The 141,566-nt window shown below is 42.8% G+C and overlaps 10 protein-coding genes and 1 long non-coding RNA gene across 16 annotated transcripts; 9 read left to right on the forward strand and 2 right to left on the reverse strand.

The window, feature by feature from the left end:
• The first annotated feature begins 12,173 nt into the window (after positions 1-12,173).
• LOC138597831 (FERM and PDZ domain-containing protein 4-like) lies at positions 12,174-17,381 on the forward strand. Its single transcript, XM_069669353.1, has 7 exons — positions 12,174-12,284; positions 12,831-12,899; positions 15,727-15,839; positions 15,956-16,110; positions 16,223-16,320; positions 16,626-16,671; positions 17,340-17,381. The coding sequence occupies exons 1-7, from the start codon at positions 12,174-12,176 to the stop codon at positions 17,345-17,347; spliced, it is 600 nt and encodes a 199-aa protein (XP_069525454.1). The 3' UTR covers positions 17,348-17,381.
• A 2,901-nt stretch (positions 17,382-20,282) lies between these two features.
• frmpd3 (FERM and PDZ domain containing 3) lies at positions 20,283-32,845 on the forward strand. Its single transcript, XM_069670378.1, has 10 exons — positions 20,283-20,390; positions 22,487-22,618; positions 22,945-23,064; positions 23,414-23,550; positions 24,103-24,229; positions 24,610-24,699; positions 24,938-25,117; positions 25,356-25,491; positions 26,192-27,082; positions 27,889-32,845. Exons 1-10 carry the CDS (start codon positions 20,286-20,288, stop codon positions 30,705-30,707), a joined length of 4,737 nt encoding a protein of 1,578 aa, XP_069526479.1. The 5' UTR covers positions 20,283-20,285; the 3' UTR covers positions 30,708-32,845.
• A 1,849-nt stretch (positions 32,846-34,694) lies between these two features.
• Positions 34,695-39,124, forward strand: prps1b (phosphoribosyl pyrophosphate synthetase 1B). 2 transcript variants are annotated; one of them, XM_069669586.1, is made up of 7 exons: positions 34,695-34,987; positions 35,428-35,617; positions 36,627-36,725; positions 37,005-37,129; positions 37,261-37,434; positions 37,628-37,787; positions 37,999-39,124. In XM_069669586.1, exons 1-7 carry the CDS (start codon positions 34,866-34,868, stop codon positions 38,089-38,091), a joined length of 963 nt encoding a protein of 320 aa, XP_069525687.1. In that variant the 5' UTR covers positions 34,695-34,865; the 3' UTR covers positions 38,092-39,124. The 2 variants fall into 2 exon arrangements, with proteins under 2 accessions (XP_069525687.1, XP_069525688.1); XM_069669587.1 differs by having other exon boundaries at positions 35,428-35,611.
• A 522-nt stretch (positions 39,125-39,646) lies between these two features.
• On the forward strand, positions 39,647-42,396 carry LOC138598613 (solute carrier family 25 member 53-like). Its single transcript, XM_069670429.1, has 2 exons — positions 39,647-39,781; positions 40,049-42,396. Exon 2 carries the CDS (start codon positions 40,057-40,059, stop codon positions 40,933-40,935), a length of 879 nt encoding a protein of 292 aa, XP_069526530.1. The 5' UTR covers positions 39,647-39,781; positions 40,049-40,056; the 3' UTR covers positions 40,936-42,396.
• A 338-nt stretch (positions 42,397-42,734) lies between these two features.
• LOC138598163 (uncharacterized) lies at positions 42,735-45,539 on the forward strand. The gene is made up of 3 exons (XR_011308638.1): positions 42,735-42,842; positions 43,758-43,875; positions 45,076-45,539. It is a non-coding gene; the product is annotated as an uncharacterized lncRNA (long non-coding RNA).
• Positions 45,540-48,488: 2,949 nt separating this feature from the next.
• Positions 48,489-60,802, forward strand: LOC138598741 (SLAIN motif-containing protein-like). Of its 3 annotated transcripts, none has more exons than XM_069670580.1 (9): positions 48,489-48,749; positions 49,236-49,903; positions 53,980-54,116; positions 55,613-55,753; positions 57,664-57,804; positions 58,002-58,331; positions 58,465-58,608; positions 60,149-60,437; positions 60,583-60,802. In XM_069670580.1, exons 2-9 carry the CDS (start codon positions 49,245-49,247, stop codon positions 60,635-60,637), a joined length of 1,896 nt encoding a protein of 631 aa, XP_069526681.1. In that variant the 5' UTR covers positions 48,489-48,749; positions 49,236-49,244; the 3' UTR covers positions 60,638-60,802. The 3 variants fall into 3 exon arrangements, with proteins under 3 accessions (XP_069526681.1, XP_069526683.1, XP_069526682.1); XM_069670581.1 differs by lacking the exon at positions 48,489-48,749 and adding an exon at positions 48,837-48,869; XM_069670582.1 differs by lacking the exon at positions 55,613-55,753.
• Positions 60,803-62,064: 1,262 nt separating this feature from the next.
• znf711 (zinc finger protein 711) lies at positions 62,065-68,560 on the forward strand. 3 transcript variants are annotated; one of them, XM_069670396.1, is made up of 8 exons: positions 62,065-62,193; positions 63,182-63,260; positions 63,380-63,478; positions 63,882-64,745; positions 64,836-64,982; positions 65,097-65,276; positions 65,477-65,632; positions 65,743-68,560. In XM_069670396.1, exons 3-8 carry the CDS (start codon positions 63,400-63,402, stop codon positions 66,921-66,923), a joined length of 2,607 nt encoding a protein of 868 aa, XP_069526497.1. In that variant the 5' UTR covers positions 62,065-62,193; positions 63,182-63,260; positions 63,380-63,399; the 3' UTR covers positions 66,924-68,560. The 3 variants fall into 3 exon arrangements, with proteins under 3 accessions (XP_069526497.1, XP_069526498.1, XP_069526499.1); XM_069670397.1 differs by having other exon boundaries at positions 65,477-65,611; XM_069670398.1 differs by lacking the exon at positions 63,380-63,478.
• A 4,054-nt stretch (positions 68,561-72,614) lies between these two features.
• On the forward strand, positions 72,615-76,013 carry kctd12b (potassium channel tetramerisation domain containing 12b). Its single transcript, XM_069670036.1, has one exon. It carries the CDS (start codon positions 73,349-73,351, stop codon positions 74,198-74,200), a length of 852 nt encoding a protein of 283 aa, XP_069526137.1. The 5' UTR covers positions 72,615-73,348; the 3' UTR covers positions 74,201-76,013.
• Positions 76,014-83,307: 7,294 nt separating this feature from the next.
• LOC138597832 (uncharacterized) lies at positions 83,308-87,229 on the forward strand. Its single transcript, XM_069669354.1, has 2 exons — positions 83,308-83,368; positions 86,359-87,229. Exons 1-2 carry the CDS (start codon positions 83,308-83,310, stop codon positions 86,937-86,939), a joined length of 642 nt encoding a protein of 213 aa, XP_069525455.1. The 3' UTR covers positions 86,940-87,229.
• A 38,920-nt stretch (positions 87,230-126,149) lies between these two features.
• rhogd (ras homolog gene family, member Gd) lies at positions 126,150-129,804 on the reverse strand. The gene is made up of 2 exons (XM_069669272.1): positions 129,773-129,804; positions 126,150-129,156 (listed from the first exon to the last, which is right to left on the reverse strand). Exon 2 carries the CDS (start codon positions 129,125-129,127, stop codon positions 128,552-128,554), a length of 576 nt encoding a protein of 191 aa, XP_069525373.1. The 5' UTR covers positions 129,128-129,156; positions 129,773-129,804; the 3' UTR covers positions 126,150-128,551.
• Positions 129,805-131,689: 1,885 nt separating this feature from the next.
• fhdc2 (FH2 domain containing 2) lies at positions 131,690-141,002 on the reverse strand. The gene is made up of 12 exons (XM_069669271.1): positions 140,861-141,002; positions 139,160-139,730; positions 138,996-139,057; positions 137,066-137,168; positions 136,706-136,791; positions 136,365-136,465; positions 136,059-136,129; positions 135,712-135,819; positions 135,301-135,371; positions 134,758-134,875; positions 134,449-134,613; positions 131,690-134,348 (listed from the first exon to the last, which is right to left on the reverse strand). The coding sequence occupies exons 2-12, from the start codon at positions 139,616-139,618 to the stop codon at positions 132,426-132,428; spliced, it is 3,267 nt and encodes a 1,088-aa protein (XP_069525372.1). The 5' UTR covers positions 139,619-139,730; positions 140,861-141,002; the 3' UTR covers positions 131,690-132,425.
• Positions 141,003-141,566: the final 564 nt, after the last annotated feature.

Consider the following 141,566-nt stretch of genomic DNA (forward strand, 5'->3'; position numbering starts at 1 on the left):
TCTTTTATGTGAAACGCACAGAGGCTTGGGGCCAGTGGTTCCGCCTCTGAGCCGGCATCGGATGTAGTAACAGAGGCGGAACAGCATCTGTGTAGACAGCGGAGCCGGCAGGGCGGATCTGTTTGTTTACACCTGGCACACGTTTTGCTTCCGCAACGCTGGAACCGGCGTTGCTCGGACCAATGTATAATGGAAAAGGCGGCCTGACAGCGCAGCCTCGTTTCTGCGCTGTGTGCTAGAGACGTGTCGGACAGGAAGCCTGCGATCCACCTGCAGAAGAAGTCAGGCACGTTCAGCTGGCAGAGCTTGACCTGAAGTAGAGACAATGATTTATGTGCTAATCTGGTATCAGAGCGGTGCATTGCATGCTGAATTAGAACAACTCTAGTGGAGATGTCGCTTCACACGTTGCTGTTTGCACCTCACTCAGCTTGAAGGCCTTTTAATATGGCAGGAATTCAGAAGCAGCTCAGAGAGGACAGGGTTAAAGGTTTTATGTAATGTACTTCAGGCATGCAAAACATGCTCGATTTTATGTCAGATTGGTCAAAGGAATGACCTATGAAAAAGTGGAATTCGGAATAATAAAGTTCAAAGTCTTAAGTTCACAGGATCGATAGTTTTATTGTGTCAGGTTAGAATGTCGTGTTCAGGAGCTGGAAAGACTCTGAATGCAGGGATATAGAAATAAGACAGCAGTGTTCTGTCTCTCATCAGACAGCACCGTCATGTTTGCTTTAATATTTATGACCCCTACAGGGTGCCGCAATCTCTGCACAGCATTAAAGTCTGCCCCCTGCCCTCTATAAAAGTGCTCTTTATTGCATTGGAGTGAGGGAAAGTCGTAACAAGCTATTACATGGATGAGCTGCATTTCTTAACCTCATCCCCCTTTTTATCAACCAAGATCCCGCTCAGTGACCCGTAGAGGCCGTCAGAGCCGAACATCTGTTAGCCTAACCTCCTCCACCCGACTCTCCTCGGTGACAAGCCGACTGTTAACCACCGTGCTTATCCATCACCCGCTCGCCGTCACTCCTCTCCATATCTGACGGTCCGTCTGTGAGCCTTAGAGAAGGCCGCGCTATTGATGTACACGATGCCGGCTCGAGGTCTTTACAGCAAATCTATGTTTTAACTGACTCGAGCTGAAGGAGAAAGCCAGACGAACTGTGTCACACTGAGACCGAACATGCAGAGCTGCGGAGGCCTGATGGTCAATGTTAATGGTGTTGCTCGGTAGACGTGCATTGTAAACTCGAAGCACAAAAAAAAAAGAAGCAATTCACTGGGCTCGATGCTGCAATAGATGTTTTCTTGTTTGTGCAGAGTCACACACACACACACACACACACACACGAAAACATGATGATCAACAACAGCTGGCTTACGGTGGCCTGTGGTGACCAAATTAGGCAGAAGGTATTTCATTACATAACGTCTCTGTGCGCCTGTGGTAGTCAACAGTTAGATTAGATTGCAGGGCCGCAACTAACGATTATTTTCACTATAATTCAGTGTGCTTACTACTCTTTGGAGCATTGATAAATCATTTGGAAAATTGAGTGAGAAGAGTGAGTGAAAATATCACAAATTCTCAGACCAAGTTTCTCCTTTTCAGAAGTTTAGTTTTGTCCTACAAACATCTGAATCCCAAAGAGCAAAAGTGTTTTTGGTGTTTTGCTTCCAAACTGATTAAAATCAATAAAGGATTGTTGCCAATTAATTTTCCGACATCCAACTAATCGACTATTTGCCTAATTGTTATGACAGTCTTATCAATACTTACCTGGACATAATCCAAACTAGAGATTGATCTGTAATCATCAAGCAAAAGGGAATCAGAATGCTGAATATCATCACCTCCCAAATACTAAATCAAAATACTAAATTATCGTACAAATTAGGGCTGCAATCAAAATAAATTAAAAGGTGGGAGAACGTCCTGGACTCAAAATGAGCTTCTTGATTAGTTTGAGTTTTTCTCTTTTTAAACAGGCCTTTATTGTTTTTATTGACTGCGACAAACAATTAATTTTCATAATGAGTTAACTGTTGATTATTTTCACGGAAAATCAGTTTGTTTTTTCCCATTTTGAATCGTAATTAAAGGTAAACACTCTCTCAGAGCTTAGGGGACATCTTCTAATTACTTATTTTGACCAAACAGCAGTCTAAGACTCAAAGACAAGGTGAAGAAGAGAAGCACATTTTCTCACCGCAGACGCTGGAATGGTTTGGCACACTGGCGTGAAAAAGAAGTCAAACAATTTAAAGACTATAAGAAGTAGCAATTAATTTACAGCAATTAATCAACTGATGGTTTCCGCCTTTAATGGACCACAACGAATGCCATTTCTGAATCAATAAAACAATAAGGCAATAAATGTACCCACGCTCCAAAATTAACTTTTTGGTCCAACTGCCAAACCCGAAATAATTAAGCAGCCAACATATTTTTTAAAGGCCATTAAACTGCATAATTTAACAATGTCGTTTAAAGTAATGAATAAATAGAAACCCATCAACTGACCTTTTTAAATTAACTTTTCTTATAAACATTAAAAAAACAGGGAAATGTTCTATTTAAACATTTGTAAACATAAACACTGCGCAACTTCAAATACCTAAGATACTAAACATGGCTTGATCTTATGGTTGTGTTCATATCCTCCATATACAGTATATTTCATCACTGTCAGATAATGAGATAATGACAATGAGTCACGACAACAGACGTGTAGCTTCTGTTGGTCGAGTACCTGCGGCAAATCCTGCAACTTGCTGTCATACTAAAGCCAATCTCTCCTCAACCCCTTATCCGTGAAGCGCCGTACTTTCTCCCTGATCTTTATTCTTCCTTGGGTTGTTCTACAACGGCTATATGCCTCTCTTCCCCGGTTGGCAGAAAAGGTTGTGCTGAATTACCGCTAGCCAAATACAGTAGAGGCGCTTTCCCACTGGTCAAAAAACCCGCTAACACTCGGCTGTTTCGCTTAGTGGGAAAGGTTACAATCGGCATTCAGACCCGGAACAAATGACTCTGCAGGAGACCAGGCTAATTATCGCCTCAGCTCTGATCAGCAATGATGGGAACACAAAACCTGAGTCGACACGCTAATCTCCTCCCCCTTTCATGCGCGATGCTATGCTCCCTCGGTAACTTCTGCGACTCCTTGTCATCTCAGCTACAAATCCCCCCCTTCTTCGTCCAAGCAGCGCTCGAACATTGTTCAAAATTTGAAAAACCTGCATCAACGCGCTAATTTCGGTGGGAAAGGGGTATAAGTTACACCACAGAAACAGCGCCCAGCGAGGGTCAATCAGAAAATTGGAACACAGTTAATGACGGTCATACGTTGAATGTCGCCGCCAGTGTGCAGAGTCGATGCAAATCTAAATCTTACAAATTCCTGTGTTGTAGTGATGCAGATGAAGAGTGGAGTAAATACTGCCAAAATTCAGCAACCGGCCAGTGGTGTCTGACCTTATTTAGCTATCAAGCGAGCCAGTAAGTGGCAGGTGTTAATTTTGGACCCTGAATGCAACCTTCAGCCTTTCCTTCCTACAGATAGAAGCATAGATATGGTAATGCATTATAACCTTTAGTCCAGGCCCAGTGACTCTCTTGGCTGGCACTGTGGCTACTCTTAAGCAGGGAGGTTGTGGGGTTACGCTGGTCTGCAGAGCGGGCATGCTAGGAGGTGGGGTATTAATTTCCATGTCGTGGTGAAGGTCATGTGGTGCCATGATCACATTAATAATGTAGGAGTGAGTCAGAGGAGCAGCTAAGCCCGAGACCAACGGGTCAGCCAAGTCCAGTCAACCAGAACGAAGGAAGACTTCAAACATGTGGCCGAGCAGATGTTGCTTTCCCATCATTATTTCACATCAGGAGGAGCCGGATGGAGATTTTCCCCCTCGTAGGATCCCCAGAGAGATAATAACAGGGTTCCCACTGTTGAGTTTAATCCAATGCATGGATGGGCTGATCATGTTTTTGGGCTCATTGTCAATCATAGCATTCAATCACGTACGAATGAATAAATCAGACGTTGGAGTAGAGAGAAAGATTAAAGCACTCGCTACAAGTACACAAGAATTAATCGCCAATGTGTGACATTGGTGGATAAATCTGTTTACACAGTTCAGATAACACCGAAGGACATAGCATGATACAGCCTGTCCACTACCATTCATCTTCATTTGTCTTGGTCGAGGTGCTAACGAAAACAGAGTGAGTCAGCGAGGAGAGAGACAGAGAGAGAGAGAGATGTAAAGGGAGTTCAGTCCCGGTCGGATGAAAGGATGTCTGTCTGTTACAGGACGAGTGTAGTGACAGAAATGAAATATTGTGTTCATGTATGTGTTGAGTCCACTATGTAGTACCACATGTTTCTACAGTAGCCCGGAATGGCCAAACCAAACACTGGCTTTTAAGAGTGCTTTTCATTTGGTTGCAGACTGCAAACCTACTGCTGGATGACACTCAATCCTTCACACTGGCCCTTACCAAAGCAATAGCTGAAATCCATATCCGGAGAGAGCTTTATTTTCATGTTTGTAAGCCTTTTCTACATACGCAACTGAGAGGAGAGCAAATCATACGCTGCATCCTCCTCAAGGTTGTGAACTCCATTGTGGAGACGTCCCATCCACTCCAAACCCCATTCCTTTTTTCAGACCCTCATTCACCTCGCTCCATGCCTATCTTCAAGATAATAACACCTTGTTGAGACACAGTAAACAAATAAACATACAAGAAAAGTATATATATCATTCTTTGCTGATAGAATTTTCTTTTCCATGAGTTTTGTCACAGTCAAAACTTTTCAGAGGAAGTCATCGTGTTTGGCTCTCAGAGGGTCTTGATTGGGGTTTCAGCCCAGATAGGCGTGTATAGTCTAGTGGGAGTTCTGATGAGCCCAATCAAGCAGATTGTGCTGATGCAACAGACTCTTGATTAATAATTGTAATGTTTTTTTAACATTATTCATTTTTTAAAATAATGTTGGAGAGATCCTGGAACTGCTGCTGCCACCGTTTGGTCTCTTCTTTTCTTACTTTATTTCTGAACGGGTTTGCGTTCACGACTGACCAGTCAGTCTACGTTCCAACCCTCACTGATGGTCACAAGCTTTGGGTAGTGACCGAAAGAATGAGATCGCAGATACAAGCGGCCGAAAGAAATAGAGAAACGAGCTCGGACATGCGGAGGAGGCTCAGAGTAGAGTCGTTACTCCTTTGCATTGAAAGGAGCCGGTTGAGATGGTTCAGGCATTGGATTAGGATGCCTCCAGGGCGCATTCCGTTAGAGGTTTTCCAGGCACGTCCAACTAGGAGGAGACCCCAGGGCAGACCCAGAGCTGGCTGGAGGGATTATATATCCCATCTGGCCTGGTTACGCCTCAGGATCTCCCAAGAGGAACTGGAAAACATGGCTGGGGAGAGGGAGGTCTGGGTCACCTTGCTTAGCCTGCTGCCACCGTGACCCGGCTCCGGATAAGCGGAGGATGGATGGATGGATGGAGTTTGTGTTCATATTACTAACACTTTAAGTTACAGACAGTTTCAACATTTATCCAAAATTGTATCAGTTATTTTGACTTTTTTACTTCCTATTTTTAATCCACTCTAAATCAAAGTACGAGGTGTTAAGATGTTTCAACTGACTAAGACCAGGAGGTGTGTTCAGGCTGAGAGCTTGTAGCTTGTATTATATTGGTCAAGACCACACCTACACCAATGTATGTTTTCATGTTCCTCCTACACATATGTATACACTGTATATACTTATTATTTACTGCACTGTAATTTATTTCTGTTCAGTTAAGCTTCACAATGTTTCTACATACAGTGCTTGGGGATTGGACATTATTGTTACTAAAGCACACAACTGTGCGACCTTACACGCATGAATACATATTGTAATAACGCATAGCAATGCGTACACACCAATGACTGATGGACAACATGTCTCCATCTACTCTCACGGGACAAAATTGATGCCAAAATACCCCAGAGGCAGGCGCTGCCATCTTGGACTGGTGATGTCATTTTGAGCCAGAGCTGCGCAGTAGCAGTCAGCGGTGGAGCCGCAGTAGCCACTTCTGCTAACCAAAACACACACTTAAATTACAGAAAAAGAAAAACAGCACGTCGGCATATAAAACAACAGAACAGCTTCTCTTGTTGGTCTGAAGCAGACGTTCACAGATATGTAAACTTAAATGACTGTAGTGATTGTTTTTGTTACGTCTCCTCTCACTGTTCCTCCTCTACTCTGCTAATCCAGAACAGATCGGCTGCAGGAGCCGTATTTGTCAACAGAGCTGTCAATCATCCTTTTCACAGCATCGAATAACTAATTAGAAATAAACGTGTCAGTAAAATGAACACTTTGACATAAATCAGCATGATAAGCACTAACTCCTCTAATGACAGAAACCATGTTTGAGAAACATTTATTAGGCGTGTATTTTGATTTTAAAGTTTGACTCATGTCCCATCTGTTCACATGGAGGAGGCGGGCTCTATGACCTATACTGCAGCCAGTCAGCAGGGGGTGCTCGAAATGTTTTGGCTTCACTTTTTAGGAGCTGTCATGCCGACCATCTTTTTACACACTCATTGGTACACACCTACACGGCTAAAAAAACACAGTTTTGTGTGACAAAACTACAACAGGTGCACATCTGACACAACAACCATCCTCCACTGAGTCGTGACTTCATTAACCAGCCTGCTGGCTGCACATTGGACCCAGCACATAAAAAAGATGCTAACTGCTTAACAAGACAAGACAGGTAAAGAGCTCACCTGTCTGTAAACATTCAGTGGACATTTTCCACACAAATTACAATCCAAAGAGCCAATGCTCTCCGTCCACGCTGCATCAATCACCACTCAAGCTGCTGCCTTCACACACAGCTACGATCCATTTTCAAATAGACAGCTTTGAGTGATAGAAGAGAAAGAGGTGGCCACTGACGGATAGATGGGCAGCTACTGAGAAAGAGCAAAAACAAAGAATCTATATAGGTGGGCAGCAAGTTCAGAAAGTGACAGTGAGAAAGCAGACAGCGCCGCTCACTTAATGGATGCCATCTGGCCCGACTGGCGAGGTCATCTGTGTAAAGAGAGGAAAGGATGCAGGCCAGCAGGTGAACACAGCCAGAGACAGAAAGAGGCATGCCTCCTGAATCTGCACAAATCCTTCTGTCTGTAACTTTATTTCATTTGCCAGAAATGACAGTTGTGTGAAGATTGCAAGCAGCCGGCATGTCAAGTGAGGCTTACAGAGATGGAGTTTTTATTGCTTACCTGGCAGCCGGGATAAAAGGGGCTGGCCGGTGGATCTTTCTGCAAGAGAGAGAAAATTGGGGAAAGAAGATTAGATTTCAGATAGAGTGAGAAGCATTTAAAAAAAGAGCCTATGCGTATGCATGGTCGTCACATAGATATATGATTGAGAGACTAAATTAAACTGCATAATGGTGAAGGTCAGAAGAGGAAGAGATGTTCAGATACTTCCAATTTTAGTTTAAGGACTGCCTAAGGTTTTAAATGATCCAGTCTTGTAGATAAAGACACAAGGAAGAGTCCAGAACTTACTTTTATATATCCGCCTGCTCTCCTCCAGCTGTATGAATTGGTCATGTTGTCCTGCAGGATGTTCTCCGGGACTGGCCGGGGCAGCAGCCTGCAGTGACGGAAAGGATTAGGCCCAGTGCCGATGGCTTCATTTGATTGGCTCTCTCAGTGCAAAGGCCTGTCTATCAAAGTCATAATCCTTTCAATAAACACCATAAATATGTAGCGGAGGTTTTATCACAGCCAGCAAATGAAGGCAGATTGAAGACAGTGGTGACCCCGCTGCCAGAATCACTTTAATGTTTGCAGCTTCCTAGAGGCCAGCCATGTGACAGGCAGAGTGTCTTTGTCCAGGAAGGCTCATTTCACGGCACACAGGGGAGATTATTGTGTCGTCTCTTTCATAATCCTAACAGGATTTTTGCAGATTCAAGGATTTGGTGCATTTGATATGAAATGCTGGCAGCCAGCGCTCCAGGCTGACAGAGGATTTCTCATTGATTGAAGAGGATGTATATGCAACATGAATTTCATACATATGGATGTAAAATTAGATTTAGCAGTTATTGAAACCAAAAGATCGGCCATTTTCTTTTCCAGTGTTTGTGGTCCAAAATACTGGCGGCGATCCTTAAAATGAGATTAGAAGAAAAGAGCTTAGATTGCAGTTTTTTTCCCTCGGCTGCTCAGAGTTACTCAACACTGTTTTTACCTTAAACATTGTCTTTACATTAAACTTTAAAATAACACGTTTTTGTCATCTGAACCACATTGGACACCGTATCTCCAGGGAGAGTGCAGCTCACCTCATGGCGACTTTTCTTTATAGTGAATATGCAAGTCACCGCACACGCTCATATCTCCACCCGCCCCTGATACAGTCCTTTTACTGTCTGGCTCTATTCCAGTCTAAGTAATTCATCTCTGAGCCCTTGACCCCACTCAAGCTTAAAGGAAAATACTATTCCTCTGATTGATTGCAGTTCCTAATTAAACCTTTAATACCTTGTTACCCTACAGTGAATTTCACAGTTCTTTTATTTTTTAGATACAAATTAATTGGCACAGAAATCTTTACTTTTATTATGTATTTTATCAATTTTATTATTTAGCCTCTTAGCTGGTATGAATTTGTCATAAATACTGTTTATAATGGAAATCAAAGTCGCCGATGCGTCTCCAACTGCTCTCATTGTACGAAATTGATGCCAAAATACCCCAGTGACGGGCGCTGCCATCTTGCGATGATGACGTCATTTGGAGTCAGAGTTGCGCACTAGTTGCGCGGATGGAGCCGCAGTAGTGCTTCTGCTAACCAAAACACACACTTAACTTACAAAAGAAAACAGCAAGAAGTCCATTTACCATTTACAATGCTTTTTAACTTTGTTTCAAATCTCACCATGCTAACATTTGCTATTCATAGAAACCAGGTGTAGCTGAGGCTTATGGGTTGGCAAGTATTTTATCAGGAATCAAAGTGCTCCAAACTTAGTAATTTTGAAAAGATCAGAGGTTTAAGGGGTCAACTAAGACATTAAGATTTATTGTATGTGGACCAAGAATGTCTGTCTAAAATGTCAGCAGTCGTTGTAGAGATCGTAAGTGCTGGATTGGTCAACAAACTGACATTACCATCCATAAGGCCGCGCTGAGATAGGTGGCTAACATGGATCTAAATCCCTTCGACTATAGCACACCTATTGAGATTGCTGCCATTCATAGCTTAAGCTTATTTATAATCAAAAGTAATAAAAAGTCCAGTGAAAGTAGTTTTCTAAATATGGCACCCACAAAAACTGAGCAATATACAATAAATAAAAGTCCTCACAAGGTAAAACTAGATTGGATTCACTAAATGCCAGCGCTGACGCTGATGCATTCTCGTGGTCGTGAATAATTTAGTCAGCTAGGTATGAGCTCGGCCAGTTGATCTGTCTGTCAGTCATAAGTAATCACTGAGATCGTACCCACCTATTGTCTCGCTTCACAAGCCAATGATCCAATAACATCCAGACACTTAGGCCTCTCCTCAATTTCCAATTAGTGCTGCACAACTCCCAAGTTTCTGCAGTTGATTCCATCTCTGATTCAAATTAAAATTCATAATTCAGCCATTTACCCGACGTAATTAATCAGAGAGATCAACAATTAGTGCAACAGTAAAATAAGTGAAAATTCCTCAAGCATCAACAGGGTAAGCAGCCAGATAATTCAGAGCGCCATGCGGAAGTGCCATGCTAATTGTCACTGGAATGGACTCTTTAATTCCTATTAAACCGTAATTAGGAATCTACATTTGAGAGGCAGCATCCAAAGGGCTAAGCTGCAGCTCCTGCATGTGGGAATAGGCTAAACTAATTATGTCTGAATAATGTTGCACGAGCAGAAATAATGTTGCATTCATTACCTCTTAATGCATATATCAGTGTTGTCAGGCTCGATGTCGTCCATATGCGATGCCTGTTGACAAGTTAGCTATTCTATTAAATAGGCTTTATATACCACAACACCCATTTGTCATTATTTCCTGCAATATTTCCTACTAATTGCATTTAATCAAGCTTATACAGGCTTGATTCCCCAAGGGAGACATAAACATTCATCTATTATTTTTGTTTTTATGTGTTGGAAAAGTGATACATAAGAGAGGAATAACAATGTTGTGTATAATGTATCTTCAAGGGGTCAGAGAGCTCTAGAGGATTTCTGTATGAAAGATTCTATATTATTCTGGAATGATAATATTTAAGTGGCTGATATTGTGTGATTAAAACGCACAATAAACAAGGGGTCTCTCTAGCATCCCCCTCTAGTAGCCAAGGATCCCTTATTTAAAATAATATTTGTTTAACGTGGGGGTATCATGCTAATTTCAAGCTTCATATTTCACTCTGTGATACCTGTGGAGTAGCTTAGCATAATTTACAGTTAAAAAAACTTCTCACACTGGTGCTCAGTGCAGGCCCTCATACAGCCTCTCTCTGAAACGACTCAGTCTGCTCTGTCCCTTTAATACAAGCCCACTTTCTTCTGATTGGCCAGCTCTCTGCATGTAGAAAAAACTGTGTGAAACCTGGCGTTCACAGCAGCTGCAGACTGAGCTTAGAAGCCTGGGGATTACGCCAACATTTACCTACAGATTTGAAACATCACCCACATTTAGTCTGGACATCCAACATTGTAACATTATATTTATGTCTTAAATTGTGAAACTGTATATTACCCTCTCTTTAAAGGAGGAGATACAACTTGCAAAGAACAATATTATTAAAGTTCAGATTATAAAACTACCCAGGGGATACAGCATTTTCTGGTTGCTATATCTAATCAAAAATGCAGTACTAACTTTTACAAATGGGATTCAGTTTATTTATAATATGTAACAGAACGTCTACCCACATGTCGGCTCAGCTGTCACCATTCATTCAAACATTTAACACTAGTTCTTTGCCAAGATCAACTGATCAAGTAGTCATTCACACACATTCATAGCATGGCTCAGTGTCTTGCCTTGAGATGTAGGCTGGAGGAGCTTGGGATCAAACCGCTAACCTTCCAGTTGGAGGACAACCAACTCTACATCTGAGCCACAGCAAGACAGCCACAAGAGAAGAAATAAGTCTTTCTGCTTTCTGTCTTTGTATGGGAATTAATTTTAAAGAGGGGGTATTATGCTGTTTCACATTTTAAGACATATATAGAATTTTACAATGTTGGATGTCCCGAATAAACGTGGGTGAGGTTTCAAATCTGTAGGTAAAAGTATGTTGGAGTAATCCCCATGCTTCTCAGCTCAGACTGCAGGCTGCTGTGAACGCCAGGTTTCACACAGTTTTTTCTACACGCCTCAGCAGGCTTCAGAGAGCTGGCCAATAAGAAGAAAGTGGGCTTATAGGGGCGGGGTTTCTTAAAGGGACAGGGCTGACTGAGTCGTTTCAGTCCGAGGCCCAAATAAGGGCCTGCACAGAGCACCAGTGTTTTTTTTAACTGTAAATCATGCTAAGCTACTCCACTGGTATCACAGAGTGAAATATGAAGCTTGATTTTAGCATAATAACCCCACCCCCACCCATCCCCCAAGATCTTTTGTTTGGTTTATAAAACATGTCTGATGGTCAGATCTGGTAGCTGTTTCCAAACTGTCGCACAGGCACTTCAGCCGTTCAGCCATTATGGATTATGTCTTTAGAGAAGCCAGCATGAAATTGTGACTTTCAAAGTTCAAAGTTCAACGAGAGAAGAGAAAACAGATTAAAGTGAAGGGAAAATTAAAGAAAGAAAGAAGCATTTCAATTTGGTGTCTGTTCAGCTGCTTTCATAATAAGCCAGAAAACTTCTTGAGGATTATCATACTCATTTTCCAGAGCTTTTAAAATATTAGTCACACTACACAACATTGTGCAATTCATTTCCATTCAGAGTTCCATCAACACATCTCTGAGTGCATTTTAAACCAAATAACGCTCAAATATTACAGCTATGTGCCTGAATAAAAGGTATGTGGTTATAAAGGTTTGTAAATGTTTATTGACTATTTAGAAATGCTGCTGTATGAAACGCAGTGTCCCTCCAAGCTAATGATAAACCTGTCAGAAAGCTGGCCTGAGAGGATAATAAGCAAAAGGTCATCCTTCCTGGACCCCGAGGCCGGCTCATTCTCAGCAGACCGAGACTCCCGAGCAGAGCAGGTATGTGATGCTCTGACCTCCGCTGCCCGAGGAAACACTGGCATCTGGCAACGGTGGCTGCAGGGTGATCGGAGAGCGCCTGGCTAGTTGTAGCAGCCGCATCACTATTCTCATCCACCCACCATCCCTCCGTCCAAGCTACCGTGAGCAGTAGTCATAGCAACGAGCGGGCCAGCCGATGCCCTTGGGGATGGTTTCTTGACAGAATTCCTCGGCGTCCTCTCTCGGTAAAAGGTCGGCCCCTCTGCTGAATGGCTGTTTATCTTTGCAGGCGTGTGAGCCTAGTGTCCCCCGGCTAGCTTCAGCGCTCTCCCTTCTGTTCAGTTCCTCCCCAACACTTCTTTTGACTGCCAAAACTCATCGCTGAATTAAGTGAAGGATTCAAAGCTGTAAATTCTGCACGGTATCCACAAAGCCACAGGGCAAAACAGACAGAGGAGGATGCACTCCTTAGTTTCTCATTCAATAACAGTTATGTTTGCTTTTACAACCAAGGTGATGGTGGCACTGCACGACTTAAGCTGTGTTGCAGTGTTCCTATTTCAGCCTGATGTCTACAGAAACACTCAGGGACTATCAGAGTCCAGCAAAGGCTCGGTGAATAATGGACAAGGTGTAAGTGCAGGCTATTCACAACAAGGATATTTATATTGTCTCCCCTCTGAGGTCACAAATCTTAGCTCCTCTGCTCTGGAGAGGAGGTGCTTACTGACATTTATAATGACACACACATACACACACACACCTGATGAACGGCTATAGTCACCGGCAGCTCCTTAAAGATCCAGCAGAAGGGGGTGTCCTCCTAGCATCTGCAGAGGGAGATAGATGGTGGAGAGGGGAGACATTAGAGGGACAGAAAGAAAGAGAATAAATGGGGAGTGAAGTGCGATGTCAGAATCCATGGGGAGAATCAAAGGAGAAAATAATCACTCTCAATCAAACGCATGTAATCCTTTTTAGAGGCAGAACCAGCTGCTGTAGCATCATTTGTCACCGCTGTGCACCTTTGATACAGACAGATGATGCTTCGCAAGTCAGCTGAATATCGAAGACAGAAATTGTTATTCAAAACTAATCTTTTTAAATGATTAGTGTAATTGAAATTCAAAGCACAAGTGGTGTAATGGATTTTTAGTCATGGACTGAGTTCAATATGAAGCCTATCTGCGATACATCAACCCTCATCTGATACCATGACGGAAGGTAGAGATCAGTAATGCATGAGCGCAATTGTAAATGAGCCGTGCTCCCCCATAAGCCACTGTTATCAGAAACAACAAGTGACAGGAATATGAATCTGAACTATTGACTGATGTGACTCAGCCTGCTGTTACTGTCAGCCCGTCTCTGCCTGTGGCCCGCAGAAAGGTATTTGCGCTTGACAGTGCAGCTCTGCATAATAATCCTGCACAGTATTGTTGTGCTCACTGTTTTAGGCCATCAGCATCACAATCAGTGTCTCATCTTTAGGCAGCAATCATCAGAGTCCGACATCTCAAATATCTGTCTCGCTTTCCTTCAGACAATCATTTCCATCCATTTTTCCTACAGTCATTTTTTCTGCCACAAACACAGAAACCCACGTGTCACACAAACACACACACACTCTTCCAGTAATCTTGCTTTCACTGCCTCCCACACAGGCATCTGTAAAAGAGCATGTGTGGTTCACAGCAGTAGCTTGCTTGGTTCACACTGAAAAGAGGTTGGCAACCTTAGTTTGTTACTTACTCGACTGTACCTGCATTTTGCTATCGGTCCTTGATAATTGCAGTTTTTTCTGAAGGCAGGCCTCGACAGTTGCGTTTACCTTTTTTTTTTTCTACGAAAATGCCATCATTTTAAGGTCATCCTGTGCATTTTTTAGTACAACACAGAACGCTTTGAGTAGCCAAATACAACTTGTTGACAGGGAAACGGGCAGAAATGTAATCTTGAAATTCAGGCTACATTTTTTAGTTTCACGTTTAGTATTTTAGTTTCATGTGTTTAGACTTGGTGTGGTTTCAAACTAAATCTAATCTTGCAGTATGAAAGTTGTCTTTCCTTGACAACTGTTCAATTTGTCACCTTCCCAATTGGATGGCTGATGACCAAAGAGTGTGCAGTGTTGAATTTAATGCAATTGACCCTTTGCTAAGTCCCGCCCCCTTTGGTTAATGTTGCTACGCTTGTCAAGCTTTCACACCGGCATGTAAATATCATGACGTTTTCACCTATAACAGTGAGAGATGTTTCAAGAGAAATAATACCACATTTCTGGAAAAACAGTTCACAAATATCGGAGAGAAGTAGACAGAAAGGACTGTAATACGCATTTGAAAGCTACATCCAGAATATCATTTGTCAGTAGACTGTTGAGAATGAAGAGGACATAAAAATCAAGGCAAAAGCTCGCCGGTACCAATGCAAGCATCAGGAACCCCACATCTTGACAATTCACATTATCCCACTTTTTCATTTTGTTTAAAGTGCATCAGGATATTGCTCGCATATCGTGGGCTTGATCCATACACTGGATCTCCTAAAGGCACAACAGGAAAGCCACAACAATGGCACAAACCTAGGGGTGGTAAAATAAAGGCTGTGGCGATATCATCAGTGGTGGTAGTGAAGGCCAGACAGGATCGCAAGCAGAGACCAGTTGACTGTCTCCCACAATTTATAATCCATGTCCGACATCTCTCCTCTTGAGTTTTTGGCTTCGGAAAAGCTAAAAATATGACACCCCCCCTCTAAACTTTGAGGATATCTGCTGTCGGAATTGCAGACTACATATTTTGGCATTTCTCCTTGTTCTGAAAGCTTGACAGGCCTGACAGTGGCCGTTTAAGGGAGGGGCTTTTGTTCCAGATTGTGGAGCAATCTGTACTATAATTATAGTAAATGTTTTGGCATGCAAGCCAACCCAATCTTTATCTAGATGGTCTCTTGAAAGTTGTAATTATGATCAAATCTGTCTTTACGCTAATCTTGTGTTGACTTTTGGTATTTTTGACATTCCATACAGTTGCTTCAGATGGCTCTCAAATGTTTTGCACCAGGCTTGGAAAATCTGTGCGATATTACAACCACATTTGGTGGAAATGCATAGATATGTCTGAGTTACCATCACAAATTTGGTGCAATCTGAACTTTGGGTTGGGCTGATGGCATCATATCACTGGAAAGGAAGAATTCCCTGTCAAGTGTGAGGTGGATTGGATGAGCGGTTCTCAAGAAGGGTGCAAGCAGCCCTACCGCAGTTCTCTACATGCGCTTCCGCAGGGCAAGCAATCAACCCATTGCTCCCAGAGGGCACACTTTCTGGACTACCCTGTGCTCCCAACAGGCACTGCACTACTGCTGCAGAGGAGTATTTTCACTTTAGGGACATCAGGGAGTGTATTTTTTTGTTTGTTTGTTTGCATTCCCCTTTCTCCTTTCTCTTCTTGTGCAGGTGAATGATTGCGAAACAGAGAGCAGTCCTCGCAGTGCGACCCTGTCCCATGCTGCTCCCTCCTCTCAGGGGATGGCCAAGGTCCAGGATGGACACAGTAACGCATGTGACAGGTAACCATGTTCAACACTTCACCTAGACACTTGTTTTTCTCTGCACAAATTGAATATTCCAGTCTATAAAAAATGGAAGTGAATATTTATGACTGCTTATTCATGAATGTGTGCAGCCCTGCAATGTTAGAGGAGAGCCAGGATGGTATGGACAGTGGTACCCTAAGTCCTGCCTCAGCTCGACAGGTCACCATCCAGCGCCACCCAACTCAAGGCTTCGGCTTCATTGCAGGCAGTCAGAGGCCTGTCATTGTACGCTCCGTCTCTGCCGGTAAGTGCATATGTTAGAAGGAGAATACAAGGAGAGTGATGACTCCATCCTTTCCTTTTTCCTGTATGTATATAACTTTGTATGCTGGCTCTGTCGCCCATCCTATCTGCAGACGGCCCCTCCTTTGGCAAGCTTCTCCCAGGAGACCAGATCTTGGCCATTAACGAAGAGACGGTGAGCGACGCGCCCCGAGAGAGAGTCATAGACCTTGTAAGGTAACATCCTTTACTGTCCCAGGAGGGTGGGAGGGAAAGGGGGAGGGTAGGGGGCAGGGGACCAGCAACACCAGCAAGTGGAGATAAAAGAGGACACGGGTAAAGAGAGCGGATCAAAAGGAACAAACTGTTTCTTATTGCTGGTGATGCGTTACATGAACACAAACCTGTGGATGAGTCAGTCGTTTGCAGCTGAAGGACAGCGAGGAAATGGCAGATATAAACCCGCAGAAGCTCTCCAAATACCGTGCTGTCCACGGCGTTATCTAACACACTCCACTCTCTGTTGTCTTTCCATAGACGCTGCAAAGAGACTATAGTTCTCACTGTGCTGCAGCCCCATCAGGTAGTATAATGGGACACTCACTCTCTTTCATGTTCTCTCCCTCAGGATTTCTCTCTCTCTTCATCAGTCTTAACACTTTCCTGTCACTCTGAATCACACAGAAACACCAAACAGTGTTCTGTTCTGACGCACAATAGTGCAGTGCAGACATACAGTACATTAGTATTCACAGCCAAGCCTACGCTTTAGAGTAATTTCTTTTTCTGGTAACCCCCTTCAGAACAGCTCCATATAAGCACAGAAACTCCTACATAAGGCCTTTTTAAGTGAGGATTGTGTGTATCCATCCATATAGAGGAAGAGGGATACTTTTTAAGAGGATGAAATATTGATATGAAATTGTGAAAAAGATTAATAGCATCAATTTTTTTTTCCAGTTTCCCAATTTGAATCATTAGAGTCCACTATTCATGAGTTTTAAAACAGTTCTGCAGGAATCGGCCTATGTGCTGACATGGTTTAGCATCTTTATTATTCTTCCATCAACAAGCACCACAATATGAAAATATTGTAACTTTTACCAGGTGATTCACGTGTGCTGTGTCGCATTGCAGCATTAGGCGCGTCTCCTTAGCACCGGTAGTCACAGGGGCTTTTCTCTCATTTACGTCTTTTCTTTCAAGCTGACTCAAGAGTTCCTCTCTCTCTCTTATCTCTCTTGTCCTCAGTCACCTAAGTCTGCCTTCATAAGTGCAGCCAAGAAGGCCCGCCTGCGAACCAACCCGCCTAAAGTGCGCTTTTCCGAGCAAGTGTCCATCAGCGACCCAGACTCAGTAAGTTCAACTCGTCTTGTCTCTGTGACATGTGCGTGCAAGCACTTGCTGCTACCCTCGCTCCCTCTCGTGTTCTTTTGTTTGATCAGCAATCGCGAAAAGCTTCAAGTATCCTCTCTCCATCCTCTTATTCCAGTCTGAGCTTCTCTACTGTGTTTGTGTGTGTGTGTGTGTATGCCTTTGGTTTATTCGTTTGGCCTTGAATAAACTATGTTCCCTGATTATATTCTCACAGGGGAAACCTGAACCTCTTTTTAAAGGCACTAAAACAGTTTAAATGCAGGAACAATATCACTTAGAAATGTTTAAATATTTGTTTTTGTTAGTCTTTAATCTTACCTGGTTGATTAATCAACGTCTTCAAGCTACAAAAGAAGCAGCTATATCACATTGCAAAATCCAGACCTGCTGTTTGTGTGTATGTGTTAGAGAACGGTATACAAATCAATAACTATGATTTGAAGGGGATCAAAATGGGGTAAAAAGGTAATTAAAAATGTTGCTAAAGGTTGTCCAACATTTTTGAGAGAGGGGGGGAGTGTATTTTTTTTTCTTCTTATGCTTTTGTTCTTATTTCTTTCTCCATATTGTCTACTTTTGGCTGACCGCTGGGGTCAGCCTGTCACATGGGTCTGTATGTGACTGACTGACTGACTGAGCGAGTGAGTGACGGTACTTTCACAGCCATAGAGAGAGAGAGTTGCGACATCGCAATAGCAGGTCATGGAGCATATTGGACCTCCACTGACGCGACTCTCCGTCTATACGGCTCTGGACCGGTCAGCCACATTTATTTATGGGATTATCTATGTAAAAAAAAGATATTAAAGAGTTGCTTTAAAAAGTATGTTTTGTGCAACCATGGAGGTTAATTTGGGCACAGAGATGCCCCCTGTCTTTAATAATAGTTAATGAAGCAGCTCCTTGTTTAGAAACACCAATTGCCTGTCACCATTGTGCCATGTTTGCAATGATTTTGACATACCCTTGGGTCATTTGCAGTTTTACTCTCAAGTGAAGGCGAGGGTTCAAGTAAAACATTTATTGCATTGAGCAGGTTACACTGTAAATAAAGTGGGAGCATGAGGGTGGCATGCAACAGACAATCAATAAAGAATCAGAGGTTGGGGTATGGGTATGTCATCAATCTATTTTCTATCAACTTGAACTTAATGGAAGAAGGTGGACAACAGGATTGCTCATCACATGGACCATCAGGTCTCTGATAACCTTTAGAGTGCTGGGCAGATACGTCGAGCTGGCTTTTCATTACGGCTCATCTTAGCTGGCAGCACCAGTGGTCAGCATCATGTAAACCCCCACTGATCCCCTTTATTAAACCTAAATTAAGACTTTAGTTAAAATGAGAGATGTTCCCCAAAAACCAGCAAATGCTATGGTCTCTATTAATGGGTAGAGCAATGCTGCAGGAGGGCTAGATCTCCTCTCTGACTGATCTAATCTTCCTCCCTGTTCCTCTCTTAGAAAAGTGAATCCAATAGGTTAGAGCTCAGGGCGCAGAACAGAAGGTACTGTAGATAGGAGGGGGCACTATGATTGGTAATAATCAAATGTTTCAGCCACCCAACCCATGGCAAGACATCAATTAATCTCAGTCTCTAGTGATCCGGAGCAACAGTCTGCTATCGATTGTTGGACACCTAGCCTGGTGTGTATTGAGAGATAGAGAGGGGAGAAAGACACATTAAGCTTCCCTCTCATACGATTTCCCTTCTGCTCCAGCTCTGTCTCTCTAGCAAGGGCACAGGTAGGAAAAAAGACCTGTCTGTGGCGTCTCTTCCCTGATCCACCCTCGCTTTGATGCTGCAGTACGGAGAAGGATCTGTTCAGTCATAACTCAGGCTTTAGTGGCTTCCAATCTGCACGGAAGAACAGCTTGTTTATCCTTCTGAATACTTAAGTTCTCCAAAAACAGACTGCCGGGCATCTGCTGTGGACAAAGCCCTCCATTTCCACTAAATGCATTTTCTGAGACAAATTGTTGCAATGAATCCACATCCTGTTACTGTCACAAGTAATGTCTGCCTAGTGTTCTTACAAATCTCATCATCTGACAAAAACAGAGGAAACACAGGGAAAAGATAAGGATTGATTTTGTTTTGGTCCCAAATTTTGGATGATTTGATTTGGACTGCAGGGCTGTTCCCCTCTGCATCCTTGACACACGTCACGTTAAATCACCCAGGTCTACGTTATTATATTACGATGTCTTTTTTCCCATAAGATCACAACTGTGTTCTTTGAAACTACATAATAAGAACTGAGTCATTTCCTTAAAAACCCCTCAGTAAGATAAAAAAAAAAGGGGGAGTGATGGGAAGGGGAGAGTGCCCGTCACATCACATCAGAGCAAGAATGAGCCGAACTGCATATCATAACTTTTCTTCTAACAAGTGCTTTGACTTCAGGCAGTAACCTTGAATTAGGCCTCTCCTCTTATGCCTCAGCTCACAAAACTCTGTGGTGAATACTTTCAATCCCACTATCCAATTTCCTTCGCATGGCATACATATTAAAAGGATGGGCTGGATAAATTGAATAAGACCTCCTTTGATCCTGACACAATGCTTTGAGTGGGCATCCTAAGGCAGGGTTAGGCTCTTACTCAGGCTGTCCAGAGTTCAGTTAAAATACCTCTCCATTGTTCACATAAGCTTTGTTTTTTTAACACTCCTCCAAAAGGAGCTCCTCTTACGTCTCAAAGCGCAGAGCCATTAAAGCTGATTGTGTTTGTGTTGTACAAATAACTCTTGATTACCTCTTTGGCACATTTTTCTTCATTAAAACAAAGCTGTTTTCTCTCTGTGTCTCTTTCAGACAATGCTCAAGGACGACTCGTTGCTACTCATACCAAATGTGTTGAAGGTGTTCTTGGAGAATGGGCAGATTAAGTCCTTTACATTTGATAGCCGTACCACTGTTCGGGTACGTATCTCTGCAGCTCTGGCGATTTTAACAATGGACCAAATGGCTATGCTGAATGAATGATGATGAACTATCAGATAATTATCACCCATCTTTGCAGTTCAATTTGTTAACTCTTACCATTATGGTCAGTGTTGTTTCCCTAAAGCAGCTGTTTTGAGCAATAAAAATACCTGGTGGGTGAACTTCGGAGAGCATTTAGCAGCTAATGGGCCGTAAATGTGGTGTGCTGGTTTGGCTCAGTGGTTAAAGACTGCGACCCATGTGTAAAGGCTCAGTCCTCAATGCAGCAGCCCCAGGTTCAACTCCAACCCTTGGGCCTTTGTTGCATGTCATCCCCATCCATCTCATATTTCTGACTCTATCCACCTTCCCATCATATAAAGGCAAAAGGCCAAAAGACTAGAACGTTTCATTTAAAACACATTCAAAACACACACAAATTACAGCCTACCATCTGTTTTCACCATGTTGAGTTTGCAATTCTGCTAGCTACCGGTGCTTTACTTAGCGGTAGCTTGCAGCCTACGGTAGCGTTGATTCTTGTGAGGGTGGCGGCTTCAATGCGATCATGACGGAGCATGTCCGTGACGACACTACATTGTAGCGGCTTGGACCCGGAAACAGTTTAATGCAGAGGTGTGATTTCACCACTCAACAACCGACAACTTTAGCTAAATTATAGCGCCATTGTCTGGGTAACATAATAACATACCTCTCTCTGCATTTTATACTGGTGTATTGATCGCACCGGTATATTGGACGCAGCACACTTTTTAGATGAAAAAAAAAGTGCGTCTTCTACACCGAATTTTACGGTACTCTAATATTATAGGTACACCAAATATGAATCATATTGTTTATCTTTGGTGGCTCTTGCATTAAATATTGATATACTATTAATCCATTATAAATATGACTCCATTGACCTTTTACAGATTTTTCATATTGTATAATATAATATTTTCGAGCTATAATCAATACAACCTGAACACTTTCTCACAGGTCTTCCAACACACTATGAAGGGCTGTCACACATAGAGTAACATGTGAACCCATCAAACAAACCTTACTTTATAGTTTATTTCTTATAAGTTAGATACTTTATCTAATATGAAATCATTTTTTTAAGATCTCAGTAATGTGATAAAGGACATAAAGCAACCAATGAATTCAGTCAGAGGTCATTTCTGTCTCTGAGTCTCTGAGTCTGACATCTCTGAGCAGACTCATTAAACAGGCACTATTAGATTTCACAAACCTCTCCTCTGCTCATGGAGGGAGAGCGGGGGAGAACAGGAGAAACGCAGCGGCACTTTAGAGGAGCGATGGAGGAAGCTCTCTCCTGTCCGCCTAATTAAATGGTATTTCGGCATAATAAGAAGGTCCAGATCAATAAAACAATGCCACAGATTAAATCAATGGCACAAACGGATGCCCGGTTGTATGCCCATTAGGCTGTCTGTCATCTAAAGAAGCTTTCCTGCAGTATTTTAGGCAACAATTTACAGCATTCTGTGGCTCCTTCAGTTAATTGTGTGGCCTCCCCAGGCATCATTTAATGAAAACCGCACAGGTCAATACTATTAAAACTGCTTAGCCATGTTTTTCAGGGGCAGCCGAAACTGAGGTTCCCCTCAATGAGTGTCAATTAAATTGTTTATGGAGAGCAAACCATTAGTGTACATACATCAGCTGTTAATGAGCCTCAAAACTGAGACCTAGAGACAAACTATAATAACACATAATAACTACAATAGAATCCATTTTAATCTCCACGCTTTAAATATAAAAGAGGGCAAAGAAATAGTCTTATTCTCAGGCAGCGCACATGGGATTTTTTGATAGGATGCTATCTCTGTGATGAATAAAGAATATCTATAGAAGCGCTCCATAGCACAGAATGACAAATATAGTATCTGAGAAAAGAGCCGAAACTGATCTCAAGAATATCAATTTGACAAACTACTGAGAACGAACAAAATGAATACAGGTTGGAAAAAATATACTGTAAATATTGTTGGTTGCGATAGAATATGTCCTAACTGTGAAAGAGGGTTTAAACCTCTAATCTGTTTCCATCTCTCCTCTTCCAGGATGTGATGTCCTCCCTGCAGGACCGCCTCTCACTGCGCTACATTGAGCACTTTGCCTTGGTGCTGGAGGCAGGCGGTCTGGACCAGAACCAGAGGTTGCATCTGCTGCAGGAGAACCAGCCTTTGACACATGTAAGACCACCAAAACAAGAACATTAGTTCAAATCTTCAATAGATGGATATGGTCGAGGGATTAGCAGTATAAATCAAATTCCATGCAAATTGCATCTGTTTTTTAAAATATAAATTTCTTTAAATTCAAATTTGCACTGACTTCTTCCCATTTTCTCACTTGGAAAAAACTAAGTCCATACAGTTGACAGTATCAGCATTGAGAACATTGAGCTGCAGGTGCATCCAGATAACATACTATCCTGTTCAAAATGATACCTTGACATGTGTGACTAATGCCAAACATGTAGTTGGTCATGATAATGACCCTGTCGTTTTCCCCTCAGGTGGTGCATAGAACCTATTTCCAAGGGATGAAGTGTCTATTCCGCATCTGCTTCTTCCCCAAGGACCCTGCCGACCTGCTGAGAAGGGACCCCGCTGCATTCGAGTACCTCTATATACAGGTAATGCACTGGATTAAAGGGGGCTTTGAAAGGATGTTATTTAGTCTCACGACACTGTTGGAGAGCTGTCTCCTTGGAGAGCAGTGGGTGCCAAGGGGGAGCTAATGAATAGAAGTAGCTCCAGGTAGCTTTTTTGCTGTTTCTATTAGGTTATTTTTATAAGTTTAGAGAAATGTTTTGTATGACATATACTTTCACTTTCAAAAAATATTTTCACATTAACTACAGAAATCCGACAGTCTTACAAATGTGGAATCCGTCCCTGGCAATTAAAGTAGAGATATGACTAATGGAAGGACTCTAGCCTTTTTCAGCTGTGTATTAAAGAAGTCTGATCCTGTCCAAACAGAGTCGTAATGACGTCATCAAGGAGCGTTATAGCATGGACTGGAAATCGGACATCACGTTACGATTGGCGGCGCTCCACATCTACATCACTGTGTCCTCGGCTCGGCCTAATCAGAAGATCTCTCTCAAACATGTAGAGTAAGTCCACAAACTTTCAATTTAATTAGCTTTCAGATAAACTCATGAGAAACTACAGATAAAAATTGATGGGCTACATTTTTTCCCTCATTAACAATGTTGTGTATTATATCCATGAGTCCCAGGGTGAAGTTTGTTCATTCAAAATGTCTGAATGATTAATGATGAATCCTAGTAGTATCAAAAACTCAAATTACGCATGGATCATTTTTCCTAGTTCGTTATGTTAGAAGAAATCCATTGCTTTGTGAAATTACATCTCTCCCTCATTTTGCTCATTTATTCTTCAAAATCTCAACCTAGCAAGTAATTAGCTTCTGCCATTACAATCACAGAGGCAGAAAAGAGCCACTGAGCTTGTAATACACTTTGTGTGGCCACCTTAAATCATAGTCATAGAGGATGTGAGCTAAGCTTACTATGTCTTCCTCTTCCTCAAAGCCTTCGTCTTCTCCGTAATGACATCGTCCCTGGACTCTGATTAACCACGTTACTGTTGTTTTTCTCCCGCGTGCATACTACACTCATCTTTCTCATCGCTTTCAATCCCAGAAAAGAGTGGGGATTAGAGCCTTTCCTTCCCCTCACGCTGCTTCCAACAGTCAAGGAGAAGAATGTGTGCAAGACCCTGTCTCAGTTGTTGAAGACCTACCAGCATCCACCACCATCCGGCAACAAGGTTTCTACATATAAATCACTTTGTGCTCCAGTGGTTGATTTATACAATTTCCATTACTGAAACATGTAGATAATTCTTTGTGGATGATATTACTGTCTTTAGTTATACTGCCATTATTACACATTTATAACAGTGCAAATACATAGTGACATTTAAAACTAAACATTGCTTCATTAGAGGATATTTTAATGTATTCTATTCTATGGTTATGTGTGCTTGAAAACAAGACCTTTATCTTAGGACGAGTCCCTCATCTCTACAGATGTAACTGTTGCATAAGACTTAATGATCAAAATCTGTGGCTCAACAGTGCCCCCATGAGGACATAGACAGCAAGATGCACAACGATGAACATTTCTTGTTTATTATTCTGTTGACAGGTCCCTCCTCTCCAGGGAAAGCTGCAGTACATGCGAGTACTCAACGACCTGCCACCTTTTGGTGGAATACTCTTCAACACTGTTGGATTGGTATGACATTTTGAATCTGGACAAGAATACACATATATCTTTTTTTACTTGATTACTTGCTCCCTTCATTTTCTTAATGTACCTTTTAAGCTGTGCCTGTAGACACAGGGCATGCTTATTATATGAACTGATTTTAGGCTTTAAATTAACTGTTTAGTGGATTTTGAAGGGTATAATATATTGTTCCAATATAGAAAATAGTGGCAAATAATTGTAAACCTTCTGTGTTCCTCTAAAGGATGACAAACAATCAGCTACAACACTTCTGGTGGGTCCACGGCATGGCATTAGTCATGTGATTGACCTGAAAAACAACCTGACAACAGTTCTGGCTGAGTTCAGTAGGGTTGCCAAGATCCAGCTCTACCGAGAGAGCCAAGGAGTGGCTCGTGTGGAGGTGAACATCCATGAGGCCAAGGTATGACGACACAATTTCTAAAGATGCACACTCCAATTAATTAAGACATACCACTTTGCAACAGGGAAAATATGTATTTTGCATGTTGCAAAGTTCACATTTTAACTTTATAAATTATTTTATTGAGCACAACAAACGTAACATTTTATTTCATCAGATCATAACAAAATGAGCAGGCAATGCTCATTGCCTGTCCCCTAAATAGTCTCCTAATTCCCCTCCCTACCACCCCCTGCAGCCCCTGGTCCTACTCATGGAATGGCCTGATGCCAGTAACTTCGCATGCCTGATCTCTGGCTACTATAAGCTGTTTGTAGATCCAAAACGGACCATCTACTTCCGGACCCCTGGTCAGTCTCAGCTGACCAAAGCAGGTATGTTATATGTCTACTTGATATGTAGGGGTTCATTTTGAACACCATTCTCCCTGATCAGGCAATGTGCATCAGATGCAAATTAATTTGCATAAAACAACACCGTCTACTTGAATGCTTAATATGAAACATCCATAGAGTTTAGAGTTGTAAATGTTGAGGCGTATTTTCCTCAGCATCATATTAGGCACTGCATGTCTGGGAATATGTGGCAATCATCATTCTGTGTTCAGTCTACTTGAACATTGATCTGCTTCTCCATTGGCTGAAACCATTACCCGTAGTAACCGAGCTTTCTGGACTTACCATCCCATGGCGTCCTCTGCTGTCTCTCTTCTCATCTCAGTCTTGACTCATTCGAATGGGAATCTACATTTCTTTTTCTAAGATTGCATATCATAATGGAACGTTGGAATGAACTGTCCTTTTTGCTGTATTCATTATCAACTGTTCAAACATGAACAGATCCTCTGCCATATGCTGTCTCAACCTGTATGAAAGAGGGATCATCATATCATCACATTCCACCTGAATCTTAACAATCCAACCTCCAAACAAACTTCAACTTCCAACATCCATCTTTATAATAACCACCATGTGACCACCAGCTGTCGCCTCTTCTTTCCCATCTGGATATTCTTTATCCCCACCAGTCCCTAACACATCAAATTATCCACTGCTCTGACAATTCTATCCTCAGATTACAGAAGCTCCCACCATGCACACCCACGTTCTGGGGCAACCAGCTTGCCAAGTGGAGGGCGGCGAGGGGACGAGAGGGAAAGTTCACACAGAGAGTCAGGGTCTGCAAGGGCCCTAGTTCCTGCAGAGCCTCAGCATCTAGGCCTGTGCCATGTCCACCTACGAGAACAACAACAATTTCAAGAGCTCCAAACACACGCTGAAACTGAACTCGACATCAATGAGAACTTTATTTCCCACGAGCCCCCTGGACGGGCCCGAACTAAGTCAGATCCCACCCAGCAGAGTACAGAGGAAATAGCTGCGGTTTTAGAGAGCCCAGCAGTGGAGAATGCAGGATTCAGGATCCGAGCCCAAACAATGAGCCAGTCCCAGAAAAGCTCACGATACTTCTGTGACTCCTGCAAAGCAAGGCATAGAGCAGAAGGACTGACAACAGCTGTGAACAGTAGTGGAAGTTCGGGGAAACACTGCTCAAGCGCGTGTGCCTCCCGAGATGGAGGTGCTGTTGACCTCATGGCCCTACCACCCCCGGGAAATGAGGAGGAGGACGAGGAGGAAGCAGAGGTTGGAGGAGAAAAGCTACAACCACCACCACCTGCTATTGCTGCACCACCACCAGGCTTCAGGGACAACAGTTCAGATGAGGATGAAACCAAGAGAAGGAGGAGGGCTCGAACCAGTGCCAGCCCAGGGGTCGCCTCTGGGAAGCTGGCCCAAGCCAAGGAAGATGTGCCTGTGACACTGATTGATAATGTTTCCACTAGGACAGTCCGTGATCATGCCCAGGAGCTTGATGATGCTCTGGTGTCCACCTTACAGGCACTAGAGGCTTTGGCAGCCTCTGAGGACTACCCCCATCACCCTCAACAGCCAACCCAGACTGCAGGTCAACAGCCTCAGTCATGCCACAGTTCACATCTCACATACAGAAGTACTAGTAATACTGTTCCAATAAATATTATTTCTATAATTAATAAAATAACAGTTCATTGGCAGTACATCATATATGTATCATTTCTAAAGTGAGTTTCCTTCCTGTAATTTATCATCTTAAAGTTGCAATTAATGTGTAATGACTGCAAAAAATCCCATATTAAAGATCAATAGTACAACATACCATACGCATACCTACAGGATGCTGATCAAAAAACCCAATCCAATAGTAATCCAAGACTAATGCTCCAAACCTGAATAATATACAGTAAAGCAAAAATATGTTATTAATACTATGGTTTTATATAAAAAAAGAAGCAACAATAATAGCTGATTAGAACACAACATTGTGTGCCTTGATAACATTGAAATAACCTGTCATTAAAAATTAATCTTAACTGGCCAACTAAATTATTTTCAGATCTCTTGAAAATAGTAGAGTATCTGCTCTGCTTTTCTTTGTCAATTTCTGAAGCACACACATCTTGCAAAAACTGCAGTCTTAAGGTTGGTTAAGGTAAGGCCACTGGTGCATAGTTCAGTCTGCAAAGGGTTATTAAATCTGATACTGAAGGACCAAATTAAAAATATTCGAAAATGATCTTTGCTCCTTTTTGCTAGAGATGAATTTAATCAGTTGCAAATATCTTGATCGCTAACAACAGTAAAACACAAATTTAACTTTTCTTTTTTTTAATGTTGTATTTTATGTTGTTCCTTGATTATCCTAACAGCATTTTCTGTTGCCTTCCTCCTCAGGGCTGATTGTCTTAGCTGCCATTACACCTGAGTCATCATTGGACTCAGGCCATGAGACGAACTCCTCTGAATTAACAGATGTTTCCGAAATGGTGTCGGCAATGAAGCAGAACCAGAACCAGGCCTACCTTCTGGCTCACCATATCAACAAGGAACGTATCCTCTGTCGCCGTGACTTTCCCTTGGCTATCCCTGGCTGCACTGCAAAGACCATAGGGACTGGGGCCTTCTCTGTGGGCCAGATTCGTGCTGGCTGTCCACCCAAGCAAGTAATTCTCAGCAAGACTGTTCCCTTTAAAGTCAGTCCCAGTCAAGAATCCACAGTGCTCAGTGTTGTAACAGAGCAGGGGGGAAATCAAGACACTACTCAGCCTGAAACAAAAGCAGAAATGAAAGCAAACTCCGAGTCCACCAAAGCAAACATCCCTGATCCCTCTTCTATGTCACCTGAAGAACTTAAAGTGTCCGATGCTTCACTGACAGTTCAAGTCAGCAAAGATCAGAAGCTATCAAATTCGTTTGGGGAGACACAGCCCCATAATCTGTCCGAGGGCAAAAAGGGGAAGACAACAGCACCTCTTAAAACAGACCCTAGCAACAAAGCCTTACCTATCCTTCTGCCTGTGGACAGAACTGGCTCTGCCAAGATTTCTCCCACTAATATGTGCCAAGATGCCAAGACTGCCTCTAGTGAGACCATGAAGCCTTCAAGCTCTACAGAACTTCTGCCAGTGGATGACCTTTTCTGCACATGCCCAGTGAAACAGGAGCCTGGGCCTCAACTGAGACTAAAAGACCCTCAGGTTCAGAAAGTAGTGGTGTTTCAATCCTCATCCCCAACAGATGATGAGCGTCTTCGAGCCAAAGGTCTCCAGATGGCTAACAGCAAAGAAAATGCAGTGAGAGTAGGAGAGGTTCCTACTTTGGCAAAACCCAGCCCTCAAATACAAACAAAATACTCTCCTCGTTTGCCTGTAAAAGCAGAGAGAAAAGAGCCAACTGAAAGCAAGAATGAGGGTGCCCAGGGCAAATCCCATCCTGAGACTCAGAAATGCTCTATAAAATCCTTACCTATTTTAGATGATCCAACAACACCAAGCCCCTGTGTAGATAAGGTCTCCACTCTCCCAGCCAGAGATTCAAAGAAGCAAGGCAGTGGTAAGGGGAAGTCCCCTCGCAGTGCCCCTTTCCTGAGTTTTAGAAACCTTCTTTCAGCTACGTTCCCAGCAAGAATGCGAAGAGAAACAGATGAACGAAGGGCTCAACTGCAGAAAGTCCGTCAGTATGAGCTAGAATTCTTAGAGGAGCTGTTGAAACCCAAGTCATCCCAGGGTGAATTTTTGCCCCAGGGATCCTCACCTGTGCCCTCAGGCACTCCTTGTGCCTGTCAGCTCCGCACCAGCCCTGTCCTAAAGGCACCAGGTATCTCGAGAGAGCAGCGACGCAGCTGTGACTGTAAGCGGATGTGTAGGGGAATGCGACTACCTGACACACCAGTTGGCTCTACAACAGAGACACAACACAGAGGCAGAGAGAGAACTATCTCAAAAACTCCTCCAGCAGTCTCCAAAGCCCCTCACACCCAAGGTGCTACGAGGAGACCTCAGACCTTAGAGATCAAGACCACACGAATACGCTCTACCAGCCTTGAGTCAAGAGAGCCAAGGGGAGAGCAGGGTTCCTGCTTGCCCACTTGTACTTCTCAAGCAGATTGCATGGGAGGTCCACAATATAAGAAGCTCCAGAGGCGATATAGCATTGGAGAGTTAGATAACAGCACTAGCACACCGGTGTATGCTGAAGTAAAGCCCAAAGCCAAGAGTCTAGAGAAGGAAATGGAGAGGGTGAGGGCCACAGGACTGAGACTTCCTACCCCAATAGAGCCAATCCACACTCAATCTCACCAGGCAGAGGGAAAGGGAAAAAAGGGTGTTTTTTTCATTCAGGGAGAAGATCTTGTGCGTGAAAGTAAAGATGGGCCCAGTGAGGTGCTGCTGACCTTGCCCAGTGAAGACAGTGATGACAAAGATAAATGCTGCTCATTCTGTTTCTGCTATAGGAAGTGTGAGGCAGCAGATGAAAGTAGTGAGAAGGATGAGCTCTCATACTCCATACCACTTCAGGTCCTTCCAGGCATGGAGCTGGACTCCCGTACCTTTCCTGTAGTAAGCAAAACGCTCCAGGTTCTTAATGCCGAGGACTGCAGTGGTGAAGAGGAGGAGGAGGAGGAGGAAGAGGAGGAGCCACAAACACAGGAGATTGACCTAAGAGCCTGTGGTACACTAGAGGGGAGCCTGGCACGGGTACAGGCTCTACAGGGGAAAAGTTTCAGCTTACCTGATGGTTTCCTTAATGCCCAGTTGGATGCTAATGAGTTGCTTGCTATCCTGCGTCAGTGTGCCAGCAGCCCACAAGCTGAGGGTGAAGCTCGTCTTCCTCCCTCACAGATTACAGAGTACAAACAGGAGTTGGCAGTGCGCTTCAAAGAATTCAGAGCGTCTTGCCGGCGAGTGGCAAGTGTTGAAAAAAGCCCAACACGTATGCTTGCTGTTGTATCAGCCAGCTTTCAGGTATTGTGTGAACTGACTCAGACCTTCATCAAATTAGTCCGGGGGGTACGATCTGAAACCCAAAGGCTACAACTGTTGAGAAAAGTTGAGGAAGTAGCTATCAACTACACTTTGCTTCTGCGTGCAGCAGAAGAATCAATGGGACACTCAAGCAGCTTACCAACAAAGACTGTGAGCCCTCAAGTTCCCTCCAACACTAATAACATGAGCTCCCTCACTCGACCCATCAAAACTCTGCCTGCCCAGTAAGAACAAATCTGGCAGGGATGTATCAAAACAGTCCAGGATGTGGGTGGCTCCTCTATTCAAATGCATTATTTGTTTGTTTACATTTTTTAAAAGTCATGCAAAGAATCATCTTCAGTAAAAATGGAAATGAACCTGTTCCATCACATGTTTACAGGCCCTGAGGTAGCCTCGTGGATCTTGTTTTGAAATATAAAGATACACTCAACTAATGCACAATGGAATAAGAACCCTATAACAGACTGGGTGATACAGGGCTAATCACCTCACATCAATACTCACAATATACAAAAGTCATTATAGTATAATATTTTATATGTAATGTACATTTGAGTTGTGTCTACTTAGCAAATAATATAAAGTTTTGTGAAGAAAAAAGTGAAGAATATATTTGAAATGTATTGATTTAAGAGAACTATAAAGATTATAATAAATCATCAAAATAAATGTATGCTCTGGACAAAAATATTTCAGAGATCTCGTCAAGTAGCGACTTCTGTTAATTGCGTAGTCCAAAGCGTTGGTTTGGCTAGATGGTGATGTGTTTGTTTGTTGAATTTTCTTACTGTTGTAATGCAAAATGGAGATCTCTGTTGGCTATGGTGACAACGTCTGGCGCACTGATATGAGAGTAAAAATGTAAGTGGCAGGGTTGGAAAATGAAAACGGCTGATTGACAAGTATGACATTTTAAACTATACTAACTGACAGAGGCCCATTCTCTCACTATAACAGTGCAGGTATCACACGCCTGCTCAGGGCAGACAATGTAGCAGAGACCCAAGTCATAGTCCAATCCACAGTACAGTAGTGAGTGTTGTTACCTCACTCAGCTGTAAAAAAAGAAAACAAAAAAAAAACATAGAATACCCATACTGTACTTAATGACGCACAGAGTGTATTTTACACCATTACTGATCCATGGCTCACTTGCATCTCACTGTCGTAGTTTTAAATATAGCTATCCACTTGCAAGTGAGTACGCTTATCACTAGAATTTTGCACAACCTCTGAAATTAGCTCTGCAAGTTGAAATGTATCTTTTAATGTTCAATTAAGTGTTTTTTATTCACTCTGCTGCTGAATAACTGACTTGAGTCCACACCACAAGTTTTACATAATTCATCTCCTCAAAGATAAAGCTTACCCGTTTCAAAGGATCCTTTGTTTTTATTCAGGTTTTCAGATACAGTATAAACAAATTTGCTTTCTATGTGCTGTTATACATTGTGCAATCTAGCAAATATATAAGAAACACACAAAGTAGTTTTCTATGTATTTTAATAAAACTAACACATCTGTTTCCTGTCTGATATCTTCTTTGTGTCTCATCCTCTTGTTGTTCTTGGAAATTAATCACAGAGGCTTTATAGTTGTGCTGGCCTAACATGTGTACTGGACATACTGTTAAAAGAAAGTGAAGTGAAACCAAATGAATTGGAACAACTGGTTTGCGACAATACTGAAGACAAGAAATATGTTTCTTGCACAAAATGTTTTAATTAGTCATTTTGGATATAACACAAAACTCCAATGAATCTCTTTTTTTTGTATGACTTAAAACCCACCCTAAGTCAGTGTATTTACCTGGATCATCCCGTATTCAGGGTATCTGTCGTAAGAAACATATGTTTACACATTCTTCATTTCATTCATATTTTCAGCTTTGATTATAAATTAGGCTGTGTGGGACAGTGTGATCATCCATTAATTTAGAAATATAGCCCACCTATAATGCTTTTCATTTTACACTCACAGACTTTGACCTTAAATAAAGAAGGAAAATCTGAATATGAGCTTTCCTGCACATGCTTTGTTGGTCTTAAAACACATTTGTAGTGTTTACAAACACTTTCTTTTAACAACTTGTCCTTTGATGTTGATGTGGCATTTTCCATAACCATATGCAGTGTTAACTCTTTTACTGTACTGCATGTTTTCCCTTACGTATAAGACTTTCAGGAGCAGATGCTTAGACAGCTGAAGGTGATGAGACAGTTTATACAGATCATTTTCCAATTCTAAAGTGGAAAACAGGCAAAATTGTAAGGCCATGGTGGCAATATGTTAATGTTTTGCAAATAATATTCTGTATGAAAATGTATTATTCTACACTGTAAATGTAAATAGTAAATAAAATATTTGGGAGATTAGGAAACACTTTTAAAACCTTACTTGTAACATTACAATTTATCCAAACTTCACTATTTTGTATCAAGAAAAAAGTGAAACATGTCTGTAAGTTAATTATTTATAGTAGTAATGTAACATAGAGACTAATAGCAAAACATATATTTTAATGAGTATATTACGAGCATAAAGCATGGGACATGTTTATTTTTATAAACAAAAATATCCAGACAATATTCTTTCATCAGCACTTGGACATTTTGACATTATGATGAACATTTGTTGTGGTTGTCATTGTTCAGTTGCTTTGCTAAACTGTGGATTTGTCTGTGTTTCATTCACACGATGAGCCCGCCATGGCTTAATCCATTGTTTCTTTTTGTGCACCTATTCATTCCTGTCTTTATTTACTGTCAATGATCTTGTCGTCACTGTGGTCTTCTGTCTGTGTACAAAGTTAACTCATGTTTTAAGAGCAATAAAGTATATTGTATAAACTCTTTCAGAGAATTTGGAGATGACATTGCATGCAGTTAACTTGTAGTGACAGGGTGTCCATTTGAATGACTACAAACAAATTACGTCATGTGAAAGATAAATTATCTGGAAGCGTCTTTCTTGGAGCTTCTTACTGCTGTGATTGCCTCTGGCAAAAGCTAATGTTGACTCAGCAGTGTAAACCTCACTGAATTGACACAACGCCAACAATTAACTGAAAAATGTTTTTTGTGTTGTTGACATTTAAGAAAGGTTTACTTTAAAATGTTTTTCCTGTTATTCGTGTTATTCATGTTATTGTTCTAAGTATTTGAAAAGCAGATCAAAGCTAGACAACAACCAGCCAGGGAATGCGCAACAATGATATGTAGTTTGGTTCGTTTGCAAAACTGTCAACAAGAAAGATAATCAAGTAAAACCACAACCGCAAGTGGATTTTATAGCTCTATAACTGTGGTAACTTTACACACCTGTCAAATCTTAACATACAGCAAGGTGTCACTGTAAAAGAGGCTCATGTTTTAGTAGAAAACCAATGGTGAAAAGACAGTTTATGATGACTAAATTCTATCTATCATTCAACTCTAGGTTCCTTTAAATGTGCTTAACCGCTTCACTGTCATTGCTTACTGGGACCCTACCTTTATTCATGTTACAAGACAAACCATTGTTATTGATATAAGGAGCCATTGTTTTTCCTACTAGAACAAATGACAATGTCTGATCTGAAAAGGCCTGTACTTACCTGTTTTGATGCCTGCCTTTCAGTGAAGGACATTTGTTATCGTCCCTTAATCCACCATGTTACCTCTCAGGTCCTAAATGGAGTGCCAAGCATGCCAGGGGACTCTGCCAAAATGAGAAAGCTAGCTTAAACACAACAGGATTTTGCAGTTTTGTTACCTGAATCTAGATTATGGAGGGGTAGAGTATTAATGTAGATAATCATATCCAACACCGAAAATTTTAGTTTAAGCAAACATGGACAGTTTTTTTGCCTACATATTGACTACAGTGTCTCCACATACCAGGAGAGGTGATTATTTGTTAGCTAAACATCATTGTCTTTCTGGAACAAATTAGGAATTAGAACTTTTTTTTTGGTCAATATATTGTTAGACATCCGCACAAGAAACAGTTACAACTCTGTATCTGTACAACCAATTGTTAACTTACTCTGCGCTTTATTGCGCTTAGTCTGTATGAGTTATGTTGTGTTCAAGCTCACTTAAGAGTATTCCAATATACCTTGCTCGCTCACGTGCCCCTGGTTTTGGCTCCTCTGCCCGGAATTACGTCATCGCGCCAGGACGTAAGTGACAGCGTGCGCGCCGCTCGGGAGGGAAAACCCGCACGCGAGACTTGTGGGACATAATGGTGGATAGGTAGGGATCACAGTTTAGCTCAGAAGGAGCAGCTCATTGACTGTTGAACAATTTCCAGTCGTTGTCTTGGACTCTTCGATCCTTCTGACTTCATAGCATTTGCCGGCGCTGCCTGCTCAGACTCAACGACGCCCTGGACCGAAACAAAATGCCGAATATTAAAATATTTAGCGGTAGCTCACATCCGGACCTGTCTCAGAAAATAGCAGACCGCCTGGGTCTCGAGCTGGGGAAGGTTGTTACGAAGAAATTTAGCAACCAAGAAACATGGTGAGTTGTTTGCTGTGGTGGCTACTTTAACGAATCTTATAGTCAGAGGTATGACAATAACTAGTATGCAAATGTTGTAGCCCAGCGACATGTATTTGGTTAGAAATGTGGTGTCACGGTGAATTTGCCGCGCAGTGTTGTTAGGAACTTGTAGTCCACGCATGCCTGAGAATACATGCTAACAACCAGCCTGTCTTGTAGTCCTTAGCAACAAAGATACATTCGTTTAATCGGTGAACTGAAATTGTTACGTCGTTTCGCATATAATGGGGGAGACGCTCATTTTGTGACTCAGCATACTGGTCTTACCCCCAATTTAACCCTAGTTCACACGCAGACACATGCTATTGTTTACTCTGCCTCATCTATCTCCTGCCTGCCATGGTGTGCTACCCATGGCACTAAGTGCTGTTTGTCTTGTCCCTTCTCTTTTCTGGCAGCGTGGAGATTGGAGAGAGTGTACGTGGGGAAGATGTCTACATCGTGCAAAGCGGCTGTGGGGAGATCAATGACAATCTGATGGAGCTGCTGATCATGATCAATGCTTGCAAGATTGCCTCTGCCTCCAGGGTCACGGCCGTCATCCCCTGCTTCCCATATGCCCGGCAAGACAAGAAGGACAAGGTGGGGGTGAGGGATATCTGTCTAATTACTTCTGTCATGCCATTTGCCATCAAGCATCATGACAAGAAGCCTGCGGCCATGTCCATCAATAACCACTCGACAAGGCATATTTGCTTTTCTTTTTTTGTTTGTTTTCCTCTCTTTCATTCTGTATGCTTTGCGCCCGCAGCAGTTCCCCTCTCATTCTCTCTTGTTCAGCTATTTGCCTGTATTTACCCTCATTCCAACATTTCAGCCACATTGCATGAATGGATTGATTTGCACATTGAATTTTGAAAGCTTAATGTTTAAATATTGTGATGAGTGATTTTTAATACGTTTGTGTGTTGCAGTTGGGCTAAACTAGATAATATGTAGTTTATTGTATTTGTAACTCACATGACTTTTTTTGCTTAAAGGGGACATATCTTTTGAATGGATATTCTCATATTTTGGGTTTCACATTCTGGGGTGTTTATTGTTCACAGTGAAAACTGCTTAATTCTGTGTTTTTCCAGAATCGCATTTTTAAAAAGGTCGCCTCTGAAATAGGCCATTCAGAACAGCTGCAGGTGTCGACATAGAACCTTGCTTTTGCTGAAATCAACCAATCGTCAAACACAATCTGGCCAATATAAGGCCAAATAACTGATCCTAGAGTAGCCATGTTTTCTACAACTTTGGAGTGACAGTCCAGTGCAGCCGCTCCCCCACATGTGCGATCCCAGGGGCTATGCGGTGAAAATAATGTCAGCCAATCGTGGCTAAGGTCTAATCTTTGAATGCCTTTCAGGAGGAAGGAGAGGCTCTGAAAAATCTTTAAATAAAGTTTTTAAAATGAAACAAACTTTACAAAAATGATTCAAAAACACATTAAAATAATAGAAAATTGGTGGCATAGCTAAAATATGTCCCTTTTAAGGAAATGAAAATGCCTCTATGTACTTAGCCATCAGTTAAATGTTATTTTTAGAAACAAGCCATGCTTGCCACTTTGCTTATTCCATGTGACTGAGGAGATCTATTTTCATTTCAGAGCCGGGCTCCTATCTCTGCCAAGCTGGTGGCTAACATGCTATCTGTGTCAGGCGCTGACCATATCATCACTATGGACCTGCACGCCTCACAGATACAGGTTAGGCGAACAAACGCACACTAAACAGAAGTAGATCTGATTCCCTATCCTGCTATTTAACATTCCTGTGTTATTTTTTGTGTTCCTGTCCAACAATATAAAGCCTTTTTGCCTGATTGTAAAATTATATAAGAATCAATGCTGTCATAGCTTTAAATTTGTGTAGATGTCGACGCAGGACAAAGGGAGATATGAGCCTTTTATTGATCCTTCCAGCAGGTAGTATATGTTCAGCTCCTGTGGCCCCAGTCCCTATACCTTTTTATTATCTTTTTCCAGGGATTCTTTGATATCCCTGTCGATAACTTGTATGCAGAGCCAGCTGTGTTAAAGTGGATCAAAGAGAACATCCCTGAATGGAAAAACTGTACCATCGTCTCACCTGATGCAGGAGGAGCCAAGAGGTAAGTCAGTGTCTTGATATTGATGTTCTTCGTTTGAGCAAAGTTTAGCTGCAAAAAATCTCCTCTTGGTTGAAATTTCTGTAGAATTACGATCCACTTACAGAGACACACATCATACTTTCTCATTGCAGGGTCACCTCTATAGCAGACAGGTTGAATGTGGACTTTGCTCTTATCCACAAAGAGAGAAAAAAGGCAAATGAGGTGGACCGCATGGTTCTCGTCGGAGACGTGACTGATCGGGTCGCCATTCTAGTGGATGACATGGCTGACACATGTGGCACAATCTGCCATGCTGCTGACAAGTAAGGTCCTTTAGTTGCCTTTAGTGGTGTGTGTGTATACATTGGGAACTTTCTAGAATTACAAAAGACTTCAATCAAAGGCCAGCGGGCTACTGCTGTTACTATTGTCCTGTTAGACACAAATAGGTTTGCTGAAATCCATTCAAAGACCTCTGCAGACGCCTAATGCATTGTATTGTTTCTCTCCCTGTAGACTCATTTCTGCTGGTGCAACCAAAGTGTATGCCATCCTCACCCATGGCATCTTCTCTGGCCCAGCTATCTCGCGTATCAACAATGCCTGCTTTGAAGCTGTGGTGGTCACCAATACGATCCCTCAGGAGGAGAAGATGAAACATTGTCCCAAAATACAGGTCAGGAAACGGCAACTGATAATTTTTGTTTTTTTTACTTAGTTCTTAGTAAGAAATGTCAAATGAAAGGGGAAAAAAATGAAATTGAAAAAAGATGCAAATCCTCAGTTTGAGAATCTGGTACTTTTTGTGGAGGTTGGCATTTTAAAATGCATGAAAATAGTCATTGTTTTTTCTAGGTATATTCACATCTCGTCTTCTCTCCCTCCAGGTTATAGACATCTCCATGATCCTTGCAGAGGCCATCCGTAGAACTCACAACGGCGAGTCTGTGTCGTATCTGTTCAGTCACGTCCCCTTGTAACAAATAGTGTCTACCATCTACTACGTGCTGTTACACCAAATACGAGAAGAGGGAATTCCCCATCACAAACACCACCATAAGTGAAGATGTTCTGCTAACTAACCATGTAAAAATAGAATGAAGTGTCATGTCTGTTACTAATGCTGACCCCACTCATGTGAGTCCCTTCACCCTTGAGCTGTGTCCTTTATGTTTGGGGCACCAAAGCAATCGCAAGCTACCTATTTAGGCCAGCATATTTATTGTACTTGGATAAAAAAGTGTTTATCCACTGTGAACTTTGTCTCTCCTTTCATAATATGTATAATCAGAGTTTTCTCCTGACCATCTCGCCTCTCCAGGAGTCATTTCAATCTGTTGTCACAGAGCTTATATATATATATATATATATATTTCCCGGCAGGTTCCAGTGGTCAGGAGAAGCTTCTGCCATATAAAGCTGTTACAGTGCTTTTTGTTACAATAAACGGGTGTAGTTTCTCATGTTGCTCGTGTATATCCTGCTGTTTGAAAGATTATAATTAATGAAGTGAAAGTGTATTGAACTAGTTTACAGTGCCACTGAAGCTCCACTCAACCAAGAGTGCCTCAACAGTCTGAAATGAAATTACTTCCTCCTCCACTCTCCTTCATCCCCCCTCCTGTTTAGTTGTGTTTATTTCTCAATGGATGAAGACCTTTGATGTGTCTTATTAAGTGGTAAAAGATGTTTTAGGATGTTTCTTTCAACTCTTGAGGTGCCCTCATTGAGTGGGGTTTGCCCAGTGTCCAGGGTTCACCCTGCAAGGTTCTTTGTTGAAGGTCTGTCTATAGAGAAGCTGTCTGGTTTTTCGTTCGGGGTCTCTGCAGGCTGGAGCTTCCTTCAGAAATGTTCACCTGCTTTTTCTTCAATTTTGGTTTTTATTGTCTTGGAGGAAGGATTTGTCATGAAAGCGCATATTTCAAGCCTTCGTGTTTACTTTTTCAGTAGGGTGAATGCGCCAATTATCTGAGGATGCGTTCTTAATAAAACTAAATATGAATAAAATCTAAATCCTGGTACTTGTTTTTGTTGTTTCTGGTTTTAATGCACCATACATATAGACTCAATATTAAAACACATATATTCAGGCTTTCACTCAGCTTGCAAATGTAGTTATTAAGCTTTTGGCATATTTAACAGGATTAATGTACAATACATATATTGAATGGAACTCTTTTTTCGCAAAGATATTTTATGTATTACGTTTTTTTTTCTTATTTCTTCCTTTCATTTTTTAGACTTCATCAGTATATATAAAAGAACTGGTATGGTTTACCGTAAAGCACGCTCATTTCTTGTTCAAGGACAACACGTTGATTGATAGGCACAGCAACAAATCACCTACCAGGTGACGTAGTCACGTCTTGACGTCTCGACCAATAGTTATTCAAGGAGAGGCGGGCCAATTGCATACACCGACTCGGTGCTTTCTGTTATTCTGAAACCGTTGCACTTCGTCTAACGGGATTTGGCTGTCAAATTGTCCGTAATCGAGTTGAAACGGGCGAAAACGTGTTGCCATCGTAACTAGATGATAATCAGACATTTGCCCTCTACACGCGCTGTGCTGGAAAACAAACAGACGCCTGTGCCTTTTTGTCTCAATGATGAGCGGAAGAAAATTGAAGTAGACACAAGGCTTTACATTTTCTACATTTTACTGCCCTGGTAAGAACATTTCTTCTCAGATTTCTCATCAACTTCTAATTAATCTCAAGACTACAATTCGAGTAGCTCTTATTTAATTTATTTTTTTATCTGTTGCCAATTCTCTGCTTTTTTTCTTTTTTCTTTTTTTTTTAGTTTCAGGAAGAACTGATACTGAAACTGTCCTCGGTGTAATTCATAGTAGTCCTGAATACGCTCTGTATCAGCTAATTGTGCTGTTGCACTTCATGTGACAGTGAAATGATTTGTGATTCAATTTCTGCTCAGCTCAGGGGATGGCTGGAAGACCTGACCGTAAAGAGGATGGAGAGCACCTTAGGGACCCTAAGGTTCGTTTCCAGAGCTACTTGCATGGAGGGACCTCCAGCTTGCTATCAGCCCTCCCCACAGTCATCGTCTTCCCTGTGTACAAAACTGTTTTCCGCCAACAGCTCCACAACACCCCAGTTCACATAGCAGTGGAACAGCTCTTGAAAGAGGGGCTAGTAAAGCTCTACAGGGGTGTGGCCCCTCCATTACTGATGAGGACACTGAACGGCACGCTGCTCTTTGGCCTCCAGGACACCTTCGTCCGCCATCTCTCTATGTCATCCCAAAATGTCATCTCCTCTGCATTGCCCGGTCTGGCTGGGTTTGGAACAGGTATTGTGGAAGCTGTGGTTTTTACCCCCTTTGAGCGCGTCCAGAATGTGTTACAAAACGGCCAAAACGACCGTCAACTACCCACATTGAAGAGTGTCCTTGTGATGCTGAAGGCCCAGAGACCCGCTTCAGGGTTCTACAGAGCCTTCCTTCCTATCACAGCGCGCAATGCTCTGGGATGCTCCCTCTATTTCGGTCTGAAGGGGCCCGTGTGTTCTGTTGTAGCAGGACAGGGGCTCTCTCCCATGGTCTCCTCCTTCATCTCAGGGACGCTCACCTCCATGGCAATCAGCCTGGCTCTGTACCCGCTGTCTGTGCTGGTGGCAAACATGCAGGCACAGGTGGGAGGGGAGGAGAAGGGGGTCATGGCGTGTTGGAGGATGCTGTGGGCATCTCGGGAGCGGAGTGTGGTTCAGCTGTACAGAGGAGGTTCTCTGGTTATTCTCAGATCGTGCATTACATGGGGAATCGCTACTGCTATCTATGACAGGCAGCAGAAACGTTCAGGCTGAAGAGATGTTATATAAAATATTTGGTACTATTGTTTTTATTACTATTTACTTTTCAGAAAATGGTGCAAGTACACAATTATTTGTACTTTGATTTTTGTATTTTAACTGCTAACTCTCAACAGGAGCCACGTTAAATATTCATAAGCTCACAAGGGGCTCGGGCCCTATCTTTGTGCAGGTGCCATAATTCCTTCCTTTTTCACAGTTGACATGTCAGTCGGAAAAGCAGAGTTTCCACTCATAACATTACCAAAGGTACAGTTCTGTTCAAGTATCAGAGAGCCAGTTTGCACAATACTTGGACTGAAGCAGCTAAATAGACTTCAGCCGTCATTCAGAATGTCATCTGTGAAAAAACGACAGTGAACATGATCCATTGCCTGGTTCAAACCAACAAACACTGCCAGTTATGTATGTCCCAATTCAGGAACAAGTTAAAGACATGTATGCCAGGACTTGAATTTATTATGAACCAAAGTTGTTAGTGCACATACGGAGCTGGTAAATCACAGGTGCCTTGGATTTTTATTGTCTTAAAGGGTAACTTCTGCAATGTTACTCTTCAAAGTCTGTTCAATCATCATGGGGATCAGATCTCCTGTAAAAGCGGTTGTGTAATGTCCTCAGTGGCTGTCGAGGGAATTTTCCTTTTTTATGTATTTTCATGAATTTCTTTATTTGTAAAAGTAGAAATGGGAGGAAATGAAAGGAAAGAAATGGGGAATGATATCCTTAAAACGTCTCAAACTGGACTCTTACCAGGATTGTTGCATTAAATATATATAGACTGATGATCTCATCATCGTTTTCTCAGATTACAAATGTGGGTGTTGATTTTGGGGAGGAGGGTTATTTACTGTGACAGGCAAGGATTGTCTAACAACACCGGTTTCATTAGTATAATGTGTCATCGATCATTTTTAGGGCTGGACCCTTATATCACCCTTTGCTACCTTGATTTTGACCCTCTGCATCTTGGGAGTCCCCCACTTACAATTAAGTGCAATACTACCCTTTTGCTCCATAAGTGAGAGTGACTCAGGATATCGTTTCATTTTATGTATTAGATAAATATTGAATATAAATTAAAAGACTGAAACAAAGAAGATAAGAGTTAGTGGTCTGCACTGTTGCTTACAGTAAAAATGTCCTGGGCAAGAATCTGCCAGCTCGGGAAAAGTCTGTGAGGCGTTTGCACGTATTACTATGTTTGCACAGGTGTGCATAGACATGCAGGTTATGCTAATTAAAGATTACTATATACTTGCTTAATATTACTGTGAAATGCTGTTAGCCTCCCTGAAATTAGATGAAGTCAGTAAATGGAATAAATGTATTTGTCATTCACAGTATGAGTCTAATGAATAAAACTGTCATCCGTCTGTTACCTCAACATAAACCTGTGATGTAATAATTACTGCAGAATACAGTTATTCATTGAATCAATAAAATATTCTTATAAATCATGTAGCTCAATGTTTGTTTCTGTTCTTTTACTTTTCTAATACATAATTGTCAAACCATGTCATGACACAATCAGTCAACTAGATGGCAGTGTGCTAAAAGGGAACACACGAAATCATCCCCACATCGATATAAAGGGAGCTCAGTGGCTGTTCATTCTTCCAGGCAGGTAACAGGAGGAACAAATGATTTTAGAGATAACAACAGGGAACGGGCAGCTGTGCCAGAGGAGCAGCCTGTAATATTTCAGGGAAGTCGAGCATCAGGCGTGTCCAATTAAAATGCTTCCTCTGAGCTATGGGAGCCAATGAGAGACAGAGCGTCGGAATCCATGTTGGCGTGCAGAAGGGCGTGTGGTCGCTATTTAAACCGTTGGCTTTGCACAGATTACACAGACGCATCTTACCTGCAGAAGTCTTTGTCACCGCGCGCCCGTGCACCAGGTAAACCACTCTGAATTGCCTCTGCTCTTTAGCCGCATTCAAATGAACACTTAATAACTGCAATACAAATAACATAATTATGGTGTCATTATTTCTACGTATCTAAGGCTTATGGGTGTTATGCAACATTTCTGTTAAAGGCCATTCCAGTATAGGCAATGTTACTGGATGTTAAGTTAATATACATGGCAGAGCTGCATTCCTCTGCACAGGGCTGTTACTGTTTGTATGATTTAATCATGATATCTTGTTGCTTTTACATGCAAACCTGTCGTTAACAGGCCTGCTACGACTTTTTTCACCTGTCACACCCTCTCTGTGTTGTTCTGCCTCTCTCCTAAAAGCAAGATCAACGTTTTATTTATATTGTGACATGCAGAAACCTGCTTTAAATAGTCATATCTTTTGAAAAACTGTGATGTCATCATCTTCTTCTTCTTCCCTGTGCAGACACGCTCTACACAGAAGCATTTAGTTTTCAGTTGTGTGCTGGTGTTGTTTGTGATGTGCATTTAATGTATTATTTCCTTAATCTCTTTTATGACGACACATACATGTACTCCAGTTTAGAAGTACAGCAAGTCTCTCCTTATCTTATTGTGGAAATTAACACCTGTTAATAAAACTAAAGTAAATCATGGCACCCTATTAGAGCTTTGTGAGCAGGCAGGTTATAAAGTAGTGGGCGTTGTTTCTTGTTACTGGCTCACATAACTCTAGAGTTCAGCCCAGGACTGTTTTCTGTTACTGAGGTGGGGCTTGATGTGTGTACCTGTATGAGCATGTTCTGCAGACAACACCTTCAGTGATGAAATCTTCATGTGTTGCATGCATTCTTTCGACACTCTCTCCCACACACTTTTACTAGTCTTCTGATGTGAATCCTAATTTTTTTTTCTCCATTGTCTCCACCAGAAACCTTTCAAAATGAGTGACAAAAACACTGAAGTCCAGAAGGAGGTGGAGAAATTTGACAAAAAACAGCTGAAGAAGTGTGACACAAGAGAAAGTAACACACTTCCAACTCAGTGTGGTAGGTGTCTAAGAAAGTGTTCTCCCAACATAAACAGTTATTCTCTCTCTGATCCCATGGATCTTTGCTTTGCGCTGCTCAACACCTCCCTTACTGTCATTATAAAGGCAACTGCCAACATTACTCATCATCTGCAGGTACACACCCAACAACCCGAGAGCTCATCCTATTTTCCTACGCCTGAGGAAAAACATAAAGATCTCTGTCAAGTTAAAAGAGTATATGAAGGGCCTTTATGGAGAAAACAAAGCTTCATGCTATCCAGAAGAAATATGAAATTGTTAAGTTTACATTAGAAGAGAATGACTTCAGATCTGGTGTGACATGAAGCAGCAGGAAGAAGGGGCTTTACTTTTAAGTGGTGTATGGCTGAATGGATCCGTCTGACTCCGACTCTTTCTCATTATGATAACGGTCTATAAGTGGGGAGATATCCTTGGCAGGCAACACCGCTAATGCATGTTAGCTTTTCCCAGAAGAACTATGTTATGTTACAGTAGAAGAACAAGCAGTTGTTTAGCATAACATGAGTCTGCTGCTGTCCATTTTTATCTGAAATATACACACTCAAGTCAGTTGGGTGACCTTTGACTTTAGACATGACAGCTCAGGATGTTTAGAAAATGTAGGGTTTTTTCTGCTACAGGCTAACTTGTGGTAGCTTATGGTGTTAATATGTCATGTAAATGATACTGTACAGCAAACACTACCTATCTACATTTTATTTAATGTTCTACATGGTTTACATTAAGGACAAATTACCTTGATGATGTCAAAATGATGTCATCCAACCATCAGATTAAACTCAAAGGTTAAAAAATGTATAACAGAAGGTCTGTGTCAAGAACTGTGAGAGCAGAGTATAAACATGCATCTATTTAATAAAATATGCTGTTTGGTTGCATTATGGGAAATGTAGGATCCAGCTTTCTTTTTCCATTCTAGAAACTATAATGTAAGATATATCTGCATCTCTGATTAACATGTTTTTAATGTATTTCCTGCTAGTTTTGCTAGTGCAGCGCTAAATTGCAAGCACATCCTGCACTCCAGACAAAACAAACCGAGAAAGGGAAACACTTGACCATTGACTTGTAGCTTATTTGTTCTAATTTTAGTCTCCTGACTCAGTTACAGATTGGTCACCTCATCTCTCTCTCTCTCTCTCTCTCTCTCTCTCTCTCTATTGTGTTTATACAGTCATTGAACAAGAGAAGAAATGCACCCAAGAGAAGCAGTAACTGCAATGCATCCATCATGATTTCTCCCATTCACTCCTGCCCTCTTACCTGCTCGTCCTTCAGTGGGGAATGCTGTCCATCATCTCCATCTCCGCCTCTGTTTTTGGTGCCGCCATGTTTGATCAGTAATGGTGTTTGGGCTGATGCTATGGGGAAAGATCTGTCTGTAACCCAGAGTTAACTAGTGTAATCGGTGATTCTTTTGTGCTTTTCCATACTGTTTAGCAGGCTGCAGTAAGATAATGATTTGGCGGGTCATGGAACTAAACAGTAGAAAAATGATTGTATCAATGGATAATCAAAGCTATTGCAATGTTAACAATACCATAAGTCTGCCTGTAAATTGTGCCATCCAGGACATGTTCTGCAAAATAACCCATAAGATGATAATTTTCTTTTAATAAAAATATACAAAAAATGTTGCATTTGTGTCAAACTGTCCTGCAAACACATATTTTATCAGGACGAGACTTTTTATAATATAAGCGGGAGGTTGTCCAAGTATTTGTCAACCATAAGTGGCAAACAAATATAAAGATAGCCGCATTTAAAGCTCAGGTGATTCGTCAAGCTCTGTTATTGCAATGAGTTCCCCAGTTTAACCCCATATACCCAAGTTAAGGTGTAACATTGCTGGTTAGTTGATGATGATGTAGCTTTCTAATCACATGTATGTATTATTCTCCATATCATGGTTAGAATATTTAACTGGTCACCAACAAAAATTGGGTTTAAGCTCTTCAATAATTAGTGAGTCGTGTTTGTCAATAATTAAACTTGAAGGGATTAAATAATTAAAGGTTACAAGGTTCAAGGGATTCTCTACATATACGGTTCAGTTAACAGGGTGACAAAACTACCTATTAAAGTGCTCCAGTGTGCACAATAAAGAAATAACTAATGAAAGATATAAGCATTTGATACTATGTCAGTATTCAAAAGTTGTTGCCCATTTTCCAGCTTCTGTTACTTGATCATGTTTGGCTGTGTGGAAAAGGGTTAAACATCTTTCTTTTTCCCAATAAAACTGATCCCTGTTCTGGAGTAGGCTCTTTCAGTTTGCCATGAGTCAAATATAATTGATTGCGGTTGAGAGGGGTTGATTAAATCTTTCTCACCCAGTGAAAACCTCCCCCATCTAGAGTTACAACACGTCTAAGCCTGCGGAGGAAAAGGGAGTGGATCTGTTGCAGGTGTTGCACATTCCACATCAACAACAAGAGATACCATTTATGTTTGAAAAGTGAGATTTAATGTAGTTTCAGAGTCACATTAAAACTTCTTAAACTGCATATAAAGTATGACAATATGTCTTTGTAGTACTGAGCCTTAATGAGAAAGGAGACGTAAATCACATGGTTGAGTGGTTGAGAAATGTTTAGACTACGCATGTGGATTGCTTAAGAAAGTGCAGGCTGGTATTTTCCACAACAAACCTGTTCAAACGTGTTTAGATAGCAGCATGCAGCACCAAGAGAGCAGGATATGCTTTATACTGTTTGATTACCTTTTGGTCTAATCTAAGATAATCAAAAGTTACGCAGATGTTCAAATTCCCTTTTGTTATCAAAGACTGTGGAAGATAAATGATAGGTTACATGAATCTGCAGAAATAAATTGTACGCATGTTGTTATCTTTTCTAATGATCTTTCAGGCTCATGCTTGTCTGCACTATGACAACATGCAGACAAGCATGAGCGATCCTGAGAGATCATCGGAATGAATGAGAGCAACTAATCACAGCCACCTGAACTGACTGGCCCTCCGCTTGATGTGTGTTGATTGTCAAAGCACTGGAAAAACTCTCATTTAGCTAGTCCATGTTCACTTGTTGCATTAAGAGAAAGAACACGAGGACACGACTAATAATAGGATTTAGTTATAGGATTACAGTCTTATTCAGTGTCTTTAAAATCATCTTCGAACCATCCAAAGACAAAAAAACCCACAATGTTATACATGCATGCTGCACCAACCGCATAGTGAGATTCCTTGTTGACTTTCCCACCCTTATTTTTATTGCACCACCATCCTGACAAGTGCACATGATTATTATTTCTTGTAAAAACGAGTTATACAGGTTCTTTTATCATCTATACTTCCTTAAGGTTACCACGTCCAATAAAAGAAAGGATAGGAATAAACTTCACACAATAACTTCTGCACGACATAATAAACACAAGTTTGAGTTTGAAACAACCATTACAAAAAAAGAACACTTAAACCACAGTTTGCAGTAAACTCATGTAACGTTTTTAACTTCGTGAAAAGTTCTGCTGTCGTCATTCATGAAAAAAGATATCCCTGAGGACCTTTTATGACTCTTTGGTGGCATCGGCCTTCCTTTATGGAGTGGTCTGCTGGGCCAGCAGCATCACAGCTGCAGACAGGAAGGGACTTAATAAACTAGTGAAGAAGGCCAGCTCTGTTAGCGACAGGAGGATGATGACAAAGCTATCATCACTCATGGAGTACAATTCCCACCCCCTGCATGGCACAGTAACAGCGGGGAGCTCCTTCAGTGACAGGCTGCTTCACCCAAAGTGTGTGAAGGAGAGATACTGCAAATCCCTCCTTCCTGCTGCAGCTGCAGTCAGGCTCTTCAACCAAGCATGATCCTACATGAAAGCACACACCCAAACTGAAGATAAATTCAATGTCAATCACCTATGTGCAACCATGTGTAAAAACTACAATACTCATGTGCAATAATATTTGCAATGCGCAATAACATTTCCAACCATTTTGTGCACTGTATGCTTTGTCTTCTTCTGTGGAACTGAAAATGTTTCCAAACTGTTTCATTATAATGTGCACCGTGTGTTTCTTTTTCGTTTCTTTGCTGCTGAAAACACTGAAAGTTTCCCCATTGTTGTGGGAACAATAAAGGTTTATCTTGTCTTATCTTTTTCGCAGGCAGCCCCGCTATCCTTCAATTTTAGATCATATTTATATGTAAGTAACCCTTCACTCAGCTAGTATTTAACTATTTCTGGGTATCCATACAAAATAAAGAAAGAAATAATATATATATAAATAATAACATATACAAAATATCAGTTCTAGTACTCAACACATGAAAAAACTAAAACTAAACTAACTAAATCTATATCCTTTTTCTAAAAAAACTATTAAGTCACTGTCAAAGGTTGTTGCAGTTAATAAACAAGGATCTATTCGGCTGTGGTTGGCACAATTATGCAAACAGCGACACCCAATGGCGTCAACATATATTACATACAAATATGTCATTGCAGTACCGCTTCTCCCCATAGAGGGCGCCAAATGACAGCGGAAACCAGTCTATGGGGAAAACCCGTAGGGGGAGGGGCGAGCGCTTCTGCAGGTCTGTTCACTGGGGCTAACTAAAGTCCACCAACAAGCTAGTTAGCAGTGATGAACGCTAACGGCGATGCTCAAGCAACAAGCGAACATGGACTAGCTAAATGAGAGTTTTTCCGGTGCTTTGACAATCAACATACATCAAGCGGAGGACCAGTCAGTTCAGGTGGCTGTGATTAGCTGCTTCATTCATGCGGTCACTGGTACCCGGAGGAGTTTGAGCTCTCAGTGGCGGGCAACCTAAGTCATCAGCTCGCTGGGACAAGTGGGACAACACGGCTCACTCACCGGTACGATTGTTTTGCTGATAGCATGCTAGTGTGGCTAACGGTAACTACAGTAGCGTCCTCAACTGTACACGTATGAATGGATATAGTGTAATAAAGCGGGCGCAGGTTCACTGCTTGGAGGTAAATATGAGTGTGTACAGCACCCTCTTGTAGCTAGCTTCTTGAAACGGTGGTGTTATTTGCAGCTGCAGCGTTACCAGGACAAATAAAGTGATCATGTAAATACTCGTGATTGTTAGCTGAAGTCGGCTAGTTAACGCATCAGTGCGCGTGTATTCTAAAGCTGCTTCACGTGACCGAGACTAAAAGCGTTCCATGTGCTTTATTTTTTACTGTTTACATGTGTTTTTTGTTGTGATTATGATGGATTGAGTTGCTGCTGTATTGTTTCATTCATTCAATGTGTATTTAGCAACATAACCGTTTGCATGTAGTCCTATCAAGCCTGGGCTCTAACGATAATGATTACTTCCTTCCTCTCAACAGAGTAGGAGCATGGTGGTCCCGGACAGTGCCAGCGTGGTCCCCCAGCCCGAGCATGGCAGTCCCACTGGCCTCACGGAGAGCTCCAAACCTGGGTGCGAGGAGGAAGAGGAGGGGGGTCAAGACCTGGCGGGGGTGGAGCTGGAGGAGGTCCGAAAGCTGCAGGAGCTTGTTCGTAGGTTGGAGGTCCAGAATGAGACCCTGCGCAACAGGGGGAGCAAGACTATCATCCACAGAGGAGCCAGCAGCAACAGCAATCTCACAGCTGCTGTCAATATCAATGAGACGCTGACTTGTGAAGATATGACTAATTCCCACCTCAGATTGGAGCACAGCGGCAGCACAGACTTTGAGCTATCACCCCCTCAGGACAGCAGCAGTGGCGAAGACATGTCCCCTCTGCCCATGGCCAACAGGCTGGAGGAGGATGATGAGGAGGAGGTAGAAGAAGACGAACAGGGTCCGTGTGGGGGCTTTCTCACCTTGACCTGCAGCAACGGAGGGGGACAGTCCCAGGAGCTAAGCCAGACGCCAGAGAGCCCCTCTCAGGGAAGTTATGAGTCAGAGACACTTGCTGAGAGCGACTCTGGGGTCGACCAAACTGCGCTGGATGAGGTGGATGTCCTAGATCTGGAGGATGAGTGTGCAGAAGTGGAAGACGAGGACAGCTGGTATGTTTTATTATCTGCAGTGCTCGTCTCTGGTCTTTAGTTATACTTTGATAGCCTCTCATTTTCCAACATGCATTTCTGTCACCACTGGGCAGATCAGTTCTGCATCTAAACTTTTGCAGATGTGACAGAGATTACAATATCTCTGCATAATATGTAAGAGTGCATATAAGTTACCTTCAGGGGAAGTTGGTTGCAACACACACTACAGGGATGCAACGTTTAAAGTTTGCATTTTACAATCGCTGTGTCTAGATAGAGGAGCCCCTTCAGCCAGATGAGTCACATTTTCTTTATTTTAACCTCTGATTTGAAAGTGCGTTACTCCCCCACAGGGCAGTGACTATGTTCTGTTCTGTAGCATCAGATTATTTTGATTTAAAGTTAGACTTTATGTTCAGCCAAGACGGAAACAGACTTTTTTTTCCCTCGTCCACAGAGTCAAGTCTTTTCTTTGCTTCCTAACTGTTAATATTTACTGTAAATTATAGCGTTAGTTAGGGAGAAAAGATGGAGAAGAAAGGCGCTGCCGTGACATGGAGGCGGAAAAGAAAGGGCAGCCTGCCAAAGTGAATAATTTCAGCAGCAGTGCGACATGTGAGAGGCTGTTGGCAGTCTCTTAGACTTGACTCTGCGCTCTCAGGCCTTGATAAACATCAGGCATGACTGATATGCTACCTGTTTGTCAGGCTAGGAGGAACACCGAGGCTTTTGTTTTTATCATTCGCCCTCATAAAGATGCTACAGGCACACGAAGTCTTTTATTTCAGACAAACAATGCTTATTATTAGTGTTGACTTGACCCAACATAGACCTCCATCCACTAAGCCTTGTTACACAAAACACTGAGGATCAACAAAGCTTTTTCTGCTTTAGTTCAGTCCTGAAAGCAGGTTAGGTCGAAGCTTAGTTATTGTTCTGAAACAATGTGAACTGCTCATTTCCTTCAATTTAATAGGCAGAATAAAATGACCCAAAGCAGTAAAAGATGTTTCATTACAACTACATATTCACTTTATGCCAGAGATCAGTCCAGACGTGTTTGTTTATAGGTTGCCTAAAACAGGGACCATATTGTGCTCCTAACGGCTACTTTAGCAGCTGAGTCTCAGAGCTTAACAGCCCAACCATTCACGGCTTATTTTCAGTTTCCCATCATTAGCCATACCATATGTGCTTTGCGAGGTTATCATAGCCAAAACATCCAGTAATCCTAACGGCGACATAATCAGATCTGCTCCGGGCTGGATGCTGCCACATGGCTAAACTGCTTTGGGTGGGATTGCGCAGCATGTGATCTGAGGCCTCCCGGTGTGTAAGCAGCATGCGACAAGGACAGAAACACCGGAGCAGAGAGCAACTTTATGATGTCTTGTAAGGTTTTTCATTCATAGGATAAGTATAGACAGGCACGTTTTAACCCCACCAAGTCAGGTCCAAATTGCAATCTGAATGTCCAGCTTGACCTTGAATCTGGCCCATTTTTCTTTACGATCTTTGTTTACCTATTAAAAGTTAACATAACATAGCTAAACATAGCTTAGCACAAAGCCAATTAGATTCCAAACAAAGACCTGAACGACAACCGCCGTAACTTGCGCCCCTTACTTTGAAAGTCAGGGAAGCAATAGCAGAATAAACCTGAACTTAAAGTTGATCACACTGTGTCTTAGATATCCAACCTGCCTCCAGGATGCTCCTCGTGATTGTGGTTATAAACAAATAGGGCACTGCTCTTTTTTTTTTTTTTACTGAAAGGAAGAGCAACTCTTGTTTTCACAGCAACTTCATTTTAAGTTATTATAGAACTACTGTAAAAGTGTGAAGTACATTTTTTGACCAATTCAAGGAGTTTTATTTTGTCCAACTAAAGGGAAAATCAAGGTGAGCAGATTAAAGAAGTGTTTGAGAACATTTTTATTTGATTGTTTTATTTTACCTTTATTTTATTAGGAAATAATCCCCTTGAGAAACAAAATCTCTTTTAAAAGGGAGTCCTGGCCAAGACAGCAGCATTAAAGTTTCACATGAAGAAGAGACAACAGACTAAAACAAGCAGAAAATTCATCTAACAATAAACTTAACAGCATGCATCAATAAGACAGGTGCATTCACTTATCAAATGATCCTTAATCCTGTTTTTATAATCTTCAGAGCTAATAAATGGCTCCACTTTAAGGTGACCATGCAGCTCACACAATGACGAGGGAGCAAAAACATTAAAAGCTCTTACTATGGATGCACAATATTATTGGCACGTTATCAGTGTCTGCTGATTATGGCCTGAAAATGACATATCGACATATTTTCCACCAATAAAACAACGCTTTGATTATGCACAAATGCTCGATGATTCCCTAAAAAAGAAAAGAAAATGTTACATACTAATAAATATGGACTTTTGTACCTAACCTAAGTTTAAGTACGTTTCTTATATTGCCCAGTGTATATGTACATTTTAAAAAGCACTGTATTATGTTATTTCTGCATCTGCCAGTGGGCCACTACAATAAGAGTAGGCATGATATCAATTCCACTACAGGGGAGACTTGATGTTCTCTGCAATCAGGTGGGGAAAAAAACACATGCTTAATTTATGGGTATGTAAATCAGCAAAAGGGGTTGGAAAATATCGGATATCGGCAAAAACTCCTCTATCGTGCATCCCAAATTTTATCAAAGACAGATCGCGTTCGAGGGATGACAAACATAAGGTGGAGAAAAAAGTCAAATTAAAAAACAAGAAGTTAGAAATTATGTACTAGAAATAGGGTGATGTAGTTTTTCAAAAACTGTCAATAGGCATATATTACCCCACCGCTGCAGCTGTGACGGGTACACTCTAATCCATAAATACTGCCCTGTTTATCTCAGATATATTTAAATTTTATTCTACAGGTAGGTCCATCTTTTATATGACATAGTTTTATAATTTGGTCTGTATTTATTGGCAAAGCAGTTATATTAAAGAAACTACAGTGGCCGAATGGCAACAGCCGGGGGATAACCTGTGACCAGAACTCACGTGCGAATGGATCAACCACCAGCAGAATGTGCGTCATTATTCCACATCAAACCCAGGGTTCACGTAGTATCACCCTAACCCCCCCCACACACACACACACACTGGAAATCTTTTCTCGGTAGCAGGATGTGTGACCTGAATTTTGCTCTCTGTATTGTTGCCCATTCCACTGGGAAATGGCTCCTTTTGTGTTTGCCCAATGGGAAGATGATTTGTAGTTGATTGCTCCAGAACCGGTCGGTCCGGGGCCCTTTTGTGAGGCCAAGTCAAAGGATCAGCCCATGTGACCGGCAGTTCAAGGCTTGTGGGGCACTCGTTGGATGTTTGCGCTCACTGGGGCAACACTTGACACATCTTAAGAGGGGGCATCTGAAAGACACACTCTGTAGTTGATTTTCTGATCATGGCTTGACCTTGTGAGTAAAGCCGGTTTTGGCAGTTAAACTTAATGTGCAGCCCTTTCCAGTTATGAGACTAAGTTTAAGCTGTTGTACTTGGATAACAGGGATTTTCAGGAATACTTTTTTCCTTTCCTAGACTTGCATTAAATTAATATAGCATGCAGATGAAGCTGAGGTAATTTATCCCAGCAGTCATGTTAAGGCTGTGATAAGGATGTTGAAGGTGCATCAGTATTTACTGCCTCACTGTTTGATCTGATCACATCATGCACAGTGTTTACACAGCTTCAATGTTTGCTTAATGCTTAGCTGCCTCCGCTAACCATTTAGTGGTTGGGCGTTAATTCTCAGTCATGCCTGTGATGTATTTACTGCATGAAAAACATTCTTACTGTGCATGGTGCATACCACACAGGCCAGAAGTTCCCCCTAATCTCTGGCTTGTATTTATTCAAATCTTTTGCTCTGCAGCTACCGGCACTTTTGACAAGCACAAAAAGTAGATTAGGCTTACTTCTCGGGTCCTGAGCTGCCTTCACCCTCGCTCAGTTTCCCTGAATCTGTATTAGTCTCCCAATCCCCTTTACTGCATGTCGTTGCTCTCATTTCTCTGGGTAATGTTTTTTTTTTCTTCTTCCTTTTCTCTACAGGTTGTACGTGTCTCCAAAAAAGCAAGTAGCAGATCAAGGGCCAGAGTCTCCGCTGAAGTGGTGTCGGCAGGCTCTCGACCACCGCAGCCCGGAGACGGAAATGGCGTGTCGAACCTTGATCAACCGTTTGGACCAGTGTACGCGCTAAACTAACAAATGCAATTGTTTGACGCTCAACACACAGTGACAAAATATTAGTTTTTCATCATTTTTATTCCGCCCCTTTGTAAGATTAATACATTTCAGTCCTTTAAATGCTAAACAAACTTTCATTATAAGAAGATTTCTGCATCTGAAGGTCTGAGTCACATGTCGCTGCCACAGGGAGAGAGTCTTACCTCCTGCTGTGAATCTGCCGCTGTGCTCTTATTTACGGCTCACCTCCACCGTGCATGTGCACAGATCCGTGTGTGTTTTAGTCATAAGACAAAGCCAGATTGAAGTGTACATGCGATGTACTGTACTTTTCTACGTGCGGACAGAAGTTTGTGTCTGATCCAACAGACCACATGTATTATTTATCCGGCTCGCAAGCTCTTACTTCCTGCAAGCTGCAGAACCTGAACAACAAAGCTATTCACACCAGGACTGAAAGGCGTCATGAAGTCACGGGCTGGGTTGGATTACCTCCCCCCCGGGTCAGATCTCTCTTTTTTTTAAACCGCTGCAACGGGCCAAAAAACTGCCTTGGCGACTTAGAGCAAGTTTCAGCCAATCTGCAGAAACTGTAGAGTTAGCAGTTATAGGACCATGTTGTCCAAATGAACAGAATTTAGTTTTAGCTGCAGTATAAATGCAAATATTTCAATGGTTTGTTAGACTAGACTAGACTATAAGGAAAGCTGCTTCTTCAGTTCCTTAAACATCTGCAGCCATGTGATGGTAGCAGGAAGATGTGTTGATAGATCTGCAGCTTCTGCTTAAAGATGGGCCTTTGTGCTCTCACATTTGGCCTTCCACCGTGTTTACTTTGATTAAAAGCACGTGCAAACTACATCCTGCTGCTACAAAACAGTCACACGAACCTTTACACACATCCGTCAGGTCTGTTTTAACTCAATATTGTACTTGTTGACGCAGGAGGCGATGGATTACCAAGCACGTTATTCCGGCGAAGCACACGTGCTGTGTCACATTGTAAATAAGATGCAATAATTCGCTGTTAAATAAGCTACTATAACGACTATAATATATATAAATATTGTCGGATTCTCCAATAGGTTATTTTATGAGTCCATCGCCAGCTGCTGCGGATGTTGGTGCTGTGGCTTTACATCTTAACATCCCAACAACATGCTTTCCTGGAGCCATGCGATGGCTCAGCAGTTTCAGAGCGATGAGATCAGTTCTTTATGAATCACCACACCCTCAGACCTGTATTCACCTTCACCCAGCCCTTTTGAACTTTGCACCGCCGCACCTACACGAACCCAAACAACAGCTGTGTTTGCAGACGCCCAGGGAGCCGATACATCCAAAACCAACCGCCCTGCACCTGCTGTTTCCTTTGTGCAATTAAAAAGGGGCCCTTCATGTCATTAACATTGTTCACAACCACAGCTCTTCATGTCTCTTTCTCTATGTCGCATTGTTTTCTGAGTATGTCCTATCTCTCCTCCTCTGTTCCCTGCAGCGTCTCGATGGAGGAACATGTACTGTAGCCCGTCAGCAGAGGCAGCCTCTGCAGGCTCTGCAGGCTCGGCAGGCTCCGGCCTGATCTCTCCTGGGTACCACAAATCAACTAACAAATCCCTACTAACCTGTGGCAGCTCAGGTATGGCATGACATTAACACACTGTGCTCCTCATTTTCTGCTCAACACAACAGTGGGGCTGACGTCAGATATTGTAAGGATGTAGGTCAGACGATGTGTGTGTGCACTTATGCATCAACAATGTGTCCTCTTGGGGGATCTGATGGTAATTTTTAAAGACTGTTCTGGCATTGGTGCATGTTTTACCCAGTTTATTGTGCGTTACATATACTGTACATTACTATTAATCTAGTTTCCGAATCAAATCTCAAGTTTATTAGATAGATTTTCTTGTTCTATCAGGCAGCCATTGTTTCACCATCACTTTAAAATCAACAAAGAATTTCTCTCTTTGCAGAAAGGTTTGATATTTCTGATTAAACACTTCTATCAGTGAATTTATCTTCATGTTGTATTTAAATGAGCAGATATGGTGTGTTCCTGGCAGATAGAAAACACACTGTAACACTAGAACACTGACATTTGGTCAGCAATTATGTACAGTATATGTGGTTCTTACTTCAGGGCATAGAAACAAAGCGTTTAAAGGTGTCTGACAATGCTAACCTGTGAGAAATGTATAACCTTGCACTCTTGTTTTTCCTCACATTGTTGCACTTCACTGTACACAGACCAACAATACTGATGCTGTCGTGCAAACCCTGTAAATAACCACTCTTTGCATGAACTTGTAAATGCATTGCTTGTGGGTGTGATCTATCTAATCCTGGACTTTTTATATAACCAAATGCCCCTGGATGGTTTTGTCATTTCATATTTGTATCAGTCTGAGTGTCGGGCCTGTGTTAGACAGACATGCCTGGCAGGCGGATTTTGCATACAGCTTTTCTTGGCATCATCAACAGACAGTCCTTTTTCTAGACGTGTGCTGCTGGGCAAGGCCGGGGTGAAGTCCAGAGGAGAGATGTGTTATATGAAGGCAGCAAATGTAGCTGTGAAACAAAGATTTCACACCTTAAAATCTCAGATTTTGATGACGTCACACCTCGAATTGATTGTGACTGATGGCGCTGCTTTTTTCCCCCAATATTCCTCAACTTCTTCCATTGACACTTTGATGTGCTACTTCGTTAAATTACCTTACAGCAATATACATTTTTTTCATCCTGATTAATCGATCCCTGTCATATCCTTACCAGCGTCTGACAAATCCCTTTAGCATCTAGTCTTCAATGATTAGGTGATGGTCTGACATATGCCATGATCATTTTTGAAAGGGGTCTATTAATCATGACAGGGCTTTTAAACTTGTCTTATTTATATATGTTTTTTATGTGGGCTGACATCTTCATCCTAAACGGCACTCATAGTTTGAAAGCTAGTTATGATCCTGTCATGTGAGTGCCCTGTGGCTGTGCAGTGTCAGGTTTAAACCTGGCACCATTTTTATGCACAATGGTGGACAATTTGACACTGTTCATGCATAGGGATAATTACGGAAGAGGATTAGGGCCACTGAAAAAAAAAAAAAAATTAAGGTCCAATAAATTTTTATTTTTACTCGGAGAAAAAAAGTCAGAATTCTGACTTTAATCTCCTGACTTCTGAATTCTGATTTTTTTTCTATGAATAATAAAAAAAAAAAAACATTTTTATTGGACCTCAAATTTTTTTTCAGTGGCCCTAATCCTCTTCCGTAGATAATCCATGCAAAAATAAAATGTTTAAAAGTAATTTGAATGTTTATGAGAGTGCAGCACAATCATTTACTCACATCTTGAAAGCCCTCCAACCAATATAATACAGCTCCTTATAATATAATATTCTTTGCACTGGCTTTTATTTGAGAATTTATGGTAATTCACTGCAACACAAGTTGATGTAACTCGTAAAAAATGTGGGTAATGTAGTTCCAATGTTTGTATGAGTGAATATGCTTGTTATAACAGGTGTTCCTACTGTGTTTACAGGCGTCACAAACATGCAGTCGGCCCTGAGCTCGCAGTCCTCCATAGACAGTGAGCTCAGCACATCAGACGACTCCATCTCTATGGGCTACAAGCTGCAGGACCTCACTGACGTCCAGATCATGGCTCGCCTACAGGAAGAAAGTGAGTGGAGGTGTTTACTTCTGTCTATGACAGTTGATGAGCAAAGTTAGCCTCATCGTAAACATTTTATTTCTAGATATTTTGACTCTTTAAAAGCTTTGGTTGTCTTCTAAGGTTTGCATGTGTGTTTTGCATGGCTCCCTGTGTATGCAGTTTTCTTTTTAACTATTTAACTTCTTTAACATCTTTTGTGTCAGGTCTGAGGCAGGATTATGCTTCCAGCTCAGCGTCTGCATCACGCCGCAGCTCCACAGCCTCCCTGCAGTCCCTGCGCCGGGGCGGCACATACAGCGATCAGGAATTTGACAGTTACAGCCTGGAGGACGAGGAGGATGAGTTCTGCTCCATGCCCCAGCGACGACATCGCTTCACTCCCTCGCCCTTGGGCTCACCCCGGTGCCTGTCTCCCTCCACCTCCAACCACGGTCAGGAATACAGCAGCAGACTTTCTGCACCACGCACAAGAACACCCAGACGATCTCTCCAAGGCCCCAGTGCAGAGCTGCTTAAATTTGCCAAGAGTGAGGGTAGGCTAGCAGTAATAATTCAGCATTCATACACTCAGTCAAGAAGATTGACTCTACAAGATTTGTCTTGTACCAAAGCTGTACAAATACGCATCCTGTTGTTGCTTAATGTGCTCTGTATGTGTGGTTCCAGAGGAGTTAAGGCACAGCATGCCTAATCTGGCCCCACGCACCAGCCTACGTTCCCTGGAGGCAGTCAGAAACAGCCGCAGCATGGAGGCTAACCTCCAGAGCTCTGGCAACCGCATGTCCCGCCTGCCTCACTCCCCCTCCACAGGTAACCCCTACCCTCTTCACCTGGTCCGCACCATTCCTCTAACACAGGGGTCTTCAACCCTGCTCCTGGAGAGCTACCTTCCTGCATGTTTTAGGTTTCTCCGTAATCTAACGCACCTGATTTGAATGATCTGCTTATTATTAATTTCCTGAGACGCTTCAGTTGGTTGATAAAGAGTAGATGATTCAAATCAGGTGTGTTAGAGTACGGAGAAACCTAAAACATGCAGGAAGGTGGCTCTAACATGATGGCACATGCATTTGCCCTGCATACAGCCCTTTGCAGTCTCAATCTTATCCGACCATTTAACCACCTCTTTACCTGCATGACCACAGTTATGGTTTCAACAATAACTGGGCAGATTCTTCTTAAATGGGCTCATAGGAATATTTGACAACACATTGATTTTGCTTATGTTACACGCATGTGAGTGACAGGATACATGCTCTTTGAAATGGTTCTACTGATCTACAAAAAACTGCTAACAAACCATCTTGGATGCAATGCAGGTTTCAAAACAATAACTTTGCTCTGCAAATGTTTTATGAGGAAGGAAATTTATTCTACATGTAAGAGTGCATGCAATGAATAACACTGACTTAACAAGAATTACTTTGTTTACAAGAAAAATCACAGGGCACCTTTTTCTTTAACAATGAATGAGCACATAATTTTGTCTTTTTAATTGACTACAGTTTAAATAAACATAAAAAGGTTCACAAAAAACAGATACTAAAAAGAGAGCTGTCTGGTTTAGCCCAGCTGGTAGAGCAGGCGCCCCATATACAGAGGCTAGTCCTTGACACACTGTTCGCAGGTTCTACTCTCGGTCTGCCGATCATTTGGTGCATATCATCCCCCGCTCTCTACTCCTCATATTTCCTGTCTATCTTAAGCTGTCCTATATAATAAAGGCTAAAGCCAAAAAAAAGACAACTGTCATACACAACAGTACTGTACAGTATACCAACAAATATCACAAATAAATCTGTGCAAACAGTCCTGTAGCAAATAAAAGAACCATAAGACAGCAACATAATAAAACATTGTAAAAATGTCTATACAAATATTTATCTACAACAACTACAACAATTATAAACGCAATGTACATGTAAAGAAATGTATAAACAGTATTATGTTTTAAAAGGAAGACACAGACAAGGATGTTGCCAAACTGATATCATCCCCAAATATCGAATATCGGCCTGTCATATTAAAACAGATGTATGGATCTAACCCTGACAGTCTAATACTACCCACAAACGTTATCATAGAGTTTCACCAACCATCCCAAATTTTCCTAATCCCAACTCCTTTCCTGAGCTCTCATCTTCCCTGACAAACCCAAGCTGCTGTACAGGTAACTCTCCTTTCATACTCACCTGCTACATGATGATTCCACTACTCTGCTCCGAACTTCTCATTGATAATCCAGCACTGCTTTTCCCAGGTTTGCCTTCAACTCCTAAAAGCCACAAGTGCCTCAAATAAGAATCTGTTTGAGCTTCTGTCATACCACTGTGCCTTTCTTCCTCTTAAGGGATGGCTAGTAGTCGGCTGCGGAGCAATGGCCAGTCACCTCTCTCACTGAGGACTCCAGTTAAAGCCGTCGCTCCGATAGCAGCTGGTCGTCAGGCTTCCAGAGGTCTGCCGGTTGTCCAAGCACCGCCTGCAGGAGGGGGCCGCAGGGTTCAGTCCCCGGGGTCTGCCAACGGTGGAGCCTACATACCTGGAAGAGCCTCCACTGGGGCGGGGAGGCCTGCGGTGGGCCGCGGACAGGCAGGGCCATCCGCATCCACAAGGAGTAAACTTTCACAGCCCACCAGGAGGTGAGCACGTAAATGGGAATTATGAGATATTAAGGAAAAAAAGGCAAACTAGTTTTTATGCCATTGAGATCATCACAATCACCATCACCATTTGGTACTTTGCTTCCTGTGTTAATATACACTAACTTCCTTTTTTTATTGACAGGTCTTTGGGCATGACTAAAATCTCAGATGAAGCCTGGAAAGATGGCTGCTATTGAGTCTGGACGGCTGAAGGATGCTCACTGCTGCAACCCTCATCCCCCTTACCTCTCATCGTTCAAATTGCATCACAAATGTGTCATACATCCTTTCGGTCCCCCATTTCAAACTGGAGCCCTGGGCTGCACTGGATTCCTAGTGAAGACTCATCTCTTTCCCTCGCATGAACCCACACAGAGAGGTTGTGTAGGCAGACAAGACGACACATGTGCACACTCCACTTGTGATATGGACCAACTCAGAGCTTCCAGAAGATTTGTTTGTGTCAATTTTACTTATTTTTCTATGGTGATCGTGAGAAACTGCTGGAATATTAAGGGTTCTAGTACTGTTCTGTTGATGTAAATTATATGAAGTCAATTTAAATGAAGATATTGATGGTTTGTTCTTTTTCCGTGTGAATTCCAACTAGATGAAGGAGCTGAGTGTTGCATGCTTGGTTTTGTTAAATTATCCCTACAGCCTATCCATCATTATGTAACTGCAATATGACAAATCCTCCATATGTCCCAAATGATCTGTGTGACTTTATGAATGCTGGATTGGATCATTGTGAAATTATCTTTAGATTTGTGTTGTATTTGTGTTTTTGCTATTTGATTACACAGCAATGCAACTCCTGTAAAACCACACTGCCCTTATAAATAATACAAAAAAGGTAAAAAAATATATATGGTTTGTGCCAAGGTGCATTTCAGCTGCAACACTCTTTCTAATTCCAGAAGTAATCTTGATTCATGAAAGGTATTATGGTACTGTATTTTCCAGGCATTTCTACTGCATATCTAGAGGTGGTTTCAAGTGTCTGTTTTTCGATACCACTGTAAAAAAGACAAATGTTTATGCACGAAGGCCGCCTGCCTTAGACAGCTATGCACCCTGATGCAGAGTGCCTCTGAAATTAGAAGCTGTTATGAAAATGAGTAATAAAGTCTACCCTGAAAAAATAACTGCAGCTTTTTTTCTTTATTTTTAGTCCATGTATGCAAAGTCGACCTTTTTTGCATAACAGGCTAATTAGTAACACTATGCAGTGCATCCGCAGTACAGGCAGTGACAGCAGCATTACCGTCATCAACACCCGGATATTTCCTGCGTGCATGACCAAACGCTTCACAAATGTGCGCTCGACGCTAACCCACCCCTTGTGTCAAAATGGCCTACAGGCCTCATCTGCGCATACAAAGTCTGAGCTCAGCCTGCAAAAACATTAAAATTTGAATTTCTTGGTGTGATGGATTTTGAATGTTGTGTGTCACAGCCGGGCGTAAATATGTTCCCATTAAGAGAATGTCTGTGTTAATGTAACTCTGCTCTCTTATGCATGACGCAAATAGTAAGGGATCAGCGGTAAACGAGGCCACGCATTGTCTGCCCCCCGCCCTCCCTCTGCTTGTCAGGAAGCAAGCTGATTGGCCGAGGCCTAGCAAAGGGTGCCCGGGGATCCAAAACTGCAGGCCGCACTTAGCTTACCGTCAAAAATAAACCAAAACAATAACAGACAAAACTGAGAAGGGGGAGATACACCGATAGAGTCGGAAGACGACGTTATCAGGTAAAATTATTTTAAATCGATTAGAAAGGTATGTGGAATAAGACGTAAGGGCCCAGTCGGCCGTAGTGGGCCTCTTTCAGCCTTTTCGAAAAACAACATGGAAGATAATGCGGCACGAGCTGCTTCTCTTAGCTTAGCAAGCTAGCTAGCCGAAAGGACGGCCGTTGTTGCACAGATTTTAGCGACGTACTAAAATACATTCTTATGACACATAGTGATGTGTTGCTTATGCTAAAAACTTTATTTACATTGTTACATTGAGTGAAGTTGTTTGTTAAACAGTCAAATAATATCAGTTGTCGCATCCCTTGAATTAGCCGATATGCTAAAACAAGATGGCGCTCAGAGGAACAGCCCTAGCTCGCTTGCTAGTTAGCTCTGGTGGGTGGAGGGCGGTAGCCGCCCTAGTATGCATTGCATAACGTCTGCGGTACTTTCATTGGCGGCCATAAACTCTGAGCATGTGTAGTTTTGTGCAAAGAGTGCAGAGTACAATACCTGTTTTAAATCATTACAGTGGCAGCAGAGTGTTAATTTAATTGCATATGATATATCCGTGGGAATCTGGGACGCACAATGCCATAACACACCACTGCAGTCATGTCGTATTTGGCTTATTGGAAACGTCATGTGACGACAATGCATTTCCTATCACAAAAACTAACAGAAATCTTTTTGGCAATAACCATCAGAGTTGCTGTCTTTGAGCTGCTCCTCCTGCACACTGGGCGGGACAGTCCTTTGTTTCAGCTGGGCTTCAGCCATCAGGCTCCACTAGCTTCAGGTGCATGTCGTCAGGTTGAAGATGCCTGTAATACTCTTTATAGGCATTGGATGGAGCCACTGGTCAAGAAAACAACCGCAGTCCTCTCTCATTATGAACCTGAACTCCTGTAGAAATGTTGTCTCTAAAGATCTTTACTACTCCTATGCACTAGTTCATTGCCCATGGTCTGTGTTCTCAATACTATAATTTTTTCTTTGTCAGGGGGAATAAAAACCTTAATGGAAGGAATCACATCAAGTATATTGGTTTTATTCTAAGGGTTTTGTCATCAAATGTGAAGGTATGTATCCAGTACAACCATTTATGGCAATGTCCACTTTTGCATTCACTTTCACTTTAATAGTTCACACCAACAAAGTGAAAGAAAACAGTTAACACAGCATACACTGTAATTTTCAGTCTTTTTTCTGAGTGAAGACATGGATCAAGGAGGAGGGGTGTTGGAGCTACACACTCAGGAGCTGAAGATGCCCCATGCTATGATCATGCAAGACTTTGGTAGGTGGTCAAGTAGGATATTGTGACAGCAATTATATTGTTAGCAGTATTAGATTGCAGTATACAACATGTAATGCAAGGCAAAGTTGAAAATAACTTCAAAGCTTATAGCTCCAACGTATGTCATCTGAAATTTCTCACATAATGTAAATACTTTTTACTTTGATGATAAGAGAACCTCCTCAATCACCCACCTATTAGGTGTATGGGTCTTGCCCATCAAGTTGATAGTGCTATTAGGTTTATCTCTTAGCTAAGTAATACAGTAACATAAAACAACAAGAAGGTGATACACCCTCAAAATCACATGAAAATATTTTCAAAAACATGCTGTGGCTTTAATTCTAATTTGGTTGTGTGAAACTCTTTGTCATGCATCCCTCTCTACATCTTCTGTTTACAGTCGCAGGCATGGGGGGTCTGGCTCACATTGATGGGGAGCACATTGTGGTGTCTGTGCCCGAGGGTATGCTTCTCTCTGATGTCATGACGGATGAGGGCATCCTCCTGGAACATGAGCTGGAGGTGGAAGGCCTAGAGACTCAGGTGGTTCATGGCCTGGAGACGGAGGTGGTGGAAGGACTAGAGACAGAAGTTGTGGAGAGCCTACATGCAGACGTGGAGGGATTGGAGGCAGAAGTGGTCGAGGGGCTGCAGACACAGGTGGTAGAGTTGGAGGCTCAGGTTGTCGAAGGCCTAGAGGGCGAGGTGGAAGTGGAAGGTCTCGAGGCGCAGGTGGTAGAGGGCCTTGAAACTGAGGTCGATGTTGAAGACCTGGAGGCTCATGTTGTTGAAGGCCTTGAGGAGGAGGTGGAAGTGGAAGGTTTAGAAGCTGAGGTTGTTGAAGGCCTGGAGGTAGATGTGGAGAGTCTGCAATCTCAAGGTGTGGAGGCCCATGAAATAACAAGTGAAGACATGGTATCTTCAGAACACAGCGTGATCATGCCCGAGAATATTCTGGGCACAGAGGTCGCAATAGAAGAAGCGCTGGACCCCCACCATCACCACCACGTCCTCACCTCAGACCTCATCCAGGACTCAAACCACCACCACGATGACATGCCAGACCAGGTGTTTGTGGCAGAGCTTCTGTCCGAGCACCAGGACAACACTCTGGACCACCAGCTTGTGTCAGAAGGTTTGATGGTGACGGAGGCCAACGGGGAGACCATAATCCACGAGCAGCTGCCGACAGAGGCTGTCCCCCTGCAGACAGACGAGGACGATGATGCAAGAAGCAGCTCGGAGGATTACCTCATGATCTCATGTAAGATAGTTTGGCATATGATAACATAGCACACTGTTCTTATGCAATGCTATTAAATTTTAATAACCAAGACACATTTTGTTACTGTAGTGGACGAGGTGGGAGAGAAGCTGGACATTGGAGACACTCCCCTTGAGATCAGCACTGAGGTAATGGAAGACAAGGAAATTAAAGAGGAGGATGGCTCTGAGGTCATCAAAGTCTACATTTTCAAAGCTGAAGCAGACGATGATTTAGGCAAGTGACATGGAAAAATAAACAATTCCACATTACAATTAATTCAATTACTTATAGATAATGTCCTTAAAAATTCAATATAGATCATTACTTTGATATTTTTTCTCTTCTCAGGTGGAACAGAGGTAATTACTGAGGATGATTACCAGAATGGCCATCCTGACCTTGAAGCTGCATCATCAGGCAGACTTGGAGTTGGTCGTGACAAGATGGTGTACATGGCAGTCAAGAACCATCCGAAAGAAGAAGAGGATGATGACGACGACAGTGATGATGACGACGATGATGACATCAGTATGTTCCTTTGTGAAACAGCTTTTAGTCCATTTCTCACAGGTTGTGGGGCTGTAAATAACTAGACCATGCAAACCTTAAAAGATCATCTATTTTTAGATTTTTGTCCATGTCTGGGCATTTTGTAAAACAGATGTCACAGCTTGGATGTATAACATGACAGTGCTGTATACCAAATATTGTCTAAACTGTTTGTGCAGGTAACACTATTGAACAGGTGAAGAATGGAGCTTCTACACCATTTCTGCAAATCCGAGAGGGGATGGGCGCAAACCGTGTCCTCAAACCCAAACCTAAGAAAAAGAAGAAAGGAGACACACGGCAGTGTCAGACAGGTGCGAACGGCATAAAATATTGTGAGGATGAGATTTATGTTTTTAATTTTTGTTTAATTAACATATTTAAATCATTTAATAATAAGGCTTTAACATTATCAATTAACTTTTTAATTAACCATTTCTTCTAGCTGTCATCATTGGACCAGATGGTATGCCTTTGACTGTCTACCCCTGCCACATATGTGGGAAGAAGTTCCGTTCGCGAGGCTTCCTCAAATGCCACATGAAGAACCACCCGGACCACCTGCTCAAGAAGAAGTACCAGTGTACAGACTGTGACTTCACCACCAACAAGAAAATCAGTTTCCACAACCACTTGGAGAGTCACAAGCTGCTGAGCCACAACAGTGAGCGCTCTCCAGAGTACACGGAGTATACACGGCGCTACCATGAGTCCAGCCCCTTGGGCTCTGACAAGCTCATCGTCAAGGACCGGGAGCCAAAACTGCATCACTGCAAGTACTGCGAGTATGAGACGGCCGAACAGGGTCTGCTCAACCGTCACCTGCTGGCTGTGCACAGTAAGAACTTTGCACATGTGTGCGTCGAGTGCGCCAAAGGCTTTCGCCACCCGTCAGAGCTGAAGAAACACATGCGGACCCACACAGGCGAGAAGCCCTACCACTGCCCGCACTGCGAATTCCGCTGTGCAGATCAGTCCAACTTAAAGACTCACATCAAGAGCAAGCACGGCGCAGATCTGCCTTTCAAGTGCAGCCACTGTCCTCAAGCCTACGCGGACGCACGGGAACTCCAGCGTCACATAGAGATGGTGCAAGGCCACAAGACCCACCAGTGCCCACACTGTGAGCACAAGAGCACCAACTCCAGTGACCTGAAACGACACATTATCTCTGTACACACCAAGGACTTCCCCCATCAGTGTGACGTGTGCGAGAAAGGCTTTCACAGGCCATCAGAGTTGAAGAAACACGCGGAGACACACAAGGGCAACAAGGTGCACCAGTGCCGACATTGTAACTTCAACGCCCCCGACACCTTCACCTTGAGCCGCCATATCCTGTCCTTGCACACGAAGGACCTCCCTTTTAAGTGTAAGCGCTGCCGGCGAGGCTTCCGGCAGCCGGCTGAGCTGAAGAAGCACATGAAGACACACAGTGGTAGAAAGGTTTATCAGTGCCAGTATTGTGAGTATAACAGTACGGACGCTTCTGGCTTCAAACGCCATGTGATCTCCATTCACACCAAGGACTACCCCCACCGCTGCGACTACTGCACCAAGGGCTTTAGGAGGCCTTCGGAGAAGAGCCAGCACATAGCCAGGCATCACAAAGACATGTTGATGTAATGTCATCGCACACACAAACGCACTCCTCTTTCCCGAGTAAATCTGTGTCACACACCCACAGGTGATTTTAGTGTATTAACAAAGAAATGGCGGATGTAGGCTGTTGGTGAAAAGGACAACATTATAATTGCCGTTCTGTGTTCTGTGTTGTAATGGACGTAAATCTCCTCCCCCCGGGGTAATGCAAGAACACATTTTAGATGAGGATGAAACATAAAAAAAGACAGTGTGTACACTGAGTGGGACAGCTGTAAACTGTGTTTTGTTTTGTTGCAGAAAATCACATATGAACATATATTCAGGGTCTCAAATGTCTATATTTTTATACCCACTCAGCTGAAATGCTGCAAGATGATGACTGTGTCCTGTAAAACAGAGAGCCGTGCTTCGTGAGCTTCATGCCAGTTCTTCAGATTATGTGGAATGAGAACAGGTGAAGTTCGCCTCCAAAGCACCAACTAGTATCTCTTTTCATGATTAACCAGCTTTTACCCGGATATTTGTTTTCAATGCCATTTGGTCTTTAAGGGGCGGGGCCATTCACCAGTTCATAATTGATTTTCAGTGATGTCAACAGCCATTTGCGCACCTTAAAAAGTAATCTCAATAAATCTAACATTTGGAATTCCATTACCTTGGATTTTCCTCCCAAGCCTGAACACTTGGAGAATCGTTAAATGGATGGTGTATAACATAGGCTATACTCTCTTAAATGTGTCTTAAAAGTTGAGTCAGAAATGTCTGATCAGCAGCGTCTAACAAGCAGGATAAATGCAGGTGCAGTTGGTATATTAGTGGAATATCCCTTTAGTGTACACAACACATTTCTGACACAGACATCTGCTGTGATGGTGTTGATAATGAACAGTCATTAGTTGAACTTGACAGATGGTTGGCTTTCCGTTTGATAACCCCTAAAGTCGTGATACTTGACTGCCAGTGTAAGTTGCGTATGTGTGATGTTATCTATGACACAGATGTGCTCTCACAGCTAACCATTTGATTACAATCATGCCTTACATCTGTTGGTCTTTATCCCTTAAGCACTGATGAACACAGCTAATCAGAAAATAAGTGATTTTTAACTCTCAAACATACTGTATCAATACCATTCTCTCAGAGATTGTGTGTTTGAGTCAGTAGAAAGCACTTTAATACCTTTTTTTTTTGTATTTTAATTAAATGTGTGCGTACACACCCACACGCGTATATATATATTAAAAACCCTAGATGATAAACAATTAAAAGCTTTGTGAGTTGGTAAAGGTAAACATTGTTTGAGTGTTATCGCTAGCGTGGGCACGATCCATCGCTGCATCAGAACTGAATTGTCATTGAAAGTGGTGGGTGAAACCCTTTTTTTGTTTTGTTCTATGGATAAGTGATTGGGTTTTGTGTTTTGTTTGTGCTCACTAACAAGTTTCCCACACCCTCGTCCTGCAGTCCCAAATAACCCGACCCATTATTCCCTTCAAGTCAGTGGTCATCATATTGGCATTAGTCTTTAAAGTATGCACATATGCTGTCTCCATGAAATTAATTGTGGTATATATTAAAAATCCCTGCATTTCGTGTACCTTAGTCTATATTTTCTTTCAGTCTGATTGTGGATAAACTACTGGTGGGGAAGAACCAAAATAAACAATTATCTTTTTACGCTCTTTGTCCTTTCTGATCTACAAAAAGGAATGACCTTTACGTATGGACCAAATCATTACTCTTATCAACATGTAATGCAGGTATTTGCACATACATAGTTAAAGAGGTTTTGTTGGAGCAAGTCTGTATGTTGTTTTACATTTGTATCACAGATCGTAATATACATTTAAAACTTAAAGACCCCCTCCAGTGCTAACCCAGTGTTTAACCTTGTAAACATCTCCATGTGGTGTTCTTCATGTGCTACAAGACATATCAGGGACAGCATCAGCAGTCATCTCCATGGCTGGGCCTGTCTGCTTTTAAACTGCAGTGTACCAAGGACAGGCTGAACAACATGTTTTCAGATTGGCAGGTTTGAGACGTCACAAACCTAAGGAGCCAATCCAGTTAATGGATGGGGTGACGCTATGCGTATCATTATGTGCAACCTATGGCAACCACTTCAGTTATGTGCAAACCAGCTGTAACCGTTGTCATAGTTTTTGCACACTCACTGACTACTAACGTTAAAGTTGCTACTGCTAATTACAAGCTAGCTAAGTTTCAAAAAGTTGCCGCTAAACCATGGCAGAGACGTGTTTTGTTTTTGTGACTGAGGGGCCAGTAAATGTGCATAGTGGGCGGGGACTATGCTGATTTTTGCAAGGTAATTAAACGTTTTTAGCAAAGAAAATATCAAACACAATTTATTATTTCAAGCAGAGCATTTTATATGTCTTAAAACACGACTGGAGCAGGTCTTTAATAGAGGAACGGACAGAATCCTTATTCCATACATTGACAAACTGATTTAAAATACTTGTTCTCCGAGTGACCTCCATTCTCATTACCACCACTGTATACCAATGAAATGGTTCAAACCTTCTGGAACCTGATACACGCGTTATCCACTACTTAAGATATTCTGTTTATTTATTTTTTTTATCCCTAATGACATGCTTCTAGTCACAGCAGCCCACACAATGATCCTGTGAGTACTATTTCAACAGTTGAAATCATTGTACAATTATAGTCAGCCAGTAAGAAGTGAATCTAAGTATAAATGCTGTTCACACAGCCAACAATCCATTTCTTGGTCAGTGAAAGGAAGTCCTAAATTTCATTTTATCACCACATCATCGTCTGACTCTGTGATGCATAAATGAAGAATTTAGTGTAAGAGGAGACGGAGCTGTGCTGCCCAGAGTCTTACACTTCAGCTAAGTGAAATTCAACCAGCATTGATTTCAGTATTTACACCTGTGTGGATGGTCTAAATGGCCTCTTTGGAAAAAGCCTGCTCACATCACAGATCGATTGATGAAAGAATCACACCTGAATTCTGACTCCACATCACAAAATTATTTAAATAAACATTCAACATACACAACCTTCATTAGGGGTCCAAATGTCTTTAGGGATACTAAAACAGCATTTCCCAGATTCATTTACAATTTCTGTTCTAAAGCAGATCATAAACAGACATGTTAGTAGCCACAAAGGGACGGATCAGTACAAGAGATATAATATAATAAGTCTTATACATCATATGTTTTACAGGGAGGAAATGACGGGTTTGACTTTGGCCTCGGAGAGGGAGGTTAATTAAAACATCTGAATGTACCCACAGAAAGAGGAAACTGATTCTTAAAGGAAATGGAACAAAGTAATTCAATAAAATGATGTGCATTATTAATAGGTTTGCGGGGGCCGCCGGCCTTCCTGTTTGAATGTCCTCTTTAATTTCATTAATGTGTTGTACATCTGTCAGAGTGTCTGCTCTCCTCTCCGACTCAGCCTCATTATTAAATAAACAACCCCATCTTTTTCCTCTGCACAGACACACTCAGGGGACTTGATTCTCTCAACAGGACGTGTTGCAGTCGTCTCGTGTTTCCCTTTCATGTCACCTGTCTTCAAGACGTATGATGCTGCATGCTGGAGGAAATGAGGCTGTGCATATGGGTTCACATGGGCGCCGCAAACACCTGAGAAAAGAGATGCAACTGCCTGTTCGTATTTTTGTTGATCCCACAGAGTTTGTCATAAATCACTTACTGGTGCAGCTGTCAGATGAAACCGCTGATGTGCAGAAATATCCATTAAATCATCCCCTCTTTTCCACTGCATGATGCCAGATTCAGCACCATGTGTGGTTGCGTTACTCCGAATTCATGCAGAAATTGCAGCAGAAGTTCATTTTAGCATTTCTTGTTTGATTATGCTGAACCACTATCTCTCTCTCTCCGTGTGTGTGCGTGTGTGTGTGTCTGTTTTGAATCATTAGAGCATCAAACACCCACACACGGATACACCTAAACAGCCCCTGAAGGCCATCACGGTGATGAGAACTGACAGAAGTACAAAGATAATCCAGCCGTTGCAGAAGGTCAAACTAATTTGTTTGATGTAGTCATTTTGTCCATATTTCTGCGGATCAATGGGCTGTGGTCTGGATGTGATTAGAATGATGAAACTGGCAGTAAAAATCCAGGGACGCATGCTGATGTGCCAGGATTTTAAAGTCAGAGTGGAAAGGTGATGAATCATAGACAATGTTGCTGCGGTTTTATTGTTTGCAGTCACTAGCGTGGGTTAACAATAATCCAAAATGTGTCACTGTTGTTCTGCATTAGAGCATATTTTCTGCAGTATTTTGTTGAGATTCTGGTGTTTCATAGCAATTTGCATCTTCTACTGAAGGGAATAGCAAATGGAGCAGGGACTGTGTCATCAACTTGTCTCATTGGCAAACAGCTCTCCCATATTACCTCCAGATCCTGTGGTGGTGGCCCGCATAACAAGAGCGGTCCGATCCAGATTGTATACGACAGGGCCGTGGTGCTGCGAGCCAGCTTGAGACTGCGGGGCCCTCGGGGGAAATCAGAGCCAGAATGCTTTGAATCGGGTGAAATTGGCCTGCTGATTGGTCAGAGAAAGGACTGTGAGATGGACTACACATTAAAAAGAGAGACATGGTGCGTCTGTGCTTCTCCCTGAATCACCCATAATCCTCAGCGGCATGTTTACGCTTTATCTGTGTCATCTGATGAACCTTAATCTGAAAATACTATTTCCAAAAGATAGTAAATGGATTTTGAGTGGGATTGTTTTGCCACACTGCTGTTTGAAAGGTCAACAGGGAACATTTGCGATTAACTTTTAACCGACAAGCGTGCTCTGGATGTGATCACAACAGCTACTGAGATCACATGTCAACAGACACATCTCATGAGCCAAAACCACGCACTGATCAAGATTTGATCAACGCACGAGTACGTTATTGTTCAAACCAGCTGTTAAGAAATTTAAGGTGAGCCCAGAAAAACTTTCCCCCTTCAGCAGATGACATGAAAACACACTTCAAACATCAGACTCGGAGCACTTTTCGTCATTTAAAGTGAAATAACAACACATTTTCAGAGTAGAGACGTGTAGAGCGAACCTGCATATCCGGTCAGAAGCAATATGTTCTATAAAAGAAAACTTCCTCCTGAGTATTCACTAGATGTCACTGTTATCCCATCCTTCTTGCCGACTGACTGCACTGATCTCTGAGAGTGTTCCCAAAATAAATGCATGAAAATTAAATGCACACTCATTTATAACTCAGAGGTTTGGATTTTATTTGGGACTCCAGCGAAAGAAGAATAGGGCGGTACTCTTATTTGGTTATGAGTCAACTGTTTATTCATGTAAGTGAGCACATTGGCAAAAAATGCATGAATGGGTGTTAGAGTTTGTGTATTTACCCATTTATGGTGTAACTATTAATAATTTGAACATATATAAATAAATAATTATAGGAAAACTCCCAAATTAAGATCCTTAAATGTGACTCTTTTGTAATATATTAATGCAGGGCAACTATTAAAATAAAACTTATTTACACACTTTACTCCCCTTGCACGTTTGAAGCAGCTACAGTAAAAGAGCTGTGCATTTATTTTGACCTGGATCACAGCAGAGGCGCGTCACCGCGGGTGGGCGTGGCTAACCGGCTGAATATCGCTCTATTCTCCGTTACGTTGCAGCAGAGTTACAGACTGACACGAGAGAGCAGCGGAGGGACAGAAGAGCTGACCACCGCGCGCGCATTCGGACCTCTTGTGATGGAGAAGACGGAGATCTTCCTTTTCACCTTCCTTGCCTCTGATTACATCTTCAACATCCTCTTCGCCTCGTGGATGTACACCATCGGGACACCCACAGATGTCACCAACTATGGATTGCCTAATTGAAGTTGGGCCACCCGATCCTGTTTGCGCCAGGACAACCGACCAGCACTAGAGTAAGAGAAGTCGTTATGGACAGTTGTTGTGCAAGTCGCGCATTTCCTGCTCAGAGAACTGGAGTCAAAAGCAGAATTTCCATCTCAGGATATCACATCTATTTGCGCGTAAAGGACGCGGATATAACGGTTCCAGCCAGCGCTGCCTGAAAATCTCTGCGCTATGCTTTAGTAATTATGGAGGAAAGCTGTAGGTAGAATAACAGGGCATGCTTGTGTGACTGTTTAGTTTCTGCAGGCTTTGATGTGATTGACGGACAGGTTTTTTTTTTGCGCGTATACCAAATGTGCGCTGCAGTTTAGACGCTCCGTTTCCACAGAAGATCCACCTCAGCAGGACCTGAAACCTTTGACAGGCAACAGGCCTCGCCAACCACTGTGACAGGTTTACTGAAAAGCTTTTTTTTTTCAAGTACCATAATTTGAACTTTCGCTATAACCAAGAGAGTTTTTCAAGCTGCAGCCAAGTGCACCTGTGAGTCAGAAGTAAGCCATGGCTCTACCAGACAGTGGCATTTCTGCGGAGGAGGTCCCCTTTCCAGAGATCATAGAGCTCAATGTAGGCGGCCAGGTGTACATAACCCGCTTCTCTACCCTCACAAGTGTGCCAGACTCTCTGCTATGGGAGATGTTCAGTCGAAAGTCGGCCAAAGGACTGGCCAGGGACACCAAGGGTCGCTTCTTTGTGGACCGTGATGGCTTCCTGTTCCGTTACATCCTGGACTACATGCGGGACCAGCAGCTGGTTCTACCGGACCACTTCCCCGAGAGAGGCCGTCTGCAGAGGGAGGCCGAGTTCTTCAACCTGCCTGAGCTCGTCAAGCTGCTGGCGCCCAAAATCAGCAAGCAGAACTCCCTTGGGGACGAAGGATGTCAGAGCGACACAGAGGACTCCTCACCTGGGATCGACTCTGGCCGAAACCTCAGCTCCCTGGGTGCTGCTGCAGCCGCCTGTGCCAGCCTGGTGCCCGGGGCCATGGACGGCAAGCGCTCCGGGTTCATCACCATCGGCTACAGGGGGTCATACACCCTGGGCCGTGACAGCCACACGGATGCCAAATTCCGCCGGGTGGCACGGATCATGGTGTGTGGGAAGACCTCTCTGGCCAAAGAGGTGTTTGGGGAGACGCTGAACGAGAGCCGGGACCCTGACCGCCCCCCTGAGCGCTACACGTCCCGCTACTATCTCAAGTTCACCTTTCTGGAGCAGGCGTTTGACAAGCTGGCCGACGCAGGCTTCCACATGGTGGCCTGTAACTCCACAGGAACCTGCGCCTTTGCCCATGAGCAGACGGACGACAAGATCTGGACCAGCTACACTGAATATGTGTTCTACCGTGAGTGAGACTATCGGCTTTGTCCTCCCCTGGTCCCCCTTCCTGTCTCCAAATGCCCCCCCTTCTTCAGCCTCCAGCCATCCTGCCCCTCTCTCTCTCTGAAGGCTCCTGCACCAGTAGATGTTACCGTAGATGTTGTGCCCTTCCATCTTTCTCTGCAGACTCCAGCTTTTTCTCCAGCAGCCGTCTGACTCTCCATGTGCAGGACGAATCTGCTGCCCTCACTTTTGACCCCAGATCCATTCCTCATCCTCAGGTCCAGCTTTTGCCCCCGCTTAGTCGTAGCCCCCAGTCCTCAACCACAACAACCCCTCAGCCGCTCCTGCAGAGACTTAAACCTTCTATGTACTGTTTCCCTTTTGTACTCTATGTATTGCATCTGCCTTGGTGAAGCACAATACTGTATCCAAGAGCTAATCTTGTTTAAAAAGCGCCCTGGTGCGTCTATACGACTATGGAAGGGCGTAAGGGAAAGGGCTTGATGTACAGAGCTAAACTTTGCCTGCAGATTGGACTCTCTGCTGCGCCTCTGAACTAAGTTACCAAATAATTGGACATCTTATCAGCCTTGAGGGACGTGGGCGGCCCCCAGCACAAGAAAGGGACAATAATCTAAATTCCTTCAGTTTTTTATTCAATGTGGCCTGTGCCATGTGGTTGGGAATGTGCCATACAGTAGTTAAACTGCTCTGTTGTTATAATGTATGAATGAGGGTTTATATAAGACAGCCACATGGACAGGGAAGGAAAAACTTTGGGAAGGGAAAAACAGATTGTAGGTGTGTGGAGTTTTCTTTAAAGAGAACAGGCAACAGGCTTTGATGATAAAAAAACACACACACAATGAAAGCTGAAACATCAAGGGATCTCGCAGACAGAGAGAAAAAAAGGTTGCCAGGTGAAGTGTGCGTATTGATTGTGCAATGGCGCTTTCAGTATTTTAATCACCCACGCAGGGAGGGCAGAGGAGATGGAGGGTGTTACATCACTCACGTCGCTTGTTGTGCTTCTTTGACATTTCTTTTCTCAATGACACTTACAGTGAAGCTTCTCGGGGGCAGGCGTACATCATGATGTTGTCTTCAAAAATAAAACAAAACAAAAAAAAACAACGTGGTAGTCACCTTAGCGGATCACGTTACGAGTGTTCTGTAAACAGTAATGTAATTCTTAATACTCAGTTCAGTATTAGTTGAAGCTGTTGCATATTTTATGATAGCTCTCACTTACTGTGCACACCCATAAGAGAGGGTAGGATTTTTCGCTGTAGCCAGCCATAGCCCAATGTTTTCTCACCGCTGTAGCAAAGGGCATTGTGTGGACAGCTTTTTATAGTGAGAAGGTATAACTTAAGTTATAAGGGACGAGTCAAGAGAGAAGGTTTCCAGATACAGCCTCAGGACAGGTCATATACCTCAGACCACAACTCAAACTGAACGCACGTAGATCCGACAAAACATCCAGCGAATGACAGGAGAGGAAAAAGCAGACACAGTTCAGCAAATACCTAAAATGTAGATGCTTCAGTACGACCACAAAATAAGAGGTTGAATATAAAGAGTTGGAGGCAGCATAGTGCAGGATTCCTCCCGAGCTATAAGGTGTCAGGTTGTAGTTTTGGCAGAGCGTCTGACAATAAATGTATTCTGAAATGTCTAGAAACCGCAATGTTGTGTTTCAGTGTGATGAAGTGCTGTTGACAACTGAGTCGATATGTTAGACCTGCTGCAGTGTGCCGCTGCAGGCGTAGACGACACTGAAATTAAAAGTGTTCAGAGAAAAAGCAAATGGATTTGTCAAATAAAAGATGTTTCATTTCTATCCCGGTTGTATTTTCCATTCATAACTAAATGTTTGCTCAGTTATTGGACGGCGTAGTGCAGCCCCTCGAATCACTGCATCCTTAAATTTCTAATTTTCCCTGACAATACAACTCATTTTCAACCAGCCAGTTCCTGTTAAAGGGGATGTCCTTGGACTCTACTTCATATTAAATGTTGAACACGCCACCCTCAGGCTCTGTCCCGCTCATCCTCCCATCTGCTTTTTCCACTTTTACCCCACATCATTTTTTTTTATATCGAGCAGTTGACCAGAAAACACAGCCAGAGAGAAATGAGGACATGCATAGATAACAGGCTCTTTTAAAGCAGCTTGCAAGAACCATTATTTTGAAGGCAATAATTGACCTAATTACCACACATAGGAGAAAAATCTGGGCCTAAAATCCAGGACTGTGAGTACACTTCACTATATTATATCTATTGAGCACAGCACAGGTGTAAAAGGGTGCATAATTTACACAACATCCAGGATTATGTTCATGTAGGTGAGGCGGTCACATGCTCTTGTATAAACCCTGACTGGTATAAGTTTTAAAGAGATTATCACATGCTAATTACCTTAGTATAACGCCTCTTAACCTGAGCTCAGCCTGGCCTACATAAAAGCTGATGAGCCTCGCAAAAACTATTGAAAAATGTATGTGCCTCCCTTCCTGGAAAACACATGATTTTTTGGAATGCATGATGAATCCCTCAGAGCGCGGGACAATACCCACCCCGCAGTGCCCAAACAAACAGAGTCCCACACACACCCAGACAGCATTCCTCTGTCACTGTCCTCCGGCACGCTACTGCACCACGGGAGCGCCAAGGTCAGTCATTAGCACAGGCATGGAGAGACACGCCTCGCATGTGTGAAATTTCGGGCATCAGTGTCCTAAACCGCTCTCGCTCTTTTACCTCCGTGAGTTGCCCCGAGACTCGACATTCAACAGTGGATGTGTGAGAAGTGTTGACGCTCTGACATGGAACAGCAGCGAGGTCCGCAGGCCGGGGTGTGATGAAACACTGGCAGGGTTGTTTCTCTTTTTTCCTCTTTTTTTTTTAAAAGCTTTTTTTGTTGTGAAACTTGAGGGCAGAAAGTGAAGCATGCCAAGAAGCGGGTTGAGAAGGTTACAATAAAGACATATTAGCATGAAATTGGCTTCACTGCCTCGTGGAAGAAGTCCAAAAAGTAGAACACATTCAACTTAATTAAATACTTCCTTTTACATTTTTGTCCCTACCATAAAATGTGACACATTTCTCTGCATGCTTCTGTAATTAATAATTTAACTCTAGCCATGCACGCACAAAGCAAAAAGGAAGTATACCCTCAGAGTACAAGACTGTCCTCTCTTCCTGGAGGCGGTGATTTGACCCGTGCCTTGTCCCTGTGGTGCCATTGTTACTGCAAGCTGCTCAGCATGGCAACATGCCCTGGCACGGTCCGCTTTCCTATCTTAGAATGATCCCCTCGTCTCAATGCCAGCTGGGTCATCGCTTCCCCTATTTGGATGAAAAAAAAAAAAAGAGGAAGAGAGCAAAGGAGGAGAACAGGAACGGATGTTCGTCAGAGGAAGAGAGGGATTGGAAAAATGGGGCAAGGAGGCAGAGAGAGAGAGAGAGAGCGAGACAGATAACCTGGTAGAAGCGAAATGAGAGCATGAGAGCATTTAAGAGGGAAGGATTTGGTGTTCCCCTCTTATCTCTCTGAAGCGACTCCTGCATGATGTGTCCTGTTATTGGGAGAGGTGCAGGAGGGTTCAAACAAACACAGCCCTCGCCGGGCCATGCTTTATTGTGCTCCTCTGTGGCCTGTCTGAACACTCTCAGAGGTTCAGTTACATCAGACAGCTATAGATTCACAGGATTACTCAGTGTGGTTGGGATTTCTTTTGATGATTATATTGAAAAGACGGAAGGGAAATAGATACTTTCAACACAAGCTGTGCCTTTAAATCGGCTACAAAAGCCCAGGTTCCTCGACGGCGTCCTCTTTTATGAATAGATATGTGTTATTGTGACAACAAAGAGCACAACAATGAGTCATTTTCTAACATCTTAGACTGCGCGTACTATCAGATGTCGTCCGCATGCTGCTGTTTCTGTTCAGTCTGAGCTCTCAACCATCTGTGGCTCGGCGCTTGTTTGCGTTTCCTCCGCCTCGTACCTAGTCTACTTTCGGATCAGTTTGTTGGTGTATCTTTGCTCAGTTTTGCTGTCGTGCTTATGTGGATGTTTGGAGGGCAGGTTGAATGAGTATTTTGGCCTCGGCGTTGGGTTTGGAGGCCCCCCGGGGGCAATGAACTAGGGGCACTGCCCTGTCTCACAAATATGCTGATGAGGCAGTTGGCATCTCTAAATGTGCACAAACAGACACACGCATGCACGAGGGGAGGGGTTGCTAGGAGAAGATGCTCGACAACCCTCCTGTGCGAGGCTAATGACTCGGAGCTGTGAGGTTTTAGATTTAATTGGTTGCTTTCTTTTCACTCTTCTTTGCGACCAGTTAAAAATGCATTAGCTTCAAACAAGCCATTTGCCTCTCTCTCGACGGCAATAACAGGAGTCCTTCTTACATAGAAAAGCATCTTTGCTGCTAATTACCAATAGGAGGATATAGTGGAGAGCATGCAGCAGCCTGAGGCCTACCACTGCTTTCTCCATCAATATGCAGCATATGTGCTTTCTTTCATTTGCACATGTATACGTACGCGAGCTGCTGTGTTTGTTTCCGTCCTTGACGACCACGCCGCTCACCCACGCTGCCATGTAAGCCCGTATGCACAGAGTACAGTAGCGCTGGCTCCGGGCGTCTTTATCTCATTGTGTGTTGGGTTATTTATAGTGAGCCAGGCATTGAGTCAGATGTGTACCCATCGCTGCACCTCTCTCTCTCTCTCTGTTTCAGCATGGGTACACATGGCGTGCTGGCCCACCTCTTTATCCTCCACCCACACGTGAAAGCAGCTTTCGCAAAACATAGGACACCAGAGGGGCCTGGTCAGGTGGGAATCAGGAGGGGAAGTTGGCATGGGGCACGGGCTGGTGTGTGAAATAGATAGATTAGGTCACCAGTGAAGTACTGCACAGTATCTTCTCTTTTCTCTCTCCATGTTGTCTCTTTTTTTATGCTCTTTACAGTCTTTATTTTCTCTTCTAAGCTCCGCGACACTGAAAGAATAACTGAGAGAGGAAGCATGAGGGATGGGAAAGAGGGAGCATTAAATTACGGCAAAAGGAAGTGAGTCATAGTTTCAGAGGCATGTGCTGGATTAACAAAAGCACTTAAAAGGATAATTAAAGTGGCAAAGTTACAGTACAGTCACATTTAGAGAGTAAATATGTGAAGAAAGCGGGAGGAGAAGGGGCAGGACCGGTTAAAAACGGGGTGAAAAAAAAGAGTAACGCAACATTGGGCAAAGTGAGGAGGAAGTTGTGGCAATAACCGACGGAGGAAACAGGCAGTTGAACTGTTGAATTGTTATTACAAATACAGCTTATAAATGTTGCAACTACAATCATATGCAGATGCCCAGGGGCGGATCCAGACTTTTTTGACTGGGGGGGCCTGACTTATGCACGGGTGGCATAAAATATGCGTCCCAAACGAATGAATTGCATTTATTTACCCTCTCTATCAACACTTATCATAACTACTTTGACTACTAACATTAAAGTATCAGAAAGATGTTGGTATATTTTTAACTTTAACACAAGAGTGGCGAGCTTAATTCTTTAAGGACTCAAAAAAAGAAGAATGATGTCCACAGTAACAATTTAAAGTACTTACAAAAGAAAAAGTGGCACATTGAATGCAAAGAAATATATAGATTATTTTAACATAAGTCCCGCCTCTTACAAGGCAAATACCCAATGATAGTTTAGGATCTTGGGGTGGCACCTGGGGTGGCTAATCAGCTTTCAAAAGGGGCCCATGCCAGCCCTGGCCACCCCTCTGGATCCGCCCCTGTTAAGATGCAATGCACAGATTAAAAGGCCCCTACATCCAACGCAACATTTCTCCACTGACATTTTAATCTTGTTTTCATGTTGTTTTTTAAAGGACTGTTTTATTCCTTCTCTTTATTAGCATCAGATTCATTATACAATATACTCTTAAGTTGTTTTTGTATTTCATGGGTGCATATGAGCCATGTTTTGATAATCAGCGTTGATCGTCGAGGATGGAAACTGTATATTTTTATGTTTTCATGGATAAATAAATTGAATTTGAGAACTTGGTGCTGTAATGTATCTGTGCCCGGGGGCCTATTTTCTCATAATGCGTTCATAGCAGAGGCTCATCAGGTGATATTTTCCGTAATTTTTAGTCTCTAAAATATTTCGATGTCTCAAGATGGCAATTACAGTCTACCCAGTTTTAACAGCATGCCATCGATCACTGACAGAAGGGGAGAAAAATGATACCAAAGAGTTTGCTGCTATAGCGCTGAAATGAAACATTTTGCATCTACTAGTTATTAAAAAGCCTTCCACTTCATTCATTTGATCATATATTAACTTATAATTAGGTTGCAGCATTTACACAGTATGTTAACTTGTGAATACAGCATAAAGGGACAGTGAGCAGTCTGTCCGTCTCAGCTGACTGAATGTATTTGGCCTTAAGCAGGGAGTTGTAAATGTGTCTGTCACCGCGCTTGTTAGGAAAGGATTCACCTTGGCCATCTGGAGACTTGGGCTCTAATCTGCCAGTCTAATTATCAGTAATCTGAACAGTCAGGTTTGTCCTTTGTGACGGAGTCCTGGGCAGGGTTGAAACCTGGCTGATACCCGGCAGGAGAGGAGGAGCAGGTGGCAGGGTGGGGGGGCAGCAGGCTCTGCAGGGGCTGAGGGGTGCCAGGATGGGCTTTAGGGTGCTTAGCAGGCTGGTTACGTGTTTTGGTAGCCAGGCTGCGGCTCAGGGTGTTTAAAGTGCAGGGAGATAAAGAGGAGGCAGGTGGAGCAGGTGAAAGGAAGGACACTTGGATTTGAGGTTTTGCACGTCTGCAAAAACAAAAAAACGTACATCAGTCTTTTTCTGCACCCAAATGAATTGAAAAAACTTAGTTCATAGTTTTCTCTCTCTCTCTCTCCCTGTTTTCCTCTAAACTCTCCTCCATTTTGCTTTTCTTGCTTGGCAGCAGCTCCCAGGTCTCCAGCTGTTTACGTCACGCATTTCCTCTACATTATTTAGATTGACAGATTTGTAATTGCTCAGAGACTTCTGTGTACACTTCAGTGAATTTGATATGGGCGACTGTGCTTCTGCCCCAGCATGTCACAAGAATATAGTATTACCATGTCTGATCACGCCCTGTATATATTTGCACTGACAGCAATCAGAGAGAAAAGACAATGAATGAGAAGACGGTAGGTGGTGAGGCACGCTCTGTCATTAGGCGCCTTACCGATCGCTTCACAAAGCAGATGTTCGATATCTGTGCTGAATACGAGGTAATTAGATATAAAACATGCTGTAATTGCCAAAGCTATGTAGCGTGAGCTCCCTTTAGAGCAGCCGGATAGAGCCATATGCACAACTTCACACTCAGGGAAGAGGCTCTTCTCAGCCTGAGAGACATTACTATGCATTTGTACAGCTTGGGCTCCTGCAGATCATTGTGGCGTTGTCATGCAGATGATGTTGCCCTCTTGTTTGCCAGCCTCCCCATCCTCGGGTCACAACATCTGTCAGTGGCCACAGTGAATTTTAAAAAGTACCCTGAGGCTGATGGACCTTGTATTCGGAAGCAGACGACGATTAATTTTTAAGAAGTGTTATCTGAAATATGATGTTTGAATTATTGCATTGTTTTCCTTGCACTGTTTGTTTACACACTTATTTGCTTTACTTCCAGGACTTAGGCAACAAGATTAATACCCCTCTCACTCCTGTTTGCTGAATGTGATGCTGGAACCAGCAGAGGACTAATTAAGCTTAGCTTAGCACAATTGGAAATAGGGGGAGACAGATAGCAAGTGACACGATTTTGGGTCTCAGAAGTGTCTGGTTTGTAATCTGAGTAGTATCGTCCAATAGCGTCCTTAGGGGGCATTGGTTATATGCATGAAAACAGTCATTGGGGAGAGAAGAAGAAGGGAGCATATTGGAAGCAATGCAATCCCAGAACCCATCAGCTATCATCCAACAAAGATTTAGCTTTTTATTCATCTCTATATACAGATATCTGCATGACAGTGCAGATAACAATCCGCTCTTAGACGTCAGCTCAAGCTTCTAGTCAGACTGTAAACAACCCGGCTCACGGTAAAGGCAGTCTTGGCTTGATGTCTTGATGCAGCTAAATTTAGCTGGCTAAACCAGAAGCCTCAAAAAGTTGTCCGTCACTCCCAGAAGCTATAGCCTACTGTCGTCAGACTGCAGACGCTGGTTCCAAGAGTGACGTAGCCATGACTCTTGGATGACAGAAGTCTTGGACAAGAAAAGGTCCAGTAACCCCCTACAAAGCAGTGAATTATTATTAATGTTTATGTTTTTTTGTGAGTTTAATATGTGTTCTTACTTTTTGGTAAACCAGGGCTAGCTGTTTCCCACTAGTTTTGGTGTTCATGCTAAGCTCCCTAACTAGCTGCTAACGCTAGCTTCATGTTTATATACCAAAATGTCAAACAATTCCTTAAAGTCGTTTTTCCCCCCAGAAGAATAAGCTAGCAGGAAGTTGTTTTTTGTCTGTGTTATTTCAGCCCCTGCTGAATCACTCGCAGCTCCTGCAGGGTCAGCGTTGTTTTCGCTGCTAGCTTATGGTTTAGGTAGCATTAGCTGTCTCAGTGTTACAGGTCATGTTGTGGTGTTGACAACTGACCTGACTGACATCATCTATGAGTAGTCCTCTAACTGAAGCTCTCTAAACCTCAATCCTCTTTCAGTCTCAACAAAGAGTAACTCACATGTAGAGCCATAAAGTAGGCTAAGATAGGGAGCGCTAAAGCTAGCAATGTTAATGCCCCTCCACAAGTAAACATTGCAGAAAAGAAACCCCAAGGATTTCAACTTTAATATCAAAGAAATCCATGTATGTTTACATTGGGCTTGGATTGTAATACTATGGATTTTCCACAAATAATAGCGTGTCATGCTTTTGTGTACTGAGTGTGGAAATACACAATGTGCTATGATGTGAAAAAAAAAAAAAAAGATTAAGGTGGGGTGAAATATCACGTTAAACACCATAGAGGAGACATTCTTTCGATGGAGAGGTGCTAAACCCTGGCAACGGTGACACATTAGAGTTGCTAATAGCAGTAATGATGGAAACGGAGGCATGTGTCACATCGAACAGATGGGAGAGACGGCGAGAGAGGCAGCAAGAGAGGAGAGGATGTGTGAGAAAGTGCTTTGGCTTTTGCATATATATCCCTGGAGAAGTGGCCCGGGGAAAAGGGTTGAGTGCTCTCTTTCGCTGTACTCCTCCATAAGGCTTAGTAGTAGAGGAAAGCATGGAGCCCATCCCCCAGTGGATTATTCCTCCAACATTGCTAAGCCCACATACTCCCACGTCCAGGCGGCCCTCAAACACACATGTATTCATGATGAGACGTTAAATGCACCGAACACACAAACACAAACAGAGGAGAGCACATTTCTATAAACCCCTCCTTCCCCTCCATCTTCTTCCCCCCTCACGGTCTTTATCTGTCCTTCTTTTATATGCATGTGCATGCCCGTTTTATAAACACACACTTGTCTTCAGGTATTCAGAAAGCCAAGGCGGCGGGAGAATATTGTGCGCCGCCTCCGTTTGACACAAGCAGCTTTTCCTGTTATATAAGACCGTGACGATGAGCCCTGTTGAAGGAAAGAGTGCAGGGCCCTGAGTGTCTTCATGTGTCTGTACATATCTGCGTGTGTCAATGTGACTGCTCCTATTGTGTGTGTGCCATGTTGTACCTACATGTCTCTGTATGAGCACATGTGAGAGGCTGTGAGAAAGGTTAATAATATATATTTTCATTTACTGTAACAGGATGTACTGTATGTGGCTGCTTCACACTAACTTTGAGCATGTTTGTGATCTAACATTGTCTTTTTAACTCAGGCAAAGGCCATGTTCATGATGTTTACCGTTGCCTGATGTCTGTTTTCAAAAAGTTTAGCTTCTGCAATGAAATACTGCAACAAAAAACAAGCTCTGATGTCTTCTGCTGGATTTTTGCAGCCATCCAGCTTTGCAATATTTCCCCTGGAGGCTTTTTGAAATGCTGCTTATTGTTTACAGCTCAGGCATGACGAACAGAGCATGTCGAAATCCCCCCAAACTGGATCACATGACGAGAGCGCCTGAGAATTCATAACAATCATATGTTAAAGCAACGCACTCCCAATTCACAGAAGGGGTAATTTTGCTGTGTTTGCTGTGACTTGCTCAGCCAATCTGAAGCTGCGTATCATCATGTAGACAGTGAAAATCAAAGGACACAGAGAGACTGATTACCCGCTCACTGGTTTCTCTCTAAAAAAAAGGGGTTGTTTGTGAAGATAGAGGGAGCAAATCAAAATGGTTGATGGGTACAGAATGTGCACATGAGGCGCTTCGACTATACTATTCTGCGAAGTCGCACGGTAGCCTCGTCCTCTGTCCTCGCACAGAGATGAGATGAAAATCAACATACCGTGAAAAATGGCTTGTCAAGCTTCAGTCAGGAGGTTTCACACCATCCATTCAGTCACAGTATTCCTTCAAGGATAATGTAACCTACATGCAAGCGACGGTGTGAGGGTGAAAATTAAATGAAACTGTCCTCCACTCTCCTTATCTTCCATTTCCTCTCCTCTCCTGCTGAGCTCCTTTTCTCTACTAATTTCTGTTTCCATAATGCGTCTACACGCTTTTGTGCCAGGCTGTGTGTACTTCTGTAGTCTCTGAGACAAAAACTGCAAAGCTCAAAGCTGAGGTGTGTGTTTCTGTGCCAGACACACACTACTGACACACTTTGATAAGGCAAACCAAAAAAAGAAAATTGGTATAAAACTTCAGTGCGAAGCTCCACTGTTAGTTAAGGCCTTCATTCAAACAGAACAGGAACCTGAGTGTGAATGAATTATCCTCTCACTTATCAATCTTTAAAGAAACAGATGGGAAAATATAATTGTTGGCCCTCATGCTGAGACTGAAATGAGAGAAACTGATACCACTCATAAGTCTGTTAAATAAATGAAGCTAACAGCTTGTTAGCTAAGCTTAGCATAAAGAATGGAAAGAGCTAACCTTGCACTGTACCTTAGTTTTTCTTTGGATTAAACTTCGGATATATAGCCCAGTAATTGAAGAGCTTAAGAAATGCCATTCAGCAGATTTTGTTACCTTTGGACAGAGTCAGGCTCATGCTTTGTCTTTGTGCTAAACTAAGCTAACTAGCAACTGGCTCCAGCGTCAAATTTAGCATAAAAACATTAAAGTGTTGTACATTTTCTATCTTATATTCAGCAAGACAACAAATCTTAATTTGTATTTCTACAATGTCAAACAACGCTGTTAAATTCAGATTTTTCTGTTGTTTATTTTTCACTCTAAGCTACCTTCAAATGGAATGGTTTGTGATTTTGGCAAATTAGCTTCTATGCTTAGAGTTGGATAAAACCATTGGCATCACACCTGTAACATATATTAAATATGTAGCTAGAGACAGGAAAAAATTAGCTTAGCATAGCATAAAGACTTGAAACAGGAACATCCAGCCTGCTTACACCTTGTAAACTAACGCAAAGAATGGAAACAGATCCTCAGATTTTGTTCAGATTAGACAAACAGTATATAGCGTAGTAATTGATGAGCTTTAAGAAATGCCATTCAGCAGATTTTGTTACTTTTGGACAGAGTCAGGCTCATGTTTTGTTTTTGTGCTAAAGTAAGCTAACTACCTACTGGCTCCGCTTCAACTTTAGCATAAAAACATAAAAGTAGTATACCTTTTCTCATCTAACATTTTCACATGTCAAACAGTTCTGTTAAATTCTCCCTGTACAGTAAACAGGTAGCTAGAAATAGGATGTGATTAACTAGCCAGCTAGCCTGGACTAAAGTTGACAAAATATGCCCATTTACACCTCTTAAGCTAACTTTTTAACATGTATATCCAATCCATAGGCCTACACAATCAAAATATCTGTACTCAATCAGAATTGTACACATTTTAGGCTATATGCTGAAAGTATTTCTTGATGAACAACAGTTTATTGATCATCAATGGTTGACAAGGAACAGGTTACTTTTACCAATGCAAGGACAAAAAAGCACATCCCCCATGTTTCTGAATAATGGTCATAAAATGTTTCAAAGTTCACACAATAAAACACACTTTTTTTTCTGCTGTAGGTGGTTCATCAGAGGTTTCCAAGGCAACGACCTCTGACCTCCCAGCCTTGACTGGAGTGGTGAGCCCTGCACTTCCCACTTCTCCTGCCAGATCAGCCCCAGTAGAGCCCAGCAGCAGTGGCCGAACCCGCAGCCTTCCTGAAACAAACAGCAGCATAACACTGGACATACGAAACCCGCTGTACCTGGACTCTCCTCCCCCTCTTACACCTCCTCTTCCTCCACCTCCTCCTGCTACAGAGATCCCTGACCTCCCACCTCTGTCACCTTCAGTCCTGCCTCCACCTCTGCCGTCATCCAAACCTTCCTCTACCTCCAGCCCTCCTCTTCCCCGAACACCGCCTCCTGGCGACAACCCCCAGCGTCCGAGCACCCTCAACCTCAGGACGCTGCCTCGTCCCTCCGTTAGGGAGAATGGTGGGCCTCCACCGGGGATGGAGGAGGAGGAGGAGGAGAGGAAGTTGCTGGAGGAGGATTTGAAGAAATGCATTGAGGACTTCAAAAAGATCCGCTTGCCCTCTGTGTTTCCGGATCGTAAGAGGCATTGGCAAAGTGACTTGCTCAAGAAGTACAATGCGTAGAGCGCTCTGCCTATATTCACGTTGCTCTGATTCAAACCGTCTAAAGATTTTCAGCAAGTTTACTTAAACCTCTAATGTTGTAGCTTTTGCATGTCATCTGACTAAAAGATTTGATTAAGTGTAGTTCTTAGTTATTAGTGACACATCTTTGATCCACACAGCTATTTGGAGACAAAAAACAATTAAATTCACTCTCTTTTAACTCAGTCAAAGGATAATATGTGTAGTGTTGTTAATTAGAGGTCTGCCCTGCTCTCTGTACTGCTTCCACTGATCAAGCAACTGGAAAATGTAAGCTAAGTGTGAAAGTTTAGGCATTTGACCTTGCTGATGCAAAATAAAAGGAAGAAGTGAAATCTGTGGTGCTAATCATCTAAAAAATCTCTCCTCATCAATATTAACCGTCTGACTTCAAAGCCTTTCTTCCCCTCGCTGTGTGGAATTCAAAAGCTCTGCAGTTTGCTTCATTTTGTGATTACATTATCTTCAAGCTAGCAATGGAAGGAATTCAGAGGGAGAATGAGATGTACCGGGAAGCGGAGTGGGTAATCACAGACGACCAGAATGTGGAATAATAATGACAATAATGACTACATGAACCAGTGAACAATGCCATTTGTTCCTCTATCTGTTCTGCATAAAATGTTCAGCCAGCTTCACTAATGAATTAACAGGAGTGTGTATGTGTGTGTGTGTCACCTGGCTGTGGTCCTTATCAGGGGATTTGTGGGATAAGTTACAAGAAAATGAGTCATTTATATCTTCAGTAAACATTCAAACTTATTCTAAAATCTCACCTAAGAGCAATGGTGTAATATTTAAGGAAATATGCTGCTAATATGCTAACTAATTTCCTTCCAGAGATGTAGATCACCACCACTTTCACATCTGTGTGTCAAGTATGCAGCTACACAGAGGAAGTGATTAGCTTAGCCTAGCACAACACTGGAGACAGGAAGTAGCTAGCATGGCTCTGTCCAAGGTTCAAAAACTTGCCTTACACCACCTCTCAAGCTCACTTTTATGCTATATCTCATTTGTTTAGTTCATACGAAGGCCAAAGGAACACTTGCTAAAGAATAGCTACCTCAAGTTGATATTTTAACATATCTGTGCACAGAGTAATCAGGATGTAACTTGTTATTTAGTGAACTTTAGAGGTGCTAGTAGGTGTATTTTGGAACTTTGGATATGTTAGCTCAGCCCCCTGTTTCTTGTTTTATGCTAGGCTAAGCTAGTTGTCGCTTACATCTATTGGCTACTGTATGGATTGACACAATAGTTTAATCAACCAACTCTCACCGAGAAATTATATTCAATTAGATTTTTTGGACATTGATTACCAGTCAGTCTACATGTGTCCACTAGCGTTTCTGCTGGCTATAATAATTGTTTGCAGAAAAACAGTCCGTGTGGAGAGTTAAAGAGGCAGAACGCATCGGCTATATGGGATGACGATTTTGTAGACATCTGTATTATTGTGCTGCCATCTGGTAGTAGATTTCGTCTCTCAACTCCAAATCAATTCTCGCCTCTCTAGTTTCTAGTCAAACTGTAAACAATTGTACCACAAAGTACCTCAAATGCTTTGTCGCTTATCTGAATAACTTGTGGCTGCACCAGAAGCCCCGAAAAATTGTCTGTTGCTTCCAGAGGCTGTACCGTGCTCAGACTATAGCCAAAGTGTTTAAAGACTTGGTGTCATTCATCTCTCGGGTAAATGTTCATCTTTGAGAAAACCGTGAAATTGAAAGTCTGGCCCGGCAAACTTGAAGAGAAATCGATTTGACAGTACCATATTGCATGTGTCTACATGTGTCCACGTGTAGTATGAACCATCCAGTATGCAGTGCGTAGTACAAACTGAAAAGTGTTGGAATAAAATATCTATACGGCAATATATCGTCATCCTGACTTGTGCAAGACAATTATCGATTGGCTGGAGCCAAAAATCAATAATTTACAAATATATGACGCATTTAAGAGATTTCCCTGCGCTCACAGCCTCACCACGTCATGACTCCTCGCGGTGGTGCTTATGACATGAATGAGGGTAACGTGAACAGATTAATTATTGACCGTAGAACAAGTTAATCAGATATTGTGATGCATCATTCCATGATTGTCTTGCAATATGTCACTTTATGCAGAATCGCTGTATCGTGATATTATCGTTTGCCACGTATACCGTATCGTACCGTGAGTGACCTATGATTCCCACCCCTAATACTGAACACTATGTTAATTGGTAGTCTGTATAAGGTGATTCTGAACGCAGGCTGTGTCTTTATAGGTGTTCAGCCCTGAAAATGCTTCCTTCACCTTATCCTCAAACTTAAATGATACAGGGACTCTTTCCTAATTACTTCCCTTCAGTGTGAAAATCAAACTTTGTGGCAAAGTTACTGCAAAAGTAGTTCTGAAATTTCCAACCCTTTGGTGATACTCTGTTTGTGTTTCCACCAGTATCCTGTTTCTACGAGACATGTATGATGCAAGAGACCGCCAAATTCCTGTTTTCTTTTGATTACAGAATCATTCACGTCTGTTTGACTTCATATTAAGTTTCCAGAGAGCCAAAAGTATGATTCAGACCCAGAGATGTTTTGTTTTCTCATCAGGTCTATTTTGATCATTATATTTTCTCTATCTGTCTCATTTGACCTGAGCAGAACCACAGTCCAACCTGCTGCTCTGCCTTTGATCATAATGGGCCCGGTGGCCATCCCCAGCGTCTCTGGTTAGAAGTCCTAATGATGTTTACTTATCACAGAGCTTTCTGTCAGCCGCATGACTCCAGCCTGAGTTCGACATCGCCCCGGGCCGATACCGAAGTTAGGACATTAATCCTCCAGTGTTGGCTGTGAGGGAAGTTTTATCTGGTTGAACATCAGACAAATAGAATAGTTTATCAGGCAAACTGAGGAGCAATAAAGACATCCTCTTGCTCTAAGTAGAGGATTAACAGCAGATTAGAGTTTGTCACAGTCCTGAAGAGTCTCCTCTAACAGCAGGCTATTCCTCTCACAGGCTACACGATGACGACGATTTATACCAGCCAGTCAATCTTTGCTGAAACATTTCACGCCAACATCAACACTCAGGCTGCTCCAACTGGCTGCTGATTGCTGACAAATCCATGGAAAAGATTTTTCTTTGCAGCTCATTAGAGAGTATTGCCTCATCAGCTTTTTTTTTTTTTCTCGCGTATTTCTCATCTTTCATTGGCTCGGACAGCGACTGAGTGCTGGCCGGGCTCCCAGGGCACGGAGGAGTGTCATCAAGGCGCGTCTGAGTCAGGATGTACGCAGAGGATCGAAACAACAAGTCTTCAGCATTTAAAATTCCTGTTTACTGTGGCAGAAGCTGCGCAGTCTGTCGTGTCGGAGTGCTGTTAGACAAAACACACATCCCTGTCCAAAATCTCAGTCCTTGATTTGCATTTGGGCCTCTCCATTGGAATGTGTTCGCTCCTTAATTCTGTTTCACCCTTTGTCTTTCTTTCTGCCTATATCCCTCTGAAGCTGGTCTTTGACTCATTATGGATGCACTACGAGGATTTGATCTCTGAAGATGATAGGCTCGGCCCCCCGACAAAGGGAATACTTCCCCTTTGAAATGAAGAGGTAAAGCAGTCTGGTGGGAACGGGGCCGACAGGAAATATTCTGTCTCTGAATATTTAAGCACGGCAGATCAAAACTACAAGTTGTAGCTGCAGTGATTATCACTGGACAGAGGTGGAGTAAACCATGGGGTCCTTCTTTTAAGCCACTTCCTGAAGTTTTTGCTACGTCTGCCCCTGGGGCACAGAGAGTTAAAAATATATGAAGCCCTTCCACTATGATTTCATGACGACAGATCTGAATCCAAGGCCAGGACTTTGGCTGAATCGTTTTTTGTATCACCCACTAAAAGTAAAAGTTTTCCGAATAAGATGGAGAGATATTTCCCGTTTACTGAGAAACAATCCATCCTTTGTTATCAGGTAATGCCCTTTAAGCAAAGTAGCTCTCCGCAAGAACAGGATGTCAGAAAAAACTTGCCAAAAACATCCCCGACACCATCTTCTATCTTCCTTCCTCAAATCTATCCTTTCTTCCCTTTTCGCTGACGCATGGGGCGCCGTGCATTTGCATGAAAGAGCACCTCGCAGATTTATTTCGAATGGCCAGAAATACATTAGCATCTCATTTCTTCAGGGCATGAGTTTTCTCCAGTACAGTCAGCCCTCCTGACAATTAAAGCACAGCTGAAAGTGATCCTTGTAAAATAGAGAGCTGCAGCGAGGGGCTTGGGATATTTTAGTGTTTGAGAAGTCGGGAAGAGTTTCACACTTACAGATAAACTTTGTGTGCAAGACGTACCTACGTGCTAATTAAAGGTGGCTTTCAGGGAGATAAGAGAACTGAGGCCTAATTATTACGCCTGAGAAGGGAGCTGGCACTCACACTGTCCAACACATTCGCAGGTTTGTACTTGTGTTAAAATTAAACATCTTGTTACATTGCAGATGGTTTGGTGTAGCACTAATGAACTGCTTTGTTACAATTATTCTCTGTGGTAATTCATTACAAAACTGACTAGTACTTTGTGGGAGGATAGATCCCTAATGAAGTACATTCAGAAATACTGAACTATTTTTACTACGACCAGTTAATTCAATACTCCAGTTAAGGCCTGTGTCCACTGACAGCGTTTTTTCTTTTGTGATGGCAACGCCTATTTTATGTGCAAAACCAATGCAGTTCAGCGCTCAGCGTCCGGAAAATAGTTCAACTTTTGGAACACCGCCGCACTTATCAATGTCACTTCTCCCTCACCGACCAATCAAAATCAAGAAGAGGCGGGACATCAGATATCAACTTTGTCAACAACAATGGCGGAGGAGAAGCTAATCCTTTTGTTTTTTTGAGGGTGTTAATGCCGGAACATGATTCCTTTCCATTGTGTTTATGTCTTCTTTGTTAAATTCCAGTGTATAAAAGCAAATATTAGACAGAGCAATTTAAAAGACACTTAATGATCACTACCAAGGGCAGTGGAAGTGCCGGCAGACAACGTTCGTAACCTAGCAACAGTAATCACTGTTGTGAAGCGCTCTAAAATTGAGGTTGTGGGCGCTGCAAGCACAAAAAAAACGCCATTAGTGGACACAGGCCTTTACTCAAGCTTTTATCAAAGACTCTATACGGGTCAAATCCAAGTACTTTGCTTTGATTCACACAGCTTAATTACATTTCAGTGTGCAGTCTGATTTGTTGAGTGCGTGCTTTTCAATGGTATAATGCAGAACCATTTTCTAATCTAAAAACTGTGGCTAGGATGGAAGAAGAAGTTTTCATTTGCAGCTTGTATGTCATATAAATCACGTTAAAGTGCTCATTTAAAATACCCTCCATTTTTTGTTACTCATTTTGCGTCATTAATAAAATATTTCCTGTACCTTGTTATGCATCCAGACTGATTATGCAAACTGAGGACGCCTGATTACTGTAAATCACACGAGCGCTTTAACCAAACTATTACCTTAATCCGGTTATTTACAGCGTTTGAGTTATGCCTCTGAATGCAAATGTGAAATGAGTGTGTTTGTGAAAGTGCATGGGCACAAGCTATGAAAGAGTAACCTGCATAAGCAAAATGTGCAATCCAGTCCACACATTATCTGCTAAGCAGAGCGGCTGCTTTGCTTCAGGAAACATGTTCTCGCACATAAATGTTCTTTAAACAAATGTGTGCTATTTAATGGAGAGCTGAGTTGGCTCTCCCCCCGAAGGCCTTCCACGCAATCAGCAGGAGACACATGCTGCGGAGAGAGGCAGCGAGGAGGAGAGGAGGGCCAGAGAGAATGTGTCAGACTCTGTTCACAGCTTTTCCATTTCCATCATTAAAACCTGGGGCCTAATCCTGCAACTACTTTAATCTCCTAATTCTGCACCCCTTTCTCTCTGCATACAGTATGCTCCGATTCCATTCTCTCCCTCCCTCGCTCGCTGATTTAACATCAGGCTGGAGCTGCAGAGTGAAAGCTTTCAGAGACTCTCCACCACACACACACACATGCACACACACTGCCAGCATTTCAGTAGGGTCACTTTACTCCCTTTTAAATCCTTTACATGAATATTCCTCCATGTGATAAGTGTGCACCGAGCAGTTTGGATGCTCATTTGTGCCGTCTACAGCCCCTGAATGTGATTAATGGCATGTAAGAGGATACACAGCTGCATCAGGGGTAGTGCTGCTGTGTAATGGCATGTGGAGATGAGCAGAAGTAAATGGAAACCGTAGATGACTTGATTACCAAGCATCACATAAAAGAGTGAATTTGTGCGATAGGGCGGCAGATGGCCTGACGGTCCGATCTGTGAGCCAAGCGCCTGGCCCGCTTACTTTCCTCTGTGGAAAATATGACATGGCCTGTCTGAGCGCGAGGCACACTGCCTTGTTGCTGTTTTGCATAGACGGCTGCGTGATTGGAGCAACCTCTCCTGCTCTGCATGAGAATCACAATGTACCAAATATAGACACAAATACCACACAGGGTAAGCCTCCTGCAGGGGACTCATATATTTATAGTAATGATAACATAAACATGCAGAAGAGATTTTACAGGAAGTGATTAAAATTCAGGTACGTCACTCCAAGATACTTTGTTGGTCCTTTATGCTTTCCTCGCTGCAAACCGCTGCACACACTTTCCGTATTTTTCTCTTCCATTTGCAGATAGTTTTGTCTTTATGCATAGTAATGAGTGCCCTGCTGACATGCTACCCTGCAGGCCATCTGCTGTCATCGTAGCGAAAAGAAGGGCAGAGAATTCAGCCTGACACGAGTTTAATCGACAGAGTCAGAGCAGTCTGCTGCGTGCTGTCCTCTGACTGGTCCTGTTCCTTAAGAAGTACAAGATTGGAAATTCAGTGGACTGGAGAAATATCCCCGCACTGTGTAGGCACAAATGAGGCAAGCCGTCCTGCTCCTCATTTTAATGCTTTTTGAGGTGAATATGAAGCAAAAATACACAGTATATCAGACTGTAGGAGACAGAAGCACGCCTCATTGGTGTTTTTGCTCACAGCAGGGATTCTGTTCATGCTAATGATTTGTTATGTGCAAAGACATTTGTAGAAACATTTCCATGTACTTTGCCCTAACAACGATTTTGACTCAAGTTCAAAGGATTTGACATTTGAGCTTGCCCACTTTAAAGTCATTATTTGTGCTTAAAACACCTCTCTTGCACACAGCACTCGCAGGGGAAAAGACTCTTGACATCCAGCGAGAAAGCTGCCTTTTAAAAACCAATTAGCCTCTAATCCTATTTGTTATGACTTCACCTAATGACAGTTATAATAGCGTTAAACCTCACCTACAAGTCCCTCGTTAGCTGCGGTCTTATCTGTTGTTCAGCAACAACACAAACAAACAGTCCTGTTTCAAGAGTGCATTGTGGGTAGATTTTCCTCAATGCAGTTACACTTGTCTGCAGTGCACTTCAAAAATACAAACCAAGTTGGAAAAGATTATGACAAAGAAATTTTAATTAGTTAGTTGAGAACTTTATTCCCACTGAAAGTTTCCCTTTGCAGCATCAAACCGACTTCAGATGAAGCGTCTGTTTCCGTCTGATCTTCACCAATAAGATCATCTTTAATCATCATAAAACAATGCACTGTCACCTGGAAGCTTTCAACATCCCACCTGCATCCACAACCATTCATTTCCTTATGAACTACTTATTCTTATTTTAGGAAGCGTTTCATGATCATACAGAATAAGAGAGAGAAACACAAGAATCTGGTACAGTTCAATTGTTTTTTTTTTAGAAGGGAAACCAAAAGCAGACTTCATGCATTTTTTATGTGGCCTTGGACAGTTCCGCCAACATTTCAGACACAACTATAAAAGAAAGAGATAGAAACATTGCCCATAGCGGCAGTACTGGCAGTGGATACTGATCTTATTGTCTAAAGAAACTCTGCATTGTGCTTTACTGTCATTATAAAACTATAATAAAAGAAGTCCCATCAAAACGGCGCAACATGCACTTAAGGGACTTTTGTCGCTGTCAGTCTTTATTCCTTTTTTCTCCCTGAAGTGACAATTCAACATTTTCATCCTCTTTTCCTATTAGTATTATTAATTGAATGATTACATACCAGGAAGGTCTGCAGCACCAAATGTGCTTTTTGACTAATTTAGCACAGCGTGGAAAATTGAAGAGATTATCAGCCTTGTAGGGGAAAGAGGGGAAGATAAAATAATTATTCAGAACAGCAAATGTTCAGTATTCAGGGACTGGGGTAGTAGATAGACAGCATTAAACAACAACAACATTAGCATTAACAATGGGGGCAGGGATTCTTTGTAAAAAAAAAAAAGGCTCCAAAAGCTGCAGAGAGGAGGAGACGTGGTGCAAAGGGAGAAGAGTTTCCTGCACCCTGCACTCGCGCTGTGTCAGCCTGAGTCACCGAGCTCTCCTGGCATTGTGTACTGCTGAGGAGGCTCCTCAACTCACTGAGGCTGTACATCATCATCAGTCCCTACGTGCTGTGTCTGTTTGTGTGTCTTGTCTTTCAGTCCCTCCTGACGCTCCACAAACTCCTGAGCAACAAACAAACACACTGCGGCAACAATAGAGCTCGCCCGAGTCCCCCGCTGTTCCTAAATAAACCAGGAACGTTGTTGTCTCCCTCTCTCTCTCTTTGCATCCAAATGGGCCGTGAGCATTAGTGCTGCTCACATACACACTACACCACAAGTTCACAAATCAAAACATGTCAAGGAAAAACTAAAAGTCCCAGCCACAAAAAATAGACTTTACTGGATGTTTGATGAATTTTTTATTTCAGTGAGGGATCAAATGACTTCCTGTACGATGACGAGGGTCATCCATAGTAACAAACCCAAACCCGCATACCAAGTATCAGACAGGCAAAGACAGTGACCAGACGGTGAACTTAGTGGAGCATCCGGCTGCAAATAAACCAGATATTTTCCCCAAGGACGTGGTGGAGACCAAAACCAGAGCTACAAGAAGTGTGAGTATTGGACTTATACAGTGGCCGACAAGGGCAATCGCACTGCAGCAGCCCCAACGGTTTACATTAGAAGAAACAAGCTGCAGGATGCAAAGTCGATGCAACGTCTCCCTTTCCCTCTCCCACCAATTACAAAATGGTTACACCGAGCGCCCCCTACAGGCCTAGAGCTCTTCTGTTGTGTTGACTGGATTTGCAGCGTTTTCTTTTGCTTGTGATTTCTGGGTTTGCGTGTTTTCGACTTTGCACCATTTCTAGAATTGCAGCATGTCTTTATCATACGCAGCGCGTTTCGACCGTTGCTTTTGTTTAGGACTTTTGTATGTGTTTTTGAATTTGCATCATTTCTGAATTGCAAGCTCTTTCCTTTTAATGGAAACTGTTTGGACCGTTGCAGGGCGACTGCCCCCGTCAGCCACCGTAGACCTACATTCACCAGGTGGCCTACGTGACTTTGAATATTTGCTCTACGTCAGCTCAAAGCGTTAATACACGACTGTTGGCTAATACGTTTATGAATAAGAAAACCTTTGTTGATCTCACAATGGGGACATTTCTGGTTTTAACAGCAGAAAAGAGACAGGCAACAAAGAGCACACATGGTGCACAATATAATCAACAGTTGAAAACAACTCAACTAAAACAGCAACTTGTTGCATAGATAATATTGTTTGAGGAGTTATTGCATATGTTGTATTTTACATTTAACAGAAAAGGTTAATATGTACATTGAAAGTACTTTATTATTGCACATATAAGATTGGAGTGTTTATATTTTTCACTGGGAGCAGGAGGAGTCTGACTGCAGCAGGAGGGAAGGACCTCTCTCCGTCTCACACCGCAGGTGAATCAGCTAGTCGCTGAAGGAGGTCCCCAGTGCTGTTACTGTGCCAAGCAGGGGGTGGGAAGTGTTCTCCATGAGGGGTGACAGCTTTGCCATCATCCTCCTGTCACCCACCACCTCTAGAGGGTCGAGGGGGCACCCCGGAACAGAGCCGGCCTTCTTTACCAGTTTGTTAAGTCTCGCTGCTGCTCCAGCAAACACTCCAAAGAACCTGAGTGTCCTCAGCAGATGGAGTCTGCTCTGGCCTTTCTTATAAAGGACATTGATATCCAGTCCAGTTTATTGTTCAGGTGAACACCCAGGTACTTGTAAGAGTCCATCACCAGTCCTTTAGTTTTCCCCGCATTTAACTGGAGGCCAGTTGGCACCAGTCCGCAAGGTCCTGGTTCAGTTCCCTGTACTCCCTACCATCCCCATCAGTGATGAGGCCGACAATGGTGGAGTCGTCAGAGAAATTCTGCAGGTTGTGTGGTGGGAGAAGTCTGCAGTGTAGAGGGTGAAGAGGAAAAGAGCCAGAACGGTTTATGATAGACAGCGACAGATTGGGCGTCTTGAAATTGGTCATATGCCAGAAGGACATTTAGACTGTTGGCTGCTTGGTCCATAGAAAAAAAACAAGGGTACCTCTTTTTGCTGAGAGTAAAAAATGCACAAAACTCTTAAAACAACGGAGAAGTCTGCAATTTGAGCTGTGCTAACAAGAGTGCTATCATCAGATTCTTAACTACAAGAAGGTAAGACACATTTATTTCATGTTAACAGTTGGGTTTATATTGGTTATATTGGGTTTGAAACTAGGCTGTCTCACCGTAGTCTAGACTACTACTCAGTCCAGGAAAACAGTTCTATCAGGTCTTCTGTGACTCGGTTGGAGCTTTTAAAGGTCCTAGAATATAAGATTGGGGATGTCAAGTGGTGTTAACAGGGTTAAGTTGGATTGGGTGGGAGATTTTAAAGCTTTGTTTGCAGAGAGCCTGTATCATGAACCTGTGGCATGGAGTTTTAGCGACTGATGAGATGATATGAAGTTGAACTCTTGGAAATGTAGGATCAAGTTTATAAAGATACGTCAACCTCGTCTTTTAGGTCCCTAAAATTAATGCAAGTACACTGCAAATTCCTAGAATTCCCCTTTTAATATAGTGTTTTTTCCTTGGAGAGGTCTGCCAAATATTTCCCTGCATGGTGACAGTGTAGACAAAATAGAAAGATTGACAGTGTTGCAGAGCATGTCAGAGTGACAGGCAGGTGATTACAGTTTTGCTAGTGAACGTATTTTCTAATTCCAGCAGCAGCAGCAGCAGCCTCTCTGAGGTGGCCTCTCATCTTATTAAGGTGCCTAAGGAATTATTACCTCTAAATTAATTGGGAGAGCTGAACAATGCACTTCAGAGCGGACTGCTCTTGTGTCATCCATTATGTATGGGTCCTCCGACGGCTTTGAAGTGATCATCACACGCTGCTGTATTCTTCTCCTAGAGTTTTGTGAAGTCTCTATTATGGCCCATGGCTGTGTCTCTGTCTCCGACACATCAAGGTGAGCGGAGAGAGCGCTCTCCCCTGCAGCCGCTGCTATTACTATGTACAGACGTAATTCAATTTGAAACCACCACTCACTGAACAAGTTGGACTTGGTGAGATTTAATCACAGTCTGTCGCAGCGAGCAGCTCTGGCTGAATGCAAGCAATTAATGGAAAGCAGAATTAATGGATTAATGGAGGGCTGAAGGAGCAAAATGCTAATTCCTGTCTGTCCCCCCCTCCCCCACACACACACACACACACACACACAGTCTCAGACCTTCATTTGGAGCTATTGTGTTGTTGTAAACCTCTTTATTGGAATGCGTTTGAGATGTAGCTTTTAGCTTTGTTAGCATTAAAGCACATCAATCAGTTTTCACGAGAGAATTAACACAGCAGTCCACTTTCATGGCTCCAGACTGCTTTATGGTCACAAGCAAACTATATTGTTGTTTTTGTACAACTCTCTGCAATGCGGGCAACTACCCTTTTTGTTTCGCCCTGGTGCTTCCTAATCCGGCCATGATAACAAGGGATTGTAGCCTATATGGTTTTGGGTTCAACATGGTTAAAGGAACCAGCATGTACGAGGTGAAAGATTTAAAGCACATAGATGTCACGTTTTGGGGTTAACACAAAGGATAGAAGACCCAAATGTAACAGAGTCCAAGGGTTGCAAAAAAACAAAAAACAAGTCCCATCAAAACAGGTACGAAACACTGGAGAAAAAAACAAGAAGAGCCATGAGGAAAATCTTGGCTAGGTGCAGGGTTGCAGAAAGCTGACAAAACAAACTCACAGAAAGCGAAGGAACACAGAGACTAAGGCCATGTCTACGTACGCGGGTATTTTTCAAAACGTAGCTTTTTCTCTCCGTTTTGGCCTCCACACACAAATGCCGTTTTAGGTCACTGAAAACAGATCTTTTGTAAAACTCTGGCCAGGATGAAGACTTTTAGAAAGTCTGTTTCCACGGAGACGTGTAGATGGAGTAAACGGCGGGGACTCCCTAAAAGCACGGTATTTCACCCGGATGGGAGTAGCTTTTGCAGGACGTAACAGTGCACGCGTCGGCGAGCTCCGTGACCGCCAGCCGTCTCAGCGCTATATGTTATCAAGCTGACTTTATGTTAACAGGTTTCCTTTGAAACAAGCCTCACGTGCGAAGCGTTTGTCCAGTGGGGCTATAAAGAAAGAAGTTCCCCGAGTCTGTTGATAACATGGGTTAAATGCTACAACCCTAACTTCAGCAGTTTGTCAACGGTCAGGTAGTTTCAAAGTCATTTGAAAATCTGCAGGGAAGTCTATTCCTGGTTGTAGCCATGCCAGAATGAGCTAGAGTGTATCTTTGTAAATCACTGATCACAAAAAAATAAAAAATCATCTCTGTCTGAAGTTCAGGTGATCAAGCGTGAGGTCTGTTGGTTTACTCTTGGAGTTAGAGCAAAAATTAGTATAATAAACTTTGTAGGTAACATTTTTGCTAGCTAATCTGAAGACTGACGAGACGAGATGAATGCGAGCTGAAGAGAACACGCATCAGACACACAACACTGTGTGACGCAAGACGTAAGGCCGCGCACCCGAGTGAAATACCGTGTTTTTAGGGAGTCCCGTAAACTGCCTTTTTGGCTCGTGACGTGAGGCTGTGCAATGTTATCTCCTTAGTGAGGAGTCACAAATGAGGCTACATTCCTTGCAAAATGACAGTCATGACAAAAGCAGTGATGCTTCTAACCTTGCTAACAGGACTTTTTATGCGTTAGACATACATTATATGTACAGTTACTCGTCAACTATATTGAGGAATAGAGACGTCGGGATGCACTACTTACAGCAATAGATTTTCTCAGCCTTTTGACTGGTCGTGATTTTATTCTTCTTCTTTGCATGACCGGGTTATAACGACGCCTGTTGGTGTGGCATCCTCATGACAGTTGTGATGTTGTGTTTTTGCGATTTCATTTGGACAGGGATTTTTTTAACCGTGCTTGTGTAGACAGTTTTTTTTATGGAAAAACTGAGAAAAAACTGAGAAAAACTCACTTTTAAAAAAAAATACGCGTGTACTTGTAGACATGATCTTAATACACATGGGGTAATCAGACACAGGTGAGATGAACAAGTCACAGATGAAAACGATAAGGGTGCGGTGCACACACTGCAAAGGCGTGAAAACACACAAAGGCAGGAAGTGCAGCAACACAAGGGTAGTGAATAACAAAATAACAGGAAATGATATCTGAACAACAAAATACATTAAATTGAAAACTAAAGAATAACTCATGACAGTTAATTTTTATGATTTCTTTTAACTCATTCATTGGTCCTTTGCCACGGTTACATAATAAAATGCTGCAAGAAGTAAACTTGTACCACTTTTGACAGCTGCCCCAGCAGATCTCAGTCAAACTGTAATGCTTGAAGACGACAATTTCATTTACATTGGAAAAATCCTCCACATCCAGAATGCAGATGAATAAGACAGAAGATATCGAGCTGTTGGCTGAGCCATCATTCCCCTCTCCAACATTATTTCAATTTCTCTTCAGCTTTGAGCAGCTCCTCTGTATTGCATCTATTTTACATTGCATTGTGGGAAAAGATAGCCAGAAACAACACACTCAAAAACAGAACAAGTTTGTTATGCTGGCTTAGTTGCATTATTAATCATTTTCATTATCCTCCAAGTGTCAACACTCTATGAATAAAACATACTTAAAATGACTGTCTGGTTTTGTCCATGCAACACTGCTGCAACAGTGAACGTCACAGCGTGAGCAGTGAGTCGCACCGTGTCTCACGCTTTTCACACCACACATTTCCCAGGACAAAGTTTTCTACAGAGGGCACAATACGCCTCCCTGCGCATGTTTATTATCTCTGTGAACGCGACCTTGATCTCTTGATCCTTATCTCGAGTCATTCACAATGCTGAAAGGTCCATTGAATCATGTCAGTCATTTCAATATCGTGGTTCTCCTGCGGTTTCAGTTCAGTTTTGGGACGAGCCCACATAATTGGATTTCCTAACCTCAGACTTTTTGCACTGCCAGAGAGGTTTGGGGAAATTAAAATCTTCCTTGTGCAGTGAATCAATATAAAGAAACAATCCCCCCACACCCTTAAAAATGTGCTAGACATGCACAGAAAAGCAATTAACCCTCTGCAGGAATTGATTTGGTCCACTTCAGCTTATCTCCTTTGGCTTGGCCAGGCTTTTACATCCCCGCTGGGAAGATCAAAAGTTTTTTTCCTGTCTCAAAACCTGACAACACCACGGGATTAGCACTGATTTTATCTCCACCAAGCAATTACCTGCTATGGTAATCAATGCAGGGCTGCTGTCTTTAATAGTCTGTGGCATTGCCTCCTCTGCAGGCTGTGCAAATTACAGTGATTCATCACAGAAGCACCCTGCACTGCCAGCAATGCTAAATCAATTAACACTAACTGTACGCACACATATATAGGCCTATACACACACCTTCACTTTGCTGCTGTCACTATCTTGGATGCTAACTAGCTCTTTGTATCCTGGTGGACAGGCTGCTGAGAGCCCTCGGTGCTTTGTCTTTTAAACGGAAACATTTCAGCCATTAGCGAGGAATTAATAAATTAGCAGCAAGAATGGAGGTAGCACAAGTTTTCAAGCCAACACAAACAAACACACAGACCCACAAACACAAGCTGCCAGCAGCTTTAAAGATTCTTGGTGAAGCAGCTGTACAATTTGGCATCCTTTATTCAGTGTCTCTGTTGGCTACATTCACACAGTGGCTGTTATAGCCTACTGACGTGTTTTAGGTCAAAAGTCATACATTTGGGGTATCATTATCATTCCAAAAAAATAACTATTAACAGTAAAAATCTGGAAGAAAATCTGGTCATATTTAAGCTAAAACAACATAACCTGTTAGCTACAAACAACTAATGTTAGCATTCAGCTACTTCCTAGCTAATTTTATGTTAGCTAGGAAGCGGCTGAATGCTAATGACTGTTTGACACTGTTACAGGACAGTTGGAAGGGCATAAATTCTTAGCTAACGTAATGTTAGCTAGGAATTTAGCTCTCTCTAGCTAACATAGTTACAGAGCTGCCAAGCGTCACGCTTTGAGTGCGACAGTCACGCAATTTGACCCATTCTCACACCACACGCCACACTTGACATTTCTCACACTTATATTTCCCCATTCAATACTCTATATTTATTTTTTTCATGATAATAATCTTTGGTCCTCGCGGCATGCCGTAGTTCGAGTAACTCTGATTGACTGACCGAGATAACCAATCCCAGACCGATCCACCAGTCCTTTGTGCCTAAATCTAACCAACCACGGAAGGCACCACACAATATAAACCAATCAGAAGCAACGTAAGGCGGGTCTTGGCGTCTCTAACGATCTTTCACACACAACAGCGCCGACATTTAAAACCCACTCGACGTTCTCCTGCTTGCTAGAAGACGGACGGTAGGTAACTACCCAATTTTGATCACACAAAATTATTGAAAATGGGTTCACTTTTTAAATATTTTTACTAGTTTGATGTCGACGTAGGACAAATGTTGCTCTTAGTTTTTATCTGTATTATTATTAGACCCCCCTAAAGGAACCCACAGAGTCCCTGGAATCCACTTTGGCTGTGTCCGAAATCACCCATGTTCACTCATGTTCTCTGTGGTTGGACTGAACAAAACCAAAACCCGAAACAGTTTGGCTCTTGAGGGAACTCTATCGTCCATCATGACTGTGAAGATGGCGAGCCTTGAGCCACAGTGTTTCAAATGGGAGCCCCCTGCCTCTGTCATCAAGGCATCAAAATCTGCCACAAACGCCTACAACATGAGACATGTCCCCAGCTAAATGATGGACAGTTGGTTGAAATGAAATATTGACAAATAAATGTATTTTGTCAAAATTCTTGTTACAATTTTCATTTCTAATTTCTGGTTAATTAAGACTAGCATTAGGAGGCCACAGTGCAGGGAGAGCAGCTGGCATGGAGGTGAGGACATCAGTCTTAAGGTATAAATCGACGTTAAAACAGGCCAAAATTTTTTCAAACACATCATGGCACTAAAGTCTCACTCTTGTCATTTTCTGAAACTTGGCAGCCCTGTAGTTAGCTATGGAATAGTAGAATGCTAGCATTAGCGGTTGTCTGACAGTAGCTCATGGGCTTTCAAATATGTTGTTTTACTTTGAAATATGGCCCGATGACCCTCCAGTTTTTCACCATCAGTTGTCTGTTCAGCTTGATTAATCAAGATGCATTCAAATGATGAATATTTTCTAGATATCCGCAATGTTTTCCTTAGAACTTGAAACAGCTGCACAGCCTTCCACTCTGAGTGAGACATCAGAGGAAACTGCCCGAACATGATGAATGCAAATTAAAGTCACATGATTTCCCCTGTAATCGTCAACATGCAGGGTTCAAAAGGACAAGAAAACTTTTGAAAACCAGTGAAAATATCAGCTACATGAAGCCAGTTGAGATGGTAGCCTGAAATTCAGGCAGACAAAATCCTTGTGAGATGTGGAGAATTAGAGGAGGCCTCTGAGTTATTAGACAGGGTTGGAGGTTAGAGAAGCAGCCTCAGAGAAACTGATTAACTCCAGGACGAGAGCTTCTGCTCCAATGAGCTGCAATGAACACATCTGGCTGTTCTTTCCTTTTTAAATTCCCCCTAAATCTTTTATGCACGTGCACCAGCTCATGGAGAAGAAATCAATAGCAATCCCACCTGTTTCTATCTCTGGGCGACACCCGCCAGCTCCTGAAAATGTTACGTCTCACATCTTTTAGACAGGCACACAGCAGCTGAACACTTCTCAACAGGAAAGAGCGGAGACAGGAAAAGTCAAAACAGGAAAAGATCTGTATGCTTCTATATCTGACAGGGTGGAAACATCCAGGGGAAATAAGAGGGGGGAGCAGGGAGCTCTGGGAATGGTGACTCTTCCTCTTCTGGTGTCACAACATGAGCTGAAATGGGTTGTTCCTTAAACAGAGACGGTGGGTTACTTTGAGTCAGGGATCGCTGTGAGATTGGAGAGTTACATGTTTTTAAAACACTGTCCAGCCTTGACACTATATTATAGAAAGACTGCACACTTTTTAAAGTGCGTAAGTTTAATTAAAGTTAATCTGTCTTTAACCATCAGACTGTAAAATTATAAGACTGGAGAAACAATGTTGTTGCATTATTGATGAACCACATCTATCACATTTTTTCTGTCATTCAAGGATTCCAATACAAAAAAGGAAAAATATGTTATTTCTGATTAATTATTTACATCCTATGATTTGAATTCAGCTGTCAGGCTCCCTCATCCTGCCTGTCCCACTTCAACACACTTTCTCCACATTTGATGACTTGCATGCCCTCAGACATGATGAAACTGTCTCCTCGTTGCTTCTATGTGGGTGGATTACATCAGTATTCCCCGGCCTCCTCTCTATAGCAGAGCTGGTCTGACAATACAGACAGACTGTTCTTATTCTGAGCACTGTTCTACACAACAGGGAGCCAAATCTGAACTATACCCTGCATGCAATTTGGTAATCCAAACAGATTGTTGGATAAACACCACCCAGACTAAACCCATGGCTCAACATTTTCTTTGGTTCGCGCCTCGAGGGTGAGGGATCAGCTGTGCATTCATCAGCAGCTCAATTTGCTTCTTTACGAGGCAGACGCTGATAAGAAGCTCGTAGGATGCCCACCGGTTGTGTAGAAACAGAGGAATGAACAGAAAAGCTGGGTTGTTATTGTCGAGGTAGTTTTAAGGTCACAACACCGCTAACTCTTGTGTTCAGAGACAAAATGAGTCTCTCAGCTGCTGTAAAATGGAAAATGATGTCGTTATGATTAAGTGCAAGTACATGAGCAGAATGTACCTTCACTTCCTGGAAGAAAAAGATTTAAGATTAGATTAATCTGATTAATGGTGCGGCAGCATCAACCCACACACAGATTGAAAGACAACACAGATACCAGTCACGGAAGAAGCAGCAATAACACCGTGTCCTGAATTCAGAAACTCACTTCAGTAAAATAACCAATTATGAGCAAAATATACTCATCAAAAGTCGAGGCACTTATAGAGTTTATAGAAAGCTCTCCAGAGCATTTAGTGGCTGTTCTGCTTCTTTAAATCTTGTCACATGATTGTCACTGACAGACTTTATCCAGCTGTCATTAAATTGTAGATGTTATTTTGTTTCCTTTGAGGACAGCTGAAAAAACTGCGTCTGCTGAGACTCGTGTGATAAAATTGAAAGCACCAGAGCAGCTAATCGATTTTGGGGTGAAAAATGGTAAATGGGCTGTACTTATAAAGCGCTGTTCTAGTGTCCCTACCAATCAAAGCGCTTTTACACTACATGTCACATTCACATGGATACACAATTCATATTTAATTTGTGATGGGGAGGGGGTGCATTGTGTATTTATCAATGTCTATGTGCGATCTTGTGTGTGTTGGGGCTCTTTAAAAGTCAATTTCTGTGTGGGTATAGGTCAGGGTGTTGTCCTTTTTTTGTGCATAATCATGTGTGTCTTTAGGGGGTGGGGAATGTATGTTGTACTCTTTTAATGTCTATGCCTTCTTACCTTTTGCTTTCCTGTCCAGGGACTATGGGCGGAAAATAGCAATTACCCGGCACAATACATCTTTCCTTGTTTTACATAAGGTTAATTTTCTTTGTGCATTGTGCTCAAATAAAGAAGCATGACATTACCCTTTAACACTCACATTCACACACTGATGGCAAAGGACTAAGTGCCAATCTTAAATCAGGTTCTATGCCCATTCATACAATGATGCCTTTTAGAACAATTTGGGGTTCTTACAGATCAAATCTTCCAAGAGACAACTGACTCTACCTGCCCCACAGTCGCTCCAAAGTCTCCTGAAAAGGTCTCCTCATCTGCTCCTTCCAATGCTAATAATGTCAGTGTTCAGTTAAGGTTGAGCAAACGTAACCCCCTTATACTACATACTGTTGGTTTCTTTTATGACAATGCATTGTTTTATAGGTAAAATCATGTTTAAGAAAATTTACAGTTTATTGTCATTCCTAATATTTTGAAAATACAGATGATTTAAGTTGCTTCTTTTGGACTGCAATACCACCAGAATAAAGGTGTGACAGCCATGCTGGATTTGGAACAGCTTTGCTCTAAGTAAGATGCTAACATGCACACAGTGGCAATGTTAACACAATGATTCATGAGAATGTCTCCATCTTAGTTTGGTGTCTTGGCATGCTAACATTGCCAATTTAAACTTATCACAAGGTATAGATTTGTCGGATAGGAATGTCCATCTATTTGTGTGTGAACAATGAAGTAATTGGCCATAACCAAAATTAAAATAAGCCCATAATGGCACCAAATGTGAAGCCAAGTCAAAACAAGACTAGGTCAAAACCTAGTATGTGGCTGACCGCATCAGGTCAATGTGCGCTTTTGTGGGCAATGTGTTACAAGGACTGTCCTCATGAGGCCGATGACAACGTGTTTGAAAGCAGGTGCGTGCTGCAGACGTAGGTGAGGACAGCGGACAAGCAGCGGACGAGCAGCCCCGCCTACTCCCTGAACAAAGTATCCAGAGCCGAATAGGCAGAGAGTCGCGTCACTGGAGGTCCAATATGCTCCATGAGCCGCCATTGCGATATCGCAACTCTCTCTCCCTATGGCTGTGAAAGTGCCATCAGTTACTCAGTCAGTCACATACAGACCTGTGTAGGGCTGACCACAGCGGTCAGCCAAAAGGAATCATCACCACACTAATGAGGATTCATCCTCTTAGCACTAACCCTAACCCCCCGTACCAAATTTAATGAGAATCAATTCAAAAGCAGCGGATGCATTTAAACAATCACCCTCATGGTGGCACAAGTTTCATGGTCTGTATAAACAAAATATTCAATTGTTATAACCAAAGTAGATTGGGACCCACAGTACAGACACAGAGTCTCAGAATATAAGCTGTTTCACCCTTTATAAAGTGTGTATTGTTACAAAGTCTTATATTGCAAAGGGATTTGGCTGGTCCTAAGCAAGGAGGTCCAAAGTTGCGAGAGTGTGTTACAGGGTCAGAGTTATAAGAGTCAGAGGCTGGCCAGGTTTGCAGAGGTTGAGGTCCTGGAACTGGGCGCTGGAGGTACAGAAATCTGGACAGGAGGAGAGACAGGGTTAACGAAACAACTAGATTTCACTTTCAACAGAGCCTGAGCAGAGTACCACGCTGGGTTAATGGACGATCTGGAGAAGAGCGGAAGACTGAGCCGGGCCTTTCTCCTGTAGAGTGTGTAGGTGGCTTAATTGCAGATGAGCGGCAGGTGTGCAGGCTTGATTGCCGGCAAGGTGTGTGGATACACGGCCAGCTCCAGATGAACACAGACACACACAGAAGATGAACGAGAACACACAAACACAGAGAGAGAAAGGGGAAACAGGGGGAAAGAAGGAAAGGAGACTAGGATCTTTAACACTAAAAACTGACTACACATCAAGAAAACACGAGTTGCTCGTAATTATGGCTGCAAAGTAAATGTAATGGAGTAAAAAGCACAATGTTTCCTTCTAAATTATGGTGGTTTAAACTGGTACAATTTAAACACATTTGCATAATGGAAAAATCCATTTACATGATAGTTGTCTTTAAATCTGTGCTCAGACTGAAATATTCAAACTAAATGGTCGGGCAAAGTGATGGAGTAAATGTACTTTGTGTGATAGTGTGCAGTGTAGTGTGGATGATCTGTGAACCAGAGGACACAGCTTATTTGTATGCATGGACATGTGTATAATTATATGAGGATACACAGTGTACACAGTGTAGAGAGTAAATCCCTCAGATCTCATGTTCAACCTTTCTTGCCTCTATATCCGTATGTATAGATTGAGGATTAGAGAGTCCGTCATGAAGTCACAGTGTCACTCTGCAGGCTGTAAAAAAAAAAAAAAGTGAGTTAATTATTGTTTTTCTCAGCGGCTGGAGGAGTTTTATTCTGCCTGTAAACCAGGAGAGAAACAGAAGGTGGGAGCAGCTCTAACCAGAGACTGGAGCTCTGTGTTTGCAGAGACTCACAGGGCCTTTCTCACTGTTTAACTGAGGATTTCCGCTTGGGAGCTCTCCTCCACGCTAACATGCATGCCAGCCCATTTTCTGCAATGATAACATTTACTCTGCTGCAGGTGGGGGAGTTAGCAAAACACTGCATGATGTGAACACGCCGCAATGAATTTCCCAGAGATGGATGGAAGCGAATTATCGGAGAGATCTCGCTGCTTCTGCCTCGAAGAGATGGGAGTTTATGGAACGATTTGTAATCACATCACATCACATGACAGGTGGCTTTGCAGGACTTTTGTTTCACTTTGCAGCGCCATCTCTGCTCACTAATAACAGTGTATTCGGGGGGGCTTTTGCATGCTAGTGGGGGAGTGCTGAAGGCTCACAAAGGAGCCGAGAACATGTCAGATCCTGTGTTGGATCAAAGCAGCCATCACTCTCACTCCGTCAGCGGCGACAAAATACAGACTGTCACATCTGGCGCGCTGGCTGCTGCTGCTGCGAAAGCTCAACCCCGCTCTGACATCTTAGTTATCTCTGCCATCACATTATTTCCTCTTTGTGTTTCTCTGCTACGCATATCTTTGCTCTGTCTTTTCTTTTCTTTTACTACAAGCAGCATTTTGAACCTTGAGTCACAGATCAGAGAACATTAGTGCTCGCAGGGCCCGCAAGGGAGAGAGAGAAGGTGTGTAGAAAACAGGATGTCAGAGCCTCGTATTTGTGGGTGTTTACATATTCAGGGATGTGAATATATACTGAAATTAACTTTGCATTGTCAAACAAAATGAGGCCAGAGAGTTGGCTGGGATAGAAAAGAATTGCTTTGGACGGAGTAAAAGCTTCTATGTGTAAACACGAGGATCTGTTTATTGAATTAAAAGAAAGTCAGCAGCCTTGTGGAGCTGTGATTTGTGTGTGTGCAGGGAGTTGCCTGTAATACTAATGAGATGTGATCACTCCTGATCTCACTGAGGAGGAGTTTCTTCCTCCATGCAGACTTTATGCTTCTCTATTCAGAAGATAGTGCATGCGGAGGAACAGCTGAAAACTGTCTTTCTCTTTTTTTCCGACTCCCAGGATGCATTTTTTAGGGCCTGTTGATACATAAAACAGCACTTTGGCTGAACGTTTGTCCTCCCATTTCTGTTTCTGCAGAATATGTTGACATAAAATGAAGCAAAAAGAGTCAGAACTGCTTATTTCCCGTCTAAAACCTTTCCCAAAGTACTTTTCAATAGTGTTGGATAATAGGAAGGTGACACATGGACTGACTGCATCTGTGTGCTGTCTGGACGGGAGAATTAAAAGTGTACACAAGTGATTAAAAATACATTAGCGTGAGCAGCCGTCTCCTGACTTCATACTCTGCCGCTCCCGGGGGCTTCAGCGGCTGATGCATGAAACAAGCGAGTATTTGTTTTTGTTCGACGCAGGTAGCTTCGGTTCCCACGGGAGGCTCACCGTTAATGACTTAGCGGAGAAAGAGCGTGGGTGTAGGGGTGGGTTGGGATTAAAAGAGAGGGGAATAAAAGCAGGAGCAGGAGCTAATCACCAAAGGCTAATTAGTCTTTTCAAATTTATGCAGAAGTGTTCAGATTTCCAGTCTGGAGAGATTTCATGCAATCTGTGCGATTTCAAGGTAACTCAGGCAGTGACAGTGTTGTTTATTAATGTCAAATTATAGTTGCACCTGACTCCTAGGGACCAGATGATGGATTTTGTATGTAAAATAGTGCTTCAGGCTTCGGGTAATTAATTTAAGGAACTTTGGGAAATGAACTAATTTGCTTTATAGCAGAGAGTCAATGAGAAAATCAATACCACTCTCATGTCTGCAACTTAAATACTGTAAGAAGGTGGAGGCTAGCATGTTAGCTTAGATTAGCATAGAGAATGTAAAAATAGATAGCTTGGCTCCTATAGGAAACAATATCCTTCTTACATCATCCTAAAGGGGGGTATTATGCTAATTTAAAGCTTTATATTTCACTCTGTGATACCTGTGGAGTAGCTTAGCATAATTTACAGTTAGAAAAAATGTCCCCTACATGCCCGCTGTCTTCTGATTGGCCTGCTCTCTGTGACATCACAAAATGCAGTGTGTAGAAAAAACAGTGTGAAACCTGGCGTTCACAGCAGCCTGCAGACTGAGCTGAGAAGCCTGGGGATTACTCCAACATACTTTTACCTACATATTTGTAACTTCACACACGTTTAGTCTGGACATCCAACATTATAACATTATGTGTCTTAAAATGTGAAACAGCATAATACCCCCTCTTTCAGAATTTACTGACTAACATGTTAATCCTCAATTAACTGAAGTGACAATTGACTTTTATGCCAGACTTTTTCCTGACTGGGACCATTAACTGACTGAGACCAGTCACTTTTCTAGCTCGTAATCGCAGACAGTATGTCAAACTGTCGCACTGTCGTTTGTACAGGGTAAACAAGTGAGATACAAATGTGTTTAATTAATGAGATGTACAGATGTATTTGTTGCACTGAGGTAGTTTAGCTTGACGACTGAAAGATAACTAAATAAATCTATCAACACAGCCAAACTTCTCAGATTAAAACTCATTTGCTCAATCTGTACAAAAGATAAAATGCAACAACATCAAGTTGTGGTTTTACTTGGGTGTGTGCCAAACTATTTCCTGGCCTGATGCAGTGACTTCCTGAAGTCTTCTCGTCACTGTGAGGTTACCAGGAGGTCGACAAATTGCCTCTAAAACTCGAGTTTTAAAGGTCCTGGTATGTGGATTTTGCTGCCTTTCAAAAAAGCCAGGCTAAATCCCTCTCTTTTCTCAGCAGGCCTTATGCTAAGCTAAGCTAACTTGCGGCTATCTGCAGCTTTTACAAATGAGTCCAGTATATAATCTTGTCATCTATCTCCTGAAAAGAACCCGATAAGTGCATTTCTCAAAATGTCAATCTCTTCTCTTACACATGGAGATTCATCATGTGCTGTGTATTGATTTTTTTTGCCATATTTGAAACTTAAAACCGCTCTAAGCCACGTCTCCAGCCCCTGTTCTGAGTGCCTCCACAGTTGTTATTTAAGACCCCAGGCTTGTATTACTTCTTGACTCCATTCGTGAATCTTCCTTAAACCTTAAGCCTCAAACACGGCCTGTTTCCCCCAGATTGAATCCCTGCCCTGTGGTCACCCTGCCCGTCGGCCATTGGTGCCCTACTCAATCCTCAGCTGGCTTTATGTGTGTCATGACTGGAATGAAGTGTGCCTGTTTGCAGACAGCCCAGTGGGATCGCAGAGTCCATCCAGCTCCCGGCTCTATTACCTCCATCTGTTTCCTGCGAGCACGCCCCAGCTGTGGCGAAATAGCAGCCGAGCATTTGGGGAAAGAATTGGTCTGATTTAGGAGTCGCAGCACACATTCTCAACAGTCCTCCTTTCTACTCTCTGTCATGCTGAGGCCTGCTGGGCTGCTTTTCACGCAGCACTTTCCTAAACATGCAGACAAATGTAGTCTCTTTTCTTTGTTTACTCTGTCCGTTATCACTGTCTTCCTTTCATTTCCTGCTTTAATCTTAGATCCATCCTCTGAACTTATCACGCTCCTGTTGCTCTCCTCCACCTCCATCCTCCTCTCTCCCGTCACCTTTAGCCCGAGTCTTTCAAGAATGCATGATGCTCCTCTCCCTGCCTGCCCTTGGGTTAAGTCTCATCAAACCACCCCTTTATAGATTGTTCAACTTCCTGTGAGCTCATTTGCTTGCACACATCTGAACCCACACACACACACATGCAATGGAGAAATCGCGATCGGTCGTCCATACAGTTTTCTCCTGCCTCTCCTCTCAGTCTTATCAATAATTCAAGCCTCACTGATGGCAGCCCCGGCAGGGTGAGGCGGTGGAGGCAGCTCGGGGGCTTTGAACAGAAGGTCAGGCCTCACCAGGGCCTCTGCGATGGCATTAATTAGATACTTCCTGTTGCCTCCTAAACAAACATCCCCACACTGGAACTGCTCTCATTAGCCTTCCCCTCACAGCAGGTCCTGACGACTCTGACATATCCACACAATAACACCAACTGCTTTCGTCCTTAACTGCCCACCTGGGAGGGGTCCCTGCCTCAACAGTTACCTCTTTGTTTTAAACACACACTGATAGGCAAACCTGACCTGGCTCTGTTCCCGAGCCCCCCTGTAGCATCTATTCCTGTCTCCCACTAACACCGCAGTGTTTATGCTCTGCCTCGTCTCGTCGCACCTCTAGATTCTGACCTCCAGGTTCACCTCTGATGGGCTGATCCCACCCCCCACCACCTTCTCCTCACTACCCACTCACCTAGTTTTTTGTCTCAACAACTCATTACAAGAGTGATGGCTCACTCAGGCTGTCCGAGGCAGCCGCCTCCATCCTGATCTGTAGCCATCCATCTCTCTGGCAAAAAGGGAGAGGAGGGGGGGGACGACTCTAAAAAAAAAAGGGGGATGTTAAGGCGGAGAGATGCATTGAAGCGAGATAAAGAATTGGCTTAAAAACGAGACATGAAGTCTTGTAAAGTTAGTCTTGTTGAATGGATGGTGGAATTTAATATCTATGCTTCTTGTCCTGTAACAAAGCACTAATGCATTGCAGATAATATTTCCATTTGAGGTGCTGAAACACCAAAAATACCCACCAGAATTAAACACCTGCGAGCTACAAAGAGAGATAGTCTGTGCTGCAACATTTCTGTTGAAATATTACACAACATTAAGTCTTTGCTTTAAGATATGCATCATTAAAATGTCTGCATATACACACATAATCTTACATGATACGATTGAAAAGTCTAAAGATAGCATATGCAGTTTTGTCATATTCTGCATTGTAGTTAAGCATGTAGGCATGTTAACAGTTTCACCTAACACAAAGTAAAGCTGAGGCTGATGGACTGTGAATGCATGGCAACGCATCCATTGAGAAATTTCAGTCTGGACGAAACTTACCAACTAACAGACCATCATTGCCTTCCTAAGAGTCATGCTGCTTGCACGGCTCAAAATAATGAGTATTTCAGATTATAATCCAAATATTTTCAAATTTTATTAAAATTTCTGATTGATTTCTTCGTATCAGGAAGTACGACAGCGCTCTCATTAGAGAAAAAAGAAGCTGCTCCTCGACGACAGTCAGCTGTCAGAGGACCCCTCGAGGACAAACCTGGTTTATCAGACACCCATTGGAGACTTTTAAACCACCCCTATCTTGTCATCATTCACCCTCAAACCAGTCTATGTTCATGTCTAACCACAGTGCCCAAATATAGTGACACACACATTACTCCACCGCAGGCTACAGAGACAGTTTATCGCTGAGACAGCCAGACAGGAGGGTGCAGAGCACACAGTTTGCCTTGAGGTATTCCTTGGGCTTGTCTTACCACGAGATAAAGGATGAAGGGGTTGTCTTCCCTCCCTGCATAGTAAGTCTGATTTAAAGGTGAAACAGAGAACCCAAGATACCTCTCCCTCCCCTGCTGCCTCACCTATTGATCGGTGACTAGCAGGGGGGAATGAAGCGGCTGGTTATCCATTGGTGTGTCGTCAAGACCCAGACGGGACGCTTAATATTCTAATCCTCTGTTTCTCCCAAACCCTGAGGCTGCCGGCATACTAAAGACCTCTCACATCTCAATCAAACCCTCAGGGTTATTTTGTGTTGGCTTTCTGCAAGTAGTTCTGCAACAAGTAGCATTGTTACTAGTTTACCTTCTGTAGCATGGTCTTAGCATTGGTGTTTTCTGAATCAAATAGCTTGCCGTTTGGTTAGTGCGATAGCGTCCACACAAGCTACATTCTCTCGCGCATATCTGTAGCCCAAGCGCAGTTGACCTTTCGTTTGCGGCCTGAAAAAACAATGCCAGTAACAGGCAAGCAAAGCCACATCCCTACATTTAGCGTTAGCTTAGCTTGCTACATTTCTCTGTAGGGAAGCTTCATTTACTGTGGAGTAACTGGCAGCTTAGCTCAATACACTTCTGCTTGCCCAACACTGTTTATTTTACCCTGCATTCAGTCAGTGCTGTTCCCGCACAAAGACTTTTTTAGACCTGATTTCTCTTCACCCCTGACCTCGAGCAGACAATTATCAGTTTTCATGTGTCAATTCCCCCGGGAGGTCCTCATTTCTTTTTAAATCCACAGCCGAAAAACAAAGGCCGCTGAAATTGGATATTAATTGTGTTCCATCAGAGTTGATTGCTCGGGAGGTGTGTGCATGTTTGTTTGTGTGGCTCCAAATTGAGTGTGTGTGTGTTTGTGCTTGTGTGGACACTGCGTGGGCTGGTGAATCATAAATCTATTTTGGAGAGAAGCAACGTCGAGCATATAATTACAGTCATCTCTGTCAGTGACGGGAAGAGTGATGGAGGCCAGGACATGATGGGCCCAGCGGGTTTGATTGAAACACATTTGTGGAAAGACAAAAAAAACACAGCAATAACTTGTATTTACACACTTTCACAGGTCTACGAGTGTACACTCAAGTGAAAACAGAGAGTAAGACTCGGGGAGAGCAAACTAATTTCAAGATTCTCTTTCCAGGGAATTCAGAGGGATATCACAGGTGAAAATTAAACAGGATCCGGCTTTTCTGTCGAGTTTTGCACCCCTGGGAGCTACATCTCTCCTCATCACACCATGAGCTTCATAATAGGTTCCTTCTCATTGTCCACCTGGATCAAAGATGACAAACCCAGTATTACTCTTAGGTGGAAAGAGATTCACTATATTTCCTCAGCTGATTATTCACCATGAAAACCCCACTGCTGGATGTCTGCACTCTGTGAATGCGAGGAGTCCCATCCCCAGGCATGGTATGATACATAATATATGGTTTCAGCTCTAAATCTAGTGCTAGCTGGCTAGTTAGCCTGAAACAGGAACATAAGAAAACTGGGGCCATTTCTATATTTTAGTTTGAGCATTAGCTTGGCTCTAATGATGGTATTTTTTCTGGTTGACAATAAAGGTTAGTTTTATCTATAAATGAATGGCAGTGACTTTGCCTGCATCCAGGCTAAATTGCTTATTTTCTATTACAGTTTAGCATAGTAGGCTACTGAAGGCAAAACTACATAGCTTTCTGGCAACCAAGTGTCAAGCAAGTCGAGTGTATTGCAGACAATCCCAGACAAGTTGCAGGTCCTCATTTTTGCCACTTGAGTCCAAGTCTTAATATAGCTTAATTTTCTGTAGTCTTCACTGAAAAATGTTTGTGTTGCTAACTAGCATATAAGCATGCTAACACTAAACTTAGGCTATATGTGAGCTTAAAATATTGTGTTAAAATTAATAAAATATGAATAAAAGAATCAATATTTAATATTTTAAAAAAATGTACCCACAACACAACTGCTTTTGTTAGCATGTTAGCATGCAAAATTTAGCATTTAGCTAGCAAGTCAGCACCACTTTTCCTTGGTACAGCAGCACACAACACGGCTTTCCTCTGTGACAACATCATGTGATAATGGGGGTAGAGGTTAAATGCTGTTGTTGCTATATTATGTATTTTTAATAGGCTTTGTGTAGTTGTTAAAGTTCAGTAGAACGAGGACGTCCCTGTGGCCTCGGGTTTCAGAGGCTAAAAATGTCACACCAACATCCCTGCTTGAAGCTGGCTTGAGACTTTAGTTGCATGTTATCCGTCCTTTCTCCTCATTTCCTGTCTTCTCACTATAAGAACAATATTGATACAATAAGAATGTTATGTAGTGTTTCCAATGTTTAAAACATCGGGCATTACAAAGATGCTAACTTTTATAGCGCATGAGAGCAGAGGTCACAGCACTCAGTCGATTTGAACAGTTTTCACAGATTCCTCTCTTGATCCTCCTCTGATTCTCAGACCTAATCTCAGCTCAGCTTTGTGAAAATCTGGGATTCTCTCTCGATGTTTTATTCAGAACAAATCTTGTTCATTTACCAGTGAGCTTAGTGCCAAGTAGACAGAGTTGTCTTCTCTCTTCGGCTGTGAAATTTCAACTGTGGGAAAAAAAGGAACCCTGGAGGTCACAGAAGCGCTGTGAGGGGAAACATATGGCTGACCTTCTGTGAATGTACATGTTTGTGCAGTGGTGCATGTGCAAACAGCGTGTCTGTCGCGCAAATGTTTAATGCATGCTTCCATAATGGGCTTAAAGTGCACAGTATGTAGAGAAGCATGGTATAATTGAGGCCTTTTTTGTCTGTGCTGTATGATTTTGCATGTTTGAGCTGGTGTGTGATTGAGTGTATTATATTCACCCTGACCTTCATTATAAGACCACACAGAGAGGGCATGCAAGGGTCAAACACACGCTGCCGGGCGGTGCTCGGGGGGAGGTCGACTTTATTAGCGATTATTGAAGAACCCCAGGGGGAGCCAGCTTCAATTACTACACACAGCTTGCTTTCTCAGGCCATCGAGGGAGCCTCACCGCACACAACTAAGCTGGATCATACCACAAGTGGAGGAGATATCTCCCGCCGAGCAACTAGACCTCTGATAGACTTCAGCAGAGAGGAGGAGGAGAAGCTCATATCGGGAGCAGAACTGTGATTTGTACTGAGGGAAAATGTGGGATATGTACACATGTGAAGCGTTATCTCTCATCTTTGTGTTTCCTCCATCTGTCTGCCACCTCTCCTCTCCTCAGTTACGCTCTTCAGGCTGCGAGTGTCTAAGTGTCAGCCTGCAGATTACCATAGCCTTGTTGCACAAACCTCCTCGTCTGAGTGCTACAGTGTAGTGAGCGGGCTAATTTCCCGTTTCCATGGTCACAGAAGAAGCTGTCAGTCTCAGTACGTCAGATTATATAAAAGCAAACTATCTATTAGAGCATTCAAACATGCGGCGTCTACACACGGCTCCCCTCGCAAACATCTACAGAGAAGAACACAAACGCGCGCACACAGGGCTCATCTCCGCCAATTTAGTGCAAAGGGTACGACATTGGAAAAGTCTAATGATGTTTCCTGTTGACGTGTTTTTAGTCAATGATTCAACAGATTTGCATTTTATTGATTGATGCAAAAGTGTTTTTCCTTTTAAACGTCACCTCCTGATGCTTGTGCACAATATCCATGAAGTGCTCTGAATAGAGCATTGACGCATGATGGCATGGAAGCACCACTTTTTCCCTGATATTTCAGTATTTATGTAAAAGAAAATCATCAATACAAATATGAGAAAGATATGAGACTGATTTGCAACTAAAATAAAAAAATCAACATGTTTCTGTATTAAATAGATGAATGAACTGCGATTATACAGCTCCTTTCTAGTTTTCCAACAACTCAGCCGCTTTACACACGTCACATTCATCCTTTCACACACACACATTCACACATTAATTTAGCGCCATACAAAGCACCAGATACTTTAATCACTTACACAGCAATTTGGGGTTTAGTATCTTGCCCTAGGACATTTAAACATGTCAGAGAGGAGCTTTGGATCTAACCACTGATCTTCTGATTGGAGGGCGACCAATATATTTACTCTGTGCCGCAAAAACCCAATCCAACACGTGTAGTTAGATGTTTCTCAGATGCTCTCGCTGCCCATCTAACTACAAGTTTGAGTTGCTCTCTCTTCTCTTCTCTCTTCCCTCATGAAAACAGGGGAGCAGGGGGAGTACAGCATGCAGCCTAACCCAGCGGGGCTGAGTGCTAGGCCCAGACAGGGGGCACCTCATCCTGGCTCTGCCTTCCCTGTCTTCTTTCTAACACACCTCTCTCTAAAAACTCTTCTCTCTATATTTTTCTCTCTTCTTGTGTGTTCAATTCAAATGAGGGGGCCAGTAGAAGCCATGTGGTAGGGTAGGTAGTATCAGCATCGTCAATACCTGGAGCTCGCATGAACGGAGCCTGGGTCTGTTGAAGTGTGCAAGTGGTATGTTAGGTTAATTAGAAGTGTTGGGATGAGGGAACAAGGCGAGGGGTTTCTTCACTGAGCGCTTATCGTTATCATTAGGGCACAAGTATCTTGTGTTTAGTTCAAACGTGGGTGTGAACTAGAAAGGCCTTAAAGGCAGCATTACAAGCCACCAATTAATGTTTTCATGGCTGAATGGGAGTAAATCCCTGCCGTCAGTAACTGCTGTTGCAATGTTTAACCATCATATGAGTACAAATTTTGGGTGTCTTCATACTTCCTTGAACTTTTACAAGACGTAATAATCAAATTAAAAAGTTTGGGCTCTTTAGGGACTCCTTGTCCTTGAGTTCAGGTCAAAGTTCATTCTTGAGGTTTGGAAACAACAGCTGAGAAAACAGTCCAAAAATGTCCATCTGCTGTTCATGTGCTTTTGTTAAGATCACAATATCGTTATCAGCACATGAAGATGACTCATTTTGGCCTGTTTGAATTTCATATCCCCAAAACATCTCAAAATTTGAATCCCCATTCTTCCAAGGAGGATAAAAATATCCATCCGCCCATGTTTGGATCCTTTGGGCTTCCAAGTTAAAATCAGGACAAGAGCCGGAAACAGCGAACAGAGCCAGCAGTAAATGCAAACATTTCATCTCTCTGCGATGGAAACAAAAAGATACGAACGAGAGAGATAGACGAAAGAAGCGAAGAAAAAAACTTCTCTTTGCTAAGTTTGAGCAAAGCTGTTACCCTTGCTAATGTATTTATCTTTTATCTGGATTTGCTGGCTGGCTGAATGCAGCTCAAGCAGAAACTTGAAATGATAGTCACAGTTGAAGCTCAAACTGCTGTTTTTCGACACAATGAGAACAACGTCAGACATGACTTCTCAAGAGGGCACAGCTTTTTCAAAACCAGCAGATCCCGTCTCATTTTGTTTTTGTGCTGAAACACATCTTCCACGCTGTTCCGAGAGCAGACTGTGAGGTTTATGTATCGAGAGCCAAGTACAACAGTGTCCGGGCCAATGACGTCTCCTCCGTCCACAAGAGGTTCAACTGCAGAGGCCGACCTCTCTGTAATCCATAAACATCTCACACATACACACACACACACAAACACATGCTCACAGAGAACCCAATCCCCTTTTCCGCACATGGGACTAAGGACAATTGGATTAACGCTTGGACTGTTGGGACTCTTTCCTTCATGGCTTACAGCACCTGAAAGTGCTGCAGGAGTGTCATCCTCTATGACAACAAAACCCTGACAAATGAAACAGAACCAATTCCGTGTAGAAATGTGCATTTCAAAGCACACAGATCCGTAGTGAAAAGAGATTGCCTCTGACCACAGAAAAAGTCCAGATAGAAAGAAAAATAGCTCCCTTCTCCTCCTGAAAGAATTTTCCACCTGGTTAAGCCGCACAATCTACCTCGATGTGAGCAGAACGGTAAAATCTGCTCCTCAAAGAAGAAGAGAGGCGAGATCAAAGCAGGCACGGCGCTGCAGGAGCGCAGTAACCAAGGCAGCACAGGATGTTCTGTGTCGACACAAACTGAGGCCACAGTCCCAGATACACCGACTCCCTCTCTCTCTCTTATGATGTTCCCTTAAAGAATGAGGACTCCAGGAAGGAGCACTGTCTGATTGTTTGGGTTGCACGCTCACAGAGCAGAGGTTTGCAGATGTATTCAGAGCTTGGGTCGCTTCAGAACAGCAGCTGCCTGCATTTCTGAGTGACCTTTCGCTGGCAGCCAGGACTGACAAGTTTGTGAAAAGGTTCCGCTCTCTTTCCGGCAGATCCCTGGAAAAGCTGACACTGACGCTCACCAGACGGCAAAACAAAGGCCGAGAGATGACGAAAGAGAGGGAGGGGAGAGAATGAATGTGGGTTGTTTAGTCTGATGAGTGATTGATTTCCTGAGGGGGGAAGTAACAAAGTACAAACACTTAAAGGGCCAGTTCGCCAATTTTCAACCTCCTATCATGCTATTATGAGGAGCTAATGGCATTATGGTAGAAAAAAATGCAATTTCTCCTGTGCCTTTGGAGGACGCTATCCACTTCTCCAATGGGCCCTGGAAAACCTACACCAGACTACATGTTTCAGGGAGCTTGCTAAACTACACCTCCTCAATCTAGGACGCCCGCCTCCAATGTCATGTCTCGTTCAAAATCATCAGGTTTGAAATGCAGACTGCAGACCTGAAGATATTCTCGTCATATTTCGGATTCTGTACCGCTCTGAGCCATTGCCTGCAGGTAACGGTAGTATTTCACTCCAGTGTCTCTCGCTGGGCCGTTCCTTTCAGAGGGAGGGGTGCAATGCATGCTGGGTGTTGTAGTAATGTAGAATGGGCGAAACCACGAGCTGTTTGTACAACTTTCTCCACAGCTATGGCACCAATTTCAAATATTATCGCTTCTATCGATTACAGAATACACCAGCTTTGACTGGCTTTTTCCAGGGTCTCATTGCTACTTTAAGTAGACTCTTTGGGTATTTGTACATAACTTGAGTTTGTATTTTTCTCACAATTTCTTCCTTTTAAGCCCTAATTTTTACACAAAGATTCATAGTTTATATTCCTCGCATTTCAAAAACATGTGTATGTATATTTTAATGCATTTGATGGGAATTGCTTTAGCATTATTACGCACGGCCTTCGAAACATCAGGATCAATTTCAACCACAATTTATGCAACAATAACATACGCAAAAGATGATTCCTTGGCGTATCAGTGTATTTTGAGCATGACAGACGCAACAGGACGAAAATGGCTTAAAAGATGTATCAAGACCAAACATGTTAACTCTGTTATGGATGACAGTCAACACTGTCGAAGATGTTGGAGCAGATTCAGAGCAACAAGACATTCCCCATCCAACTGATTTGCACATTGGAGCAAAGTTCACGTTCATTATTTATATTTTATTGTTTTTTTTTTTACATTTATTTGATGTTTGAATAATTAAATTGTAACTATAACCAAACATACCAAGGTTCAGTTATGTCATTCAGAGGGCTATTTTTTTAGTAACACAGAGTTCAGAGCCTGTACTTTTTTTACTTTAAGATGAAGCTACTCTTATGTTTTCCTGGCTCTTTTTTAACACCACATACTTCTGCTTCAGTGAAGAAGGTTTAACTTTTACCACCTCTGCTGGTTTCATGCTGTCTTGTCATTTCAGTGTTATGACAGCTCAGACAGAGCGTAAAACCAAAGTTATGGCTTGTAATTGGGAAGGGCAAAGTGCTCCCTGAGTGTGGTCTGTCATACGCTCCATGCAATCTTAATGAAGAACCACAAAGCTCAAAGTCAGCTCATCGATTGCTTTCACTTACATTCAACCGCGGCTTCTCCCGCAAAGACCCTTCCTTTTCTCCCTCTTCCCTTTTCTCACTTCATCACTCTAACCCTGCGGCGGTGTGAGTGTGACTCTAAGAACTGTCAGAGTTGACTTGCTCCGGCACCCAGCGCCATCTGGCCTCTCCCCACTCTGCTGATAGAGACATCAGCGACTGACAGTGTGTGAACAGCCTCTTGTGGATTTAGAGGGATTGCGCATCAACAATGGGCGGCCACATTACACGGGACATCCAATCAGCCACTTTCATTGTGAGTTTGTTTTCTTAGCAGCCCTCAGAAGACAAGTTTGAGCTACAGGAATGTAATGAGTGCACTTGAGGACTCTTTGTTCCCAGCGCTGTTACTTCAGTGATTTGCAAGCAGCAGCTTCCCACCTCCGAGCTGCAAACCAACATAATTAATACTTGAGTAGACCCGGGTGTCTGCTCCTGTCTTCTCTCTGTTCTGCTCCCTTGTTTGCCTCTCTCTTTACACTCTTATAATAGTTAGGTGCCTACAGGTCTTCATTGGGCAGGATCCGCTCCGTCTGCAGAGCTGTTGGCAATGTTGGTGTAAACTTCTAAACAAGGCGCTCATTAAAAGAAACAGTCTCACATTTTAGGCGATGCGTTTGTTCGCTTATGTGCTAGGAGTACGTTTAGAAGATCTTTTCCATCCTCATCTCTCTAGTGTTCAATATGAAGCAACAGCCAGCAGCTGCTTAGCTTAGCTTAGCATGTTGTGAAGTCAATGATGAACCTTGAAACATAAATAGTTCAAAACTTTAGAAAAAACACTTATTGGCTTTCTTGTCAAGAGTAAGAAGAAAAGATAGCGTTCTCACATCGAGTGCTGACACTAGCAAGCTGCTAGCTTAGCTTAGCTTTAAGACTGTAAAGATGAGGATACAGCTAGGCTAGCCATGTCCAAAGGTAACAAAATGAATGCCCAAGCACCTCTGAAGCTCCCTCATTAACACGTTATATCTGAATAGTATATAACTGAAGAGGGAAGATGTTTTATACGGTGTCTTTTGTGCTATAACTTCCTGACAAAGTAACTTCCTGTCTTGTCTTCACATTGAGGTTTGCAGGAAACCAAATGGAGCTTCAGAAGTGCTAGTAGTCAGATTCTGTTGCCTTTGGGCTGAGCTAGCTAGCTGTTTCCATCCTGCTACCTTTGCGTGTTTAAAAAATTGTCAGGTTAGAGCTTTAAACCAGCCACTTAGCCCGTATGACTGAGGAACAAGAAAGCCACCTTGGTCCTTCTGTCTTCCTCCCTTTACCTACGCTCCAATTTACATTTGTAACGACTTAATTGAAGCCTCCTCCACTCCATTATTATATATGGCTATTTGCTGTATTTCCATCACTGTCCCAGCACCGAACTCTTTCTCCTCCACTCTTAGGAGTCATATTTTGTTGCGAACACAGCCAACAGCCTCAACTCCCCCCTGTGTTCCTTTGCACTCTCGCTTTCCCTCTCCTACTGCTGTGGCAGTTTGATTTGAATGCAGAACTGCAGCTTTTCAGTCTCGGTCTAGCTGCGGGCCGCCTATTAGATCAAGGTCTTTTGCTTTTTCATCTTTAGACAAGAAGAAGAGGAGGGATCTCCCTGGTTCCTTGACTGAACAGAGCCTGGAGCTGCCCGGCCTTTTGGCTTTACCCAGCACATCATCAAACGGACAGTGAGAGGGAGGAGAGGAACAGGGGAGATTGAGGAGCGATAGACAGTGCTGAGATCAAGGTCCCGGCGGAGGCCTGCACTCCCACTCGCTCCTCGCTGATGACTCACAAAAAGCATATCTGCTGGTGAAATCTCACCTCCTGCTACGTTCAAACACGAGGTTTGCAGCATGAAAAACATCTACATTTACATCATGTACAGTACGCTGTAAACAAACAGGCACTGATCTGTGTTAGCCAAAAACAAATAACTACAAATGTGGAGCAGTGGGCCGTGTTTGATTTGTTACTTTTTGATGTCGTTATTTAACCAGTGCGCTCTTACTTTGAAATAAAGCCAAAACGAGCAGCAATAATCAGTACTTTTATGAGGGTTTGTCTGCAGGAAATCCTCCCAGAATGCACTGGGGCAAAGACTTGTTAATGTTAGTCTACTGTTAGGTGTTTATAATCTGTAATCCAATTTCTTATTATGAGTAAATATTAGGCTGCAGGTGATGTTGTTATTCACTGTGAGGTTCAGCAAATACGAGTTCTGTTATTGGCTTAGCTATGGTCTATAATCTAACAATACAATGGAATTAATTGATGTTTTAATTCAACGAAATAAGTCATGCAAGTGAAAAACGTGCATTTTAGTGTCCAAAATGAAAAATCCCATTATGTCATCATATTTTCATACACTTCTGTTTCTGTTCTTTCGATCTTTTGATTGTCAGAAAGCTTTTTGCCTTGGACTATCTCAATCTGCGTATATTTTGTTGTGTATTTCAGTGGTTCTCAACCTGGGGGTCGTGACCTCAAGGGGGTCCCGAGATAATTTCAGGGGGTCGCAAGATGATTGTGAAGAAAAAATACATTATCATATTTTATACAAACACACTAACATTTTAAATGTTAAATGACTGGAGTATGTTTTTTTTTTACATACATAATTTGCCTTAGAATAGATTGTATTTAGTGTGTTTGTGAGAGTCATAGCATGCGCATGAGAACTGATTGGACACAGACAAAAAAATCTCAGTATTGTGCCTAACCAAGAAGCTATAGCCAGTTTTGTTAGCAATCACATGGAACGACTATGCAGCGATGCCTTCTCAGAAAAAGTGAATGCAGTCCTTGTTTGCTCCTTGAATCACTGTATCTGCACATTAACAACCTACACACTTTAAATGCACATTTACAACTGTGAATACTGTATGGTACATTAACACTTCCCTGCAATGTTTGTTTACATTTAAATCATAAGGTAGTTTACTTGAGTTACTTGGTTTACTTCTCAGATATGTTTATATTAAGATATGTGGTCATTTGTATTTCAGAATGATATAGTTGAGGTTATTATTTACTAATGCTGTTAGAACTCCTGGATGTATATATTACTTGTTCTAGTGTTAGGGTTATTTTTACTGTGTATTTATTTTCTCCTGTGCTGTAGTCGCTTTGATTACCAGCTGCTGTAACGCCACAATATCCCAGTTGGGATCAATAAAGTCCATCTATCTGTCTATTTGAACCACTGTTGTACTTAACCATGTATCAGGTATTTTGGTCTTTATAGTGAAAAGAAAATGTGATAATTACACCAGGACATTTTAATGACTTTTTAATTGCCCAAATGTTGAAACTAAATATTTCCCAGGAGTCATTTTGTATCATAGAAATGATTTCAAGTTTGAGGTTCATCCCAAAAATGTTCCAGTCACTATTCATTATACTGTGAATGGATTTTAGCTCTTGTTGCCACGGCTGGCTTGAAATTTCAGATACATTTTAAGAGTTTTATGAGGAACTGGAAAATCCCAGCTTGTGTCAAACTATCAACAATCAAATCCAGCTCACCACAAATATCTACACACAAAGAATGGGGCTGAGCACTTTAAACCAAAAGGCAGATTTAGGTTTAAAAAAGAAAAGTGGCATGACTGAAATATGTCCCGTACGCATAACTCCTTTAGCAGCACTTTCCATCCTAAAAATGGCTCACCTTAGCCGACCTAAGTCGCATTAATCTGCCTTCCTTACTTAAGCTCATTGACAGACAGTAACACTCGCTCATGCTGTCTCATCTCATTCAAACACCACTTTACTCTAAGCGCTGTTTTCCTGAATGCCTTTGGAAGAGTTCACAGAAACAATATGTCAAGCCACAACAAGGAAGCAACAAAGCTTTTACAAGCTGTAAACATACATCCAGCATCGTCCTGGTTGTAAAACATTTAGTCGGCCTGCAGAGGAAACAGGCTCTAAATGTTGCTGCAGTGATGTTGAAATGAGCCTTTGGTGGAGTTCAACACATCTGTCATTTGTCAGAGACACCACCCATAAAGGTCAGGGGAATTTTTCAGCGTAAGCAGCACGCGGAGTTTCTAAGCCTGTGCAACTGATTGAACTTGTGGGTGTCTGCTACGTTGAATGATGGCCCTGAAACCGGATGGTATAGACCATTAACTCCAAATGTACAGAAAAAAACAAAGGCTTTGAAGAATGGTACTCACTGTGGGTAGTATGGAGCTGAACTAGAGGGCTGTGTCCATCTAGTGTTCGGACATGGTAACTGAAGCAGCATTAACATTAAAGACATTAAATAAGTTACGATATGTTTTTTACAGGAACATAGTGTGGTTTCCTGAGCTGAAAATACAAGCATGTGTGTCAGTGTGTGACTCAGGTCTGCTGTGCTTCTCAGCTCGGTTTTATTCTCATACATCTGTGCAGTAATGTGCTAAATAGGATGATTGATGTCACAAAGTAACAAGAGAAAACATCTTTCATCAAACAGTGTCTGGTTTTAACCACCATTTTATTTGGCATAATTTAAAATCATCTCACTGTTAGTTCATTTATACAAATATGCTTTTGTTATATATAAAACAATTACAAACAGATTTCTACAAATCAAGTTCCCAGTGTAAAAGCGTAGTACCACGCACACGGTAGCATACAGCTCCGGGACACAGACGAGAGAGCCCACAGGTGTATGTTCCACTTCAACAGCATTATCTGAGTGAAATCAGGACACGGCAAAAAAACACTAACTCACCACAGTTGACAGTTTGACATGTTATGCACTTACATTCAACCCTCCACACACCCATCTGGGAAATTCTCACACATCTTTTGGCAGATCTCAAACCGCATCACTGTTGTTGCACAAAATCTCCTGCTCGTGTTGCGCTTCGGTTATTCTAGACTTTACACAGACCACAATCTAGGTTTTATAATACACCCCGCTCGAGTGAGTAAATGAAAATAACTATAGTAAAAGGGTTGCTGGTATTACTGGCAGCTGTAAGCACAAATAAGCAACCAGTCATTACTAAAAAAATATTTTATAAAATGTATAAAAAAATCTTCAGATGCGACAAGGCACGTTCCGCCAACGCAGCTCTTGCTAACCGTACGTGCAAGTTGTGCTTGTGCCTTGCCCTCCCTGCAACATGCAGCGCAGGGGTGTAGACCACGATCTGTTAAGAGCTGTGGGCCACCAGCTTCATGCGCTCCCTTTCACAAACGCATACAGACGTGTTGCACAAGATGTCAGTTTAGCACCTGTGACTTTCAAAGAGGGCTGCAAGAACCGTGTGTGTGTTTACAGGCAGGAACTAAGGCAGAGAGCGTCTGAAAAGCTACAAAATGAAACCCGGACTTGGTTGAACCTGCGTATAAGAAGGTCATGGTGGTTTTTGCATCACTACATTGAGAACCTTTGGGGAGCACAGCTAAGGTCTTTGGTTTAGATAAGACACCTGACCAAATAAAAGGCTCCTTCTATATTGTAGGTTAACTATTGTTGTTACACCCTAGACAAACGGACTTGGCAGCTGTGACTTGGTGCTTTTTCCAAAATGAAATGATATTCCGCTAACCATGATGAAAGTAAAAGAAGTGTATAGAGCCCAGCACAAGCTAGGTAAAACATATTCCGGTATGATATGCTATGCTGAAATAATTCTGCAGTGGTCATAATCTGCTGACCTGAAATGTAAGGCCACAATGTAATTGACAAGTGGAGCATTGTTGAGTTGTGGTTTATCAAATCTGAGTATTAATTATTACACACAAACATTTTACTGATCAATAAACATAAGCTATTACAAAAAATATATTCAACTTTGGCCATAACCGCACTCGTGGGTTAAAAACATTTGAGGAAAAAAAATCATTTACAGAGTAAATTCAATATTATTAGACAAAATACAGTCTCTTTGACCCCATCCTGTCAAAAAGTCATTCTTAGGCATGTTTTAATGGCATTCGGTAAGACGTAGACAGAGGAGAGCTGTACCACAACCCGACTTCCTGATATGTCAGTTCGAGAAATCCTGTACCAGTGAGGGTTAATTTGGCAGAGGCCTTATGACACCTGCTCCTCTATTACTAAAGAGGGCAAATGGTCGGCTGCTTTTAATGGGACCAGCTTATCTTCAAAGGCCCACTGACTCTTCCATGCGTGGCAGTGAGAGAGCCGTGCAAGAGGCTGGAAGGGCAGCCTGCCAGACAGCTCTAACATGCCAGACTGAGCACAGGGGGGACCGCAGCTCGGGAGTTTAACCTCTAATCTGTGCATATTGGGTATGGGGTACTGGCATTTGTCCGGGAGTCACCACACCTTATCTGGACTCAAGCTGCTTGAAATTAAAACTTGTTCACCCTCTACTTGGCTGTTTATTACATCTAAATAGGCAAGTCAAAGCATCTTGATGGCGACGCTGCTTGATACTCATGAGATGCAACCTAGGTGAGAGTATGAGGTAGTCATTATTTCTCCACCTGAACAAAGGCAGATCTCTTCTCTCCAGTCAAACAGGGTAGCTTGGTTTGGGTGTTATGGCTTTTGACAACCATGATCAGCATTTAATAAGGCAAAGCAGAGAAGCTATAAATCTAGAAAAGTTGTAAAATTGGAAAAAAGTGTAAATATCAAAAGTTAAAATGTAAGAAAAATAGAGGAGATACGGTCAGTTGCCCCCATTTTGGCATAGTCACTTTGGTGATGATGGTAACGGAGTGAAATCCTCCAGGAGATGATTAAGGAAGAGAGGAGTGGCAGAGGAGCTGAAAACAAAGTCTGAACTGCTGGAGGTGGTAGAACGGCAGCCAGATGACGACGTTTGTTCCTCAGCCTTCCTTTGCATCTGTGGATCTCCATCATCCCTCTCTACAGTCCATATCTGGGAACCATTTATTACAACAGCACACACTTCTTGGGGCTCTTTTTCGTGACTGGATACAACACTGCTCTCACAGCTTCAGCAAACACCTCCCTGACACCATCCTGCAGCAGAGCAGAACACTCCATGTACTTAACAGCACCTATCTGCTTGGCTAGGGCGTTTCCCTGCTGCTGGGTGGTAGGTGCCAGGCCCTGCTCCTTCAGCTTCTTCACTGTTTCTGCATCGCCCCTCAGGTCCCTCTTGGTGCCCACCAGCAGGATGGGCACATTTGGGCAGTGGTGAGATACCTCGGGGTGCCACTTGTGCCTGACATTGGCGTGGGAGGAGGGGCTGCCAATGGAAAAGCAGATGATGAAAACGTTGGTCTGAGGATAGGAGAGCGTGCGCAGGCGGTCATACTCCTCCTGGCCTGCCGTGTCCCACAAGTTGAGGCTGACAGTGCGACCGTCTACGCTCATCTGAGCACTGTAGTTGTCAAACACTGTGGGAATATACTCTTCAGGGAAGGCATTGGTGGTATAAGAGATGAGTAGGCAGGTTTTACCCACTGCCCCGTCGCCCACCACCACACACTTTATGGTCTGCATCCTGCCTACGACCAATGGGGCTGCAGCACCTGACAACAGAAAAAAGGGCACCTGGGTAACTTCTAATTACAATGCTCCACGAGCCCAGAGGCAGATCTAAGCCTAACATCGACATTTATCAGGATGTCTAGATAAACAACGGTAAAAGGTGAAAAAGCCGGCCAATACCTCGGCGTCAGCAGGATTTACAGTAATACAGCTTTTCAACCAATTAGCACACAAGCTAACGGCCGCCGACGTTAGCTCCTCGACGTAATTAACTTTACATTGATTTGCTACAATTCCAGCCAATTATCAACAACGTCGGGCCAGTTGTCCACACAAGTTCTTGAACAAAGAATAAAGAGTGAATCGAAAGTGAGACGTCAATTTTCTACCTTTTATTACTCCGCACTGTTCACTTATAATACTAGGCGTTCCCCCAGTGGCTAGCATCAAGCTAAGGAACTAGCGCATTTAGTGGCTAACGAGCTAGCTAGTTAGCAAACAAGTTGAAAGTTTATTTTCAAGCCACTTCTCAAAAAGTTATATTCCTGTCCCAATAACCTCACACAAGTTACTCGAAATATTCTTGTCTGTTCTTAAACACGTTTCAGACGTAGTTATTTGCTTCAACTGTGAAATATGAAGGATTTTGTCACTTACCGCCACTTGGCTTTCGATCTCTTTTTGCTTGGTATAGTCAATCACAGCCGCATCCGGGGAGCTGTCCATTACGTAAAAATCGACGCACGGAAACAATGAATCTGGTAGTTGTAGTTTTATTCAGTGAAAATCGTTTAAGCGACACTAGATGGCGTTGGCAAGCTGTTCTGCTTTCTAATCACCTTTCTAACTCCTATGTGACCTGTGTTGAGTACAGCCTGTGTTGAATACAAACCAACGTGCTGTGCTGTTAGATTAACAATGTTAAGATGAGAGTAGATGCAGATATGGTGAAAGAAAAGGAAAAGTGTTATTATTTGTCTGCTATTTTAACAGGGATTCAAACTAGTTGAACAAGAAGTTAAAGCCATTCATTTATAATTATATGTAATTAAAAGTATTAAATCAAGCCCTAAATACAAACAAGAAAAGTTGTCCCTTGTAAAGTGTAATTCTGGATTTACTGGTGCATTAACCTTTAAACAGCATTTAAAAAAAAAAAGCTGGTTGTATTGGAGCCCATGCTAACCATTTTATTGCACTGTTTGTGGTAGCTGTAACAAGGGCTCACATTACATATACTGTATAATATAACATCACACATATAGGATGTTATATTTTCAATGCTAAATCTTAATCTGCAAATCTTTAGTTGTCAAATAAGGACGCCCTACATCTACCTTAATAAGTAGATCTACTTGTTGTGAGAATGTATGTAAAGTGCCTTTGAGTATTTTGAAAAGCGCTATACAAATAAAATGCATTATCATTATTACCTGAGTAAATTTAGTTGGTTCTTTCCACTGATGCAGATAAAGACTCCGGATATATACTTAAATTTGGCTCTAATTAAGGTCATGTTCAACTGCCAGGTTTATGAAGGGAGTTTGGCATGGTATTTATCCTCGCAACAGACTGTTTCCTTCTGTAATTCAATGGGTATACCATTCAACTTAATTTTCCATTCATGCGACCCCTTGACCACAATAATTTGTACTTTGGAAATACAAAACACCATGCAATCACCATAGACTGTATAACCTGCCCCCCACTTATTTTTCCTGACTGTAAATCTAATCAATCTCAATTTCACTATGGCAATTTTGTCCTTAGTCCTTAGATTTTACCATTTAACATTTAAAGAGGGGTCTGAAAGCAGGGCCACCTACACACTTTGCACTGTGACTTTACCCTTTCTCTTGAACTTGCCACATTCTCACCACTAAATGCCACAGTGTGTCACTGTGTAGGCATACAAACGGGCCATAAACAACCTTGTCTCCTGTCTTGAGGACCCCATGCTCTCTTTGGTCAGCGCTGCTCTTAAGGCCCATATATCACTTATTCACCTTCAGACAAGTCTTTATTCTCACTGAGCAAGTTCTTTCAAATCAATGCAGAATACAGCAGGCAGCTAAAAGAGGGATCACTTTAGACCACTCTCTCCTGCACCCCTGGAGACCTGTTGATGATGTCACCTCTATACACTGAGGCAGGTTAAGAGGCCAGCGCTGACCGACAACCGGACACTCAAGAACACAAAGAGGCACCGGTTTATTGCCTTTCCCAAGAGGTTCTGGCGTCACTGCAGCCTATAAAAAGAGAATTCCCACTGGGACCTTACACCCACAGTCACCCTCCACCCCAACCCCTGCACCCCACTATTCTGCCAGGAGATTCCCCGGGACGTCTGTAGCATTTCCATGACAACAGCCTCTGACAGAGATGGGGGTGACTGTGTCAAGAGATGCAGCGAGAGGACCTCATTGGAGAGGGAGAGAGAGAAGTGAGAGTGACAAGAAGGGCGTGATGCAGTAGCAGCAGTTGATGAGGAAGAGTGGGGACTCCAAAAGCAAGAGCACGCTTGAACAGATGTGGATATACAGCAACAACACACACTTTAATACAACCGCCATCTTTATTCATCTTCTCTTTATAAATCCACATAATACAGTGAATAACAACCAATGCTATTCAATAAAGTTATAGAATCTTTTCACATAAAATAACAAAAATTACAGAGATCATCTCCTCACTGTCTCTTCTTCAGTTTGTAAAGTGCATCAGAACGATGAGACCTCTCAACAAGAGGATACACAGTTCAATATTGTACCAAGTTCAAGCCGGACCATCAGACAGCCGAGTCTGAGAACACAATGAGCACTCAGGGGAAGGGTCACAGTATTCAAAACATTTGGACAATTTTATACAGTAAAAAAAATGCTCCTTTTTTTAATGCTATGGAAATTGAAACAGTGTCCCAAATTAGACTTCTTTCAAGGCGCAATTGTCCAGACTTGGCACAGAGGAATGTCACTTTGCACTTAATGAAAATGGGTCTTCTTGTGGTGTCCTATCGCCTGCAAAGGACACAACTGTGTGTAAAAAAAAGAGGTAGGATTGCAGGATCTTCTGTGAGATGAAGCAAATGAGATGCAGATGCCCACATTGCTTCCAGTGCAGCTCCCTCTCACATATTCAGAACCTAAATACTCAGACCTACATGCAAATTTTATAAAACTAAATTTAGAAGACCAGAAAACTGACTGATGACTGACACGCTTCATGAATACCCACACTGTGTATTTAAGACTGAAGGCATGAAAAGAATGAAATGAAGAAACGGTGCGGTTCGGGCACTTATTCACTTGCATCACCTCCACAGAGGCTGAGCTGCAGCAGCTCGAGGCATTTTGGGACCCGGTATCCTTGAAGCTGAAGGGATTTTAGAGCCAGTAGGAGAGCTGCTTGCGCTCGTCGTCTTGGCAGTTTTATTTCGGGCAGCAGATATGACGGCTGTGCGTATTGTCTTAGCTGTGGCGGAGGATGGGCTGTGGGTGGTGCGAGGCTGGGAGGGAACCTGAGTCTCAGAGTTGGGGGCGACTCTTTTTGAAACACGGAGAGGACTTCCTCTAATGAAGGCTGGCTGGGTGCTGCCGGAGACCTTCTCTGATACAGATCTGTCAGAGGTCCTGCGGGTTAAGGTGGGCTTTCCTGGGGTCTGAGGCTCAGTTACATTCCTGTTCTGTGTGCTATTACTGCGTTTTACCTCTGCCTGAACAGCAGCAGGCCGCGTGACAGCGGAGGAGCGCATGGATGTGCTGCGAGGAGCAGACAGTCGGGTGGGTGTCGGTGGGTTAGAAGTGGTCAGAGCCCCGTTTGAATGTTCAGTTTTGGAGCGCACCCTGGGAATGCCCGTGCCATTGGAAGGTCCTGCACGTGACACAAGTCCCCTCTTGGCCCCTATTCCACTACGCACAGGGGTCTTTGTTGTTCTAGTCTCCTCCTTTGATGTCGGAGACCCTGGAGTTGTCCCCTCTCGAAGGTCAACCTCCCTCTCTTTCCTCCACTTGGAGCAAAGGCTGGGTGCAGGTCGTGGGAGTGGGGAGGTCGGGGGTGACAAGGCGTCGTAGGATCGGAGGCCTTTCACCAGAGTGTGGCACTCCAGTGATTCCCCCACACGGGAGTACGGCCGTGCCGTCTCCCTCTCAGGACTTGGCAGGTCGGAGTACTCCTCCGGCTGTGATTGGCTGAACTCTGGTAGACTGGAGGGCATCCAGTTCTCCTCCACAGGCGCGGACACCACTTCTGTGTTTGAGTGCTTTGTTAATCCTGCGTCAGGGGACGGCATGGCAGCACTCGTTGTCCTTATGGGCGTCTCTCTCGCCTGTGGTTGTGACTGGACCTTCTCTGGAGCATTTACAGATGATTTTGATTGGCTCTCTGATCTCTGGGGCCGTAATAAAGAAGCACTTCTGTTTTTATGGGAGAAACGAGGTACAGACTCCTCAAAACATGAGACGTTAGATTCACTCGGAATAGGGCAGGTATTGTCTGTGATTGGCAGGCCAAACTTATGTCTGTGAGTGGTGGTCTGGCTTTTAATACAAATGACGGGCGTAGTTGTGGGTATAGCAGCAGAGGTTGTGCAGGAACTGGCAGAAGATTCAGCACTCATTGAATCCAAGTGTTCATGGAAAACCTCAGCCTCTTTTTCAAGTGTTGCCTTCTGATAAGAAATGCTCTCAGGCCCGTGTTGCTTCACTGTGAAGCCACTTCCAAGCTGAGAACGACTAAACGTAGCGGAGTCTGAGTCCTGAACCACTTCCATGCTCCGATGTGTTGCTTTGCTGTGCTGTGACCTCCTCCTCCTACCCAGAACAGGTTCTCTGTCAATGGGGGAACACGTGTCGTCCGTCTCTGGAGAGCTGCAAAGCACGGCGGTGGTCTCATGGTCAGACGAGCTGTTCGAGTGATAACTGGTCGACGTTGGGCTGCTGCCAAGCTCAGGGAAGCCCTTCAGCATGGATGAGTTTTGGAACTGGGTGTCGTTGGGGAGGTTCTGGGAAAGTCTGCGGGAGTCAGAGCTCCTCAGGCTACGTCGACTCCAAGTATAGCTCAAGTTCTTCTCTAACAGTTTCTCCAGTTCATCTTGGTTCTCCTTACTTTGAGGCTCTCTGGCGAGGCTGTGGCTCATGTCCAGCCCTGTGCAAACAGCCAGAGAGCGACGCTTTTCTCCAATCTCACGCTGACGTTCTAGACGTTTCTGCTCCTTCAGCTCCCGCTCTGAATTCTCCTGTAAGAAAGGGATTGAATAATTAAGGTGTCATTCTGAATTAAAGCTAGATGTAACTGCATTCAATCAAAAGATACTTCTAATATTTTTTATGTCTAACCTGGACAGCTTTCTGGAAGCGGTGGCAAAAAGAATTGAAGACCCTGCAGGCCTCCTCTAGTTTGAATGTGCTGTCATCTTCACAGAAGAACTCCACCAGTGCTTGACTTGACATCCTCATACCTTCTACTTCATCCTCTGCCTCCTTCAGACGTTCCTGAGCCATCTGCACACAGGCACAATGTAAACATTCATCTTTTAAAACAAGCTCGATGCATTTAAATTCCTGCTCATATCCATCGTTCTGCACAAAACAACTTTAGGACTCCATAAAATCTTAAAATCTTACAGACTGTTGAATATTTTATACCTCTAGGAAAGGTTGTTTATGCTGCTGAATCTCTGCCTCAGTCTGGATGTTTGCCTTGAGGGCCACCACTCTGCTTTTTAACTTAGACAGGTCCTCCAGCACTGACTCCTCAGACAGCCTGCAGGGGAGGAGAGGGCATACCATTATAAGTACTGTGCAGACATAGCTGTGAAACATGTATTTAGAAAGACTGTATAACCAAAAATAGATACTAAATTAATGAAAAGTGTTGAGGGGAACATTTTCTATGCACAAAAAAGATAGCACTGCATGCATGATATTCTATACTCTTCAAACAGGAACAGGATGGTCATCCTTTAGCCCCTTGCAGAGAAACTCTCCTGCAGAGCTTAAATACTGGCTCGGAGTATCAATGTTGTCATGACCCAGTTTCACTCAAGCAGCTAGCTATTGCTAACAGCTGGGCTGCTCTGATACAAGAATGCAGTAGATTTACATTACAGCATGTTGGGATGTATTTATGTTATTAAGCTGGGCTTGTATATTCCTGCAGACACACAGTCACTGTGGGAAGAGACTGACCTAGAGGCGGAGCCCACATGGCCCAGTTGGCTGGGAAATGACAGTAAACTCTGGTCCTTCTTCACAGCTTCCTGTGGAGACAAACACAAATGATTATCCAGCTATTGTTTCAATAGAAGCAACACCCCATTTGCTAATGTTGACAAAATCATATGCTCTGTGGAGCAGTGCGTCCTCAGAGGCTTCAGAGGCTACTGTTGTCTGAGCACTTTGGGGTCAGAAACAAATGTTTCTCGCAGAAACCAAATATTGTTCAAATATAAAAGAGGTGATGGACATACAACAGCTTTTCCCTTTCTTCTCTATATAAAGGTGATACTTTATCTCGTCTCTGTTGAACAAACTCATTTTTTATCAAGATATGTGTGGCTCAGCACCAGTAGCATGTTTCACCCGAATTTCAGATCTTACCATAGCAACAAAGTGCAGCAGGTTCATGCCTGGCTTGTTGGCTTTGGTGTCGGCCAGTTTGAGCAGCGATGAAATCCGAAAACCAGCGGCATTCCCCGAATATCCACCCTGAGAAGACACACACAAGGTCAGAATAACACACAAGCACACACACACGCACGCAGACAACATGTGACAGCTTTAAACAAACACTGATACAAAATCCAGGTGCACCGTCGAAGTGACGCGCCTGAACACACACCCCGACCCCACAGCGGCTGGTGTATTGTACACGGATGAAAGGACTGCATCTGCTTTGTCAGGATGAAGAAAAGTAAAGAAAACAGATAAAATAAAGAAGCACTCACAGCATTCATGTAGTTTCCTGCTTTCAGCACCAAGCGAAGGATGGAGTGTAATTCAGGACAGCTCAGCAGTTCTGGAAGAGTCAAAGACAGAGATTCAATATTGTGCCTCAAGGCTAAAAAATAATGAGGATGAATGTGAATGCAGCTGACATCAAGGCCTTAAGAGGTAACTTTATTTTCAAGACACTCAAGTTGATGCTAACTTTAACACTCCATACAAATTTAAAACAAGAGCATTTTAAGGGGAAACCCTAGACCCCGATCGTCATAGTGTTGGGATACACGACTCCCTGTTGTTAACTTTACCTCTGGCCGCCTCCCTCAGACATCTGGCTGCCACACACAGAGAGGTCACAGCGGGGTCGAACTCTTGCTGCAGGATCATGGCATCCAGACGTAGCCGAAAGCTAATGGAAGAGGAAAGAGAGGGACGGATGGATGAATGGACGGGGGGTGAGTGATGATGGAGACAAAAAGGCACTTGTAATCAATCATCAGTTAAACAAGCACATGTCATCGCAAAGTGAAGCATGTGAGCGGATGTGTCACAAAAAGGAGGTTTATAGCTTTCAAAGAGAAAGTAAAAGTACTGGGAAAGTACTGGAGTTATCTTAGTAATTCTACCCATGCTTGGGAAAACGGTTTACCTGGGGACTTCCACCAACAGCAGAATAAAAAGATCCGGCTCTCCAAGCCAGCTCCGCTCCCCACTGAACCTCCTCAGTCGGGACTCCTGAGAGAGAGAGAGAGAACAGATGTGGGGTAAAATCTGGAAAGCAGCTTCGACATACTAAGAAAAACCAACACGCCGTCAACAGTCAATTCCAATATCTCTCAGCGTGGCCCGTCTCCGGAAACAGGCCACATCACATGGCATGGTGTAATAGCAGACTCTTGATCATCCTAACCAGAGCCAGATGATGAGTAAGAGAAGAGGGAGGGGGGGAAGGGAGGGAGGGGAGGGGGGTCGTCACGGTTGTGTTTGTATGCCAAAAAAGGCACTTTACCTCCTCATTGTCAGGCAGCAATTTGCAGAGCTCTGTTAGCTTCTCCGCTCCGTAACGATCCCCAGCACCCTGCCTGATGTCCTCAACGATCTCCTTAGCCGGCCTGCGGAAAAAAATCATTGTGAACATGCGATGGGGCTTTCAGGCTGGACATCCCCCCGTGTTAAGAGCAGTATCAGAGTTTAGTTTGGCTTTGATCGCACAATATTTAGACCTATCCTGTTCTTATCAGTGTTAGGGAGGGAGGCTTGGTTGATGCCACACTGGAGCAAAGAGGTAAATAAAAGGATATGCAGAGAATACGAGGCAGTTTGATGTCAAGGTGACAGACTGGTAACTGAACTGGCCGAGGGTTTGACCTCTGACTTACTTCCTCTGACTGACACATCTGTCTGCTATTCCAGCAGTTTTCCATTACACTCTCCCCTCCCCCCTCATCTGACAAACCATCACACATGCACACATTACATGCATGCTACTGTGTGTGGCTTTTTTATGCCCTTAGTACTCTCCTCATTTATAGTTAAACATCCATAGTGTCAAGTTCAGGAGTTCAAAACTCCCTTTCAAAACACTTATTGTGAGTCCCAACTAGTTCCTTTGAAGACAAAACCCCAAGTGAAATATAAACAGAACCATCGTATGATAAAAAGATATTGAAGAGACTTCTCAAACACTGATGTCTGCCAATACAAAACCAGAATTTGTTTAAACTACACCCTCGATTCAGCTCGGTCTGTGTTTAAGACAAAATGAAAATAAGCTCCCAACAAGACCGATGTTTGTGTACACGAGAGGCTCTTTGCACATAATGGCTTTCCCTACAAGTCCTGACAAATCTGCTTCAGAAAGGAGCTGCTCTTCAGTTGAGAGGTGCACAATTCGAGCACACGTGGAGGCATGTAAATAGAGCAACTCAGCACTTATTATCCATGTCTTTATGTTATTAACTGTACCTTCCACAGTTAAAACGTCAGTAGAGACAACATCAAACCTTGTTCCAGAGTGACATTAAACTGTGTGTAGGCGTGCTCTAACGATTATTAAACAGCCCTATTCATTACATGAAGAACAGCTTTGTTTGATGTAGGAAAACATGCTAAACAGGCTTCAGGGGAGGACGAATATGACAAGCCGCCAGCGGGGACTCTCTCGTCAGGGGGTAGCTTTAACATTAGACCCTCTTTAAGGGCATCAGCAGGTGTCAACTCTGACTCTTTGGGCTAAACCCGGCCACCACTCTATACTGCAAGACCCCCACTCCAGCTGCCCAGGGTGCACCCTCCCCTGCACCTGTCCCCCCCTTGCAATATACTGGTGTCCCTCCCTGACACCAGACTTCCTCTCTTTCTCCTGATGAGACTTCACACTTCTGACACAACCTGCACACACACAGACACCCACCCATGTTGATTTATGGCCACACACTCCACGGTTTACTTCAAGAGAGGAACTGTTCCCCTGGGCACACTTGTAAACACTTCTGTTTCCTGCTCTTAAAACTACTTTTGGTTTTGAGTGATGGTGACCTCCAGGAAGTGTCGACAAAAAAGCTAAAAGCTGAGACTTTTCAAGTGCAGCAGATTGTTAGGAATAGGGCTGTAACTTGATATTTTCATAAGCAATTGGTCTGCAGATATCTATCTGATTGATCAATTGTTACAAGAAATACAGTAGGAATACCCCAATGTGATGTCTTTAAAAAGTTGTTGTTTTGTCCTGCCAACACCTCAAACACAAAGATCTTCAAATTACACTAATGAAAAGTCATGAGCAGCAAATCCTCACATTTTACACGCTTGAACCTGCATATTTTGGCACCTCTGCTTGAAAAAACAACTCAAGCAATCAATTATGAGCATAATAAGAGCGGTGCACGCCATTTTTCTTTGATTGCAGTGTTTCAGCTCTAGGTAGTAATAAAGCTTACGTCTTGAACTGGCGTAGAAATATTCCAATGTTCATGCTGCGTTTGGAGTCCAACAGGGAGATCTGTAAAGAGGCAAAGGACAGAATTAGGAGGAAGAAAAGTACATAAATCTTATTATCTTTACACATGGCAGAAATGTATCACTTCCTTCACAGTGATGTTACCTCCTCAGAGTTGTCCTGTGGGGATCTGCAGCGCAGCAGAGCAGACCTGCGCCTCAGGGTGCCTGTTCTGTCCTGAGGCTTACTGTCCTTCTGACCAAACAGCTCGTCCAGAGAGTGGAGGTCTATGGGGAACTCGTCCTCGCCCGGGGCCGCCCCGTTCCACACGCTCTTCCTCCCCTCCACCTTCTCTTTGGGGATCCGCTCCCAGTTTAGCTTCCTTAGCCGGCTCCGGCGGGCGCTATCCGCCCGGCTAAAAGGCGAGGATGAAGAGGAGGAGGATGCAGGTGGAGGTGGGGGCGGAGGAGGTGGCGGAGGCGGTGGAGGTGCTAGAGGAGGTGGCGGAGGGGCGACCAGCACCGGACGTGAATCCATGGCTGTCACTTCCACAGCGTCAGGGGTAGGCTGTGTTCCATGAAAGGCACGAGGTTCCTTGAAGGCAACACTCAGGTTGATGAGCATAGATGCTGTGTGGGGTTATAAGGGATGGGTGAAGAGTCTCTGCTCCGTCAGTCTGTGACGTCTTTTCCAGTTTCCAGTAACTCAACTTCAAAGTTCAATCAGTAATTCCTGCCTGGGGAACAAGAAACAAAAAATCTTAGACATTATTGAACACAGAGAGAGACAGGAAGTGAGTGTTATCCTGCAGAGTTGCAACAGCAGTCCAGTGAAGTTAACTGAGGCCTATGACCTCACCTGAGCTTCTCTGACACCTGGCCTCACTTCTCCTTTCATTAGCATGACTCTGCTGCAGTGGCTGATCTAACAAGTAGCTGCAGCGAAAAATGTAACCTCTGGTTCAACTTTCTGTGGAAGTTCAAGGTGTTTTTGGGGAAAGTACAAGCAAGAAGAACTCTCCTCCTCTCTTTGAACAGCTTGTCCCATCCTGTTCAAATTCACCTCAGTGCATGCACACACACCTCCACCATGCACACTCTCCCTTCTAATTAGAATATATGGAGACAGCACAGGCAAGGGGAGATGCAGTTAACCACACAGCTGAGAAATAGAGGGGTCTGTAGCTTCAGAAATCATGGCTTGTAGTAGGCTACTATTCCTCTCTTGTTATGGAAAGCTCACATCTGAAAACTGGTTGCACACACTTGCACGAGCAAGTTGGACGCAGGATTAGTAATGCAATTAGCGATGAGTCAGAGGTTTCAGGTGTCTGGTTCGAGGGGAAAGTCTTTAATCATGACATGGCTTTGCACTTCGCCAGAAAAACATCCCCTCGTCCTCCCTCGCGATCTTAACATGAATCAGAACTTCTGGGGAACTTTTAAAAGATGCAGTTGGTTGCCAAGCTGTTCCAGGCAGCGCCGCACGAGCGCGCTGCAAAAACTGATGATCTCACCCTCCATCATTTAGGATGATCTGTATCTTCACGAGCGAGAAATCATTTGACAAATATCGTTGCTCAAAAGCTCGTGGGAGGAATGAAAAGTTATGGGAATAGTTGTCACTCACTAATATTTAAAAAAGCTAAAGTAACATCAGTTTTATAAGTTTAACATATTTAAGAAACTTAACGGAATTGTCGTCTTAATATTAGGTTCAAAATAAAATACCGACGTTGGTTTAGCCTGGTGAATTTCAAGGTTTGTTTGACTTAAAAAATATGCGTTAATTAAATGTTGACAAAACATGTTCAAGCAAGTCTAATGTCTCTGATTAGGAACAACCCAATCAAGTTATTTCACTTACCTGACGCCGACGGCTTCACTCCTCCAGCGACGTAAACCAACAAAATAAAAACAACAACCAGGGCTACCAGGTTGAATTTTTACAGCACACACCGATAAATTTACTATCCCATCCCAGATTTTAGTTTGCTGTATCTTCTTTATCCCGGTAATTTGCGCCGCTCCACTCGCTGCAGTCCTCTTGTCTTTCTCAACTTGCAGGGAAACTTCCACACAGTTCACCGGGAACGCGCAGGCGCGCACCCGCACGCTGATATGCCTTATTGTTACCTCCCAGTTTTCCCATGGGCGGATTTAGGGTTCGCAGGTAGGAGGACACCCGAGCTTAACTCCACTTTACTCCATTTTTAGATTAATGCTACTAAATTTCTAATGCTTTGCTTGTTAAAAAACATTAAATAAAAGTATTAAGATCCACAGCAAAATCAATAGCTGTCAGATTTAAATTCTTCTTTTCTTTAATGTATTTCAGAGTAGTCATTTAAAAGGAATTCTTACTTCATATATTGCCTTCATAATTTGTTTTCCAAGTACGGATGAGACTGTACATGAGAGACACTGTCAGGAGCTGCATTGACAACCTGATAGGTCTCTATTTCAGGCTAATCATCGCAGTGGGCAGGACTGTGATCTGTGATTGGTGCAGAAGACCTTGATCAGGCTAAGATGAGCATGTTATTGAGAATCTGAGAGAGGGAGCAGATGGC

Source organism: Semicossyphus pulcher, unplaced genomic scaffold (assembly GCF_022749685.1).
Source record: "Semicossyphus pulcher isolate SPU_LCO1_2020_fin unplaced genomic scaffold, fSemPul1.0.p SCAF_2, whole genome shotgun sequence".
Classification (NCBI taxonomy): Eukaryota; Metazoa; Chordata; class Actinopteri; order Labriformes; family Labridae; genus Semicossyphus; species Semicossyphus pulcher.

Excerpts from the sequence above, each read along its gene's own strand:
- LOC138597831 (XM_069669353.1), top strand. The coding sequence starts at position 12,174 with ATGATAAACCTGTCAGAAAGCTGGCCTGAGAGGATAATAAGCAAAAGG. Across the intron at positions 12,900-15,726 it reads CGGTGAATAATGGACAAGGT|GTGAATGATTGCGAAACAGA; the intron begins GTAAGTGCAGGC and ends CTTCTTGTGCAG. Across the intron at positions 15,840-15,955 it reads CACAGTAACGCATGTGACAG|CCCTGCAATGTTAGAGGAGA; the intron begins GTAACCATGTTC and ends GAATGTGTGCAG.
- frmpd3 (XM_069670378.1), top strand. The coding sequence starts at position 20,286 with ATGCTCAAGGACGACTCGTTGCTACTCATACCAAATGTGTTGAAGGTG. Across the intron at positions 23,551-24,102 it reads ATCTCTCTCAAACATGTAGA|AAAAGAGTGGGGATTAGAGC; the intron begins GTAAGTCCACAA and ends TTTCAATCCCAG. Across the intron at positions 24,230-24,609 it reads CACCACCATCCGGCAACAAG|GTCCCTCCTCTCCAGGGAAA; the intron begins GTTTCTACATAT and ends TTCTGTTGACAG.
- prps1b (XM_069669586.1), top strand. The coding sequence starts at position 34,866 with ATGCCGAATATTAAAATATTTAGCGGTAGCTCACATCCGGACCTGTCT. Across the intron at positions 36,726-37,004 it reads TGCACGCCTCACAGATACAG|GGATTCTTTGATATCCCTGT; the intron begins GTTAGGCGAACA and ends ATCTTTTTCCAG. Across the intron at positions 37,435-37,627 it reads ATCTGCCATGCTGCTGACAA|ACTCATTTCTGCTGGTGCAA; the intron begins GTAAGGTCCTTT and ends CTCTCCCTGTAG.
- LOC138598613 (XM_069670429.1), top strand. The coding sequence starts at position 40,057 with ATGGCTGGAAGACCTGACCGTAAAGAGGATGGAGAGCACCTTAGGGAC.
- LOC138598741 (XM_069670580.1), top strand. The coding sequence starts at position 49,245 with ATGGTGGTCCCGGACAGTGCCAGCGTGGTCCCCCAGCCCGAGCATGGC. Across the intron at positions 49,904-53,979 it reads GTGGAAGACGAGGACAGCTG|GTTGTACGTGTCTCCAAAAA; the intron begins GTATGTTTTATT and ends TTTTCTCTACAG. Across the intron at positions 58,609-60,148 it reads GCCTCACTCCCCCTCCACAG|GGATGGCTAGTAGTCGGCTG; the intron begins GTAACCCCTACC and ends CTTCCTCTTAAG.
- znf711 (XM_069670396.1), top strand. The coding sequence starts at position 63,400 with ATGGATCAAGGAGGAGGGGTGTTGGAGCTACACACTCAGGAGCTGAAG. Across the intron at positions 64,983-65,096 it reads TGAAGCAGACGATGATTTAG|GTGGAACAGAGGTAATTACT; the intron begins GCAAGTGACATG and ends TTCTCTTCTCAG. Across the intron at positions 65,277-65,476 it reads TGACGACGATGATGACATCA|GTAACACTATTGAACAGGTG; the intron begins GTATGTTCCTTT and ends CTGTTTGTGCAG.
- kctd12b (XM_069670036.1), top strand. The coding sequence starts at position 73,349 with ATGGCTCTACCAGACAGTGGCATTTCTGCGGAGGAGGTCCCCTTTCCA.
- LOC138597832 (XM_069669354.1), top strand. The coding sequence starts at position 83,308 with ATGTGTCACATCGAACAGATGGGAGAGACGGCGAGAGAGGCAGCAAGA. Across the intron at positions 83,369-86,358 it reads AGCAAGAGAGGAGAGGATGT|GTGGTTCATCAGAGGTTTCC; the intron begins GTGAGAAAGTGC and ends TTTCTGCTGTAG.
- rhogd (XM_069669272.1), bottom strand. The coding sequence starts at position 129,127 with ATGCAGACCATAAAGTGTGTGGTGGTGGGCGACGGGGCAGTGGGTAAA.
- fhdc2 (XM_069669271.1), bottom strand. The coding sequence starts at position 139,618 with ATGCTCATCAACCTGAGTGTTGCCTTCAAGGAACCTCGTGCCTTTCAT. Across the intron at positions 137,169-138,995 it reads TTTCTACGCCAGTTCAAGAC|GCCGGCTAAGGAGATCGTTG; the intron begins GTAAGCTTTATT and ends TTTTTTCCGCAG. Across the intron at positions 134,349-134,448 it reads GCTTCCAGAAAGCTGTCCAG|GAGAATTCAGAGCGGGAGCT; the intron begins GTTAGACATAAA and ends CCTTTCTTACAG.